The 127,970-nt window shown below is 44.3% G+C and overlaps 1 long non-coding RNA gene across 1 annotated transcript; it reads left to right on the forward strand.

Annotated features, from left to right (window-relative positions):
- The first annotated feature begins 46,679 nt into the window (after positions 1-46,679).
- LOC132834828 (uncharacterized) lies at positions 46,680-117,444 on the forward strand. Its single transcript, XR_009647250.1, has 4 exons — positions 46,680-46,799; positions 103,471-103,600; positions 106,382-106,452; positions 117,363-117,444. It is a non-coding gene; the product is annotated as an uncharacterized LOC132834828 (long non-coding RNA).
- The last annotated feature ends 10,526 nt before the right edge of the window (positions 117,445-127,970 follow it).

The raw sequence follows: 127,970 nt of genomic DNA on the forward strand, positions 1-127,970 counted from the left end.
TTTGACTAAGGGTGATCATGTAGTAACGCAATGAAACAACAGAATATTTTAATTTCTAATTTAACTGTATGACATTTCAACTCGGGAATGGGTATAACACTGAATATTATATCAGAATGCAAATCTCTTAATTAACAAAGAACACCAGGAGAGATGTAATCCACAAATTGTAAATAATTATAAACACTTACCAGGAACACCAATGATGGCAAGAATCATGTAGAAACATTTCTTGGCTAATTGAATTGTCCGATGCATTTTCAGTGTAGAGTGGCAATCCTTTATTCTTGCACATAAAAATGCAAGCATTAAACTCTGTGGTGTTACATTCTCTAGTGTTTCCATTATATTCTGTGTGATCTCCACTGGGAGATTGGGGTTGCAGCTCTGATGATGACAACTTTATCATTCCCAGTTTGTCGAAGATGTTTCTCACTGAAATTGATTGTGACAGGTAAGGGATGACCTCATCGAGGGAAGAAGCATCATTGGAAACTGTGTTAATTGTTGTTGGATGCATTCCTCCCATTTGGCAAATCTCTGGAGAGAGTTTTTAATCAATCTGCTCAGAGATGGAACAATGTACCTATGGAAAAGACAGAACTTGAAGCCAGGACCAGCAGCCCAGAGCTGGGGACATTGCCACTATACTCGTTCATTCACTGTACATCATGGAGCTCTGTACCAATGCAAATAGGAACTTCAAGGCCAGATCAGATAACGTTAAGGATGTGTAGTCGCTGTGTCATTAGAAAAACCCAGTAATTGTCCCCACATTTGAACAGAGAGGCAGCCTGCTGTTGTAATAATGCTGCCTTCACAAAAAGAGATTATATTGCTTTCTAGTGGATGGATGCGATTTTGTTTGCTGCATCAACCCTGTTTTCCTCTTCCTTAATGCCCCGCAAACATTGAAATTTGCTTTCTAATTTGTCTTGGATTTTTATCCAGCAACATGGTGTTGAGGGAATGTATCTCACATTGTCTCCGTGATGTCAGTCATGACAATTTATTGTATGAATCTCTGACATTAGCGAGCCCTCTACCGTAGCTCTACCATGGGCTGTGTTGGGGAGAATCTGCTATCGGGGTACCTACATTGGGGCTAGGGAGGGGAGCACCATTATTAAAGCAGACACTGTCAGATACCAGCTAAAACACAGCCATGTAAAGTAAACCCTGCCACTGCAGGACTGTCTGCCTGGGGCCACATTCCTGGGGGATTAGAACATGTCCGTCAGTTTCAGATCATCCTGTTACACTCTCATTGTTAATAAAGGAAACCGGTAACTATCGGATAGTGTAAATCGCACCGATACTACACTTGATTGATAAAGTACTTGCTAATGCCTCTGCTGACATCAATCTCAATTAGATTAGACTTACAGTGTGGAAACAGGCCCTTCGGCCCAACAAGTCCACACCGACCCGCCGAAGCGCAACCCACCCATACCCCTACATTTACCCCTTACCTAACACTACGGGCAATTTAGCTTGGCCAATTCACCTGACCCGCACATCTTTGGACTGTGGGAGGAAACCAGAGCACCCGGAGGAAACCCACGCAGACACGGGGAGAACGTGCAAACTCCACACAGTCAGTCGCCTGAGTCGGGAATTGAACCCGGGTCTACAGGCGCTGTGAGGCAGCAGTGCTAACCACTGTGCCACCGTGCCGCCCACGAACCCATTCGGGTCCTATGTTAAATGATAATATCTGTATATTCAACTCTGGAGAACTATTGTGAACGCCCAGACAGCCAGACGCATGGCAATGAGGAAACCCTTCCAAACAATAAACTTTTAATTTACAAGATCGGAAACTGCCGAACCCAGGATGTCTACCCATTGTTCAGCACAGCAGGAGTTGGACAGGTATCTCGGGGCAGCCAATAGAGACACTAATCCATTCACAGACAGGTGAACCGACCAATGAAAGAGCCGAACAAGGGGAACCTGACCGGGAACTCGAGGAAGCGCGAAGTATAACTGCACCAGATCCGAAGGGAGAGACAGAACGCCTTCTCCAACGAATTTGCATGCTTTTGAATTCGTTGTATAGTTTGCCAGTCTTGATTCTGTAATAAACGGTGTTTTTGCTCCAAACTCTAGCCGGTTTGATCTCTCCTGCCAACGAACACGTGGAGACGAGACCATTCGGTTTCCGTCCCAACAGCTGGTGAGCCTGACCGTGGGAAGGGAAAGAGACGACCGCAAGTTGGCCACATTGGCGGACCGGAGGGCAGACAAACTTTCGGCCGAACTTTTAAAAGGTGAGGAAGCGCCTGTTAAAGCAAAGACTTCCAGTAGGTATTTTTTTCAGTTAGTCAGTCTTTGTCTGGTCCCTGATCCTCACCAACACAAACAGTACTTTTAAATCAGTTTGGCAGCAACGTTGCAGAGTCCATACTGGTAAGCTATCTTCTCACTTCTTCACTCATACCTGCCTGTTCTCGCGGTACTGAAGTGACTAATTGATCCATGGCTAGCCTTAAGTTAATGCGCGCTTTTTGAGTTGAGTTAATGCGTGGATTTCGGATCCTGGACGCAGCTTTTTGAGTTGAGTTAATGCGTGGATTTCGGATCCTGGACGCAGTTTTTTGAGTTTGAGTTTTACGCGTTGATTTCGGATCCTGGACGCGGTTTTTGAGTTAATTTAATGCGTGGATTTCGGATCCTGGACGCAGTTTTTTGAGTTTGAGTTTTACGCGTGGATTTCGGATCCTGGACGCGGGTTTTTTGAGTTAAGTTTATGCGTGGATTTCGGATCCTGGACGCAGCTTTCTGAGTTAAGGTAAAAGCGTGGCTTACGGAGCCTGGACGCTTTCTGAAATTAATTAATACAGCGCTGACCGCACTTGACTGATTGGATCCTTTCTTTTTTAAATAAGCACTTTAGCTCTGACAACTATCGATAGACACACTCGCTGCTAGCATCCTAAGGGGACAGAGGGCGGATCTCATCTCCTGGATAGGGTTTACCTGCACAGGCGTTTGCCTTAGACTGGTTGTTAAGAGCAGAAATCTGCCACGCGAAGGTAAGGCTTTTGAAAAACGCGCTGGTTTTAAAGCGGTACCCACCAGGTGAGATCCGTCATGGGGGACTTGAACTTTGGACCACCAAAAATGACCCAATTTCGACCATTACGCCCCGGAGTGCCCTGGTGGCACCTTACGGTCGGCACTGACGTAACTTGGCATGCCCAATTATTACTGGACAGTGTAACAGTGCACAAGACAGCACTGGATCAAGTGTTTAACCAAGCGCCCTCCCAAAAAGACCTGATATTGACGAGACTAAAAGAGAACTTCACAGATACGGCGCTAATGACCAAGATTTTAAACGGTCTCCTACTCTCGCCGCAATATTCAGTGCGGCAAACAATAGCCCTAGGGGAACCCCCTACTGATTGGGCACCACCGACCGCTGATAAATCCCTGGGGTGGAAGACGAAACTGTTAGTCACGTTCAACCCGCAGTGGCAAGGGGGCCACTGCACCTCCACCGCAGCCCCAGTCATTTCGGACGCCCCTGCCAAACATGTCACTAAAACTGGGGACAAGGGACTGCGACAGGCTGAGACGTGAGTACGGACACACCGACAGTATGCGTGGGTTGGCATGTATGTGGATGAAAACCAGTGTGGGGCCGGCCCAGTGAGAGAGGGCGTGAGTGAGTGAGTGCAGTGCTTTTTAACAGACGTGGCGAACGGAGGTGTCGCAGCAAATGTTTCATCCCCGCTCTCGGTGTACAGTGGACCGGCGCCAACAGCCTGAGTGACGGAGTGGGACCGTGGGAAGACACCCAGCAGCCGAAAGCAGTTTTACTGCTGTCGGAGTACGTGAGTGTTGTTCTCTACACGTAGCGGCTTGGGATTGATCACTTAATGGTCTGGGATTTTTCTCCATGGTCTCGTCTTGATTTTTAGGATTAAATACCGCTTGTCCCCCCACTATCACTTTTAATTACTCTTATACTTGGAAAGGAATACCTGGACGTAGGGAGGGGGCGCAGGAAGGGATGGTGGAGCTTTTTATTTTAATAACACTACGGTTGTGGAATCCTAAAACGGTTAATCCCGGGGTGTCCCGTGCTCACCCTAGTTTTGGCGGGTCACCCTTCTCTGGGCGGGTCACCTCAGTTCTTGGCGGGCTTTCTTGCTCTTGGCGCGAAAGCTCAGGTTGGGCGGGGCCAGCTGACTTTTGCCGCGAACGCTCAGTTGGGGCGGTGCCCATCCGCTTTTGGCGCGAATGCTCCCTCTTGGTAGGATTGCACACTCTAGAAGGGGCTGCTCGCCTGCGGACGTTCCGCGACCCTATTACCTCAACTACCGCGCCACCACTACACCGATGGGTCTCTCAAGCGTCATTGCCCTACTCCATGGGATTACTCGATGAACAGGTCCTCTTCAGTTACTGGGATGTCGATATGAATCATGCCTCTAACCACATCTTCTCTGACAGGTTGTACCTTTTACTTTTAACTATAACGTCCCGACCAACAACATGCGCACTGCCGTATCGCCATAAAGTGCGTTTTCATTTACAATGTTTTGTATGTCCAGTGTTTGGCCGTCCCACTGCCCAAATATCCCCCAACCCACTTATTTTTGTCTCTCTCTCTTTTTCCCCCGCTGGTCACAGGCCTCAGGCCTCCAACTAGGACGTGCTACTCAGCACACAGCAGGGTGCGTGGCCCATCTCTCTTCCTCGCGGCCACTCACTCATCTTATTGTCCGCTGACATGGGTGTTTAGGCCATCCTTGTTCCCCTCATGCTCACAAAGTGCCAAGAACGAGGTGGGGGGGGGGGCACCTACTCCTTCTTCCGTCTATGCCCTCCAAATTTTAATGCCCCTTCTCACGAACCCATTTTTATCTTTTCTCCCAAGTCCACAGATTTTTTCATTCGCTAAAGCATTATGGACGCTCATTTTAAAGCAATTTCCTCCGGCTACTTGTCCCCACCTCCTCAAGTTTGCGGCTAGGGAGGGTTGAGCTACTGCTGCCACAGACACTGCCATTTCCAGTCCCTAAAGAGGGTATTGGCAACCATGCGGGGTGAAGATGCCAGCCAGTCTACCTGTCTGAGGCTACACTCTCCAATGCTTTGAACATGCAACCTGTAACTGCCAGTCAGTACCAAACCTTCCCATTGAAATCTCGTACAGACTCCTCTTGCCGATTGTACTGCCCTATCCTACAACCCCGCTCCCCATTCCCCACGCCATAGTCACGCCCCTTTATCGTTTTCTCCCAAACCCACACACTTTATGTTCACCGCCGGATCTGAGGTCGTCTTAGTTCTGTCTTTCATTCAGCTTGCATGAATTCAACTGGGTCTTGCTGAATAGAAGATCCGCGGATCCTTACGCTCCATCTCTTTTAAGGTTTTCAGCTCCCTGAGGTTTTCTACCAGGACACAGTAACTCATCTTCTGGCCTCATCTCTCCATTAGGGCATTTCACTCACTATGCTTCCACTGCCGTGCTCTGCGCCCCATCTTCTTTCCAAAGTCTTATGCTCCCTGAGGTTTCCTACCAGGGTTCGGCACGTCGTCTCCAAAAACTAAATGGCTTCTTTCCCCAATCTCATGCTCCCTGAGGTTTGCTACCAGGACTTTCCCCACTCTCATGCTCCCTGAGGTTTGCTACCAGGATTCGTCACGTCATCTCCAAATAATAAATGGTGCCACCGCCACTGCAAACTTAAAGGTTCCCGACCCCTCTGTTGCACTGTGGGCGCTCACGCCTGCCTTTCATTTTTCTCTGTTACACTCCTGGCCAACGCTCTCTTTTGTCCTCCACCGCACCTACAGTATCGGCAGCACTTTGCCGTCGCCTTTTGCTTGAAGGCATTATACATACAATCGCCTCCCACAGGGATCAATACTCAGCTCCTGCCCAAATCCTTCAGTCTCTTCAACTGCGAGTACTCCTCTCCAACTCATCTGTTCGTATCTTTTGCAAGGCGCTGGTTCGCGCTGAGAACAGCAGGGTCACCAGGTTCCTTTATGATTCTTTTCCCGGGGTATCTTTTAAAGGCTGTCACTTCCCTCAAACTGATCAAATCGTCAAGTGTCAAACGGAGGAAAGTGCTACACAGACAATTTCTGTCCTGACCTGTCTGACCATCCTTTTATGATTCTCTCTCTCTCCCTCTCCTCTACACAGGGATGAAGTCCGATATGCCCGCAGCACCTGCGCATTCTCTTTTGGCTATGACACACGGCCCTTCACACACACAGATTCTTGCATACACAAGGATTATACTTGCACCTCTCGTTCTGTATCTCGTTTGGGGGGACAAGTCCCCTCAGGCAAACAGTCCAATTTCGTCCCACCACAAATCTCCTACTTGCCCAGAGTTTTACATTGTCCCCCTCTCCATAATCATCATCATATCTTATACTGAGATGGCTGGAAACACATAGGCCACCGCACGCACCACTTCTCTCATTGCTCCAGGTCAGCACAACCTAATATATCCCTAAAGTCACTCGATGAGACGGGACCTGACGGGGAGGTGCAGAAAGAGAGGGGATCATGCAACCCCACCTTGGCACGGTTTCCACGTAAGGTTTGGGTTGCTGCCCTTCTACACCGACATGAGTCTGTTTCACTGATATCTTTGCTCTTCTTGTACTTTATTCTGCTGTCTAAACTCTTCATTGGGCCTTCTCTTGGGAGGTCCACCTTGTTTATCATAGACTCCGCTTCGAGCGGGCAAATAGCCGCCACGATAAGCTTGTGCCCTTTAGCAGGTGGCTCAACCCCTTTTTGTCTACATTGGTCTTTCTCCATTGCATAGGTGCCTTTCCTGATGTTACCAATACTTTCTGCCTCACAGTCGCGGATCGCTCCAATATTCTACCCAAGTGTCTGGGGGCGACAATCCCGCCCTGCTTGCTAAAGGGGGTTCCCGGCTACCTTGCCGCTTATTCTGCGTGCCCTGTAAGGCTAGGGGCATCTCCTTCTCTTCCCTAACCACACACTGGAATTTCACCTGCTCTATTGTCCTATTACCACAGAGCTGATGGGGATCCTCATCATTTCCACATTAATGACCCTTATCCTAAACGGTTTCCATGGGTGGCTCATCAAACGATTATCCTACGACAGCCCCACTGGTTGTGCACCCCGAACACGGGCAGTTCCCCGGGGTACAAATCGATACTACTTCTGCCCCTTGCTGTTCATTATCAAAGCGTACTGTTTGCCTTCCCCCTATGCAGTCTACTGTGGTCCCCTTCTCACTATCACCAATCCCACTTCCCTCTCGAGGGACTTACTCTATTTTTCGACACAACTCTTGGCCAAATGTTTGTTACTCTTCAAACATTGCGTTTTTAATACATACAGGCGTCTGTGCTGTCTCTCCGGTGCGTGTCGGCTCCCTCAATGGCTTTCTTTCGAATTCGTCTGATCCTATTGTACTCATGACTAACTTTTCATCTTCATGTACGCTAAATGAAGCCTGGCTGTCCAAAGAGCCCCCACTTATTTATTTTGCACGTTTAAATTGGGGATATGTGAATTGATCCTTCCATAACAGCGGGTGGGGGAGATGTACTGTGCGCCCTGGCAATCGAAACACTGCTGTTCTCGCAAGCGGCCCTTCCGGACTGGTCAATATTCCTGACTGGCCTCAGCCACTCTCAGAGGCCACTGACCATGCTACTGAGCTGCCCACGCCTGTCCTTGGGGTGGTGAAATGGATGTCGGCACCGATTACTCAATGCAGCACGACTGGTTAGCCAATGACGGGTAAGATCCCTCGGGCGAGGGACAACCTAAGACAGGCACAGTCGCGCATTGACATCGGAACGCGTGGCCTCCGTTCGTCTCCATTTGATGAAATTTCTGCCTGCTTGCATCCGTGTCGGACGGTTGAACAGCACTGCTGCTCTTTGGAGCATACTGATCTATGGGACCACCGGGGCACAGTACAGTTTCACACTGGGTTTCACATCTCTAGCGGGTACCTAGCTGCTGGTACCAGGCTGTTCCTACTCCCTTTCCAAACTTACAACACCTACTTACAATTGCCGGCTCTTTGGACTACAGACTTGCGTTTACTAAATGGCTTACTCATTCTAACGCACTCGCGTACATTTTGCCAGCTCTGAATGACTTATTGCAATGCTTGTCTAATCCTGTGCTTTTCGTTATTTCTGCAGACACTGCCTCAATTACTTCAACTATTAGTTTAGCTTAGCATGCAGCTGTGACCATCTATTGCTTAATTGTGTAGCGGCGCGTTTTTCAGGGCACCCTTCATTCCCATATGACTGTCACCTTAGAACCGGTGAGTCTGGTCGATACAACACCGGACACCGGTCGCCTCGTGGGGTTGCGTTCCTTACGGGATAAAGGGGTGTGGCCTCTTTCGAGGCCAAGGGAGGGAATGTTGGGGAGAATCTGCTATCGGGGTACCTACATTGGGGCTAGGGAGGGGAGCACCATTATTAAAGCAGACACAGCCATGTAAAGTAAACCCAGGACTGTCTGCCTGGGGCCACATTCCTGGGGGATTAGAACATGTCCGTCAGTTTCAGATCATCCTGTTACACTCTCATTGTTAATAAAGGAAACCGGTAACTATCGGATAGTGTAAATCGCACCGATACTACACTTGATTGATAAAGTACTTGCTAATGCCTCCGCTGACATCAAACTCATTCGGGTCCTATGTTAAATGATAATATCTGTATATTCAACTATGGAGAACTATTGTGAACGCCCAGACAGCCAGACGCATGGCAATGATCAAAACCTTCCAAACAATAAACTTTTAATTTACAAGATCGGAAACTGCCGAACCCAGGATGTCTACCCATTGTTCAGCACAGCAGGAGTTGGACAGGTATCTCGGGGCAGCCAATAGAGACACTAATCCATTCACAGACAGGTGAACCGACCAATGAAAGAGCCGAACAAGGGGAACCTGACCGGGAACTCGAGGAAGCGCGAAGTATAACTGCACCAGATCCGAAGGGAGAGACAGAACGCCTTCTCCAACGAATTTGCATGCTTTTGAATTCGTTGTATAGTTTGCCAGTCTTGATTCTGTAATAAACGGTGTTTTTGCTCCAAACTCTAGCCGGTTTGATCTCTCCTTCCAACGAACACGTGGAGACGAGACCATTCGGTTTCCGTCTCAACAGCTGTCATGACCCATGTCTCAGATAATTCCCATCATCCTAGATTACTTGTAGGAATGTAGTTGACCTGTCATTGTATCATATCCGTTCCATCTCTGTGTTGGAGAAAGTCAGGGCCCCTCATTGTCACCCTCCTGCCGTGACATGGATTTGCTTTTCCCAGTTGCTGATTCAATACCGTTCTGGGATATAATCTAGTTCCAAACCAGGCTCAGACGGATCATTTTTGCTCCTCACAAAGTATTCTACGCTTTTTTTTTGGAATCATCTCATTCTGCCATTTGCTCTTTTGACAATAACCTGAGTGTCCGTTTGCCTTCCTCCTCTCTGGGAGGGGGTTAGCTTAACTCCATTTTATTGGGCCAGGTGACCCACAATTTTGAGGACACCTATTTAATAAAATCACTTCCAAATGAAACAGAAATGCCCAGCTTCTCCAAGATACCAACATCGCTGATATCCACATTCCTGGGACAATTCTTTTAAAGCTGTGCAGTGTTCACACATCCCTTGGAAAGTTCGGTGCTCAGGTCTACATGCAACACAATAAGTGAAGCCTATCCCCAAGTACTTCAAGACCACAATTCATAAGCAGTTGCTGCCATCAGTATTGGCTCAGAAATGTTTGGCAGGTCAGGTCACATTGGGACCACAGATGGAACCTCCATGTCCCAAACCAGAAGCCGAGAAACCAAAGAGAATCTGCCCTGGCCCAGGGAGAAGTGGATAGCATTGAACCACATTGGGAATGGAACAGTATGGAGACACACTTGGTGCCCTGTACAACAGTGACAGAAATTAACTTGTTTCAGACGGGCAGATCAATTGGAACGTAAGGGACAGCCTTTGCACTGGTTCGGGTTCACACATAATTGTGGGCTTTCAAGATCGAGACACTGTCACTGGGGAATGTGTCATTCTGCTGGAGTGGTTCCTCTCAAACTGCCACACACAGTGCACCACAATGTGCTATTTGGTCTGTTCACATCATGAGACACTGAGAACACCATTACCTCACTCTGACTTTGTGCCAAATCTGCCCAATAGAAGCCTACCTCTGTGTAATTGGCAGCTAACATTGTTATCAATCTGGCCAGAAACACCTCACCCTGGTGGAGACATTGTCATGATGTGACCTTTTGAAATTGCCCAGGTTCCTTCAGTTCCAACTGTATCTGCAGGAACAGAGAAATTACAGCCCGTTACAGCAGTTGAAGGGGAAGTGGAGATTTGGGACAATCCATCATCGTTCAGAATCATAGAATGCTACAGCTGTTATAGTACTGAACAACATAATACACACATTGTATTTGTGAGGGCTCTCTGCAATGATAATCTGGCTAATTTCACCACCTACCTTTCATTAAATGAGCTCTAATTCCCGGTAATTCCCCATTTTATTGCCCTGAATTAACCTGACTATAAATAAAAAGGAGAATGTAAATGTCAGTGTTGGACAGATTGTGGCACAAATCCTATTTCCTCATGGACAATTGGTTCCTTTACCAGGCATCACCAGTCCGTCCTTACCTTTCACCATGATCAATGTAACCTGTCAGTTTCCCTTGTTGAACACACTGTCAGATAGAGCCAGGGACTTGGAGACAGATGACAGCACGGAAAGCAGCCACATGGCGTTTCGGGTTTGTCTCAGTGAAGCTCATCAATGCTGTACCTGAAGGATGCTTGAACCAGCTCAGATCGGAGGGTCTAACGCTCTCCTCACTGAGTTTATCCAGACACCCAAATGCAGCACAATTCCTATCATCCATTTTATCCCCATCACAAACACTCTCTCCATCGATCAATCTTTTTTCCTTCAAAGAGATTCTGCCAAACTGAGCAAGGAACATCCTTCACTGAGAACCCCATGCTGACTCTCCTGGATTAATCACTCACGGTTCAAATCACCATTTAGAGAATCTCTCAGAGTTTTGCCAGCTCTGGAAGTGTAACAGCAGCTGGTATTACATCCTAAAACCTTTGGAAAACTTCAGACAGATGGATCTCATTGACTTCATCTCGGGGTTTTCCATTGAACATCGCTTCAAAGGTACCACCGTGCGATGGCTGAGATCCGAAACCATACCAACTGCTTGGAAGGCAGCCATGCTGCCCACTATATCCCCATCCCCCTGCCAGCTGGGTGCTTGCTATTCTCAAACACACTTAACAACACCGACATCATCACCAATTGAATTGGGGCTGAAATAAAAACAGAAATAGCTGGCGAAGCTCAGCAAGTCTGGCAGCATCAACATCAGAATCCCTCAGCTCTGAAGAAGAATCATTGGACTTAAAAAGTTCCCTCTGCTTTCTCCCCACAGACCCTGCCAGGCCTGCTGAGTTTCTCCAACAATCTCCATGTTGGGGATCTGCAGGACTGTGTTTGTAATCCCGGAGATGTTGACCCACGGAAGGGGATATTGGGTCAGGTGACGGTCTACCTCATTCATTGAAGCAGATGTCATGGAGCATCTTAAACCGGAGAGGGATCAGGGGGAATTGGAGCCGTTTAGAGAGAGAGTACAGAAGGTAATACAGCTCAGCTCAAAGCACGGCCTTTAATGCTGCCCCGATTAAAATATTGAAGCTGGCAGAGGGGCAGATTAGCTGTGACAGGGTGGGAGCTGGGCGATATTGATGATGTGGAAGGACAGTGTGTGCATCTGATCACATTCTGTCAGTCTAACTAACAGCAGGCATTCCTGGCACTGGATTCACTGAGGGGTGAAGGGTCAGTGAACAGAGCAGACTGTCCCTGTTGTTCTGCTCCTGACTCTCCAGCTCCCACTCTGTTAGGGATCTCTCAGTCTCCCGGGAAATGTGCATTCTCCAATAGTGTCCGGTCTAAGGAATATCATTCCCAAATAACTCCTGTCCGAGGTAATAATGATTAATCTGTCTGTGTCTTCTCCTCTGTTCTGTACATGTCATTGTTCAGAATTGTGGGCACATTTAGGGACAGACATTGAGAATTATATGAAACAAACCAACCCCCCCGAAAATATATTAAGAAAATGGCTTTTAAAAACATTTCTCTAAAGGTAAGTGTAAGGCATTGTAATTCAATTGTGAAAACTGCCAGGCTTGAAGTAAAACATACTTTACTCCACACTATCGATAAAATACAAACAAAAGAAAGAAATATTGGAATAACCTAATTCTATTGGAAACCTAACTGGCTGACAGATTATTAACTACTGAACAGCAACTTTTCCAGTTTAGTAACACTCCATAAAACACACGCTTGGCAAAGGTGAATCCAGTAAAATAGATAGTTTCACATGGAATTCTGGACAACGATTGTAACCGATTTGCTCAAAATTCCATCTACTTTCAGTGTTCTTGGAACAGGACGATATGTTGCTTGAGGGGACAGCTCCGATCTATCTGTCGTTTCATGTTGACCTGTCTGTAGAAAGGATGACAGATCCATAACAAGTGACCTCTTCCTGAATCTCACCAATCTCCAGATGGAATTCCATTTCACAGGGTTTTTGTCCAACTGACCAGATGATGAACATTTCCCTGCAGTATACAGATAACTCTCCCAAAAGCAGTGATTCATGTTTTAACGTCTGCAGTTGAATATAGTCCAACCAATTCTAGATCAGTGAGATATACCAGGAAATCAGGTGATCAATACTGAAGCCTGAGGATAAATCAATAAACTACAGAATTCTATCCCGGGACTCGAAACGCTGTGCCTTCTTCCCACTCCTGATTGTCTCTGTAACATCCCGCAGACCATAAACAACTCTTACCTCTTCCAGATTTCACTCCTGATCATCTCTGTAACAGTCTGCAGATTATAAACAACTATTACCTCATAGAGTCATAGAGATGTACAGCACGGAAACAGACCCTTCAGTCCAACCCGTCCATGCTGACCAGATATCCCAACCCAATCTAGTCGCACCTGCCAGCACCCGGCCCATGGCCCTCCAAACCCTTCCTATTCATATACCCATACAAATGCCTCTTAAATGTTGCAATTGTATCAGCCTCCACCACTTCCTCTGGCAGCTCATTCCATACACCTACCATCCTCTGCGTGAAAAAGTTGTCCCTTAGGTCTCTTTTATATCTTTCCCCTCTCACCCTAAACCTATGCCCTCCAGTTCTGAACTCTATGACCCCAGGGAAAAGACTTTGTCTATTTACCCAATCCATACCCCCTATATTTTTGTAAACCTCTATAAGATCACACCTCAGCCTCCAGGGAAAACAGCCCCAGCCTGTTCAGCCTCTCCCTATAACTCAAATCCTCCAGCCCTGACTCTGCAACATCCTGTATATTATAAACAACTATTACCTCTTCCAGACTTCATTCCTGCTTGTCCATGTACCAATATTACCTCTTCCAGATTTCACTCCTGATTGTCTGTAAAATCTTGCAGACCATAAACAATTATTACGTCTTCCTGATTTCATTTCTGCTTGTCTCTGTAACATTATGCAGATTACAAACAACTATTATTCTCTTTTCAATTTCATTCCTGCATGTCCCTGGAACATCATGCTGATCATAAACAACTATTACACTTGCAGATTTCATTCCAGCTTGTTTCTGTAAATTACTGCAGATTATAAACAATTATCACCTCTTCCAGACTTTGTTCCTGCTTGTCCCTATACCATGCAGGAGATCATAAACCACTATTACCTCTCCCAGATTTCACTCCTGCTTGTCTCTGTATCATCCTGCAGACTATAAATAACTATTACATCTTCCAGATTTCACTCTTGCTTCTGTTTGTAACAACCTGTGGATTATAAACAACTATTACCTCTACAGATCTCACTCCTGCTTGTCTCTGTAAAATCTTTGTAACCCTAATCAGCTATTACCTCATTCGGATTTCACTCCTGCTTGTCAGTGTAACATCCTGCAGACCATAAGTATGAGCTCTTCCAGATTTCATTCCTGCTTGTTCCTGTAAAATTCTGCAGACGCTAAACAGCTATTACCTCTTCCAGGTTTCATTCCATATTGACTCTGTGACATTCTCCAGATTATAAACAACTATTACCTCGTCCAGATTTCATTCCTGCTTGTCCCTGTAACATCCTTCAGATCATAGAGTATTAATTTCTCTTCCAAATATCACTCCTGCTTGTCTCTGTAACATACTGAAGACTATAAACAATTATTATGTTTCGAGAATTCGAGAATTCATTCCTGCTTGTCTCTGTACCATGCTTCAGATAAAAAACCAATATTACCTCTTCCGGATTTCACTCCTGATTGTCTGTAAAATCCTGCAGACCATAAACAATTATTACGTCTTCCTGATTTCATTTCTGCTTGTCTCTGTAACATGATGCAGATTACAAACAACTATTATTCTCTTTTCAATTTCATTCCTGCATGTCCCTGGAACATCATGCTTATCATAAACAACTATTACCACTTGCAGATTTCATTCCAGCTTGTTTCTGTGAATTACTGCAGCTAATAAACAATTATCACCACTTCCAGATTTCACTCCTGCTTCTCGCTATAAAATCCTGCAGACCATAAAAAAGTATGAGCTGTTCTAGATTTCATTCCTGTTTATCTCTGTGAAATTCTGCAGACCACAAACAACCATTACCTCTGCCATATTTCACTCCTGTTTGACCCTGTAACATCTGCAGACCATAAACAACTATTACCTCTTCCAGATTTCACTCCTGCTTGTTTCTTTAACAGCATGCTGATCATAAAAATTACCTCTGACAGATTTCAGTCCAAACTGTTTCTGTAACTTCCAGCAGGTTATAAACAGCTATTACCTCATCCAGATTCCATTCCTGCAGACCAGAAACAACTATTACCTCTTCCATATTTCAATCCTGCTTGTCCCTGCAAAAGCTTTGAAACCCTAACCACCTATATCGTGACCCAGATTTCACTCCTGCTTGTCTGTGTAACATTCCGCAGACCATAAAAAAGTATTACCACTTCTAGATTTCACTCAAGCTTGTGTCTCTAACATTCTGCAGAGTATAAACAAGTGCAACCTCTGTATTACCTCTTCCACTTTTCACTCCTGTTTGACTCTGGAACATCGTACAGACCATAAACAACTATTATGTCTTCTAGATTTCATTCCTGCTTGACTTTGTAACATTCTACAGAGTATAAAAATGTATAATCACATCCATTTATCACTCTTGCTTGAATCTACAACATCCTGAAGAACATAAACAACTATTACCTCTTCTAGATTTCATTCCTACTTACTACTGCAACATCCTGCAGATTATAAACAACTATTTCCTTGTCCAGATTTCACTCTTGTTTGTCTCTGTAAAATACTGCAGACCATTAACAACTGTTACCTCTAACAGATATCATTCCTGCTGACCTCTGCAACATCCTGCAGATTATAAACAACTATTACCTCTTCCAGATTTCACTCCTGCTTGTCTGTGTAACATCCTGAAGACCATACACATTTATGACCTCCTCTAGATTTCATTCCTGCTTGTCTCCGTAAAATACTGCAGACCACAAACAATTATTACCTATTCCAGATTTCACTCCTGCTTGTCCCTGTAATGTCCTGTAGGTGATAAACAAGTATTACCTTTTCTAGATCTCATTCCTGCTTGCCTCTGTAACATTCTCCAGACCATAAAATTTTTTACTATTTCCATTTTTCACTCCTGCTTGAATCTGCAACATCCTGCATGTTATAAACAACTAGTACCTCGACCAGATTTCCTTCCTGCTTACCTCTGCAACATCCTGCAGTTTATAAACAACAATTACCTCCACCAGGTTTCTTTCCTGCTAACCTCTGCAACATCCTGCAGATTACAAACAAGTATTACTCTTCCAGATTTCATTCCTGCTTACCTCTGCAACATCTTGCAGACCATTAACAATTATCACCTCTTCCAGATTTCACTCCTGCTTGTTTCTGTAACATGCTACATACCACAAACACCTACAATCTCTACCAGATTTCACTCCTGCTTGTGTCTATAACATCCTGCAGACCACAAACAACTATTACCTCTTTTAGATTTCACTCTTGCTTGTCTCTGTAACATTCTCCAGATGATAAACAAGTATGACCTCTTCCAGATTCCCTTCATGCTTGTGTCTGTAACATTGTGCTGATTATAACCAAATGCAACTCTTCCAGATTAAATTCCTGCTTGTCTCTGTCGCATTCTGCAGATCATAAACAACTATTACTTCTCCCATATTGACTCCTGCTTATTGCCGTAACATCATGCTGATCAGAAATAACAATCACCTCTAACAGACTTCCTTCCAGATTGTTTCTGTAAAATACTGCAGATCATAAACAAATATTATCTCTTCCAGATTTCACTCCAGCTTGTCTCTGTACAATCTGGCAGTTTATAAACAAATATTAGCTCTCCCAGATTTCACTCCTGCTTCTCTCTGTAACATTCTGTAGGCTGTAAATGAATATTACCTGTTCCAGATTTCACTCCTGCTTGTTTCTGTAACATCATGCTGATCATAAATAACAATTACCTCGAACTAATTTCACTCCGAATTGTTACTGTAACGTCTAGCAGATTCTAAACAGCTATTACCTCATTCAGATTCCAGTCCTGCTTGTCCCTGTAAAAGTCTGCAGACCAGAAACAGCTATTACCTCTTCCAGGTTTCACTCCAGCTTGTCTCTGTAAAATCTGACAGTTTATAATCAAATATTGGCTCTTCCAGATTTCATTCCTGCTGCTCTCTGTAACATTCTGCAGACCGTAAACAAATATTATTTCTTCCAGATTTCACTCCTGCTTGTCGCTGTAACATTCTCCAGGTCATAAAAAGTATTTCCTCTTTTATTTTCACTCCTGCTTTTCTCTGAAACATCTGGCAGACTATAAACGGCAATTATCTCTTCCAGATTTCACTCCTGCTTATTTCTGCAACATTTTGCAGACATAAACAACTATTACCTCTCCCAGATTTCAGTCCTGCTTGGCTCTGTAACATGCTGCAGAAAATAAACAAGTATTACCTCTTCCTGCGTTCAGTCCTGCTTGTGTCTATAACACCCTACAGACTATAAACAGCAATTGTCTCTTCCAGATTTCACTCCTGCTTACCTCTGTAACATTCTCCAGACCATAAAAAAGTATTACCTCTTTTATTTTTCACTCCTGCTTGACTTTGTAACATTCTGCAGACTATAAACAACTATTAACTCTTCCAGATTTCACCTACTTGTCTCTGTAAAATACTGCAGACCACAAACAACTATTACCTCTTCAAGATTTCACTTCTGCTTCTGTCTATAACATCCTGCAGACCAGAACCATCTATAACTTCTTCCAAATTTCATTCCTGCTTGACTGTATAACATCTGGCAGACTATAAACAACTATTACCTCTTCCAGGTTTCACTCCTGCCTGTCTCTGTAACATGCTACAGACCACAAACAACTACAATCTCTTTCAGATTTCACTCTTGCTTGTGTCTATAACATCCTGCAACACAAACAACTGTTACCTCATCCAGATTTCACTCCTGCTTGCCTCTGCAACATTCTCCAGACCATAAAAAAGCATTACCTCTTTTATTTTTCACTCCTGCTTGTGTCTATAACATCCTGCAGACTATAAATAACTATTACCTCTTCCAGATTTCACTCCTGCTTGTTTCTGTAACAGCATTCTGATCATAAACAACAATTACCTCAAACTAATTTCACTCCAAATTGTTACTGTAACGTCTGGCAGATTCTAAACAGCTATTACCTCATTCAGGTTCCATTACTTTGTCCCTGTAAAAGTCTGCAGACCAGAAACAACTATTACCTCTTCCATATTTCACTCCTGTTTGACTCTGCAACATCGTTCAGATTATAAACACGTATTATATTTTCCAGATTTCACTCCTGCTTGTCCCTGTAATATCCTGCAGGCCATAAACAGCTATTACCTCTTCCAGATTTCACTCCTTCTTGTTTCTGTAACATCATGCTGATCATAAACAACAATTACCTCGAACTGATTTCACTCCGGATTGTTTCTGTAACTTCCGGCAGATTATAAACAGCTATTTCCTCTTCCCGATTACAATCCTGTTTGTCTCTATATCGTCCTGCAGACCATAAACAATTATTATCTCATCCAGATTTCACTCCTGCTTGTCCCTGTAATATCCTGCAGATTATAAACAACTATGACCTCTTCCAGAATTCACTCCTGCTTGCCTCTGTGACATTCTGCAGACCATAAAAAGTATTACCTTTTCTATATTTCACTCCTGCTTGTCTTTGTAACATCCTGCAGACGAGAAACAACTATTGCCTCTTTCAGATTTCTCGCCTGCGTGTGTCTCTAACAGTCTGCAGACTATAATCAAATACAACCTCTGTATTACCACTTCCCTTTTCACCCCTGCTGGATTCTGCAACAACCTGCAGATTATAAACAACTATTACCTCTTCCAGATTTCATTCCTGCTTAGTTTTGGAACATCATGCTGATCATAAACAATACTTACCTCGAACAGATTGCACTCTGAACAGATTCTGTAACTTCTGGCAGATTACAAACAACTATTACCTCATCTAGATTTCATTCCTGCTTGACCCTGTAAAACTGCACACCAGAAACAGCTATTACTTCTTCCAGATTTCATTCCTGCTTGTGTCTGTGCCTTTCTGCAGATCATAAACAACTATTACCACTTCCATATGTCACCTCTACTTGTCGCTGTAACATCTGGCAGATTATAAACAACTATTACGCCTTCCATATTTCATTCCTGCTTGCCTCTGTAACATTCTCCAGACCATAAAAAAGTATTAACTCTTCCAGATTTCACTCCGGGATGTCTCTGTAAAATAATGCAGACCTTAAACGACTATTCTCTCTTCCAAATTTCACTCCTGCTTGACTCTTTAAAATACAGTAAACGATGAACAACTATTACCTCTTCCAGACTTCACGCCTGCCTGTCTCCCTAATATACCTAGGACCATAAACAACTATTACCTCTTCCAGATTTCACACCTGCTTGTCTCTGTAATATCCTGCAGATTATAAACATCTATTACCTCTTCCAGATTTAGTCCTGTTTGTCTCTGTACCATGCTACAAATCATAAACAATTATTATCTCTTCCAGATTTGACTCCCGCCTGTGACTATAACATTCTGCAGACAAAAACGAATATTACCTCTTCTTAATTTCACTCCTGCTTCTGTGTATAACATTGAACAGATCACAAACAACTATTACCTCTTCCAGATTTCACTCCTGCTTGTTTCTGTACAATCCAACAGTTTATAAACAAATATTACCCCTTTCAGATTTCATTCCTGTTTGATTTTTCAACATCCTGCAGATTATAAACAACTATTACCTCTTCCAGATTTCACTCCTGCTTGTCTCTGTAACATACTGCAGACCATACACATCTGTGACCACCTCTAGGTTTCATTCCTGCCTGTCTCTGTAACATTATGCAGACCATAAACAAATATTATCTCTTCCAGATTTCATTCCTGCTTGTCTCTGTAATATCCTGCAGATTATAAACAACTATTATCTCTTCCAGATTTCATTACTGCTTGACTCTGTAACATTCTACAGACTATAAAAATGTATGACCACTTGCATTTTTCACTCCTGCTTGAATCTGCAACATCCTGCAGAACATAATCAACTTTTACCGCTTCTGGATGCCATTCCTGCTTGTCTCTGTAACATTCTCCAGACCATAGAAAAGGAATACCACTTTCATTTTGCACTCCTGCTTTTCTCTATAAAATCCTGCAGGCCATAAACAACTATTACCTCTTCCAGATTTCACTCCTGCTTGTCTCTGTAATATCCTGCAGATTATAATTAAATAGTACCTCTTCAAAATTTCACACCTGCCTGTCTGTGTAACATCCTGAAGACCATACACATCTATGACCTCCTCTAGATTTCACTCCTGCTTGTCTCTGTAACATTCTTCAGATTATAAACAACTATTCCTTCTACCAGATTTCACTCCTGCTTGTTGCTGTAATATCCTGCAGATTATAAACAATTATGACCTTATCCAGATTTCCTTCCTGCTTGCCTCTGCAACATTCTCCAGACCATAAAAAAGTATTACTCTTCCAGATTTGACTCCTGCTTTTCTCTGTAATATCTGTGTAACATCCTGAAGACCCATACACATCTATGGCCTCCTCTAGATTTCACTCCTGCTTGACTCTGTAACAAACTGCTGACCATAAACATCTCTGTCCTCCTCCAGATTTCACTCCGGCTTGTCTCTGTAATATCTTGAAGACCATAATCAACGATTACATCTTCCAGATTTCATTCCTTTTTGTATCTGTAAAATCCTGCAGGTCATAAATAAATGTTACCTGTTTCCGATTTCACTCCTGCTTGTCTCTGTAGCATTCTGCAGATCATAAACAAATATTAACTCTTCCAGATTTCACAACTGCTTGTCTCTGTAATATCCTGCAGATTATAAACAACTATTACCTCTTGCAGATTTAGTCCTGTTTGTCTCTGTACCATGCTACAAATCATGAACAATTATTATCTCTTCCAGATTTCACTCCCACCTGTGTCTATAACATTCTGCAGACAAAAACGAATATTACCTCTTCTTAATTTCACTCCTGCTTCTGTGTATAACATTGAACAGATCACAAACAACTATTACCTCCTTAAAATACTGCAGACCATATACATCTCTGTCCTCCTCCAGATTTCACTCCGGCTTGTCTCTGTAATATCCTGAACACCATAAACAACGAATACATCTTCCAGATTTCATTCCTTTTTGTATCTGTAAACTCCTGCAGGTCATAAATATTACCTGTTTGCGATTTCATTCCTGCTTGTCTCTGTAACATTCTGCAGACCGTAATTAATTATAACATCTTCCAGATTTCCGTCCTGTTTATCACTGTACCAAGCTGCAGATCATAAACAACAATTACCTCTTCCACATTTCTCTCCTGCTTGTCTCTGTAGCATCCTGAAAACCATACTCAGCTATTACCTCTACCAAATTTCACTCCGGCTTGTCTCTGCAACATTCTGCAGACCATAAAAATCTATTACCTCTTTTCGATCGCACTCCTCCTTGTTTCTATAACATCCTGCAAACCACAAACAACGATAACTTCTTCCAGATTTCAATCCTGCTTGACCGTTTAACATCCTGCAGATGAAAACAACTATTACCACTTCCAGATTTCACACCTGCTTGTGTCTGTAACATTCAGCAGACTATAATCAAATGCAACCTATGTATTGCCACTTTCACTTCTCACTCCTGCTTGATTCTGCAACATCCTGCAAATCATAAACAACTAATACCTCTTCTGGATTTCACTGCTGCTTGTCTCTGTAACATTCTGCAGACCATAAACAATTATTACTTCATCCAGATTTCACTCCTATTTCTGTCTGTAATATCCTGCAGATTATAAACAACTATTAGCTCTTGCAGATTTCATTCCTGCTTGACTCTGTAACATTCCCCAGACAATAAAACTGAATTACCTCTTCCATTTTTCACTCCTGCTTGAATCTGCAACATCCTGCTGACCATCAACAACTATTACCTCTTCTAGATTTCATTCCTACTTACTACTGCAACATCCTGCAGATTATAAACAACTATTACCTTGTCCAGATTTCACTCCTGTTTGTCGCTGTAAAATACTGCAGACCATTATCAACTATTACCTCGAACAGATATCATTCCTGCTGACCTCTGCAACATCTGTATTACCACTTCCACATTTCACTGCTGCTTGATTCTTCAACATCCTGCAGATTATAAACAACTATTACCTCTTCCAAATTTCACTCCTGCTTGTCTCTGTAACATACTGCAGACCATACACATCTGTGACCACCTCTAGGTTTCATTCCTGCCTGTCTCTGTACTGTTCTGCAGACCATAAACAAAATTACCTCTTCCAGATTTCACTCCTGCTTGTCTCTGTAATATCCTGCAGATTATAAACAACTATTATCTCTTCCAGATTTCATTACTGCTTGACTCTGTAACATTCTACAGACTATAAAAATGTATGACCACTTGCATTTTTCACTCCTGCTTGAATCTGCAACATCCTGCAGAACATTATCAACTTTTACCGCTTCTGGATTTCATTCCTGCTTGTCTCTGTAACATTCTCCAGGCCATAGAAAGGGATTACCACTTTCATTTTGCACTCCTGCTTGTCTCTGTGAAATACTGCAGACCATAAACAACTATTACCTCTTCCAGATTTCACTCCTGCTTGTCTGTGTAACATCCTGAAGACCACACACATCTATGACCTCCTCTAGATTTCATTCCTGCTTGTCTCCGTAAAATACTGCAGACCATAAACAATTATTATCTCTTCCAGATTTCACTCCTGCTTCTCCCTGTAATATCCGGCATAATATAAACATGTACTACCTCTTCCCCATCTCATTCCTTTTTGCCACTGTAACATTCTCCAGACCATTAAAAAGTATTACCGGTTCCATTTTTCACTCCTGCTTGAATCTGCAACATCCTGCAGACCATAAACAACTATTACCTCGACCAGATTTCCTTTCCGCTTACCCCTGTAACATCCTGCAGACTATAAATATTACCTCTTCCAGATTTCACCCCTGCTTGTATGTGTAACATCTGGCAGATTATAAACAAATATTACCTCTTCATCATTTCACGCCTGCTTGCCTGTCTAACATCCTGAAGATTATACACATGTATGACCTACGCTAGATTTCATTTCTGCTTGCCTCTGTAAAATTCTCCAGACCATAAAAAGTATTACCTCATTTATTTTTCACTCCTGCTTGATTCCGCAACATCCTGCAGACCATAAATAACTATTACCTCTACCAGATTTCATTCCTGCCTGCCTCTGTAACATTCTGCAGACCATAAACAAATATTACCTCTTCCAGATTTCACTCCTGCTTGTCTCTGTAATATCCTGCAGCTCATAAACAACTATTACCTCTTCCAGATTTCACTCCTGCTTGTCTCTGTAATATCCTGGAGATAATAAACAATTATTACCTCTTCCAGATTTAGTCCTGTTTGTCTCTGTACCATGCTACAAATCATGAACAATTATTATCTCTTCCAGATTTGACTCCCGCCTGTGCCTATAACATTCTGCAGACAAAAACGAATATTACCTCTTCTTAATTTCACTCCTGCTTCTGTGTATAACATTGAACAGATCACAAACAACTATTACCTCTTCCAGATTTCAGTCCTGCTTGTCTCTGTACAATCCAACAGTTTATAAACAAATATTACCCCTTCCAGAATTCATTCCTGCTTCTCTCTGTAACATTCTGCAGATCATAAACAAATATTACCTCTTCCAGATTTCACTCATTCTTGTGTCTCTAACATTCTGCCAGACGATTAACAAGTTCAACAGCTGTATTTCCGCTTCCAGATTTCACTCCTGCTTGATTTTTCAACATCCTGCAGATTATAAACAACTAATACCTCTTCCAGATTTCACTCCTGCTTGTCTCTGTAACATACTGCAGACCATACACATCTGTTCCCACCTCTGGGTTTCATTCCTGCCTGTCTCTGTAACGGTCTGCATACCATAAACAAATATTATCTCTTCCAGATTTCACTCCTGCTTGTCTCTGTAATATCCTGCAGATTATAAACAACTATTACCTCTTCCAGATTTCATTACTGCTTGACTCTGTAATATTCTACAGACTCTAAAAATGTATGACCACTTGCATTTTTCACTTCTGCTTGAATCTGCAACATCTTGCAGAACATAATCAACTTTTACCGCTTCTGGATTTCATTCCTGCTTGTCTCTGGAACATTCTCCAGGCCATAGAAAAGGAATACCACTTTCATTTTGCACTCCTGCTTCTCTCTGTACAATCCTGCAGGCCATAAACAACTATTATCTCTTCCAGATTTCACTCCTGCTTGTCTCTGCAACATCCGGCAGACTATAATTAAATAGTACCTCTTCAAAATTTCACACCTGCCTGTCTGTGTAACATCCTGAAGACCATACACATCTATGACCCCCTCTAGATTTCATTCCTGCATGTCTCTGTAACATCCTGCAGACTATAAATATTACCTCTTCCAGATTTCACCCCTGCTTGTATGTGTAAAATCTGGCAGATTATAATCAAATATTACCTTTTCATCATTTCACTCCTGCTTGTCTGTCTAACAACCTGAAGATTATACACATGTATGACCTACTCTAGATTTCATTCCTGCTTGTTTCTGTAACATTCTCCAGACCATAAAAAAGTATTACTTCATTTAATTTTCACTCCTGCTTGATTCTGCAACATCCTGCAGACCATAAATAACTATTACCTCTACCAGATTTCATTCCTGCTTGTCTCTACAACATCCTGCAGACCATAAACAACTATTACATCTTCCAGATGTCACTCCTGCTTGTGTCTATAACACTCTGCAGACCACAAACAAACACTACCTTGTTCAGATTTCACTCCGGCCTGTCTCTGTAATATCCTGCAGACCACAAACAACTATTACCTCTTCAGGATTTCACTCCTGCTTGTGTCTATAACGTTCTGCAGACTATAAACAAATGGAACCTCTTACAGATGTCACTCCTGCTTGTCTGCGTAACATCCTGCAGACCATACACATCTACGACCTCCTCCAGATTTCACTCCTGCTTGTCGCTGCAAAATACTGCCGACCATAAACAACTATTACCTCAACCAGATTTCATTCCTGCTTACCTCTCCAACATCCTGCAGACCATAAACAATTATCACCTCTTCCACATTTCATTCCTGCTTGTCTCTGTGCCATCGTGCAGATTATGAACAACCATTACATCATCCATACGTCACCCCTGCTTGTCGCTGCAACATCTGACAGATTATAAACCACTTGAACCTCTTCCAGATTTCACTCCAGCTTGTCTCTGTAACATTCTGCAGGCCACAAACAACTCCTACACCTTGCCAATTTCACTCCTGCTTCTGCCTATAACATTTGGCAGACTATAAACAACTACTACCTCTTCCAGATTTCACTCCAGCTTCATTCTGTAACATTCTGCAGACTGTAAACAAATATGACCTCTTCCAGATTTCACTCCTGCTTGTCTCTGTAACACCCTGCAGACCACAAACAACTATTACCTCTTCCAGATTTCATTCCTGCTTGATCCTGTAATATCTTGCAGATGATAAACAACTATTACCACTTCCAGATTTCACACCTGCTTGTCTCTGTACAATCCGACAGTTTATAAACAAATATTACCCCTTCCAGATTTCATTCCTGCTTCTCTCTGTAACATTCTGCAGACCGTAAACAAATATTCCCTCTTCTAGATTTCACTCCTTCTTGTGTCCGTAACATTCTGTAGACGATTAACAAATTCAACATCTGTATTACCACTTTCACACTTCACTGCTGCTTGATTCTTCAACATCCTGCAGATTATAAACAACTATTACCTCTTCCAGATTTCATTACTGATTGACTCTGTAACATTCTACAGACTCTAAAAATGTATGACCACATGCATTTTTCACTCCTGCTTGAATCTGCAACATCCTGCAGAACATAATCAAATTTTACCTCTTCTGGATTTCATTCCTGCTTGTCTCTGTAACATCCTCCAGGCCATAGAAAGGGATTACCACTTTCATTTTGCACTCCTGCTTGTCTCTATAAAATCCTGCAGGCCTTTAACAACTATTAACTCTACCAGATTTCACCCCTGCTTGTCTCTGTAAAATCCTGCAGGCCATAAACAGCTATTACCACTCCCAGATTTCACTCCTGCTTGTCCCTGCAACATCCGACAGACTATAATTAAATAGTACCTCTTCAAAAGTTCACACCTGCCTGTCTGTGTAACATCCTGAAGACCATACACATCTATGACCCCCTCTAGATTTCATTCCTGCGTGTCTCTGTAACATACTGCAGACCATAAACAATTATTACCTTTTCCAATTTCTGTCCTACTTGTGTCTATGACATCCTGCAAACCACAACCAACTATTGCCTCTTCCAGAATTCATCCCTGCTTGATCCTGTAACATCCTGCAGACCATAAACAAATATAACCTCTTCCAGATTTCATTCCAGCTTGTCTCTGTAACATTCTACAGATTATAAACAACTATTCCTTCTACCAGATTTCACTCCTGCTTGTCTGTGTAACATCCTGAAGACCACACACATCTATGAGCTCCTCTAGATTTCATTCCTGCTTGTCTCAGTAAAACACTGCAGACCATAAACAATTATTATCTCTTCCAGATTTCACTCCAGCTTGTCCCTGTAATATCCTGCATAATATAAACATGTACTACCTCTTCCCGATCTCATTCCTTTTTGCCACTGTAACATTCTCTAGACCATTAAAAAGTATTACCACTTCCATTTTTCACTCCTGCTTGAATCTGCAACATCCTGCAGACCATAAACAACTATTACCTCGACCAGATTTCCTTCCTGCTTACCTCTGCAACATCCTGCAGACTATAAATATTACCTCTTCCAGATTTCACCCCTGCTTGTATGTGTAACATCTGGCAGATTATAAACAAATATTACCTCTTCATCATTTCACTCCTGCTTGTCTGTCTAACATCCTGAAGATTATACACATGTATGACCTACTCTAGATTTCATTCCTGCTTGCCTCTGTAACATTCTCCAGACCATAAAAAGTATTACCTCATTTATTTTTCACTCCTGCTTGATTCTGCAACATCCTGCAGACCATAAATAACTATTACCTCTACCAGATTTCATTCCTGCTTGTCTCTACAACATCCTGCAGACCATAAACAACTATTACATCTTCCAGATGTCACTCCTGCTTGTGTCTATAACACTCTGCAGACCACAAACAACCATTACCTTGTTCAGATTTCACACCGGGCGGCACGGTGGCACAGTGGTTAGCACTGCTGCCTCACGGCGCCAGGGACCTGGGTTCAATTCCCGCCTCAGGCGACTGACTGTGATTCTCCCCGTGTCTGCGTGGGTTTCCGCCGGGTGCTCCGGTTTCCTCCAACAGTCCAAAGATGTGCAGGTCAGGTGAATTGGCCATGCTAAATTGCCCGTAGTGTTAGGTAAGGGGTATATGTAGGGGTAGGGGTATGTGTTGGTTGCGCTTTGGTGGGTCGGTGTGGACTTGTTGGCCCAAAGGGCCTGTATCCATACTGTAGGTAATCTAATCTAATCTAAAACTGACTTCACTCTGTAATATCCTGCAGACCACAAACTCTTCAGGATTTCACTCCTGCTTGTGTCTATAACGTTCTGCAGACTATAAACAAATGGAACCTCTTACAGATGTCACTCCTGCTTGCCTGCGTAACATCCTGCAGACCATACACATCTATGACCTCCTCCAGATTTCACTCCTGCCTGTCGCTGCAAAATACTGCCGACCATAAACAACTATTACCTCAACCAGATTTCATTCCTGCTTACCTCTCCAACATCCTGCCATACCTCTCCAACACCATAAACAATTATCACCTCTTCCACATTTCATTCCTGCTTGTCTCTGTGCCATCCTGCAGATTATGAACAACCATGACACCATCCGTACGTCATCCCTGCTTGTCGCTGCAACATCTGGCAGAATATAAACCACTTGAACCTCTTCCAGATTTCACTCCGGCTTGTCTCTGTAACATTCTGCAGGCCACAAACAACTCCTACACCTTGCTGATTTCACTCCTGCTTCTGCCTATAACATTTGGCAGTCTGTAAACAACTATTACCTCTTCCAGATTTCACTCCTGCTTGTCTCTGTGATATCCTGCAGATGATAAACAAATATTACCACTTCCAGATTTCACACCTGCTTGTGTCTCTAACATTCTGCAGACGATAAACAAATTCAACATCTGTATTACCACTTCCACTTTTCACTGCTGCTTGAATCTGCAACACCCTGCAGACCATAAGCAACTATTACCTCAACCAGATTTCATTCCTGCTTGTGTCTGTAACATACTGCAGACCATACACATCTGTGACCACCTCTAGGTTTCATTCCTGTCTGTCTCTGTAACATTCTGAAGATCATAAACATGCATTACCTCTTCCAGATTTCACTCCTGGGTGTCTCTGTAAAATAATGCAGAACTTAAACAACTATTCTCTCTTCCAGATTTCACTCCTGCTTGTCTCTGTAATATCCTGCAGACCATAAACAACTATTACCTCTTCCAGACTTAGTCCTGTTTGTCTCTGTACCATGCTACAAATCATAAACAATTATTATCTCTTCTAGATTTGACTCCCTCCTGTGTCTATAACATTCTTCAGACAAAAATGAATATTACCTCTTCTTAATTTCACTCCTGCTTCTGTGTATAACATTGAACAGATCACAAACAACTATTACCTCTTCCAGATTTCAGTCCTGCTTGTCTCTGTACAATCCAACAGTTTATAAGCAAATATTACCCCTTCCAGATTTCATTCCTGCTTCTCTCTGTAACATTCTACAGACCGTAAACAAATATTACCTCTTCGAGATTTCACTCCTTCTTGTGTCTCTAACATTCTGCAGACGATGAACAAATTCAACATCTGTATTACCACTTCCACATTTCACTGCTGCTTGATTCTTCAACATCCTGCAGATTATAAACAACTATCACCTCTTCCAGATTTCACTCCTGCTTGTCTCTGTAACATACTTCAGACCATACACATCTGTGACCACCTCTAGGTTTCATTCCTGCCTGTCTCTGTGCTGTTCGGCAGACCATAAACAAATATTACCTCTTCCAGATTTCACTCCTGCTTGTCTCTGTAATATCCTGCAGATTATAAACAACTATTACCTCTTCCAGATCTCACTCCTGCTTGTCTTTGTAATATCCTGCAGATTATAAACAGCTATTACCTCTTCCAGGTTTCATTACTGCTTGACTCTGTAACATTCTACAGACTATAAAAATGTATGACCACTTGCATTTTTCACTCCAGCTTGAATCTGCAACATCCTGCAGAACATAATCAAATTTTACCTCTTCTGGATTTCATTCCTGCTTGTCTCTGTAACATTCTCCAGGCCATAGAAAAGGATTACCACTTTCATTTTGCACTCCTGCTTTTCTCTATAAAATCCTGCAGGCCATAAACAACTATTACCTCTCCCAGATTTCACTCCTGCTTGTCTCTGTAAAATACTGCAGACCATAAACAACTATTACCGCTCCCAGATTTCACTCCTGCTTGTCTCTGTAAAATACTGCAGACCATAAACAACTATTACCTCTCCCAGATTTCACTCCTGCTTGTCTCTGCAACATCCAGCAGACTATAATTAAATCGAACCTCTTCAAAATTTCGCACCTCCCTGTCTGTGTAACATCCTGAAGGCCATACACATCTATGACCTCCTCTAGATTTCATTCCTGCGTATCTCTGTAACATACTGCAGACCATAAACAATTATTATCTTTCCCAATTTCACTCCTGCTTGTGTCTATGACATCCTGCAAACCACAACCAACTGTTGCCTCTTCCAGAATTCATCCCTGCTTGACCCTGTAACATCCTGCAGACCATAAACAAATATAACCTCTTCCAGATTTCATTCCAGCTTGTCTCTGTAACATTCTGCAGTTTATAAACAAATATTCCTTCTCCCAGATTTCACTCCTGCTTGTCGCTGTAATATCCTGCAGATTATAAACAATTATGACCTCATCCAGATTTCCTTCCTGCTTGCCTCTGTAACATTCTCCAGACCATAAAAAAGTATTACCTCTTCTAGATTTCAGTGCTGCTTTTCTCTGTAATATCTGTGTAACATCCTGAAGACCATACACATCTCTGACCTCCTCCAGATTTCACTCCGGCTTGTCTCTGTAACATTCTGCAGACCATTATTAATTATAAAGTCTTCCAGACTTCCGTCCTGTTTATCACTGTACCAAGCTGCAGATCATAAACAACAATTACCTCCTCCACATTTCACTCCTGCTTGTCTCTGTAGCATCCTGAAAACCATACTCAGCTATTACCTCTACCAAATGTCACTCCGGCTTGTCTCTGCAACATTCTGCAGACCATAAAAACGTATTACCTCTTCTCGATTTCACTCCTCCTTGTGTCTATAACATCCTGCAAACCACAAACAACTATAACTTCTTCCACATTTCACTTCTGCTTGTCTCTGTAACATCCTGCAGATTATAAACGAAGTTTACCTGTTCAAAATTACACTCCTGCTTGTCTCTGTAACATTCTGCAGACCATAAACAATGATGAACTCTTCCAGATTTCAATCCTGCTTGTGTCTATAACACCATGCAGACCACAAACAACAATTATCTCCTCCAGATTTCACTCCTGCTTGTCTCTCTGCCAAGCTGAAGATCATAAACACTATTACCTCTTCCAGATTTCACTCCTGCTTGTCTCTGTAACATTCTGCAGACCATAAAAAAAGTATTACCTCTTTTCGATCGCACTCCTCCTTATCTCTATAACATACTGCAAACTACAAACAACTATTACCTCTCCCAGATTTCATTCCTGCTTGTCTATGTACCATGCTGTAGATCATATACAACTGTTACCTCTTTTACATTTCACTCCTGCTTGTCTCTCTGCCAAGCTGCAGATCTTAAACCACTATTACCTCTTCCCGATATCATTCCTGCTTGTCTCTGTAACATTCTCTAGACTATTAAAAAGTATTACCTCTTCCATTTTTCACTCCTGCGTGAGTCTTCAACATCCTGTAGACCATAAACAACTATTACCTCTACCAGATTTCATTCCTGCTTACCTCTGCAAATCCTGCAGGTTATAAACAACTATTACCTCGTCCAGGTTTCATTCCTGCTTGTCTCTGTAACATTCTGCAGACCATAAAAAAGTATTACCTCTTCTCAATTTCACTCCTTCTCGTGTCTATAACAACCCACAAACGACAAACAACTATTGCCTCTTCCAGATTTCAATTCTGCTTGACCGTTTAACATCCTGCAGATGATAAACAATTATTGCCTCTTCCAGATTTCACACCTGCTTTTGTCTCTAACATGCTGCAGACGATAAACAAATGCAACCTCTGTGTTAGCACTTCTACATTTCACTCCTGCTTGTCTCTCTGCAAAGCTGCAGATCATAAACCACTAATTCCTGCTTATCTCTGTAACATTCTGCAGACCACAAGCAAATGCAAATTTCACTCCTACTTGACTGTGTAACATCCTGGAGACCATACACATCCATGACCGCCTCCAGATTAAATTCTGCCTGCCTCTGTAACATTCTGCAGGCCAAAAACAGTTATTACCTCTTCCAGATTTCACACCTGCTTTTGTCTCTAACATGCTGCAGACGATAAACAAATGCAACCTCTGTGTTAGCACTTCTACATTTCACTCCTGCTTGTCTCTCTGCAAAGCTGCAGATCATAAACCACTAATTCCTGCTTATCTCTGTAACATTCTGCAGACCACAAGCAAATGCAAATTTCACTCCTACTTGACTGTGTAACATCCTGGAGACCATACACATCCATGACCGCCTCCAGATTAAATTCTGCCTGCCTCTGTAACATTCTGCAGGCCAAAAACAGTTATTACCTCTTCCAGATTTCACTCCTGCTCGTCTCTGTAATATCCTGCAGATTATAAACAGCTATTACATCTTTCCGATATCATTCCTGCTTCCCTCTGTAACATTCTCCAGACCATTAAAAAGTATTACCAGTTCCATTTTTCACTCCTGCTTGATTCTTCAACATCCTGTAGACCATAGACAACTATTACCTCGACCAGATTTCATTCCTGCTTACCTCTGCAACATCCTGCAGGCTATAAACAACTATTACCTCTACGAGATTTCACTCCTCTTTGTCTCTGTAAAATACTGCAGACCATACACATCTACGACCTCCTCTAGATTTCACTCCGGCTTGGCTCTGTAATATCCTGAAGACCATGAACAATTATTACTTCTTCCTGGTTTCATTCCTTTTTGCATCTGTAAAATCTTGCAGGCAATATAAAAATATTACCTCTTCCAGATTTCATTCCTGCTTGTCTGTGTAACATCCAGCAGATTATAAAAAAAAGTTTGCCTCTTCAAGATTTCACTCCTCCTTGTCTATATAAGATTCTCCAGACCATAAAAAAGTATTACCACTTCCAGATTTCATTCCTGCTTGTCTTGTAGCATCTTGAAAACCATAAACAACTATTACCTCTTCCAGATTTCACTTCTGCTTGTCTCATTAAAATACTGCAGACCATACACATCTATGACCTCCTCCAGATATCACTCCGCTTTTCTCTATGATATCCTGGAGACCATAAACAACTATTACCTCTTCCAGATCTCACTCCTGCCCATCTCTGTAACATTATGCAGACCATAAAAAAAGTATTATCTCTTCTCTTCTCTGTAGACCATAGACAACTATTACCTCGACCAGATTTCATTCCTGCTTACCTCTGCAACATTCTGCAGGCTATAAACAACTATTACCTCTACGAGATTTCACTCCTCCTTGTCTCTTTAAAATACTGCAGACCATACACATCTTTGACCTTCTCTAGATTTCACTCCGGCTTGTCTCTGTAATATCCTGAAGACCATAAACAATTATTACTTCTTCCTGATTTCATTCCTTCTTGTATCTGTAAAATCCTGCAGGTCATAAACCAATATTATCTGTTTCAGATTTCACTCCTACTTGTCACCGTAACTTCTGGCAGATTATAAACAACTATTACCTCTTCCAGATTTCATTCCTGCTTGTCTCTGTAACATTCTGCAGATTATAAACAATTTTTACCTCTTCAAATTTCACTCCTGCTTGTATGTGTAACATCTTCAGATTATAAACAAATATTACCTCTTCATCATTTCACTCCTGCTTGTCTGTGTTACATCCTGTAAACTGTACACATTTATGACTTCCTCTAGATTTCCGTTATGCTTGTCTCTGTAACATTCTGCAGATTATTAACAACTGTTACCTCTTCCAGATTTCATTCCTTCTTACCTCTGTAACATTCTGCAGAGTATAACCAATTTATTACCTCTTCCAGACTATATTCCTATTTGTCTCATTAACATCCTGCCGATCATAAACAACTATTACCTCTTCCAGATTTCATTCCTGCTTGACCCTTTAACATCCTGGCACACTATAAACGGTTATTTCCTCTTCTAGATTTCATTCCTGCTTGTCTCTGTAACATCCAGTAGATCATAAGCATTTATTACCCCTAACAGATTTTATTCCTGCTTATCTGTGCAACATCCTGCTGATCATAAATAACTATTACCTCTTCCAGATGTCACTCCGGCTTGTCTTTGTACCATTCTGTGAAGATCTACGACCACTTGATTCGAGATCAGTCAAAAGAGTCAACAAATACGGTCTGTTCAAAAAGCAGTGGTCGTTAGTTTATTGAGTTAAGGCACCTTGACGCAATTTTAGCCAGCAACACAGAGGTTAAAGCTTCTGTATTCCATGGTGAAGTCACGCAATTACATTTGAAAATTACATATTTTTAATATGTTTTTTAAAGAGGTAGTACAGCCCTAATGACATGAAAGACCAATCACATATAATAAGGTGACATGATTTGCAGAAAGTTAATCCAATGATATTTCCTGGAAAAGGGTTCTTAATGACAAGAAAAGTCCAATCATCTGTAATATGGAGACATAATTGACAATAGGCTGATCCAATGGTATTCCTTGGAAAAGAAATCTTATTTATGTAAATTGTCATGCAATGTATCAGTTGAAGGTCAGTTCAAATAGTAAATTAATGCGTCAGTATTCATTTTTTTGAAAACTCTATTGTCCTCTTATCTTTGAATTTCAGCTTAATTCTGCAAAATCAGCAGGACAGGTTCACAGGCCATTTCATAGCATTCTTTTACATTGGGAAACCATTTTGTGGTAAATAAAAATCTACATATAATGGTTGTCTAAATTCAAATTTTAGATCCTCAGTAGTTTCTTGCAATGATTCTCCAATTTAGTAGAGCGCTGCCAGAATTCTGAAATTTAGGAGTGGACAAGTTGGACTGAAGGGTCTGTTTCGTGCTGTACATCTCTGTGCTCTATTTTGTGTTCCTCTTCCCTGCACCAATTCTCCCAGTTACCAATCCTGCTATAAGTCGGGAATTTCACCAACTTGCCCATTGAGTGTTATCCTGCCTCAGTCCTCCCACTTAGAATTTAATGGCACCTGCGTGAATTCTCCAATTATTGTTACCCTGCATCAATTCCTTCCATTTAGTCGTTCCATGATACACATCTTCCACGTACAGATGCCCTGATGAATTGTTTTCATTTAGTGATGCACTGAACTGAATCTCCAGTTTTCCAATGCTTGCAACATTTCTTCCTTTTATTAATTCCCTGCCCCTATTCCACAATGTAGACATGCCATGCTGCAATTTTCAAATATACTGACACTCACACCAGTTTTCCAATATAATGGAATCTCCTATTTATTGATTCCCACCAAATCTCCCACTTACTCATATCCCTGTACTAAATCTTCCATTTACTGATGCCCGAGCCCGATTCTACCATTTAAGGGTGCCCTACTCTAATTTTCCCATTTACTGTTGCCATGCTCCAATTCTCTAATTTAGCTCCACTGTGCACCAGGTCTCTCATTTACTGATGGCCCCCGCACCGATTCTCCAATTCAGTGTTGCTTAGCACCATTTCCCCCAATTACTGACATCCTGAACATGTTCTCCATTCAGTTTTGCGTTACACCAATCCTGATATTAACTGATGTCCTCGCCCATTTTAGGGATGCCCTACTCTCATTCCCGCATCAAGTATTGTCCTATCCCAATTCTCCCATTTAGTGCTACACTGCACCAATTCTCCCATTCACTGCTAAACTGAAACTCTCCCATTTGGTGCTAACTGCACCAATTTGCCATTATCGGATGCCCTGTTCCTAATTCTCTTATTTCGACAAGCCCTTGCCCAATTCTTCCTTTTAGTAGTTCCTTGGAATGATTCTCCAATTTCGTGGAGCACTGACAGAATTCTAAAATTGAGTCATGGACAAGTTGGAGTGAAGTGTCTGTTTCCATGTTGTACATCTCTATGATTGTATGACTCTGTTAATGGCTCTGCTGCTCTGCACCATTTCTCCCATTTAACAATCCTGCAGAAATCCTGAATCTGCGCCAAGTCTCCCACTGAATGTTACCCTGACCAATTTAAAGGCATCTGTATGAAATCGCCAATCATGATTCCCTGCATCAATTCGTTACATTTAATTGTTCCCTGAAACACTTCTTCCACGTACGGGTGCCCTGCTGAATTGTTTTCATTTAGTCATGCACTAAACTGAATCTCCAATTTACCAATGCTTAAAACATTTTTCTTTTTATTGATCCCCAGGCCCCTATTCCCCAATTTAGACATGCTCTGCTCCACTTTTCTAATACATTGATACTCACAACTGTTTCCAATATAATTGCACTGTGCACCGAATCTCCCATTTATTGATTCCCACTAAACCGCCCTTTTACTCATAACCCTGTACTAATTCTTCTATTTAATGATGCCCGAGCCCGTTTCTACCATTTAAGGGTGCCCTACTCTAATTCTCCCATTTACTGTTGCCATGCACCAATTCTCTAATTTAGCTCCACTGTGCACCAGGTCATTCATTTACTAATGGCAAGCACCAATTCTCCAATTCAGTGTCGCTGAACATCATTTCCCCCAATTACTGATATCCTGAACAATTTCTCCATTTTGTGTTGTCTTACACCAATCCCCATACTGACTGATGCCCTCCCCCATTTAGGGGTGCCCTACTCTAAATCTCCCCAAAAGTAATGTCCTGTCCCAATTCTCCCATTTAGTGCAACACAGCATAACTCACCCGCTTAGCTCTGAACTGCAAAAATTCATCGATTATCACAATGCCCTGTTGCAAATTCTCACATTTCGATAAGCCCTTTCCCAATTGAGTCCATTGAGTCATTTCTTCCAATGATTCTCCAACTTAGTGGAGAGCTGACAGAATTCTTAAATTTAGACTTGGACAAGTTGGACTGAAGGATCTTTTTCCGGGCTGTACATCTCTAAGGCTCCAATTAGTGCTCCGCTTCCCTGCACCAATTCTCCCATTTCCCAATCGTGCACTAATTAAGGAATATCACCAACTCACCCATTGAGTGTTATCCTGCCTCAGTCCTCCCACTTAGACTTTAATGGAACCTGCATGAATTCTCCAATTATTGTTGCTCTGCATCAATTCCTTCCATTTCGTTGTTCCCTCATACACATCTTCAAGGTATAGATGCCCTGCTGATTATATTTGTTAATTTAATAGTGCACTGAACAGAATCTGCAATTGACCAATGATCGCAACATTTCTTTTTATTGATTCCCTGGCCCCTATTCCCCAATTTAGACACGCTCTGCTCCAATTTTCTAATATATGAACACTCACACCAGTTTTCCAATACAATTGCACTGTACACCGTACCTCCCATTTATTGATTCCCACCACATCTTGAATGTACTCATACTCCTGAACTAATTCTTCCATTCACTGATGCCCGAGCCCGATTCTACCATTTAAGGGTGCCCTACTCTAATTCTCTCATTTACTGGTGCCATGCACCCATTCTCTAATTGAGCTCCACTGTGCACCAGTTCTTCCACTCAGTATTTCCTGCAACAATTCTCTCATTTCATAGTCTATTGCCAGAATTCTCTAATCTTGCGATCCCTGCATCAAATCTCCAAATTCCCAATACTGCAAATATCCCCCCTTTAGTGGTAAACTGCACCAACTCCTCCATTTCAGTGGTACACTGTATTGAATCTGGACCACTAATCCTTTGCAACATTTTTCCTATTTACTGATTCATTGTCCGTGTTCTCCACTTTGCTCCAATTCTTGAAGTTATCAGCACCCTGCACCAGGTCTCTCATTTACTGATACGCCACACCAATTCTCCAATTCAGTGTTGCTTAGCACCAAATCCCCCGATTACTGACGTCCTGAACAAGGTCTCCACTCAGTATTGTCTTACACCAACCCCCATACTGACTGACACCCTCGCCCAATTTAGGGGTGCCCTACTCTAAATCTCCCAAAACGTATTGTCCTGCTCCAATCCTCCCATTTAGTGCAACACAGCATAACTCACCCATTTAGTGCTGAACTGCACCAGTTCACCCATTATCTGATGCCCTGTTGCAAATTCTCATGTTTCGATAAGCCCTTTCCCAATTTTTCCATTTAGACGTTTCTGGCAATGAGTCTACAATTTATTGGAGAGCTGCCAGAATTCTTAAATTTAGGCATGGAGACGGTGGACTGAATTGTCTGTTTCTGTGCTGTACATCTCTAAGGCTGTAATTAGTGCTCCACTTCCCTGCACCAATTCTCCCATTTACCAATCCTGCACTAATTCGGGAATTTCACCAACTCACCCATTGAGTGTTATCCTGCCTCAGTCCTCCCACTAAGACTTTAATGGCACCTGCATGAATTCTCCAATTATTGTTGCCCTGCATCAATTCCTTTCGTTAATTGTTCCCTGAAACACTTCTTCCACGTACAGATCCCCTGCTGAATTGTTTTTCATTTCGTGATGCACTGACTGAATTTCCAATGCTTCCAACATTTCTTCTTTTCCTGATACCCTTGTCCCTATTCCCCAATTTAGACATAGTCTGCTACAATTTTCCAATACATTGGCACTCCCAGCAATTTTCTAATGTAACGGCACTGTGCAGCAGATATCCCATTTATTGATTCCCACCAACTCTCCCATTTACTCATTGCCCTGTACTAATTCTTCCATTTACTGATGCCCGAGCCCGATTCTACCATTTAGGGTGCCCTACTCTAATTCTCCCATTTACTGTTGCCATGTACCAATTCTCTAATTTAGCTCCAGTGTGCACCAGGTCTCTCATTTACTGATGGCAAGTGATGATTCTCCAATTCAGTGTTGCTTAGCACCATTTTCCCCAATTACTGATGTCCTGAACAAGTTCTCCATTTTGTTTTGCCTTACACCAGTCCTCATATTGACTGATGTCCTCGCCCAATTTAGGGATGCCCTCCTCTCATTCCCGCATCAAGTATTGTCCTGTCCCAATTCTCCCATTTAGTGCTACACTGCACCAATTCTCCCATTCATTGCTAAACTGAAATCCTCCCATTTGGTGCCAACTGCAGCAATTTGCCATGATCGGGTGCCCTGTTCCAAATTCTCTTATGTCAATTCTTCCAGTTCGTAGTTCCTTGGAATGATTCTCCAAATTCGTGGAGAGCTGCCAGAATTCTAAAATTGAGTCATTGACAAGTCACTGAAGTGTCTGTTTCCATGGTGTACATTTCTCTATGATTGTATGACTATTTATGGCTCCGTTGCTCTGCACCATTTCTCCCATTTACCAATCCTGAAGAAATTCTGAAACTGCACCAACTCTCCCATTGGTATTACTCTGCCCTTTTTAAGGGCACCTGCAAGAATTCTCCAATTATTGATGACCTGCATCAATTCCTTCCGTCTAATTGTTCCCTGAAACACTTCTTCCATGTACGGGTGCCTTGCTGAATTGTTTTCATTTAGTGGTGAACTGAACTGAATCTGGTGTTTGCAATATTTCTTCCAATTGATCCCCAGGCCCCTATTCCCCAATTTAGACATGCTCTGCTCCAATTTTCTAATATATTGACACACACACACCAGTTTTCCAATGTAATGGCTCTGTGCACCAAATCTCCCATTTATTGATTCCCACCAAGTCTCCCATTTTCCTACACCTCTGTACGAATTCTTCCATTTACTGATGCCTGAGCAGATTCTACCATTTAAGGGTGCGCTACTCGAATTCTCCCATTTCCTGGTGCCATGCACTCATTCTCTAATTTAGCTCCACTGTGCACCAGTTCTTGCATTCCGTATTTCCCTTCAATAATTCTCCCATTTAGTAGTCCACTGCCAGAATTCTCTCATCCTGCGATTACTGCATCAAATCTCCAAATTACCGATCCTACACATATCTTACCTTTAGTGGTGAACAACTCCCCCATTTCGTGGTGCACTGTATTGAATCTGGAACAATAATCCTTTCCAACATTTGTCCTATTTACTGACTCACTCCCCGCGTTCTCCCATTTGCTCCAATTCGCGAAGTTATCAGCACCCTGCACCAGGTCTTTCATTTACTGATACCCCACACCAATTCTCCAATTCAGTGTTGCTTAGCACCATTTCCCCCAATTACTGATTTCCTGAACCAGGTCTCTACTTTGTGTTGCCTTATACCAATCCTCATACTGACTGATGACCTCGCCCAATTTAGCGATGCCCTACTCTATATCTCCCAAAAAGGTATTGTCCTGCCCCAATTCTCCCATTTAGTGCAACACAACATAACTCAATCATTTAGTGCACTGATTCACCCATTATCTGATGCCTGAGAGATGTCCAGTTTGGAAACAGACCCTTCAGTCCAACTTGTTCACGCCTAAATTTAAGAATTCTGACATCTCACAAGTGTATTTGAGAATCATTGCAAGAAAATTTGCAAAAGGACTCATTGAAATGTGAGTAGTTCTCTCCCTTGTCCATTTTGATGACATTCTTAATCTCTGTACATAATTTCAGCTCTAGACCGATTTGTACCTCATCTACGCACACACGACGTGTGATTTCCGACTGTGGCTGAAATGTAGGGGGGATCTTTTGCATCTTTCTTCTCCAAGGGAGGGAACATCCGAGATAGGGAGGTACAGTTCCTATCATTCCATGCAGTCTCATCCTGATACAGGGCTATCATACATTTCATGCCCTGCATGTCTCGCTTCCACCTGAGCGGAAAGGGGACGACCTGGGCCACTGGCCGACTGGAGGCACATGCATAGCAATTGCTCTTGTTCAGACTTTTTACAGTATACTTTACCCATTCAACACAGGCATTTGCATCCCCGTATCCAGTTTCTATTTCAATGGTCTGTTTTAAGTCCTTTACCTGTGGATTATCAGACTCAGGGATCGTTAATAACACGCATGAAAATGATATTTGACAAAATCCCAGTACTAAGAGGGCTAGCATCGTAACTCTAAACATCCCTAGCATTCTAAAAAAAACATGCTGAAGCACAAAAAGACTTAATATACAATCCTACAGAAATAATCCCGCGCTCACGTCGCCACTGTATAATCAGTTACTCAAAGTCTCTTTAGTCTGAGTTACAGCGGGTCTTGTGTTGATTCGGCTGTCCAGACTTCTTCCTCAACTGGAGATTCCACTGGCCCTTTGATCCAAGTGTAGTGAGTCCAGCCTTTCTCCGCTGTCCTTATTGCCATTTCGGGAGTCAAAAGAGCCTTTCCCAGTCCGGCTGCAGTTTAGTCTCTGTCCATGATTTTACTAAGACCCAATCTCCCGGCTGGATGGGATGAACGGTGAATTCTAGGGGTGGAGTCTGTGCCAATAAACCCTGTTTCCTGAGGAAAGACAAAGAGGAGGACAGGCCCAGTATATACTTCTTTAAGAACAAGTCTTTAGTTTCAGGAATTGGCAATTCTCCATTCGTTCCCAGATAAGGTAATCCAAATAGAATTTCATCAGGGGATAGTCCCAAATCTTTCCTTGGGGCTGTTCGTACTCGCAAGAGAACTATAGGTAAACATTTGGTCCAAGGGAGCCTGGTTTCTATTATCAATTTAGAGAGCTGTCGTTTGAGTGTTGGTTCATTCTCTCAACCTTTCCTGATGATGGCAGGTGCCATGGAGTGTGGAACTCCCAGGAAATTCCCAACCATTTCGTTAACCCCCTTTAATACTTTAGAGGTAAAATGAGTTCCTTGGTCGGAATGTATATGGTTCACTAGCCCATATCAGGGAATTATGTGCTCCAATATTGTTTTAGACACCCCACTCGCAGTGGCGGTAGCTAGGGGGTATGCTTCAACCCAACCAGATAGATGATCTACTATGACAAGCATATATTTTAGTCTCCCTACTCTGGGTAACTCAGTATAATCTACTTGTATACTCTGGAAGGGTCTCAATGCTGGGTCTCTTCCTCCTGGGGTCTGTTTCTCAAGACTTTTTTATTTACCATTCTGCATATTATACATCCCTCTATTTGTTTAGCAATTGTATATATTCCTTTACATCCATATTCCCGAAGAACTAAATCACACATTGCTTGTACTTCCCAATGGCTGCCTTGGTGTAGGACAGCCATAATCTCTCACATCATCATTTTGTTTAACATTTCCCTTCCATCAGGTAACATCCAATGCCCTTCTGCTGTTTTTACAGCCCCTAAATCTTTCAATTCTTTTTCTTCTCTTTCAGTAAATGCAGGAGCTTCCCGAGGACCTGGGACAGTAGGTATTAGGGAATGGATCACCACTTCTTGTGAGCTCAGGGCTGCTTCCTTAGCCACTTCACTGGCTAGTCTATTCCCCCTAACTTCTGGTTCATTTCCTTTCTGATGACCATTTACATGCACTCCTGCTATTTCTCAGGGGGAGGAATAGGGACTCCAAAACCCGTTTAATCAACTCCTCATGTGCTAATTCCTTCCCCCGGATATTGATCAGTTCTCGTTCCTGCCATATCTTTCCGAAAGTGTGCACAACACCGAAGGCATATTTAGAGTTAGTGTATACTGTTTCCTCCTTATTGTCTAATGTCCTCAGGGCACTTTACAATGCATAGAGTTCGCAGGTCTGAGCTGACCACCCATTTGGCAGCCTTCCTGCCTCCACCACACTACCTTCCACCCTGTCTACGACTGCATACCCATTATGTCTTTTCCTTTCAGTCACCCGGGATAATCCGACTATAAAAAGTCTAGCCCCTGCCTGAAGTGGACCTTAGTTTGGTATTCTATAATGTCAAGGCAGTCATGCCCTGGATTCTGAGGAGATTCTCCTTCCCCTTTCCAAAGAAAGGCAGCTGGATTTAAACAATTGTCCGTGACCAACACTAGACCATTCTTTTCTATTAATATTGCCTCATATTTCAGAACCAGCGAGTCTGTCAACCATCGCCCAGCTTTGTGGTTTAGGATCGTTCTCACTTGGTGTGAAGTGCTTACTATTCGGGATCCCCCAAATGTAAGCTTTCTGCTTTCCTCCACCAACAGCGCAGTGACAGCCACGGCCTGCACACACTCAAGCCATCCCCGGGAGACTGGATCCAATAGCTTCGAAAGATATGCTACTGGCTGTTTCATTCCTTCCCACCTCTGGGTCAATACTCCCAAAGCCATTCCCTTATCCACAGTAGCAAAGAGGTGGAAAGGTTTATCTAGAGAAGGTAAGGCTAACACGGGAGCATGGATCTCTTTTGAGTTCCTCAACTAGTTCCTTTTCCTCATCATCACAACTTAGACACTTTGGTTCCTCCTCTAATAGTTTGAGATATAATTTCTTTGTCTTTTGACCATAAGAGTCAATCCACAATCTGCAATATTCCGTTAGGCCCAAAAATTTACGTAACTCCCGCTTAGTCCTGGGCAGCGGCATCCCCATTATTCCCTCTATCTGTTCTGGGCTTATCTTTCGCTTCCCTCACTAACTAAATGTCCCAGTATTTCACTTCTCACTCCACATATTGTAGTTTGTTCTTAGATACTTGCATCCCTGCCGACCCAGGAAATTCAATAATCAGTGGCTTCTACTGCTTTTTCTCTTCTTTTTCCTGTTACTAAGAGGTTGTCTACATACTGCAACAGGGTAGTCCCCTTGGGGCTGCTAGATTTCTCCAATATTTGTTCTAACATTGTCCAAATAAATTCGGGGATTCTGTAAACCCCTGGGGGAGCACGGTCCACCGGTATTGCTGTTTCCGTCCTGTCTTGGGACCTTCCCAAGCAAGCAAGTTCCTATTTTCCTCCACCAAGGGACAAGCCCAAAAGGCATCCTTTAAATCTATCACACTAAACCATTTGTGGTCATGAGGGATCTTACTTAATAACGTATAGGGATTTGGCACCACTGGGTGTCTGATCTGTACTATTCGATTCAATGTTCTCAAATCCTGCACCAATTGATAAATTCCATCGGATTTCCGTACTGGTAGAATTGGGGTATTATAAGGAGACATACATGGCTCCAACAGTCCATCTCTAATCAGTCCCTCAGTTACTGGCTGCAGTCCTCGTTTATCTTCTTTGGTAATTGGATATTGTCGCTCACAGACAATGTCCCTTTCCTTTTTAAACTAATTTCTAGGGGAGGGATCTGTAGTTTTCCACGATTCCCTTCTCTAGCCCATACAATAGGGTCTATCTCTCTCTCCACATCCTCTGTCAACATTGCCATTTGTACAACTAATCCTTTTTTCCTGAATACCAATCTCCAGTTCTAAGAGAATAATTAAATCTCTCCCTAGTAAGTTACTTCCAAAATCAGGGATATACAACAGTTCCCCTGTGACTCTATCCTTAGGACCTTCTATCATCATAGGTTCAAATACTGGGACAGTAAATCCCTCCCCTTTCACCCCGGAAACAGTAATTGACCGTGTCGACATTCCTATTTTCTTTGGTTTAAAATTCAGCGATGACCGTGCTGCCCCCATATCTACTAGGAAGACTACCTCTTCCCTACAACGTCCCACCTTCAAGTTTATCAAGGGTTCCTGGTGGGTCCCCGGGGGCAGGAACCACTGATACGCCTATTTTCATCAAAATTTATAAGCGGAATTGCCCTTTCTTCCCTTTGTAGAGCAGGACACTCCCGCTTAAAATGCTCTATCTTTCCGCAATAATAGCATCCTGCCTGTGGAGATTTCCATCTCTGCCCCTGTCAGCTGAACCCTCTATCAAATGTTCCCCCTTGTCCTCTCCCTCTCCCTCTCCCTCTCCCTCTCTGCCCTACATGCTGTCACCCGCCGCTCCGGTTGCTCACTATTGGTCTCATTCTTTTCTTAACCACCTCGTCAACCATAGCTACCATCATTTTCACCTTCTGTTTTTGTCTCTCATCCTCTCTCTTCACAAACACTTTCTGTGCCTCTCTTAATAATTCATCTAATGGTTTTTTCACTCCACCCTTCTATCTTCTGTATCTTTCTCTGTATGTCTGGCCATGTCTTTGTCACAAAATGTACTTTCAAAAGATCCTGTGCCACTGGGTCCTCAGGGTTCATTCCAGAATATTTCCACATTGAGTTTTTAAATCTATGCAAGAAAGCTGAGGGATTCTCATCTTTCTCCTGTCTAACTTCAAAGGCTTTAGTCAAATTCTGCGAATTTGGAACTGCCTCTCTTATGCCTTTTTAGAATCAGGTCTTTCAATTCCCTCATTTCTTCTCTATGCTCCGGGTTTTGATTTGCCAACTCGGGGTCTCTGAGGGGAAACTTCGTCTCTCCCTGTCCAGCATCCCCGTCCCCAATGGGATGTTCCCTGTCCTATATTTTAATGGCTGCTCCTCGTATAAGTCCGCTTTCTTACCCATTAAATAGTATATTCAAAATAGACTTTAACTCAGTCCACGTATACAGACTGGGCCCCAGAAATTGATCAATTTGTTCAGACAACCCTACCGGATCCTCAACCAGGACCTTCATCTCCTTTTTAACTGTTCTGACCCCCCCACCGGTGAGGGACACACACACAAACCCAATCTCTTTGTCCCCTATTGGTACCTCCCGGAGGGGATAACTCTTTACGTTCTTCCCCCTTTTTTTGTTTTTGTTTTTCCCCCTTAGGCTTTGGTTTAGATAGTCCGGAGGCCTCCTCTAGATCTACTTTATCTTCTCTTTCTTTCGTTGAGGATTGAGGGTCTGGGACAACAACATCCCCGTCCACCGCCCATTGTCCTCCTCTTGTGGGTCATCCATTCCCTGTCCCTGTCTGTCTGTCTCTCCTCCTCCCCCATTTTCACCTAATCTAATTTTATGGTACGGGGGAGTGGGGAAGCAGCCAAGAGGATCCCAGGGACTGGGTGGGGCAGAGGAGGAATCCCTTGTCTTTACGACCATCATTCCCAAACTGCCCTTCCAACAGGATACATAGTCCGCCTCTTCTTGACTAAAAGGTTGTTTCTCGTTCACATACAAATCTAAATATTGACATACCCAATCCTTGTCCGAACCGTACTTTGGCCAGAAGACAGCCGGACGAAGGATTGGTCCATATTAAACAACAATATTTCATCATTTCCTTTTTATCCTTTTCCCTTGTACAAGTGTTACTTGTCCATTTCCGCAACATCCTCCCTAAGGAACTTCTGGAGGAATGTTACCAGGGACTTTTTCTTCCTTTACTCCGTCGCAGTTTGACTTACTCTGCCTACCCGCCATTTCCCAGGGCCCTCGCCAGTCCCTCTGTGATTAAATACCCCTTTTCCCGGCCACCAAGGCAATACTTAAAAGTCAGTTTTCTTACCTTGGTCTGTGCACAGAGTTGCCTGGCCCCATTTTCTGTATTTTCTATTGACCTCCGTTCACTGTCTCTCAGATTCAGATGTCTCTCTTGTAGGATTTGTACCAGTCGCCCAAGGGAGCGGACCAAACCGGGACACGAGACCGTCCTCAATCGGGAATGGGATGTGTCTTCCCAGTGTCCAGGGCCAGCCACTCCCGCCCGGCGATGGAAGAATGCCCCGGACAGGCCCCCAATTGTGGGAAATGGAACCCACTCACTTCAATAATTTCAGTCCTAGACAAGATCTGAAGCAGCAGTATTGTTTATTATAGTGTGGCGCCTATAAGATAGGCACACTGAGCTTAACAAGTACACAACTTATATACAATTCAATTCTCTTTCCCTCCTCCCACTATTCTAAACCCGGCGCCCATTACTGTTGTTTATCGCTTGCCTTATCTGGCCTTGTGCATAACAAAGTATAAGTCTTGCTTGGTCATTTCACCACATCCTGCTGTGGTCCATTGTTAGTGTATCTTCCTCCACTGCCATCTGCTTCCTTGCATTGCTAAAGTAACATTTCCTCCCATTCTTTATCCACACTGAGCCGTATCACCTCTTGATTGTTGTTTTTTTAATGTTTTTTCAGAAGTGGGAAACAGATGCTTATAACTGTTTGTACAAGCTTAACCTACACCCCCCCTTCCTCTTTCATGATTCAGCGTTGTGATTTTTGCAGATAACAACATTTATAATTACTCCTCACACTCTGATCCACCAGCCACCGCATGAAATGGTGTTAGACCCAAACAGGTGAATTGTCACATTGACGGGACTGAGTGTGGAAGGTTCTTGTCCCAATGGAATAGGGATCACCATAAGATGGAACAGCAGAAGGAAGGGATTCACTCTCAATGTCTGCTCCAGCTTTCAGTCAGACCGTGGCTGATCTGATCATTCTCAACCCAACTTTCCTTCCCCGGTCCCCATCAGCCCCTGTTTCTCCAGGGATCCACTTCCTGGGGGCGGTGCCCAAGTGGGACCGCGTTCCCTATTGGCTTAGACCATTGAATCGACAGAGCTCTTACCCAATCGGAGCCTGAGGCTGAGCTACATCCCGTATCGCCATTCGATTCTGGTCTGGACTGCGGCCGTATGGGTGCTGCCTCTCTCCTTTATTTGCACCTCATGTTCACGGGGAACCTGGTGCTAAATCATTCGTAGACGACCTGATTCTGGCTCAGGGTTTTGTAAGTAGCAGAGCAGCTACCTCGCTGCGATCTATTGAAAGTCATCCCTCGAGCCAACCTTTTGTCGGTAACCGGTGCACGAGAATTTACTCCCATGTAAGTCCGTACGCACCCGTCCGTAACCTCGGCTTTTGCTCGGGCCCGGCATCGAACCCGACGTCCTGCCGACCGTTTCATGCCCACAGGCGCACCACCTCTCCCCGGGGGTGTTCGTGCGTGCGCCTGCCCGGGGATGGCGGCCACGGCAGTCAGGCCACGGTTGTGACGTGCTGAGGCGAGGGCGGCGGCTCTGCGTGTGCGTGGGGGTGGAGGAGAGGTCGGTGAGTTTGTCGGTCGGTGTTTTTCCTACGCTCTTCTTGCCACACCACCTCAGCATGCCGGCGCCTAGCGGTCAGCCGTGCTGTTCCCTGGCCAGGAGCGGTTACCCGATGCCGTCAGACCGGTGTGCAGGGTGTGGGTCGTGTTACCCACTGGCCATGGGGGCACGTTAAGCTGCAGGGGACATTTTTTTTATTTTTTCCTCCTCTTCTTCGCTTTTTGAAGAGGTAAGTTACTGAGTTAGCCTGGCACTTCGAATATTTTTCAGTCAGTACAAATCCGTAACCAGCGACACTTAGAATATTTTTGAGTCAGTAGAAGTCAGTAACCAAGCACATTTTTGAATTGGTTACTGAATTCTCTGTTCAAGTTGCGGCTGCAATTGGCTTTAGTTTGTTGTGGGGACTTAATTATCGCCGAGGCGAGCATGCCCCGGTAGTGTGGCCGAGGAAGGAGTGCCTTTTGAAGGGGGTGTTTCTGAGTTTGGGTCCTTTTTGAGTGGCATTGCCGGATGGGTTTGGTTTTGAAGGGGGTGTTTGTCTGGAGTGCCACCAGCGGTGGGGTCAGGCTGAGGGTGAGTGTTCGGTTTCCAGTTAGGGACAGGGAAAGGGTTAGGCTTAGTTTTAGTGTTCGGTTTCCCGTTTTGGTAATGTTTGTGGTGCATTTTCCAAGGAGGTGAATCCACGACTTTAGAGGGATCTTGAGACTTCCAGTCGGGGGGTAGCTCAGCCGGATTTGACCCAGCGGTTCTGCCGATGGTCTTGGCTTCGAGGGCGGAGTGCCATCGGGGATCTGTCCGAGTCTCCACGATTTCCAAGGGTGGGAAGTGGTCTAACTGGGAATGGGAGTGAATGTGAGAGCTCATACCGATATTGAGACTTCGGGGCCGGGTAGCTCAGCCGGATTTGACCCGGCAGTTCTGCCGACTGTCTCGCCTTCGAGGGCGGACGGTCCTCTGAGTTCAGGCCGGATTTCATGCATTTCCCACGGTGGCAAGTGGTCTCTATCACAACGGGGACAAGGGTCTGAAGAGATGAAGTGAGTAACCAGCACAGCTTAGGAAAGGGTTCGAAAGTTCTCAACAATGTGAATTACGTTACCAGGAAAGCTTAGGAAAGTTGTCTGAGAGTCCCAAACGAGTGAGCTGCAAAACTTGGGGACATGCCCGAAGATGTTTAAAAGTGTGAAATCAGGAATTAGGAAAACATAGGGAAGTGCCTGAAAGTGCTAAATGAGTAACATGAAAAACGTAGAAAAATGCCCGAAAATGTTTAAAAGTGTGAACTCACTAACCAGAAAAACTTAGAAAAATGTCTGAAAATGAGAAATGAACAACCAAGAAAACTTAGAAAAATGTTTGAAAAGAAACAATCAGTAACCAGAAAAACTTAGAAAAAAGAACTTAGAAAAATTTTCAGCCAAGTGTGAAAAATATTCTAAGTGTCAGCGGAGGAAAATACCGAAGCATCGGGAAAGATCCAAAACCTCATGCCGAAGATGAGTTCCGAAGTGCCGGAGGAACTGGGCGAATTGAGCCCGGCGGTTGGCCAGCTGTCATTTTGAGTCTGCAGCCCGAAAACTGTAACTTGGTCTGCCGCGGAAGTCGGGACCCGGAAAATTCCAAACGGTTTTGCCCGGCTCGAGTTCCAGAGCGAAGCAGCCGAATTTGAAATTCAGACCCATTCAGTGCCACTTGACATTGTTCCACAGTGAGGTTGGCGGGGTACCCGGAGAGTTCTGGCAACAAAATGGCGGCGCGGGACCACTTTGAAAGGCATCCGAAAAACGGTTCCACGGGCAGAGCACTTGAATGACAGGCCGGTGTGCATGCCAAAGAGCTCTCGCAAGTCTCATTTTTGACACTTTTGTCAAATTTTTGACAGACTTACCCAACTGTTGCTGCCTGTTCTAAGAGTCGGTCAGAGGCCTGTGCGGCGGTCTCTTGACACTATTGGAGGGCGGGCAAACCCCACGTTGACTCCGGCCGTCCCTCCACAGGCACTTGCTTTAAAAATGACATGAGTTGAAAAGATCGCAAGTGGCCTGGTTCCCTTGGGTGCTGCCAGGAAGAATGCGGGCTGACCCTTGCCTGAGCACTCCCTAAAGCCTCTTACGTTGAGATCAGGCCTCGCGTGCCGCACAACCGGCTCTGGGAATGGGTGGACACAATTGTAAATAGTCCAGCCCTTCCTCTGCCACCCGGTAAGTGCGATGGCTCTGCCGCCATGCGGTGCTCATCACCCAGGTTTGGGGAACACGATACTTAGAACATGTTGGCGGCTTGGGACCTGCAGGTGAAAGGGGCCCCGTGGTGCTGAGCACATCGACCTCGGGTCTCAGTGCAAACTGGAGAGTTTGCGGAAGTCTAAATTTTTGACATTTGTTCAAATCTTTGACAGACTTGCCCAGCTCTTCCCGTCTGTTCTAAGATTCAGTCAGAGGCTGGTGCGGCGGTCTCTTGACACTCGGAGGGGTGGTGGCCCTCAGGCGCTTGTGTCAAAAATGAAGGTGAGAGACGCAAGCGGCATGGTTCCCCTGGGTGTTGCCAGGAAGGATGCGGGCTGACCCTTGCCTGAGCACTCCCTAAAGTCTCTTACGTTGAGAGCAGGCCTCGCGCGCCGCACAACGGGCTCTGGGAGTGGGTGGCCGTTATTGTAAATAGTCCGGTCCTTCCTCTGCCACCCGGCAAGTGCGATGGCTCTGCTGCCCTGCGGTGCTCGTCACCCAGGTTTCCAACCCGGACCCGCGAGCGTGGTGCGAGGGGTGACATCGCTGCGGTCCACACTTTGATCGATCTGGCTATGACCGTCTGCTGCGGGAGGTCACTATGGGGGCCGGCTTTCCTGTTAAGGGGTTGGTGCTCCAGGCCGAGTGGTTCTTCCCTGTTGCCACAGGGCACGTTTCACGATACCATGGCAGGGCTGGGAGAGTTGGCACCCCTCTGCCTCCGAAAAGGGCAGTCACAGCAATTGCTCTGGTGAGGCCCAGAAGGCGCAGCTTTGCAGAGGAAGCGGTCTGAAATCGAGTGTTTGGGAGCGAGTCCCAGTAATGTGCTTGTCCACGCACGTGTAAATCTCCTGGTTATATATATTTAACCAGTCGGCACAGTGCCAGTGCCCGAAACTGAGGAGAGTGTAAATCTCCTGGTTATATATAATTAACCAACCAGCACAAAGTCAGTGCCCGAAACTGAGGAGAATGTAAATCTCCGAGTCATATATTCCTATATGTATATTTAACCAGCCAGCACAGAGTCAGTGTCCAAAACTAAGGAGAGTGGAAATCTCCTGGTTACATAGACTGTAAATTTCCTGTTTATATCTATATTTAACCAGACAGTACAGAGTCAGTGCCCTAAACTGAGGAGAGTGGGAATCTCCTGTTTATATATATTTAACCAGCCAGCACAAAGTCAGTGCCTAAACTAAGGAGAGTGGAAATGCCCTGGTTTTTGCTATATATTTAAACATGCAGTCAGTACACTAAACGAAGGAGAGTGTAAATCTGCCATAAACTGAGGAGAGAGTAAATCTCCCGGTTTTATACATATACCTATATTTAACCAGCCAGCACAGAGTCAGTGCCCTCAACGAAGGAGAGTGGAAATCTCCTGGTTTTTGCTATATATTTAAACATGCAGTCAGCACCCAAAACTAAGGAGAGTAAATCTGCCCTAAACTGAGGAGAGTGTAAACCTCCTGGTTATATATTTCTATATATATCTTTAACCAGCCAGCATAGAGTCAGTGCACTAAACTAAGAAGAGTGGAAATCTCCTGGTTATGTATATATATTTAAACCAGCCATCACATAGTCAGTGCCCTAAACTAAGGAGAGTGGAAATCTCCTGGTTTTTGCGATATATTTAAACATGCAGTCAGCACCCTAAACTAAGGAGAGTAAATCTGCCATCAAATGAGGAGAGTGTAAATCTCCTGGTGATATATTTCTATCTATATATATTTAAACAGCCAGCACAGAGTCTGTGCCTAAACTAAGGAGATTGGAAATCTCCTGGTTATATATTTCTATATATATAGAAACCCAGCAAGCACAGAGTCAGTGCCTCAACTAAGGAGAGTGGAAATCTCCTGGTTATGTAGGTATATTTGAACCAGCCAGCACATAGTCAGTGCCTTAAGCTATGGAGAGTGGCAATCTCCTGATTATATATTTCTCTATATATATATTTAACCAGCCAGCACTGACTCAATGACCGAAACTAAGGAGAGTGGAAATCTCCTGGTTATGTATATGCATTTAAACCAGTCAGCACAGACTCAGTGCCTAAACTAAGGAGAGTGGAAATCTCCTGGTGATATATTTCTATATATATAAATATATAACCAGCCAGCACAAACTCAGTGCCTAATCTAAGGAGAGTGGAAGTATCCTGGTTTTTGCTATATATTTAAACATGCAGTCTGTCCCCTGAACCCAGGAGAGTAAATCTAAACCTAAACTGAGCAGTGTTTAAATCTCCTGGTCATATATGTCTATATATATATATATTTAACCAGCCAGCACAGTCAGTGCCTATACTAAGGAGCGTGGAAATCTCCTGGTTTTTGCAATATTTTTAAACATGCAGTCAGCACCCTAAACTAACAAGAGCAAATCTGCCCTAAAGTGAGGACAGTGTAAATCTCCTGGTTATACATATTTAACCATCCAGCACAAAGTCAGTGCCTGAAACTGAGGAGAGTGGAAATCTCCTGGTTATATATATTTAACCAGCCAGCACATAGTCAGTGCCCTTAACTAAGGAGAGTGGAAATCTCCTCGTCTTTTCTATATAGTTAAACATGCAGTCAGTACCCTAAACTAAAGAGAGTAAATTGAGGAGAGTGTAAATCTCCCGGTTATATATATTTAACCAGCCAGCACAAAGTCAGTGCCCGAAACCGAGGAGAGTGGAAATCTCCTGGTTATATATCTATATATATATATATATGTTGTGGTTCTGTTCGCCGAGCTGGAAGTCTTTGCTGCAAACGTTTCGTTCCCTGGCTAGGGAACTATGAAAGTAAGCACCCCAACACACACAAGCGAAGCTGCATCAGGACACTATTCAAAAGAGCCACAACACACTGCAGTACACCAGAACTGCGAAAAGAGGAAGAGGAACACCTATACAAGGTATTCGCCAAAAACGGATACCCACGCAACTTTATCACCAGATGCCTAAGAGATAGACCACGGAACGAGGACATGCCACAACCAAAAGGACTAGCCACACTACCATACGTCAGGAGCGTCTCAGAACTGACAGCCAGACTACTGCGACCCTTAGGACTCATAACAGCACAGAAGCCAACTTCCACACTCAGACAACAACTCACTAGAACAAAGGACCCAATAGCCAGCACGAGCCAAACTAACGTAGTTTACAAAATACCATGCAAGGACTGCACAAAACACTATATAGGACAAACAGGAAGACAGCTAACAATCCGCATCCATGAACATCAGCTAGCCACAAAACGACACGACCAGCTATCCCTAGTAGCCATACACTCAGACAACCAAGAACATGAAATTGACTGGGAAAACACTACCATCATAGGACAAGCCAGACAGAGAACAGCCAGGGAATTCCTAGAGGCATGGCATTCATCCACAAACTCCATTAACAGACACATGGACCTGGACCCCACATACAAACTACTACAGCTGAAACTGACACCCGGAAGCGGCAAGAACAAACCACTATAAATACCGGAAGAAACATCAAAGCAGCGCTTCACAGGAGGCTCCAATAGCACTGATGATGTTCCCTAGCCAGGGAACGAAACGTTTGCAGCAAAAACTTCCAGCTTGGCGAACAGAACCACAACAACGGACACCCGAGCTACAAATCTTCAACCAGACTTTAAATATATATATATTTTTACCAGCCAGCACAGAGTCAGTGCCTAAACTAAGGAGAGTGTAAATCTCCTGGTTATATCTATATTTAACCAGACACGACAGAGTCAGTGCCCTAACCTAAGGAGAGTGGAAATCTCCTGGTTATATATTTCGATATATATATATTTAACCAGCCAGCACAGAGTCAGTGCCTCAACTAAGGAGAGTGGAAATCTCCTGGTTATGTAGATATATTTGAACCAGCCAGCACATAGTCAGTGCCTTAAACTGAGGAGAGTGTAAATCTCCTGGTGATATGTTTCTATATATATAGATATAACCAGCCAGTACAAACACAGTGCCTAATCTAAGGAGAGTGGAACTCACCTGGTTTTTGCTATATATTTAAACAGGCAGTCAGTCCCCTAAACTCAGGAGAGTAAATCTAAACCTAAACTGAGGAGAGTGGAAATCTCCAGGTTATGTATATATATTATAACCAGCCAACACATAGTCATTGCCCTAAACTAAGGAGAGTGGAAATCTCTTGGTTTTTGCGATATATTTAAAAATGCAGTCAGTACCCTAAACTAAGGGGAGTAAATCTGCCCTCAAATGAGGAGAGTGTAAATCTCCTGGTGATATATTTCTATCTATATATATTCAAACAGCCAGCACAGAGTCAGTGCCTAAACTAAGGAGAGTGGAAATCTCCTGGTTATATATTTCTATATATATATATTTAACCAGCTAGCACAGAGTCAGTGCATAAACTAAGGAGAGTGGAAATCTCCTGGTTTTTGCGATAAATTTAAACATGCATTCTGTACTCTAAACTGTGGAAAGTGTAAATCTCCTGGTTATATATATTTAACCATCCAGCACAAAGTCAGTGCCTAAACTAAGCAGAGTGTCAATCTCCTGGTTTTTGCTATATATTTAAACATGCAGTCAGTACCCTAGACTAAGGAGAGTAAATTTGCCCTAAACTGAGGGGAATGTAAATCTCCTGATTATATATTTCTATATTTATATATTTAACCAGCCAGCAAAAAGTCAGTGCCTGATTCTGAGGTGATGTAAACCTCCTGGTGGTATCTATGTTTAACCAGGCAGTACAGAGTCAGTGCGCTAAACTAAGGAGAGTGGAAATCTCCTGGTTATGTAGATATATTTAAACCAGCCAGCAAATAGTCAGTGCCTAAACTAAGGAGAGTGTAAATCTCCTGGTTTTTGCTATATATTTAAACATGCAGTCAGTACCCTAAACTGAGGAGAGTGTAAATCTCCTGGTGATATATTTCTATATATATAGATATAACCAGCCAGCACAAACACAGTGCCTAATCTAAGGAGAGCGGAAATCTCCTGGTTTTTGCTATATATTTAAACATGCCGTCAGTCCCCTAAACTCAGGAGAGTAAATCTAAACCTAAACTGAAGAGAGTGTAAATCTCCTGGTTATATATTTCTATATATATATATATTTAACCAGCCAGCACAGAGTCAGTGCCAAAACTGCGGAGAGTGTAAATCTCCTGATTATATATTTCTATATTTATATATTTAACCAGCCAGCAAAACGTCAGTGCCTGAAACTGAGGTGATGTAAATCTCCTGGTTGTATCTATGTTTAACCAGGCAGTATAGAGTCAGTGCCCTAAACTAAGGAGAGTGGAAGTCTCCTGGTTATGTATATATATTTAAACCAGCCAGTCAGTGCCTTAAACTGGGGACAGTGGAAATCTACTGGTTGTATATATTTCACCAGCCAGCACATAGTCATTGCCCTAAACTAAGGAAAATGGCAATCTCCTGGTTTTTCCTATATATTTAAACATGCAGTCAGTACCCTAAACTAAGGAGAGTAAATCTGCCCTCAAATGAGGAGAGTGTAAATCTCCTGGTGTTATATTTCTATCTATATATATTTTAACAGCCAGCACAGAGTCAGTGCCTAAACTAAGGAGAGTGGAAATCTCCTGGTTTTTGCGAGAAATTTAAACATGCATTCAGTATCCTAAACTGTGGAAAGTGTAAACCTCCTGGTTATATATATTTAACCATCCAGCACAAAGTCAGTGCCCGAAACTGAGGAGAGTGGAAATCTCCTGGTTTTATATATTTACCTAGCTAGCACAAAGACAGTTCCCTAAACTGAGAGCATGTAAATCTCCTAGTTATATATATTTAACCAGCCAGCACATAGTAAGTGCCTAAACTAAGCAGAGAGTCAATCTCCTGGTTTTTGCTATATATTTAAACATGCAGTCAGTACCCTAAACTAAGGAGAGTAAACCTGACCTACATTGAGGAGAGTGTAAATTTCCTGGTTATATATTTCTATATATATAGATATAACCAGCCAGCACAGAGTCAGTGTCGAAACTGAAGAGAGTGGAAATCTCCTGGTTTTTGCTATATATTTAAACATGCAGTCAGTATCCTAAACTAAGGAGAGTAAATCTGCCCTAAACTGAGGAGAGTGTAAATCTCCTGGTTATGTATGTATATTTAAACCAGCCAGCACATAGTCAGTGTTCTGAACTAAGGAGAATGGAAATCTCCTGGTTTTTGCTGTTTATTTAAACATGCAGTCAGTACCCTAAACTAAGGAGAGTAAATCTGCCCTAAACTGAGGTGAGTGCAAATCTCCTGGTTATATATTTCTGTATATATCTTTAACCAGCCAGCATAGAGTCAGTGCACTAAACTAAGAAGAGTGGAAATCTCCTGGTTATGTATATATATTTAAACCAGGCATCACATAGTCAGTGCCCTAAAGTAAGGATAGTGGAAATCTCCTCGTTATATATTTCTATCTACATATATTTAACCAGCCAGCACATAGTCAGTGCAAAACCGAAGGAGAGTGGAAATCTCCTGGTTTTTGCTGTGTATTTAAACATGCAGTCAGTACCCTAAACTGAGGAGAGTGTAAATCTCCTGGTTATATATATTTAACCAGCCAGCACAGAGTCAGTGCCTAAACTAAGGAGTGTGGAAATCTCCAGGTTTTTGCGATATATTTAAACATGCAGTCAGTACCCTGAACTAAGGAGAATAAATCTCCCCTAAACTGAGGAGAGTGTAAATCTCCGGATTATATATCTCTATAGATATATATTGAACCAGCCAACACAAAGTCAGTGCCCGAAACTGAGGAGAGTGAAAATCTCCTGGGTATATCTATATTTAACCAGACAGTACAGAGTCAGTGCCCTAAACTAAGGAGAGTGGAAATCTCCTGGTTATGTATATATATTTAAACCAGCCATCACATAGTCAGTGCCCTAAACTAAGGAGAGTGGAAATCTCCAGGTCATATATTTCTATATATATATTTAACCAGCCAGCACAGAGTCAATGCCCTAAACTAAGGAGAATGGAAATCTCCTGGTTTTGTCTCTATATTTAAACCAGCCAGCACAGAGTCAGTGCCCTAAACTAAGGAGAGTGAAAATCTCCTCGTCTTTGCTGTATATTTAAACATGCAGTCAGTACCCGAAACTAAGGAGAGTAAATCTGCCCTCAACTGAGGAGAGTGTACATCTCCTGGTTATATATTTCTATCTACATATATTTAACCAGCCAGCACATAGTCAGTGCAAAACCGAAGGAGAGTGGAAATCTCCTGGTTTTTGCTATATATTTAAACATGCAGTCAGTACCCTAAACTGAGGAGAGTGGAAATCTCCTGGTTATACATTTCTATACACATATATATATATTTAACCAGCCAGCACAGAGTCAGTGCCTAAAGTAAGGAGAGTGAAAATCTCCAGATTATAAATATTTAACCAGCCAGCACAAACTCAGTGCCCGAAACTGAGGAGAGTGTAAATCTCCTAGGTTTTGCGCTATGTTTAAACATGTAGTCAGTGCCCTAAACTGAGGAGAGTGGAAATCTACTGGTTATATATATATATTTCACTAGCCAGCACATAGTCAGTGCCTAAACTAAGGAGAGTGGAAATCTACTGGTTATATATATCTATACATATATACTTAACCAGCCAGCACAGAGACAGTGCCCTAAACTAAGGAGAGTGGAAATCTCCTGGTTATGAATATATATTTAAAACAGCCATCACATAGTCAGTGCCCGAAACTAAGGAGAGTTGAAATCTCCTGGTTATATATTTCCATATATATATATTTTACCAGCCAGCGCAGAGTCAGTGCCCCGAAACTAAGGAGAGTGGAAATCACCTGGGTTTTGCTATATATTTAAACATGCAGTCGGTACCCTAAACTAAGGAGAGTAAATCTGCCCTATAATGAGGAGAGTGTAAATCTCCTGGTTATATATATTTAACCAGCCAGCACAAAGTCAGTGCCCGAAACTGAGAAGAGTGGAAATCTCCTGGTTATCCATTTCTATATATATATTTAACCATCCAGTATAGAGTCAGTGCCGAAACTAAGGAGAGTGGAAATCACTGTTTTTTGCTATATATTTAAACATGCAGTCAGAACCCTAAATTAAGGAGAGTAAATCTGCCCTATAATGAGGAGAGTGTAAATCTCCTGGTTATATATATTTAACCAGCCAGCACAAAGTCAGTGCCCGAAACTGAGAAGAGTGGAAATCTCCTGGTTTTATATATTTAACCAGCCAGCACAATGTCAGTGCCCTAAACTGAGGAGAGTGTAAATTTCCTGGTTTTTACAATATATTTAAACATGCAGTCAGTGCCCTAGACCGAGGAGAGTATTAATCTCCCGGTGAAATATATTTAACCAGCCAGAACATAGTCAGTGTCTAAACTAAGGAGAGTGTAAATCTCCTGATTTTTGCTACATATTTTAACATGCAGTCAGTACTCTGAACTAAGGAGAGTAAATCTGCCCTAAACTGAGGAGAGTGTAAATCTCCTGGTTTTAACAATATATTTAAACATGCAGTCAGTGCCCTAGACAGAGGAGAGTGTAAATCTCCTGGTTATATATATTTAACCAGCCAGCACAAAGTCAGTGCCGAAACTTAGGAGAGTATAAATCTCCTGGTCTTTGCCAAAAATTTAAACATGCAGTCAGTGCCCTAAACTGAGGAGTTTGGAAATCTCCTGGTTATATATATTTCACCAGCCCACTCATTGTCAATGCCGTAACTAAGGAGAGTGGAAATCTCCTGGTATTGTATATATATTTAAACCAGCCAGCACATCTTCAGTGCCCAAAACTAAGGACAGTGGAAATATCCTGGTTTTTGCTATATATTTAAACTTGCAGTGAGTACCCTGAACTAAGGAGAGTAAATCTGCCCCAAACTGAGGAGAGTGTAAATCTCCTGGTTATATATATTTAACCAGCTAGCACAAAGTCTGTGCCCGAAACTGAGGAGAATGGAAATCTACTGGTTTTATATATTTAACCAGTCAGCACATAGTCAGTGCACTAAATTAATGAGAGTGGAAATCTTCTGGATATATATTTCTCTGTGTATATTTAAACCAGCCAGCACATCGTCAGTGCCCAAAACTAAGGACAGAGGAAATCTCCTGGTTTTTGCTATTTATTTAAACTTGCAGTCAGTACCCTGAACTAAGGAAAGTAAATCTGCCCTAAACTGAGGAGTGTAAATCTCCTGGTTATATATATTTAACCAGCCAGCACAAAGTCAGTGCCCGAAACTGAGAAGTGTGGAAATCTCCTGGTTTTATATATTTAACCAGCCAGCACAATGTCAGTGCCCTAAACTGGGAGAGTGTAAATTTCCTGGTTTTTACAATATATTTAAACATGCAGTCAGTGCCCTAGACCGAGGAGAGTGTTAATCTCCCGGTGAAATATATTTAACCAGCCAGCACATAGTCAGTGTCTAAACTAAGGAGAGTGTAAATCTCCTGATTTTTGCTACATATTTTAACATGCAGTCAGTACTCTGAACTAAGGAGAGTAAATCTGCCCTAAACTGAGGAGAGTGTAAATCTCCTGGTTTTTACAATATATTTAAACATGCAGTCAGTGCCCTAGACCGAGGAGAGTGTAAATCTCCTGGTTATATATATTTAACCAGCCAGCACAAAGTCAGTGCCGAAACTTAGGAGAGTATAAATCTCCTGGTCTTTGCCAAAAATTTAAACATGCAGTCAGTGCCCTAAACTGAGGAGTTTGGAAATCTCCTGGTTATATATATTTCACCAGCCCGCTCATTGTCAATGCCGTAACTAAGGAGAGTGGAAATCTCCTGGTATTGTATATATATTTAAACCAGCCAGCACATCTTCAGTGCCCAAAACTAAGGACAGTGGAAATATCCTGGTTTTTGCTATATATTTAAACTTGCAGTGAGTACCCTGAACTAAGGAGAGTAAATCTGCCCCAATCTGAGGAGAGTGTAAATCTCCTGGTTATATATATTTAACCAGCTAGCACAAAGTCTGTGCCCGAAACTGAGGAGAATGGAAATCTACTGGTTTTATATATTTAACCAGTCAGCACATAGTCAGTGTACTAAATTAATGAGAGTGGAAATCTTCTGGATATATATTTCTCTGTGTATATTTAAACCAGCCAGCACATCGTCAGTGCCCAAAACTAAGGACAGAGGAAATCTCCTGGTTTTTGCTATTTATTTAAATTTGCAGTCAGTACCCTGAACTAAGGAAAGTAAATCTGCCCTAAACTGAGGAGTGTAAATCTCCTGGTTATATATATTTAACCAGCTAGCACAAAGTCTGTGCCCGAAACTGAGGAGAATGGAAATCTCCTGGTTTTATATATTTAACCAGCCAGCACAGAGTCACTGCCCTAAACTAATGAGAGAGGAAATCTGCTGGTTATATATATTTCACGAGCCCGCACATAGTCAGTGCCTAAACTAAGGAGAGTGGAAATCTCCTGGTTATGTATGTATTTTTAAACCAGCCAGCACATATTCAGTGCACTAAACTAATGAGAGTGGAAATCTTCTGGATATATATTTCTCTGTATATATTTAACCAGCCAGCGTATAGTCAGTGCCCTGAACTAAGGAGAGTGGAAATCTCCTGGTATTGTATATATATTTAAACAAGCCAGCACATCGTCAGTGCCCTAAACTAAGGAATTTGGAAAACTCCTGGTTATATATTTCTACATATATATTTAACCATACAGCACAGAGCCAGTGCTCTAAACTAAGGAGAGTGTCAATCTCCTGGTTATATATTTCTATATATATATTTAACCAGCCAGCACAGAGTCAGTGCTCTAAACTAAGGAGAGTGTCAATCTCCTGGTTATATATTTCTATATATATATTTAACCAGCCAGCACAGAGTCAGTGCCCTAAACTAATGAGAGAGGAAAACTCCTGGTTATATATTTCTTTATATATATTTAACCAGCCAGCACAGAGTCAGTGCCCTAAATTAAGGAGAGTGTACATCTCCTGGTTATATATTTCTATATCTATATATTTAACCAGCCAGTACAGAGTCAGTGCCCTAAATTAAGGAGAGTGGAAATATCCTGGTTATGTATATATATTTAAACCAGCCAGCACATAGTCAGTGCCCTAAACTAAGGAGAGTGGAAACCTCCTGGTGATATATTTCTATATATATACTTAACCAGCCAGCACAGAGTCAGTGCCCTAAACTAATGAGAGTGGAAATCTTCTGGATATATATTTCTCTGTATATATTCAACCGGCCAGCACAGAGTCAGTGCCCTAAACGAAGGAGAGTGGAAATCTCTTGGTTACGTATATATATTTAAACCAGCCAGCACAAAGTCAGTGCCCTAAACGAAGGGGAGTGGAATTCTCCTCGTTTTTGCTATATATTTAAACATGCAGCCAGTACCCAAAACTAAGGAGAGTGAATCTGCCCTAAAATGAGGAGAGTGTAAATCTCATGGTTTTATATATTTAACCGGCCAACACAGAGTCAGTGCCTAAACTAAGGAGAGTGTAAATCTCCTAGGTTTATTATATATTTAAACTTGCAGTCAGTAGTCTAAACTAAGGAGAGTAAATCTGCCCTAAATTGAGAAGAGTGTAAATTTCCTGGTTATGTATATTTAACCAGCCAGCACAGAGTCAGTGCCCTAAACTAAGGAGAATGGAAATCTCCTGATTATGTATATATATTTAAACCAGCCACCACCTACTCAGTGTCCTAAACTAGGGAGCGTGTAAATCTCCTGGCTATATATATTTACCAGATAGCACATAGTCAGTGCCCTAAACTGAGGAGAGTATAAATCTCCTGGCTAAATATATTTAATCAGACAGCACAGAGTCAGTGCCTAAACTGAGGAGAATGGAAATCTGCTGGTTTTTGCTATATATTTAAACTTGCATTCAGTACCCTAAACTAAGGAGAGTAAATCTGCCCTAAACTCAGGAGAGTGTAAATCTCCTGGTGATACATATTTAACCAGACAGCACAGAATCAGTGCCCTAAACTAAGGAGAATGGAAATCTCCTCGTTATGCATATATATATTTAAACCAACCATCACATAGTCAGTGTCCTAAACTTAGGAGAGTGGAAATCTCCTGGTTATATATTTCTCTTTATGTATTTAAGCTGCGAGCACAGACTCAGTGCCTAAACTAAGGAGAGTGGAAATCTCCTGGTTTTTGCTATATATTTAAACATGCATTCAGTACCCTAAACTAAGGAGAGTAAATCTGCCTTAAACTGAGGAGAGTGGAAATCTGCTGGTTTTTGCTATATATTTAAACATGCATTCAGTACCCTAAACTAAGGAGAGTAAATCTGCCTTAAACTGAGGAGAGTGGAAATCTGCTGGTTTTTGCTATATATTTAAACATGCATTCAGTACCCTAAACTAAGGAGAGTAAATCTGCCTTAAACTGAGGAGAGTGGAAATCTGCTGGTTTTTGCTATATATTTAAACATGCATTCAGTACCCTAAACTAAGGAGAGTAAATCTGCCCTAAACTCAGGAGAGTGTAAATCTCCTGTTTATATTTATTTAACCAGCCAGTACAAAGTCAGTGCCCTAAACTGAGGAGAGTGTAAATCTCCTGTTGATACATATTTAACCAGACAGCACAGAATCAGTGCCCTAAACTAAGGAGAATGGAAATCTCCTAGTTATGTATATATATTTAAGACAGCCAGCACATAGTCAGTGCACTAAACTGAGGAGAGTGGAAATCTCCTGGTTATATACATTTAACCAGCCAGCATAAGGTCAGTGCCCGAAACTAAAGCTCCTGGTTATATCTATATTTAATCAGACAGTACATAGTCAATGACCTAAACTGAGGAGAGTGTAAATCTCCTGGTTATATATTTCTACATATATATATTTAACCAGTCAGCACAGAATCATTGCCCAAAACTAAAGAGAGTGGAAATCTCCTGGTTTTTGCGATATATTTAAACATGCAGACAGTACCCTAAACAAGGGAGAGTAAATCTGCCCTAAACTGAGGAGAGTGGAAATCTCCTGGTTATATATATATAAAACCAGGCAGCACAGAGTCAGTACCCTAAACAAAGTAGAGTAAATCTGCTCTCAACTTAGGAGAGTGGAAATCTCCTGGTTATATTTTTCTATCTATATATTTAACCAACCAGCACAGAGTCACTGCCTTAAACTAAGGACAGTGGAAATCTCCTGGTTTTTGCTTTATATTAAACATGCAGTCAGTACCCTAAACTAAGGAGAGTAAATCTGCCCTAAACTGAGGAGTGTGTAAATCTCCTGGTTATATATATTTACCAGATAGCACATAGTCAGTACCTAAACTGAGGAGAGTGAAAATCTCCTGGTTTGTGCTATATGTTTAAACAGGCAGTCAGTACCCTAAACTAAGGAGAGTAAATCTGCCCTAAACTGAGGAGAGTGTAAATCTCCTGGTTATATATTTCTATTTATATATTTAACCAGCCAGCACAGAGTCAGCGCCCTCAATTAAGTAGAGTGGAAATCTCCTGGTTATATATTTCAATATATATATTTAACCAGCCAGTACAGAATCAGTGCCCAAAACTAAGGAGAGTGGAAATATCCTGGTTATGTATACACATTTAAACCTGCCAGCACAGAGTCAGTGCCTAAACTAAGGAGAGTGGAAATCTCCTGGTTTTTACTATATATTTAAACATGCAGTCAGTACCCTAAACTAAGGAGAGTAAATCTGCCATATAGTGCGGAGAGTGTAAATATCTTGGTTATATATATTTCACCAGCCAGCACAAAGTCAGTGCCCGAAACTGTGGAGAGTGTAAATCTCCTGGTTTTATTTATTTAACCAGCCTGCAGAAAGACAGTGCTCTAAACTGAGGAGAGTGTAAATCTCCTCGTAAGATATTTCAATATATATATATATATCAAGCAGCCGGCACATAGTCAATGCTCAAACTAATGAGAGTGGACATCTCCTGGTTATGTATATATATTTAAACAAGCCAGCGCAAGGTCAGTGCCCGAAACTGTGGAGAGTGGAAATCTCCTGGTTATATATTTCTATATATATATATTTAACCAGCCTGCACAGAGTCAGTGCCTAAACTAAGGAGAGTGGAAATCTCCTGGTTTTTGCTATATATTTAAAAATGCAGTCAGTACCCTAAACTAAGGAGAGTAAATCTGCCCTAAACTGAGTTGAGTGTAAATCTCCTGGTTATATATATTTAAGCAGCCAGCACATAGTCAGTGTCTGAAACTAAATCTCCTGCTTATATCTATATTTAACCAGACAGGACAGAGTCAGTGCCCTAAACTAAGGAGAATGGAAATCTGATTTTGTGTATATATATTAAAACCAGCCACCACCTAGTCAATGTGCTAAACTAGGGAGAGTGGAAATCTCCTGGTTATACATTTCTGTATGTATGTTTAACCAGCCAGCACAGAGTCAGTGCCTGAACTGAGCAGAGTGAAAATCTCCTGGTCTTTGCTATATTTTTAAACCTGCAGTCAGTACCCTAAACTACGGAGAGTAAATCTGCCCTGAACTGAGGAGAGTGGAAATCTCCTGGTTATATATTTCTATATATATATATAATTAACCAGCCAGCACAAACTCAGTGCCCGAAACTGAGGAGAGTGCAAATCTCCTTGTTTTATGTATTTAACCAGCCAACACAAAGTTAGTGCCCTAAACTGAGGAGAGTGGAAATCTCCTCGTTATATATTTCTACATATATATATTTAACCAGCCAGCACAGAGTCAGTGCCCTAAACTAAGGAGAGTAAATCTGCCCTAAACTGAGGAGAGTGTAAATCTCCTGGTTATATATAATTAACCAACCAGCACAAAGTCAGTGCCTGAAACTGAGGAGAGTGTAAATCTCCTGGTTACATCTGTATTTAACCAGCCTGTATAGAGTCAGTGCCTAAACTAAGCAGAGTGGAAATCTCCTGTTTTTTGCTATATATTTAAACATGCAGTCAGTACCCTAAACTTCGGAGAGTAAATCTGCCCTAAACTAAGGTGAGTGCAAATCTCCTGGTTATGTATATATATTTAAACGAGCCAGCACATAGTCAGTGCCCTAAACTAAGGAGAGTGTAAATCTGCCCTCAACTGAGGAGAGTGAAAATCACCTGGTTATATATACTTAATCAGCCAGCACAAAGTCAGTGCCGAAACTAAATCTCCTGGTTATATCTATATTTAACCAGACAGTACAGAGTCAGTGCCCTAAACTGAGGAGAGTGGAAATCTCCTGGTTATAGAACATAGAACATAGAACATAGAAAAATACAGTGCAGTACAGGCCCTTCGGCCCTCAATGTTGCGCCGATCCAAGCCCACCTAACCTACCTTAGCCCACTTTCCTCCATATTCCTATCCAATGTCCGTTTAAATGCCCATAAAGAGGGAGAGTCCACCACTGTTACTGGCAGGGCATTCCATGAACTCACGACTCGCTGAATAAAGAATCTACCCCTAACATCAGTCCTATACCTACCACCCCTTAATTTAAAGCTATGCCCCCTTGTAATAGCTGACTCCGTACGTGGAAAAAGATTTTCATGGTCAACCCTATCTAAACCCCTAATCATCTTGTACACCTCTATCAAGTCACCCCCTAAACCTTCTTTTCTTCAATGAAAACCGCCCCAAGTGCCTCATCCTTTCCTCATATGATGTTCCTACTATACCAGGCAACATCCTGGTAAACCTCCTCTGCACCCCTTCCACTGTCTCCACATCCTTCCTATCGGATGGCGACCAAAACTGCACACAATACTCCAGATGCGGCCGCACCAGAGTCTTAAACAACTGCAACATTACCTCAGGACTCCGGAACTAAATTCCTCTACCAATAAAAGCCAGTACACCATATGCCTTCTTCACAGCACTGTTTACCTGGGTGGCAACTTTTCAGAGATCTGTGTACATGGACACCAAGACCCCTCTGCTCATCCACACTACCAAGTATCTGACCACTAGCCCAGTACTCCATCTTCTTGGTATTCTTACCAAAGTGAATCACTTCACACTTACCTACATTGAATTCCATTTGCCACCTTTCTGCCCAGCACTGCAGCTTATCTATATCCCGCTATAACCTGCCACATTCTTCCTCACTGTCAACAACTCCACCGACTTTCGTATCATCCGCAAACTTGCTCACCCAACCTTCTAGCCCCTCCTCCAGGTCATTTATAAAAATGACAAACAGCAATGGTCCCGAAACAGATCCTTGCAGAACACCGCTGGTAACTGCACTCCAAGATGAACCTTTACCATCAACTACTACCCTCTGTTTTCTTCCAGTCAGCCAATTCCTAATCCAAACCTCCAACTCACCCTCAATGCCATACCTCTGTATTTTTTGCAGTAGCCTACCATGGGGAACCTTATCAAAAGCCTTACTAAAATCCATATATACCACATCTACCGCTTTACCCTCATCCACCTCCTTAGTCACCTTCTCACAGAATTCAATAAGGTTTGTGAGGCACGGCCTGCCCTTCACAAAACCATGCTGACTATCCTTGATCACATTATTCCTATCCAGATGTTCATAAATCCTATCCCTTACAATTCTCTCTAAGACTTTGCCCACAGCAGAAGTGAGACTCACTGGCCTATAGTTACTAGGGTTATCCCTACTCCCCTTCTTGAACAAGGGAACCACATTTGCTATCCTCAAGTCTTCTGGCACTATTCCTGTAGACAACGAGGACATAAAAATCAAGGCCAATGGCTCTGCAATCTCCTCCCTTGCTTCCCAGAGAATCCTAGGATAAATGCCATCAGGCCCAGGGGCCTTATCTATTTTCACCCTTTCCAGGATTTCCAACACCTCTTCCCTACATATTGCAAAGCCACCCATTCTAATTAATTGTGACTCAATATTCACATCGGCAACAATGTCCTGTTCCTGAGTGAATACTGATGAAAAGTATTCATTCAGTGTCTCCCCAATTTCTTCAGCCTCCACACGCAACTTCCCACTACTATCCTTGACTAGACCTATTCCTACCCTAGTCATTTTATTCCTGACATACCTATAGAAAGCCTTTGGGTTTTCCCTAATCCTACCAACCAAGGACTTTTCATGTCCCCTCCTTGTTGCTTTTAGCTTTCTCTTTAGTTCCTTCCTGGCTACCTTATAACTCTCAATTGCCCCAATTGAACCTTCACGCCTCATCTTTACAGAGGCCGCCCTCTTCCCTTTAACAAGGGATTCCAATTCCTTATTAAACCACGGCTCCCTCACACAGCCCTTTCCTCCCTGCCTGACAGGTACATACTTATCAAGGACACTCAATAGTTGCTCCTTGGATAAGCTCCACATATCAATTGCACCCTTCCCTTGAAGCCTACTTTTCCAAGCCACACATCCTAAGTCATGCCTCACCGCATCATAATTTCCCTGCCCCCAGCTATAACTCTTGCCCTGTAGTGCACACTTATCCCTCTCCATCACTAAAGTAAAAGTCACCAAATTGTGGTCACTGTCCCCAAAGTGCTCACCTACCTCCAATTCTAACACCTGGCCTGGTTCGTTACCCAGAACCAAATCCAGTACGGCCTCACCTCTTGTTGACCTGTTTACATATTGTGTCAGGAAACCCTCCTGCACACATTGGACAAACACCGACCCATCTAACGTACTCGAGCTATAGCTTCCCCAGTCAATATCTGGAAAGTTAAAGTCCCCCATAACAACCACCCTATTACTTTCACTCTTCTCCTGAATCATCCTCACAATCCTTTCTTCTACGTCTCTAGGACTATTAGGAGGCCTGTAGAAAACTCCTAACAGGGTGACCTCACCTTTCCTATTTCTAAGCTCAGCCCAAACTACCTCAGATGGCGAGTCTTCATCCATCGCCCTTTCCACTGCTGTAATACTATCTTTGACAAGCAATGCCACACCTCCCCCTCTTTTACCCCCACCTCTGACCCTACTAAAACATTTAAACCCTGGAACCTGCAACAACCAATCCTGTCCCTGTTCTACCCATGTCTCCGTAATAGCCACAACATCGAACTCCCAGGTACCAACCCACGCTGCAAGTTCACCTACCTTATTTCGTATACTTCTCGCATTGAAGTATACACACTTAAAGCCACCTTCCTGTTTACAGGCACCCTCCTTCGAGATTGATGCCATGTTCCTAACCTCCCTACACTCCAGATCCTACACCCTAAAGCTACAGTCCAGGTTTCCATTCCCCTGCAGAGTTAGTTTCAACCCCCCGAAAGAACACTAGCAAACCTCCCCCCAAGGATACTGGTGCCCCTCAGGTTCAGGTGTAGACCATCCTGTTTATAGAGGTCCCACCTTCCCCAGAAAGAACCCCAGTTATCTAGTTATATATTTCTATATATATATTTCACTAGCCAGCACAGAGTCAGTGCCTAAACTAAGGAGAGTGGCAATCACCTAGTTATATATTTCTATATATATATTTCACTAGCCAGCAGAGAGTCAATGCCTAAACTAAGGAGAGTGGAAATCGCCTGGTTTTTGCTATATATTTAAAGATGCAGCCAGTACGCTAAACTGAGGAGAGTGTAAATCTCCTGGCGATATATTTCTATATATATATTTAAACCAGCCAGCACATAGTCATTGCCCAAACTAAGGAGGGTGAAAATCTCCTGGTTATATATTTCTATATATATATATTAACCAGCCTCATAGAGTCAGTGCCTAAACTAAGGAGAGTGGAAATCTCCTGGTTTTTGTGATATATTTAAACATGCAGTCAGTACCCTAAACTACGGAGAGTAACTCTGCCCTAAACTGAGGAGAGTGGATATCTCCTGGTTATATATTTCTATGTATATATTTAACCAGCCAGCACATAGTCAGTGCCCTAAACTAAGGAGAGTGGAAATCTCCTGGTTATATATTTCTGTATATATATTTAACCAGCCAGCACAGAGTCAGTGCTTAAACTAAGCAGAGTCGAAATCTCCTGGTTGTTTACTATACATTTAAACATGCAGTCAGTACCCTAAACTACGGAGAGTAAATCGGCCCTAAACTGAGGAGAGTGGAAATCTCCGGGTTATATATTTCTATATACATATTTAACCAGCCAACACAGAGTCAGTGCCCTCAACTAAGGAGAGTGGAAATCTCCTGGTTATATATTTCTATATATATATATATTTAACCAGCCAGCACATAGTCAGTGCCCTAAACTAAATCTCCTGGTTATATCTATATTTAACCAGCCTGCACAGAGTCAGTGCCCAAATTAATGGGAGTGGAAATCTCCTGGTTTTTGCTATATATTTAAATATGCAGTCAGTACCCTCAACTAAGGAGAGTAAATCTGCCCTAAACTGAGGAGTGAGTAAATCTCCTGGTTATATCTATGTTTAACTAGACAGTACAGAGTCAGTGCCCTAAACTAAGGAGAGTGGTACTCTCCTGTTCATACATTTCTAAATATATATATTTAACCAGCCAGCACAGAATCAGTGCCTAAACTAAGGAGAGTGGAAATCTCCTGGTTTCTGCTATGTATTTAAGCATGCAGTCAGTATCCTAAACTAAGAAGAGTAAATCTGCCCTAAACTGAGGAGAGTGGAAATTCTGTCTCGCAGATGTACACATTTCTCTTTTGTACATGCACACGTTCTCTCTTGCACACGCACTCTATCTCTACATGCACACAGTCACACACACATTCTCTCTCTTTTCCATATGTGCACATTCTGTCTTACACATGCACTCTATCTCTTGCAGGCGTACACTCTGTCTCGCATGCACACACTTCCTCTCTCTCGCATGCACCTCCTCCCTTTTGCATTCACAATCTCTCTCTCACACACACGCTATCTCTCTTGCATCGCACACGCTCATTCTCTCTCATGCACTCAGACACTCCTTCCCTTGTGCATGCATGCTCTCTGTCTGTCTTGCATAGAGACACTCTCTCTTACAAGGAGACGCTCGCTTTCTCTCACACGCAAACACTCTCTCGAGCACACTCTTGCTCTTGTTCGCACACACACTCTTTCACCTACATGCAGTCTCTTTCTCTAATGCAGGCACACACTCTCTCTCTTTGTCACATGCTCTCTTTCACACACATTCTCTCGCATGCTCTGTCTAGCGCACTTTCTCGAAGACACACTCCCTTGTTTGCACCCACACAACTTTCCTGACACATGCACATGCACTCTCTCTGCCACATATGCACACTCCTTTTCATACATACACTCTCTTTTGCACACGCATGGAATGTCTCGCTGAGGTACACACTCTTCCCCTTGCACGCATGCATACTCTCTCTCGCACACACACTTCCTCTCGCCTTCGCACACTCTCTCTTACATTTGCACACACTCTCTCACATTCGCGTCAACTCTCTCTCTTGTGTTTGCACACACTTTCTCTCTCTCTCTCTCCCTTGCAGATGCACACACTCTCTCTAGCGTTCGCACAAAATCTTTCTCGCGTTCGTGTACACACTCTCTCTCACGTTTGTGTACAGTATAAACCAGTATACCTGTTTGAGGTGGGGATTTCTACAGGAGGACCCTGTATGACCTGCCTCCCTCCCCTACCTTTCCTGGAGGTCCCGCATCTAGCTGACTGCATCTTTGGGTTATCTCCCTCCCTGTAACTGCCATCCATCACACCCCGTAGTTCCTGTAAATTCCTCATTGCCTCTAACGGTCACTCCAACCTACAAAGGGAGGCAATCTGATAGGATTTGCAACAAGACATACTTTGTAGAAACATCATTCCCAGTATCATGGAAACTATCCCTAATCTCCCACGTCCGACAGGAAGAGGACATCACTCTCCCAAAGGCCATCACTGCACTTTAACAATCCACACACCGAGAAAATAGCACAGTCTTACTGCTCGAGAAACACTGCCCTCGGATAACTTGGTGACTATGTTTATATTTTTTTAAAAATTTAATCAAGAGAGATCTCAATAAAGCATATGCACAAGATAAAGATCTCAATAAAGCATATTCAGTTCATTATTATAGATTTAAAAAGAGGTGTAAGGAAGGATTTTTAAAAACAAAGTGAGCAGTTCCCCCGCTGTGAGTTTCCCCACAGCTGTGAGTTTCACTGTTTGCTATTCTGAGACTGAACTCCATGTTCAGAGCTTGAAACCAAACAGCACAGGCTTTCATCTGGGAGGGTCACTGCTGGGTCAGAGAGCGGTGTAAGGTCACTGCAGGGTCACACGGCTGTGCAGGGTCACTGCTGGGTCACAAGGCTGTGCAGGGTCACTGCTGGGTCAGAGAGTGGTGCAGGGTCACTGCAGGTTTACACGGCTGTGCAGGTTCACTGCAGGATCACACAGCTCTGCAGGGTCACTGCAGGGCCAGACAGCGGTGCAGGGTCATTGCAGGGTCACATGGCTGTGAGGGTCACTGCAGGGTCACACGACTGTGCAGGGTCACTGCTGGGTCACTCGGCTGTGCAGGGTCACTGCAGGGTCACACAGCTGTGCAGGGTCACTGCAGGGCCACAGGGCGGTGCAGGGTCACACAGTGATGCAGGGTCACTGCTGGGTCATGCAGTGATGCTGGGTCACGCAGTGATGCAGGGTCACTGCTGGGTCACATGGCTCTGCAGGGTCATTGCAGGGTCACACAGCTGTGTAGGGTCACACAGCTGTGCAGGGTCACTGCTGGGTCACATGGCTGTACAGGGTCACTGCGGGGTCACACGGCTGTGCAGGTTCACTGCGGGATCACAGAGCGGTGCAGGGTCACTGCAGGGTCACACGGCTGTGCAGGGTCACTGCTGGGTCAGAGAGCGGTGCAGGGTCACTGCAGGGTCACATGGCTGTGCAGGGTCACTGCTGGGTCACACGGCTGTGCTGGGTCACTGCAGGGTCACACGGCTGGGCAGGGTAACTGCTGGGTCACTCGGCTGTGCAGGGTCACTGCAGGGTCACATAGCTGAGCAGGGTCACTGCAGGGTCACAGGGCGGTGCAGGGTCACACAGTGATGCAGGGTCACTGCTGGGTCATGCAGTGATGCCGGGTCACGCAGTGATGCAGGGTCACTGCTGGGTCACGCAGTGATGCAGGGTCACTGCTGGGTCACGTGGCTCTGCAGGGTCATTGCAGGGTCACACAGCTGTGTAGGGTCACACGGCTGTGCAGGGTCACTGCTGGGTCACATGGCTGTGCAGGGTCACTGCAGGGTCAAATGGCTGTGCAGGGTCACTGCTAGGTCACACTGCTGAGCAGGGTCACTGCGGGGTCACACGGCTGTGCAGGGTCAGTGCTGGGTCAGAGAGTGGTGCAGGGTCACTGCAGGGTCACACAGCTGTGCAGGGTCACTGCTGGGTCACACAGCTGTGCAGGGTCACTGCAGGGTCACACGGCTGTACAGGGTCACTGCTGGGTCTGAGAGCGGTGCAGGGTCACTGCTGTGCAGAGTCACTGCTGGGTCACACGGCTGTGCAGGGTCACTGCAGGGCCAGACAGCGGTGCAGGGTCACTGCAGGGTCACACAGCTGTGCAGGGTCACTACTTGGTCACACGGCTGTGAGGGTCACTGCAGGGTCACACGACTGTGCAGGGTCACTGCTGGGTCACTCGACTGTGCAGGGTCACTGCTGGGTCAGACGGCTATGCATGGTCAGTGCGGGGTCACATGGCTGTGCAGGGTCACTGCAGGTTCACACGGCTGTGCAGGGTCACTGCAGGGTCACACAGTGATGCAGGGTCACTACTGGGTCACACCGCTGTGCAGGGTCACTGTTGGGTCACACAGCTGTACATGGTCACTGCTGGGTCACTTGGCTGTGCAGGGTCTTAGCTGGGTCACACAGTGATGCAGGGTCACATGGCTGTGCAGGGTCACTGCTGGGTCACACTGCTGTGCAGGGTCACTGCGGGGTCACACGGCTGTGCAGGGTCATTGCTGGGTCACACAGCTCTGCAGGATCACTGCTGAGTCAGATGGCTGTGCAGGGTCATTGCTGGGTCAGATGGCTATGCAGGGTCACTGCTGGGTCAGACTGCGGTGCAGGATCACTGTTGAGTCATACGCACTGTGCAATGTTACCTGTACGCTTCTCTCTCAGTATTTCTAATCTGTACATCCTTGCTTACTTTGATCTGCCTGTTTTGCTCATAAACAAAGATTTTTTATCTGTAATTTGATACACATGACAATAAATAAATCAAATCAAATCAATTCAAATCAAACTTTTCAAGAAATGCAATAAAGATAGACCAGGAATAACAGACCAGTGTGTGTGATATCAGTGTTAGAGAAACTATTTGAGAAAATTTCAAAGGAGGGAATTAATCTCCATTTCAAGAGACACAGCCTGACCATGGGGAGTCAGCACAGCTTTGTCAGAGTAGGGTCATGCCAAACCAATCTGGGGGAACTTTTTGAGGAGGTGACCAGGTGTGTAGATGAGAGGAGGCCAATTGCTCTAGGTTGCATGGAGTTCAGAAAAGCCTTTGACCAGGACCCACATGGGAGATAATGAAGGTAAAAACACGTGGCATCCGGAGTATCTTGGCAACTTGGCTCTAAAATTGGTTCAGTCAGTGAAAACAGAGGGTGTTGATAGAAGGCTGTTTGGGTAATTGGAAGCTGGTGTCCAATGGTGTTCCACAGCTCTCAGTGCTGGGTGACTCATTCTTTGTGATAATCACAAATGACATTGATAAAGGTGTATGTTTGTGTGGGGACGGGATGGGATCACTGGGAGTGTGCAGGATAGACATGCTGGTGTGGGGGTAGGTACAAGGGGAGGTTGGTGATGATACATACGTTTGCATATTACACAAATATTGACCGAGTAGTTGACAGCGAGAGAAATATTCATCGGTTATAGATAGATCCAGACAGGTTGGTCAGACGGGCAAATCAGTGGCAGATGAAATTTAACCCTGATAAATGTGAGGTGATACACTTTGACAGAAGTCACAAGACAGGGCAACACTCAATAAATGGCAGGACACCAGGACACTTAGAGGAACAGAAAGATCTTGAGGTGATTGTTAACAGATCCCTGAAGGCAGCAGGACAGGTTAATAGGGTAAAGAAGGCAGACAGGATACATGCTCTTCCCAATCGGGACATCGATTATAAGAGCAGGGAGGTGCTGCTTTGTTTGGGTCACAGTCTGAGTATTGTGTACAGTCCTGGTCACTGCACGATGGGAAGGATGTGATTGTAATGAAGGGAGTGCAAAGGAGATTCAGCAGAATGTTGCTTGAGCTGTAGCAATGTCGCTGTGAAGAAAGAGGCAGGATAAGCTCAGGCTGCTTTCTTTAGAGCAGTGATCGGGGTGTATAGGACTGAGGGGTGTGGACAGGGTGAATAGAAAACAGATGCTCCCCTTGTTCAAGGGCAGATAATAAGGTGTCATCATTTTAAGCTGGAAGACAGGAGGTTTTGAGGGGACATGAGGAAAGATCTTCCCACCCAGAGGATGGTAGGGGCCTGCATTGCACTGCCCGGGAAGGTGGTTGAGACAGGAAACTTCACAACCTTGAAAACAGACTTGGATTAACAGTTGTACCTCATAACGTTCAAGGCTATGATCCAAGTGATGGAAAGTGGAAGTAATGGGAATTTAGTGTAATATGGGCAGAAGAAATACGATGGGCTAAAGGCCCTCGACTGTTCGATGTGATTCTGTCATTCGATGATTCTGAAGGGAAGGATCTGAATTGGCTTCGGGTTTTTTTATTTGTTTTGAAAAAGATATTACCTCTTGTAATTTCTACCGGTTGCTTTGATCAGCTTCAGTTTTTGTATTAGATCACGGGTAACATTTCACAACTGAGTTGGATAACTGAATGAACAAGGAAAGCAGTGGTGTAACAGTGGGCAGTAGAAGAGATCACAAGGAGCTTTACAACGTGAGGTACTGAATGATTGAGTCGCCTCAGCAAAATGAAGGGCATCAGTGTGGGAAAAAATCAAACATTATTTAGATCTTGAGGGGACTGATAGTGTGTGAATAGTACAAATCTTGTTGTTTGAAGATAATTTGCAATTAATATTTAAGACACAATATGAAAAGATTAATCCAGTCTTTGGGATATTCAGGAGTGACCTAAATCTCACGGGTATCACATCATTAAAATAAACATGTTGTCGTAATCTGTTTGTTCAAAATGAAGATGTGATCACAGTTTCACAGTAGAGATACCATACAACATAAAATAAAGCCTGTGGAACTGTGTCAGCTCCAATACCCAGCGAATTCTCCAATTCTGACAGATTACGAGCACCAGGAAAGGAGAGGTTGTTCCACAAGCAACAAAATGCATCTTCCAAGGCAAATGGTCAGAAAAGTATACTACACCATCCTTGCCTGTGTTGGTATTCCTGGTAAGTCTTGGTACAATGTAAGTTGTATTAAATCATATTTATTGCATTAAATTAGATTTATTTCCACACTATTAATGGTAACTATTTTATTTCTATTTGGCAAAGAAAATCCCAATGCCAGACAATAGTATCCTCACTGACTGAGTTTTGAGTGAATAGTTTGTCAATTAAGGGGCTCCTCAGTAATGTGCAGCATTGTCTCTCCCTCCATACTGTTCAGAATGGGTTTGCACTGAGGCCACAATGATGGAGTTTGACTGAGCACTGACCCTCGCTGGCCAAGAAAGTGTTTAGCAAGACAACTCTCTCTCTCTCTCTCTGTGATATTTCAAACCCTGCTATCGGTCAGAGGGGTTTTGTAACAACCCATCTCTCAGTGCCACCTGGTGTTTCCCATTCCCTGATGTGAAGGGAGTTTGTTGGTGGATCTTGTTAGACAGATGGCTCCGGATCGGAGCACAGGGACAACGTGGGCAAGAGGTGGGTTGGGCAGGTCACTTATGGAGTGATAAGTGAGGGTCAGCACGGATGGCTTTGACTATCCTGTGTGTTGCCTGTGAGCGGACTTATGGGGGTGTGATATTTGTGAGGACAGATCACTGGGAGACTGTGATCACTGTGTACAGTGTTCCAATGATGATGTGTGTTGTTGAATTATTTGATTGACAAAAGGACATGTGAGTTGGGCCATTTGTAAAAAGATATACAGTCCGGTCGTGCAGACTTTAATAGGATTGTGTAAGGTTCACAGAGCATGTGTTACTGCCATTGTGCCCAGAGGTTAGTACAATGCAGGAGACTGAGTCAGGCACCAGCTTTCTGTAATGGGCTCTCTTGAAATATTTTATTCTTATCTTGGAGTTCAGTCTTCACTACCCTAGGGGATCCTACTCATTGGTGTGGGGTGCTGTCTGAACACTAATCCAATGCTGCGTATGTCAGATACATTTTACCCATGATTCACTGGGCACTGGATGAGGACAGTACGAGTTCCTTGTGTGATACCAATGTGCACAGTTAACATTTCCAAACTAACGCTGTGGTTTAGATTAGATTAGATTAGACTTACAGTGTGGAAACAGGCCCTTCGGCCCAACAAGTCCACACCGACCCGCCGAAGCGAAACCCACCCATACCCCTACATTACCCCTTACCTAACACTACGGGCAATTTAGCATGGCCAATTCACCTGACCCGCACATCTTTGGACTGTGGGAGGAAACCGGAGCACCCGGAGTAAACCCACGCAGACACGGGGAGAACATGCAAACTCCACACAGTCAGTCGCCTGAGTCGGGAATTGAACCCGGGTCTTCAGGCGCTGTGAGGCAGCAGTGCTAACTACTGTGCCACCGTGCCGCCCACAAATTGGTGTAATTCCTCTCCTGAGAAAAGAAAATCTTTTGTCTATACCGCGTGAGCACATTGCATTATCCAGTGATTTAATGGGATTATGTTCAGTTTGCATACTGGAATTATCAGTGAGTTTGCTGATGACCTTAAAATAGGCGGTATCATGGACAGTGAGGAAGGTGATCAGCTGGGGAAGTGGGCCAAGAAATGGCACATGAAGTCAAACATAGATGTGTGAGGTCTTAAGGAGTGTAGTGGAACAGAGGCATCTTTCAGTTCAGGTTCACCGTTCTCCGAAAGTGGAGGCAGAGGTAGACAGGGCAGTGAAGAAGGCTTTTAGCACTCTGGCCTTCATCAATCACAGCACTGAGAAGTTGGGAGTTACGTGAAAGTTATTCAGGAAGTTGGTGAGGCTGCACTTGGGAGTATTGTGTTCAGTTTTGGTCACTTTGTTATTGGAAGGATGTTAGTAAACTGGAAAGAGTGCAGAAGAAATTTACAAGGATGTTGCCTGGACTCAATGGTCTGAGTTAGGGGAGAGGTTGGACTGTCTAGGACATTTTTCTTCAGAGCGTAGGAGACTGAGGAGGGGGAGGGATCTTATAGAGGAGCATAAGATCATGAGAGGCATGGACAGGGTGAATGCACTCAATCTTTTTCCTAGGGTTGGGGAATGAAGGACTGATGGGCATCAGTTTAAGGTTAGAGGGGAAAGAATAAAAGGGAACCTGAGAGGAAACGTTTTTTTTACACAGAGGGTGGTATACATACAGAACAAGCTGCCAGTGGAAGTGGTTGAGCTGTTTATATTAAGAGTTAAAAGGTGGGAGATCCAAGATGGCGGCGACTCAGCAAGTCTGAGTTTACAGTGCTCTTCCCAAAACCTGGGTAAAGTGAGATACTCACCCCGACCACACTTACCAAACCACCCAAAAAAAATTTCTAACCTTAATTAGCTGCTTACTATTATATTTAAGCAGTTTAATATTAAGTGGATAATGAGTAAACCAAAGGGATCCCGCAGCTCTCAGAAAACAAAGACCCCTCCCCCACCCTCCTCTCCTCCGGCTGCAGCTGATGTAAAAACAGGCCTTGAACAGATGATTGACAGGCTGGAAACGACACTCGTCAATTTCATTGTAGAATCCAGACAGAGATGGAATGCATTCGAAGAAAAGTTACAAAAGCACAGCAAGGCTCTCGAGGAATTACAGGGCCGAGTGGAGGGGGCGGAGCTAAAGGCCACGACCTCCGAGGCTGCAGCACAAACAGCTGCAGAACAGGTGCTAGCTCTGGAGCAGAGAGTCCGGGCCTTTGAAATCTACATGGATGACCTGGATAATAGAAATCGGAGAAAGAATATCCGTCTTCTGGGCCTCCCTGAACAAGAAGAGAAGGGACAGTTAGTAGTATTTCTGGAGCGATGGCTGCCCCAGCTTTTAAACCTGGGGGCTGAAACTGACCGGGTAAGGGTGGAGTGGGCCTACCGGGTCGCAGTACGCGGATCTGGCCCAAACCAGCGCCCACGCCCGGTCCTGTTCCGGCTGCAGAGTTATAGGGAGAGGCAGATACTCCTGGACGCCTCCAGAAAGCTTGGAAAGGATCCTAAAGCTATGATTCATGAAGGATCCAAGATTATGTTATTTCAGGACTTCTCCCCGGCTTTGGCACGAAGGAGGAAGGCGTTTGATGAGGTGAAAAAATGTCTAAGGAACTTAAATATTCAATACACCTTACGCTACCCAGCGACGTTATGCTTTAACCACGAAGGATCCGAGTATAATTTTAGATCACCAGAAGAGGCTAAGGAACTTTTAGACTCGTTTAAATAAATCGTAAGAGACAATTTATGTTGGCTTGCCTCTTTCACACTCCGTGGGGAGAAATGGATACTTTACTCTACTTTTGCTTCTGGGAGCAGGGTTGTCTTCCCTTGCTATTTTATGTTATTATACTTAACTGTAATTTGTTGGAGTTGTAATTTTATAGTTATGTGTGTTTGTACGTGGCATTGATGCTATCAGATATACTCAGTTATGTGTGGGGAGGGGTGGGGGTGGGGCGCTCACTGTTAACTCTAGCTCGGTATTATATCTAAATCCTATTAAGGAGCGCCCGGGTCAAGGGTGGGACACTGTTTGGGAGAGGATATGGTGGACCTTTAGAAAGGAAGTAAGGCCCCCTGAGAACAAGGGGGAGGATCTCCATTCAAACATGTTTTTTTTGTTCTTATTGTTTGGAAATAGTTTCCTTTTTATTATACTGTTATGAGTGTATTGGAGAACATTTTCTCTTGTTTGAAGGATGTAAGTGACTCAACTATACACTCTGGATAATTGTGGATTAGATTAGTAGTTAACTGAGTTTCATTGTTTTTCTTTCTTCTTTAGTATCATTCCTTTGAATTTTGATGATTATATATTTAAGATCTATTTTTATATTAATGTTTGTGCTTGAAAGTTCTGTTTATTTTTGTAAATCTGTCAAAATATTAAATTTCTAATAAAAATATCTTTTAAAAAAAAGAGTTAAAAGGTATTTGGATAAATACATGGATAGGAATGGATTAAGAGGATATAGGCCAAGTGCAGGGAGATGCGGTTAGCATGGATGGACATTTGGTCAGCATGGACCAGTTTGGGCCAAAGGGCCTGTCTTTGTGCTGTAGGAATCTGTGGCTATGATTCTATTTGTTCAATTGTGTAGGATGTGGGCATCACTGGCTGGTCAGAATTTATTGTCCATCCCTAGTTGCCCTTGAGAAGATGGTGGTGAGCTGCCTTCTTGAACCACTGCAGCCCACCTCCTATGGGCTGACCCACAATGCCATTAGGGAGGGAATTCCAGGATTTTGACACAGCAACAGTGAAGGAATGGCGATATATTTCTCCGTCAGAATGGTGAGTGGTTTGGAGTGGAACCTGAAGCTTTTAGAGTTCCCATATATATGATGCCCTTGTCCTTCTAGATGGAACCGGTCGTGGGTTTGGAAGATTTCTGTCTGAGGATCTTTGGTGAATTTCTGCAGTGCATCTTGTAGATGTTGCACACTGCAGCTACTGAGCGTCAGTGGTGGAGGGAGAGGATGCTTGTGGATGCAATGCCAATCCTATGGCCTGAATTGTCCTGGATGGTGTCAAGTTTCTTGAGAGTTGTTGAGGCTGCACCCATCCAGGCAAGTAGAGAATATTCCATCACACTCCTGATTTGTGTCTTGTAGGTAGTGGACAGGCTTTGGGGAAGTCAGGAGATCAGTTACTCACCATGGCATTCCGAGAATGTTGTGTACTACTGATCCAGATCTCCAGGAATCCCTCTCAGGGAAGGTATTACTGACCATGGAATTGTACTGAATGGGGATGACGAAGCTCAGACTGGGACCCTCTGATTGCTGTGGCCTCATGTTACTGGGAGGATGTGTCACTGTCAAATTGGACTGAGTGGGGGTTACTGCTGGAATGATATTTTCTGGGCCAGAGTTCTTGCTTTTCCCAGCTCACTGTAAATGCAGTATTGTAGTAAGTGTTCAGCACTCACAGCAGAATACTCATGAACTCAATTGCAAGTTTTACTGGGAATATCTTGCACTGTCCAACTGTATTGTGTCAACATGTTAACTCTATATTAGGCCAAACTCAGGATCGGATAACTTTCATTGAGAGAACGACTTAATATCTGTTCCTCAATCAGCTGCAACTGTTTACACAGTTATATTTTAATGGTGAAAAGAAATGTTAATCTCTTAAACATAGATATTACCAACACATGGTCACAATAAGAAGCTCTCGAAAAACTGGAGTCATTGAGATGATGACCCTTTTGTTTCATCCTGAGGACAGGTCAAGATGGTTCCGGCTGTGGGAGGTCAGTCATCTCAGCCGTTGTACACCTCTGCAGGAATTCTTCACAGGTGTACCTTGGTCCTAAAATCTGCAGGCGCCTCATCAATGCTGATTCCTCCGTCATTATTTCAAAATCAGTGAGGTTTGCCCATGAATACACAATGTTCAGCACCATTTACTACTCTTGAGATAACAGAGAGGTCTGTGTCCATACAGAGTGTGATAACATCTGGCTTGAGCTGATCATTGACAAGTAACATTCATATCCCACAAGCACCAGGAAATGGCCATCTCAAAACGTGAGAATCTATCAATCTCCCATTGGTGTTTTATGACATTGCCATCACTGAGTGCAATATTATCCACAACCCGGAACAATCATTGCTGTGGCCACAGGAGGATGCCAGACACCCTGCTTACTGTGACAATAACCTCCCTGCCTGCTTCTCCAATCCATCCCCACCATCCAGAAAGCATCACTCAGGAGTGGGATTGAATTCTATCCAAGAATCTGGCTGAGTGCAGCTCACATGCAACACTGAGTGCAACATTCCCAAAGCTCCACATTGTCCAGGACAAACAGCAGATTGTCATAATTTCCCCACTGACCATTCAGCACACACTCTCTTCACCAATGACACCACAGCCAGCAATGAACACCACCTACAAGATACAAACCAGGAACAGGGCAGGGCTCTTTTTACCAGCACCTCACACACCCATGACCTCCAGCACCTGGAAGAACAGGGACACAGATGCACAGAGACACCATCACGTGCCTGACAGTTAAAGCTTACACTCTGTGAATATATTTTAAAGTAATCACCATTTCCACATCTGCAAGGGGAGATCTCTGAACCAGAGGGCTGGTTAGTCTCTAAGGGAATATCCTGTACGGCAGAGAGTGGGACAAATGTCCAAGGTGAAAGGATGGGTGCTAGGTGCTGAATTCAGGGAATCAGCTATCCCAGTGGATAATCCGTGTCATAGCTTAATTTGTCAAGTCCAATAAGTTTCCCAACTCTGGATGGTCTCAAAGCCAGGAGACAAAACCCATTGCCTCGGTTGTCTTTGCTGAGTCCTGGCCAATGTATTGGTGCTCCCCATTCCAGTTATCTACACTGAGGGAGTTTTAGGATCCCTTATCTTCAAAAGTGGATCCATTTTTGGAATTTCATAGTTGAGACAATGGACTCAGTATGGGGAATGTTCAAATGCCAGGGAATGGTCTAAAAAGGGAACATTCTTCAGTAGCAGTGAGTTATCTGTGCACAGGGAGCTCCATTTGCTTTTATTAATTGAAAGGTTATGGGTATCGCTGGCTAGACCAACACTTACCACCCTTCCCTTATTGCCCAGAATAAACCAGACTATTATAGATCTGGAGTCACATGTACACCAAGACTAGGAAAGGATGACAGATTACACTTCCTAAAGGATATTAGTGAGTGAGATGTTTTCTTTTCTCACAACTATCAACCGTTGATTGTCACCATCAGACAGTAGAAGTCTTGATTTAGATTGAATTGAAGTTCCACCATCTGCCATAGTGGACATCGAACATTGGTCTCTGAATTAATAATCTCGTGATAAAACATTGAGGCCATCATCTCTGCTCATCTTTCACATTGGCCTGAATCCAAAGTGATAGGTTCAGATGCCAAGCAATAGCACATTATTTCCATTCTAAATGTACCCCCTCTAATTCTAAGGCTGCGCCCACGGGTCCTAGTCTCCCCATCTGACGGAAACAAATTCCCAGTGTCAGCCACTTCTAAGCCACACATTGTCTTGTGAGTTTCTATCAGATGTCCCTTCAACCTTCTAAACTGTAATGAATACAATCCCAGGATCCTCAGCCATTCATTATATGTTAGGTCTACCATTCCAGGGATCATCCGTGTGAATCTTCGCTGGACACGCTCCAGTGGCAGTATGTCCTTCCTGAGGTGTGGGGCCTAAAACTGGACACAGTATTCTAAATGGGGCCTAACCAGCGTTTTATGAAGTCTCAGAAGCACATCGCTGCTTTTGTATTCCAACCCTCTTGAGATAAATGACAACAAGGTTATGGGTATCGTTGGCTAGACCAACACTTACCACCCCTCCCTTATTGCCCAGAATAAACCAGACTATTAACCACAGGCCTGAGCCAACAAGTCAACCTTTAAAGAATCCTGGACTAGCATTCCCATATCCTTTTGTTCTTTAGCTTTATGAATTTTCTCACCGTTTAGAAAACAGTCCATTCTTGTATTCTGTTTTCCAAAGTGCAAGACCTTGCATTTGCTTCCGTTGAATTTCATCAGCCATTTCCTGGACCAATCTCCGAAACTGTCTAAATCTTTCTGCAGACTCCCCACCTCCTCAGAACTACCTGCCTCTCTGCCTCCTAGACAGCCAATCCCCAATCCATGTCAGTAGCTCACCTGAAACACCATGGGCCCCTCACCTTCCTCAACAACCTCCTGTAAAACACCTAATCAAAGGCTTTTTGGAAGTCTAGGTAGATAACATCCACTGGGTTTCCCTGGTCTAACCCACCTGTTAACTCTTCAAAGAATTCTAACAGGTTTGTGAGTCACGAACTTCCCTGACTAAATCCATGCTGACTTGTTCTAAGCCGACTCTGCACTTCCAAGAATTTAGAAATCTCATCCTTAATGATGGATTCTAGAATTTTATCTACAACCAAGATTAGGCTAATCTGCCTATAATTTTCCATCTTTCATCTTGATCCTTTCTTGAACAAGAAGGTTACAACAATGATTTTCCAATCATTTGGGACTTTTTTTTAGCACTTTCTCTTTTGTAATGGCTACCATACTCAACTCTGCCCCTGATTCTCCTTAACTGTTAGGATATTACTCATGTTTGGGTTTGGGTGAAGGTTGTGGTACACAGTGTTTGACAGGTGGCGGGGAGTCCATGACAAATGTTGAAGTTCTCCTGATTGCATTGGGTATCGAAGCTGGGACATGGTGGTTGGATTCACTGATGAATATCTTCTTAGTTCAGCTTGAATGTGAGGGGCTCAATGCTCTATCATTTCTTTGTTCATATTTAAGACATCATCCATTCCTAGACACAGTTGAGTGATTCAGTGCCGTGTACTGTAATTCATGTTGTGTGGGTGCAGAATGTTAGGAGTAAACTCAACTGTGGAGGCTCCAAAACTGAATTCAGGATTTTTTTGTAATCCATGTCTGGGTTAGGTGTACCCACTCTTTGTTTTACTGATCCTGGGAGTGTTTGTGTGGATGCTGTCATCTAATTTACAACTCCAGCGAGCCTGAGCAATGTATAAAGCAGAATAAATCAACCACTGTCAACCCCAAAAAAATGTTGAATACGTCACTGTGTTTCTGACACTAACCTGCTATTTGTGTCCATCCCTGTGTATTTTCAAAGTGAGAATGATTCAGAATCTTAAACGTTTGTGTTATGGAACACCAATTATCTTTGTGCTATTCCTAATGAAGAGCTTTTGTCCGAAATGACGATTTTCCTGCTCCTCAGATGCTGCCTGACTTGCTGTGCTTTTCCAGCACCACTCTGATCCAAACTCTGGTTTCCAGCATTTGCAGTCCTCAATTTTGCATAAAATGCTTATAGTCTGGGCTCAGGCACAGATACATTTGATCAGTAACTTCAAGTCTCTTTTTTCCTTTCTCTCTCTCTTGCAGTAAGTCTAGTGGTGATTCTAATCTTAGCTCGGGGCAAGTGTGGTTTGTCTAAAAGCACCACTCATTATCTGGTGGCTATGACAACGTCGGATCTGCTATTCATTGCTTTCGAAATCGTACTTCGCTGGTTTCGAACATATTATTATCCACGGTGTTTCCTGGACATCACTCCTGTGTGTAGTGTCATCTATGTACTGACCTGCTGGGCCATTGATTGTTCTGTCTGGTTCACCGTTACTTTCTCCTTTGATCGATTTGTCACCATTTGTTTTCGTCAGATGAAAACTAAGTATTGGACAGAGAATACTTCAATTAGGGTTCTAGCAACAATCTGTATTTTCTTTTCTTTAAAAAATGTTCCCAACTATTTTCGATTTAAACCTGGAAAGATCACCAACAATGTTCCATGGTTCTGTTCTACCAGGAACAGTTACTTTACTGACCGCCGGTGGGCAAGTTTTCAATATTTTGAGCAATTTTTAACACCAATGCTCCCATTCACTTTTAATCTCTTTCTTAACGTTCTCACTGTCGGACACATCTCTGAGGCCATTAACGTGCGTAAGGGACTCAGGGGTCAGAGAAAAATAGAGAATGACCCAGAGATAGAGAGCAGAAGGAAATCTGTGATCTTACTCTTTGCCATATCTGCAAGTTTCCTACTTCTCTGGTTGCTGGATATTTTACGTTTCTTTCGTGTCGCACATTCCTTGGATTCCACTGCTTTCGAAATCTTTTCACAAGTCTCATATATGCTGCGGGACCTGAGCTGCTGCACCAATGCACTTGTTTATGTGGTGACACAGAACAGTTTCAGAGACCAGTTAAAGCATGCCCTGATATATCCAGTTATAAAAATAATTCAATTGATGAATAAATCCAAGTAACAGAGAGTAAACATTAAAGGCAGCAGATAATGGAATGAGGGGTCCAGGTGAGGAATGGACTGACAGGAGAAGGAGGAGCAGCAACACGGTAACACTCCTTTCCTAATGGGCAAGGAATGGTTCCATCTGAGGAGCGGAACCAAAGAGACTGGAGGAGCAAAATGTGGGAAGTGTTGTCAGCAATCAGCAACCGTTAATAGAAAGCTGGATAACAAAAGTATAACTGAAAGAGGAATCAGACATGCACAGAATAACATCATCCCCAGCAACCAGTTGTCAGTGAGAGAACCAGATACAAGGTCAATGACCTGGAGGCAAGTATCATCGGTCACTGCAGGCCGGAGTGGGAACAGCAATGGCAGGCTCCTGTCCTCACGGAATTCGCTCATCCACTCATCTGGGCACAAGTAAATAAAAAAGGGAATGTTCCGATTACGCAGAGTAATATACTGTAAATAATCTGTGTCTTTTGATTACAGATGTATTTTCAGCAATGATTTCCTTTCTCTGGTTCCATTCCCTTCCCCCCGGCTTGATGCTGATATTGTGCCCTTTCCCCTCCCCCCAATTATGTTCCTGCCCACAATCCCCCTTCCCCTCCTCCCAAAGTTCAGTTTCTTCCCCAACACCTCCCTGGGATCTCTTGTCCCCCTCACCCAAATATCGGGGCCCTTCCCCAATATTCTATTCCCCCTATGTTTACTGCCCCATTCCCCTGTAACACCCTGACCTCGGCTAATTTGTGACCCCATCCTCAATTTCCCACCCACCTCAGAATTTTCCAGCCCCACTCACTTTCCCCACCTTACCCAATCGAATTGCCCCCTCCCTGTGCACCTTCATTTACCCCCCACACCACACTGTCCCCTCTATCCATACCACCCACCTCTGTATAAAAAACCCTCTTTGTCTCCATTGTGTACAGTTCCCCACCCTCTCTCACCACCCCCACCCCTCACTGTGTCCCAGGCCCTGGGCTGGAGGGGGAGGGGGAAACCGGGGAGTGTGTGCAGAGACTGATCGACCATTTGGCAGTGTGTGTCTTCATGCACAGCAAGATCCCAGTCCCCAGGCTTCCCCCTGCCCCACCCCATCCCCACAGTTTGGACAACAACAGGAGACCCAGGGAACAGCAAGATCCCACTATGTTAATGACATGTGCAGCACCATATGGTACTGAGTTCAAATCATCCTCAGGGACAGGAGTATAGGGAGGGAGGGGTGGGGGGGCATAGAGACAGAGTGTATTATGTGTGTGTGTGTGTGTGTGTGTGTGTGTGTGTGTGTGTGTGTGTGTGTGTGTGTGTGTGTGTGTGTGTGTGTGAGAGAGAGAGAGATACTGAGTTGGGGAGAGAACACAAACAAGATTAGGGACAGAGAAACGGAGACAGACACAGAGAGAGAAAATCCCGGAGTTGGCGGTGTGAGAGCCAGAGAGAGATGAGAATTGATTAAATCAAAGCCAAGATCTTTTGAATCAAAAAACAAGAGAAACAAACAAAATCCCATCACTGAGTGACTTCCCAAAGCTCCCCATTTTATCAGCATTCCCCCCTGGTTTTAAACCCAGAGAATGGGAACAGATTTCACTGTGACCCAGTGGATAAATGCTTTCTGACTGACCCCCCCACCCCAAGGGTTTTTATTCTGAGACTCGATGCAGTGACTCAATGGAAGGGAGTCAGTTTCAGAGCCTGGATCTTGTCCCTCCCTCCATGTTTCACCTGCCCCCTCCAGCTGCTTCTCTCCCTCTTTCCCTCCTTCCCTCACACACTCTCTGTCTCTCCTTCACTCCTTCCACCTGTCTCCATCTCTCATTCTCTTTCTTCTCTCCCCACTCTCCCTGTCCCAATCCCTCTCTCCATCTCTCCGCTCAGTTTCCTCTTGCTCTCGAGAATGGATTGGTGTCTCTCTCTCTCTCTCCATTCCACCTACATTCTGATTGAAATGCCCTCCCCTTCCCTCCCTCCCATTTAAAGTGTGTTCTCATCTCCCCGCCCTGTCCTGCAGACACTAGCCCTGTCACTATCTCATTGTGGGGGGAGGGGGAGGAGAGTTGGTGGGGGGGCGGGTCTGGGTGGGGGAAAGGAGGGATGTTGCACCGACTATCAAACCATCAGCAAACAGAGCCCGGGCCCTGTAGACAGGCTCCTGTGATGTGTAAGGGGCAACCTGCAGGCTGAGGGATGCACAGCAAGATCCCACAGGCAGCTGGGGTGTGGTATACCTGGGATATTTTCTCTTCTTTACTCCTTGCCAGAAAGACTCCCATCCTTCCAGCAATAATCCCTCCACAAGCATAATGCTCCCCCTGTAATTTACACACAGCACAATCCCAATAATGCCAGCACTTTCCAAATTCAGTCTCTCCCTGTTTGTCTCTCCCTGCCTGGAATCCCACATCCTGTCCTCCACACCCCTCCCCATTAAAATGATGACAAGTCATAGAGTGGGCCATTGATGCACAGTGCGATCCCACAGGGTAGTCCCCTTCGTGCTCCAGAATGTGCTCAAATCCCACTTTCCATCCGACAGGAGGCTGTGGATTTCTGTGTGTGGCATGGTTTTATTTGTTTGAAAAATCAACCAAAGAAAGACAGAGAAAGAGAGATAGATCCCCTCCCAGATACTTAGGGAATTGGTGAACCTGGGTCTTATCTGTGTGATTATCACATTTGGTCACCCTTGTTGCAAGGTAGGTCACTCTGCAGGTAGTTTGAGACACAGCAAGATCCCACAAGTAGCATTATTCTGATATTAGAACAAATCTTTGGAGAAAGTTTCTCATTTAAGGTTTTAATTCCCTCCTTGGGGAGTCCTGACTGTCAGACACTCACTGGGGATTGATGTATTTGTGTCAAATCCCAGGGCCCAGTTACTTTTACTCCAGGCTTCAAATCTGTTTTAAAAACGACAGGCTGCAATCTGACAGGAACCAGTTACACAGAGGCCCCGAAAACCCAGGGATCCCCCAGAGGAGATTAAACCTCAGGGAAAATAAATACACAACTCACGTGGGCCCCAATAGGGTGCAGCCTGTCAACCAGGCCTCAGGCCTCAGGCCCGTGTCCCCTCTAGAGAAAGCTCTTGTTCAAAAGACTCCTGATCCCAAAGTTTCTCTCTTTGAATCTTCAAGTGGCCAGCGAGATCCCTTGGGAGGAAAGAGACAGTATTAGTTGAAAGACAAAGGAGGAAAATCATTACAGTGAGATAGCACAGCAAGATCCCAGGTTTTCCTCTCTCAGTGACACAGACAATCTCTCAGTAACATCCAAACACAAACATATTGGGCGATGAGCTGAGTTTTCATGACAAAGCTTTGGAGAAACTTTGAAATGATGAGTTTGCTGATTAAAACACTCACTGCCTGCAGTGACAGTATTGGGGCAGCTGGTGCACAGCAAGATCCCACATGGTACAATGCAGCAGCAGCTAATTACTCTGATCACTTTTCCCCCACTGTGATGCTGCTTCAAGTGAATTATTTCCTGTCACCCCAGAATCAAACTTTGCAGCGATTTTACAATCTCAAAACGCCTCTCCCTCTCTCTCCCCTTCTGTTTCTCCATCTCTCTCAATTTTTCAAATCTCTCTCTCTCTCTTTCTCTCACTGTCAAATTTTCTCATCCTACCCTCTCTGCAAGCAATGTTACTCTGACTTTATGACAAGTCTTTAGAGAGTGACACGTCATTTGGGTTTTAATTCCGCCTCGGAGTTCTGCCTCTCAGATCCTGGGGATGGACACAGAATCATAGAGATGTACAGCATGGAAACAAACCCTTCGGTCCAACCCATCCATGCTGACCAGATATCCCAACCCAATCTAGTTCCCACCTCCCAGCACCCGGCCCATATCCCTCCAAACACTTCCTATTCACATAGCCATTCAGATGCCTCTTAAATGTTGCAATTTTGCAATAGTACTAGCCTCCACTACATCCTCTGGCAGCTCATTCCATACCCGTACCACCCTCTGCATGAAAATGTTGCCCCTTAGGTCTCTTTTATACCTTTCCCCTCTCACCCTAAACCTATGACCTCTAGTTCTGGACTCCCCAACCCCAGGGAAAATACTTTGTCTATTTATCCTATCCATGCCTCTCATAATTTTGTAAACCTCTATAAAGTTCACCAATCAGTCTCCAATGCTCCAGGGAAAACAGCCCCAGCCTGTTCAGCCTCTCCCTGTAGCTCAAATCTTCCAACTCTGGCAACATCCTTGTAAATCTTTTCTGAACCCTTTCAAGTTTCACAACATCTTTCCAATAGGAAGGAGACCAGAATTGCATACAATATTCCAACAGTGGCCTGACCAATGTCCTGTACAGCTGCAACTCCTGTACTCAATACTCTGACCAAAAAGGAAAGCATACCAAACACCTTCTTCACTATATTATCTACCTGTGACTCCACTTTCAAGGAGCTATGAACCTGCACTCCAAGGTCTCTTTGTTCAGCAACACTCACTAGAACCTTACCAATAAGTGTATAAGTCCTGCTAAGATTTGCTTTCCCAAAATGTAGCACCTCACATTTATCGGAATTAATCTCCATTGGCCACTTCTCAGCCCATTGGCCCATCTGGTCAAGATCCTGTTGTAATCCGAGGTAACCCTGTTCGCTGTTCACTGCACTTCCAATTTTGGTGTCATCTGCAAACCTACTAACTGTACCTCTTATGCTCGCATCCAAATCATTTATGTAAATGACATACTTTAATGTCAGGTTTCAAACCTGTCTTAAAAATGACAGGGCCGCAATCTGACAGTAGCCAGTTAACCAGAGGCCCCTAAAACCCAGGAACCCCAGAGGAGATTAAACCTCGTGGTAAATAAACACACAATCCATGTCGGCCCCCACGGGGTGCAGCCTGTCAACCAGGCCTCAGGCCTCAGATCCACGTGCCCCTCTGGAGGTTGGCCAAGGCTTCCCTCGGCCTGAACATTTTGGATCTTCACATTGCAGCTTTCCCAACAAAAGTTCATCCAGATAAAAGAAGGAAAAGATTTCTCAAAAGGGAATGCGAGAGCATTTTGAAGGCAACTTACTCGGCAGGACTGTCTGTGTGGAGTTTGCACGTTCTCCCCGTGTCTGCGTGGGTTTCCTCCGGGTGCTCCGGTTTCCTCCCACAGTCCAAAGATGTGCGGGTCAGGTGAATTGGCCATGCTAAATTGTCAGTAGTGTTAGGTAAGGGGTAAATGTAGGGGTATGGGTGGGTTGCGCTTCGGCGGGTCGGTGTGGACTTGTTGGGCCGAAGGGCCTGTTTCCACACTGTAAGTAATCTAATCTAAAGATCCCAGGTTTAAAAGCACCCCTGCACATCCCCAATGTATTAATGTATCTAATACAGTCAGCAGTTAGGGTGGAACATGGTGTGGGAGCAGACCTTACCAGGGATTGGAGGAGGACAGTGAGGGAATGGCATCAGATTATTACACTCTGCAGTGACCTGGGATCGATTGCCTTTTACTGAAAACAGTTCCCACCTTGTATGTGCCTGTAGCTCCCTCCAGTCTGACACCCTCATTCCCCTCTATCCTGTCTCCTGTCCATGAGCCAATGGTGTCTTCATTCCCAGGATAGGGACAACATGGGGCTAGATACAGAGTAAATCTCCCTCCACACTGTCTGCATCAAATACTCCCAGGACATGTGCAGCATGGGGTTAGATACAGGGTATAGATCCCTCTGCACTGTTCCTATCAAACACACACAGGATAGGGACAGCACTGGGTGAGGTACAATGTTAGGCAGCATTGTAGACAGTGCAGATGGTACCTTAACATTACAAAGGGATATTGATATACTGGGTGAATGGGCAAAGCTGTGTTAGATGGAGTTCAGTGTCAGCAAGTGTGTGGGTATCAGGTTGGAGTACAGAGAGGGAGCACAAAGGAGGTTTACAAGAATGATCCTGGGGCTCAGGGGTTACTTTCTGAGGGGGGACTTGACAAATGAGGCTGTTTTCCTCCAGAATTGAGAAAGTTAAGGGGTGATCTGATCAAAGCCTTCAAGGTATAAACAGGATGAGACAGGATCGATCAGGATCAACAACTCCCACAGGTTGGAGATTCTAGACCGAGAGGGAGCAGAGTCTGAGAATGAGGGCCCAGAGTGTTCAGGGGAGATGGTAGGAAGCACTTTGACACACAAAGGGTGGGAGAGGTTTGGGACTCTCTCCCACAAACAGCAGTGGATGCTGGATCAGTCGTTCAGGTTCATTCGGAGAGAGAGACATTTTTGTTCAGTGAAGATATTGAGGGATATGGGCCAAAGGAAGGAATGTGGAGTTAGGCCACAGATCAGCCATGATCCCATTGAATGATGGAACAGGCTCGAGGGGCTGAATAGCCTCGTCCTGTTCCTATGTTCCAAAATAACAATCTCCCTGTACTGTCCCTATCAACCCCTCCCAGGGCAGGGACAGTATGGGGTTGGATACAGAGTGAAGCTCCCTTTACTGTATCCCCATCAACCCCTTCCAGGGCAGGGTCAGAACAGGGTTAGATACAGAGTAAAGCTCTCTCTACACTGTCCCCATCAACCCATCCCAGGATTGTTTAACGGAGCTTTAATATTTGAAAATGCTTCTATTATTCTGTCATTCATTGTCCCTCAGGAACTCTGTGTGCGCGTGCGTGCATATGTGAGAGACAGAGAGAGAAACGGAGACAGAGACCAGGGCCCTGCATCACTGGGTCAGGTACTGTTGTGGAGAAACTATAGAGAACCACCAGGAGACGCAGAGAGTTCTTCAAGAAATAGGTCTTTTATTTGCCAACAAAAAACCGTGACACTGAGAAAGCAGATTCTCGAATATCCCCGAACCTTAGGGTCCGTGCATTTTTATATTTTTTTTATCATGTTTCTGTGAGCTTATCAGCATGTCCAACTATATTAATCAAAGTACCTCACCCCAGCTACACAATAAACCAGTGATGTTAGTTCCCATTATCTCTTTAGTTGTACATTCAATTTGATGTTATTCTAATGTCATGGTTAGATATTTATTGGTAACTCTGCTGCAGTGATCTTCCATTGCAGACTAACCTGCCATGATAGATATTTAGCTATTCCATCTATTACAATAGTCTCCTGTCTCAAGCTGACTCTACTAACTATTAATTAGATATACTAATGTCATGTCCCAAATGTTTACGGTCCCAATCCTGTCATAATAACACTTAAGAGAAACTTGCTTTATTACTTGTGTTCTCTCATCTGGCCATAGTGACCTTTCAGCCTTAACCTTACCCTGCTAATTGGTGTAAGAATGTTCCACTATGGTTCTCCCATCCTGCCCCTGCCTTCCACAGACCACAGGTTCCCAGTGGGCTTCATGCTTTAACCCTTCCCATGCTTTCATGGTCCCTATTTACCATTGACCTCACTCCAACAACAATACCATTCGTTAGTTAAACAGGATGGAGACAGCACCAATTCTCAGGAAGTGTTTTACTGTTTCTGTTTTTGTTAAAATGCTTGGGTGGTGTGCTGGCTCAGTCAGGAGACTGTCTGTGTGGAGTTTGCACATTCACCCCGTGTCTGCATGGGTTTCCTCCCACAGCCCACTGCGGGAAAATATAGAGTAATGGGGTAGGAGAATGGGTCTGGGTGGGTTGCTCTTTGGAGGTTCAGTGTGGACGTGTTGGGCTGAAGGGCCTGTTCCCACACTGGATTGATTCTATGATATTTTAATGGAAATAATAGATGATCCGGTCACTACCACAGATTGTATTGGAATTTCTTGAGTTTAAAGTTGCTATCTAATGGCAGGTCTGTCTCTGTTGTTGTGAAATACAGCACCTGAAAGGATTTTCTCAGTGTGCAAACCAGTGTGTTGATGTTGCCCAATTATCTCTGAGTTGGATACCAGAATGTTGCACATTCTCCCTGTGTCTGTGTGGGTTTCCTCCGGGTGCTCCGGTTTCCTCCCACAGTCCAAAGATGTGTAGGTCAGGTGGATTGGCCATGCTCAATTGCCCATAATGTTAGGTACATTAGTCAGAGAGAAATTGGTCTGGGTGGTTTACTCTTCGGAGGGTCGGTGTGGACTGGTTGGTTCAAATGTCCTGTTTCCACACTTTAGGGAAGCTAATCTGTTTATGACATAACATTGTACATCGTAATCTGAGATTAAAAATCACACAACACCAGGTCCAACAGGTTTAATTGGAAGCACACTAGCTTCCGGAGCGATGCTCCTTCATCAGGTGATCAATCACCTGATGAAGGAGCGTCCTCCGAAAGCTAGTGTGCTTCCAATTAAACCTGTTGGACTATAACCTGGTGTTGTGTGATATTTAACTTTGTACACCCCAGTCTAACACCGGCACCTCCAAATCATAATCTGAGATTGACCAAGTTCTGTATTTATTGTTACAATGTTTAGAGACTGTCACCTATATGCCCATCTCTGTTCAACTGGCCTGTTGAATTTCACTCCTGTTTTGCTCGATATGCCAAGTGGGAAGTTGCTCAGTGACATCTTAATTAGGTTACTCCGAAGTCCAAGCCCTCAAACAATAAAGTGCTCCTTTGAGATTGAATTGAAAGGTGTTTCTCTGCAAATGGCCAGACTCAAAATGATCACAGCAGATTCAGCCTTCACTTCACAGCAAAGTATCATCTACCTTTAAATGGGAATGTACGTCTTCTTAAAAGCTAAGGAAATAATTGTGACTTTCAATAAATACTTCCAGTAACTACCTTAATCCAATAAATAATGCATACTTCTCATAGTGTTTACTGGAACTGTCAAGCTAAGACTATTATAAAGTTGTTTAAAACATAGCGAACTGTAACTACATTAACATTGCAATGACTAATGCTATGGACTAGGCTAGACCACTCACAACATTCTTAAACAGGCAGCCCAGAGCATAACTTTGCAATTTATTTCGGGAAGTGTACAGTGAAAATTACCTGGAGTAAGATAGCTAGGTTGGTGACTAGATTTTAAACCGACAAAAACATTATTCACAAAATTACACAAACAACAAAAAACCCCTGCAGAACACAACGTATCCAGCCGGACTTAATTATGTTGTTCTGAGTACAACAGTTCCAATGTTAAAAACCAGTATCAGTGTGTGAGAAACAAAGTTCACTCACTTCAATAATTTCACTCTGAGACAAGATCTGAAGCAATCAGTATGTTTATTATACCCTTGTAAGCGTGGTGCCTGAAGTAAGGCACCCAGAGTTTAGCAAGTACATACCTTATATAGGATTCACTCCTCCCAACCCGGTGCCCATTACTATTGTTTATCTCTTGCCTTATCCGGCCTTGTGCTTAACAAAGTACATGTTTTACTCGGCCATTTCACCACATCCTGCTGTGGCCCATTGTTAGGTATATCCTCCTTCACTATTATCTACTTCCTCCACCTGTGCCATTTCCTCCCTTTCCCCAACCTATGACCTTTTAGTTGGGGTTTGTTTTTGTGTTTTTGCAGAAGTGGGAAACAGAGGTTTATACCTACTGTTTGTACAGGCATATCTGGCTTAATCGACACCCTCACAGCACCTTATCTATTTGTCTGTGTAAATATATGGCTTATTTGTAGAATAGATTCTAGACTGCGAGTGGGCGTGTCCTCGCCGCTCAGAGGTTACGTGATGCTCTGATGCGCGCGCAGAGGATGATCACGTGATGCTCCGAGGCGCGGGTGCGGTCACGTGGTCTCCCTGTTTCGCGCCCAAGAAGAGTGCCGGGAGGTTACGTGATCGGCTGTTTCACGCCCAGGAAGAGTGCCGGGAGGTCACGTGAATGGCTGTTTCGCTCCGAAAAGGAAGGTCACGTGGGATCGGACATCCAGGAATGCGAGGAGGAGGAGGATGGAGTCAGATAGACAGCCAATCAGAATACAATCCCACCTCAGTGATTGCATGATGTTTTGTATTATATAAAAGACTAGGTCAGGGGTAGGAATACGTCTTTGTTCTTTGTGAACTGACTTACTTAGTAGTTTGTCAGGGACAGAAAGGTTTAGACCTAGAGCTCTGTATACTTTATCCACTTACTGCTAGAATAAAACTAAAAGTGTAAGATTGAATATCTTCTCCTATTGCTTTATTTAAAGAGCACGCAGGACTGGGCTCACACATAGAAGAAAGTAAGTTGGTAGATTGAGCCTAAAGTCCAACATATATAACATCTACCATTGTTTGCAGGCATGTTTCATTCTTGTATGAACATTTTAGCTAATACAAAAACAATTATATATTTTCTTCATATAGAACATAGAACAATACAGCACAGAACAGGCCTTTCGGCCCACGATGTTGTGCCGAACATCTATCCTAGATTAAACACCCATCCATGTACCTATCCAATTGCCACTTAAAGGTCGCCAATGATTCTGACTCTACCACTCCCACGGGCAGCGCATTCCATGCCCCCACCACTCTCTGGGTAAAGAACTCACATAGTTTTCATTCTTGTTGACTCAGCTCTTGGTTGAAACAATTACACACTGGTGTGAATTCATTTACCTTGCATAAGAAATTATGATTGCAGAAGTAACACTACTTTACCAAAATCCCACTGTGTCCTTCTTGATTGACAGTCTCACTCGAGTCCACACGACACAATGCAGTGGGAAAGCTCCACATTGCTGAGGCATGTTAGCGCGGATTTAAAAATAAATTTGAACAGCAGACACTACTGTGCTTTGCTTGGTGCGAGTTCAAACCATTATGGATATTCCCCTGAAAGCTGATTTTAAATTATAGAATGTTGCTGCATCAATGAAGGCCAAAATCCATCTTGTCCAGAATGTGTAATATTTTTAAAAAATAGATAATATGAAACAAGCAAAATGATTTTGGTGATGTGAAGAGATGTGTGTGTGTGGAACAAAAGTGAGTGCATTTGGGAAAAGGAGCAGGTGGCAACTTGTGTTGACAGGAGCCGAAGCAAAGTGACAATTCACTGCATTATCTCCAACCTGAATAACTTTGGTAAAAGCTTATTGTCCTGACATTGTATCTCAATTCTTGGGAGAAGCTGTGATGAACCGTGCATAGTTGAATGAGACTGAATAAATAGAACAAAGATCACATTGATTATAACTGAGGCCTGAATTCTAAATGTTGTGAGCAGAAATTAATTACACCAGTATATTAACTGCACAAAGTCTGGTGAATTAATCAGTCTGGATTAGTCTTCCTCTATCTGGCTCCCCCTTCTGCAGAAAGAAGCAAGACCTTGCAAACTTGATTGTTTGCTGACTTCACATTGGAGGATTGAGGTTAGACTTGGCAAGGGTCCAAATTAAAGCTACGATCTGGAATCAGAGACAGTGGGATGGCATTTGAAACAAAAATTTGGACTTTCTTTAGTGTCACAAAGCTAGTCCATTTTTATCTAAAAGCTGTTCCTTGGCTCAAGGAGACTCTGTCCTTGACTTTTGGTTGGGGGTGGGGTGGGGGGAGTTCAGGCTCCGATCAGTCTGGTGTGGTACAGAGATAAAAAGGATTTTAAGAGGCCCTTTGTTTCCATATAAACAGATGAGCCTTCAGGCCAAACTGATCAGGCTTGACAACTCACCTACATAATGAAAGGGCAGAGGTCAGCTCTTTAGCTGAGCAGGTTTGCAAAGTTCAACAGGGAGCTGTGTAGAAACTCTCTTTCTGCCCTCCAACTTCAACTCCAAGCATCGATACTGGTTTTTAACATTGGAACTGTTGTACTCGGAACAGCATAATTAAGTCTAGCTGGATAGGTTGTGTTCTGTAGGGGTTCTTTGTTGTTTGTGTAACTTTGTGAATAATGTTTTTGTCTGTTTAAAATCTAGTAGTCAACCTAGCTATCTTACTCCAGGTAATTTTCACTGTCCACTTACTGAAGTATATTGCAAAGTTATGCTCTGGGCAGCCTGCTTAAGAATGTTGTGAGTGGTCAAGCCTAGTCCATAACATTAGTCATTGCAATGTTAATGTAGTTGCAGTTCCCTATGTTTTAAACAACTTTATAATAGTCTAAGCTTAACAGTTGCAGTAAAAATTATGAAAAGGTATGCATTATTTATGGATTATGTTAGTAACTGGAAGTATTTATTGAAAGTCACAATTATTTCCTTAGCTTTTAAGATGACGTATATTCCCATTTAAAGGTAGATGATACTTTGCTGTGAAGTGAAGGCTGAATCTGCTGTGATCATTTTGAGTCTGGCCATTTGCAGAGAAACACCTTTGAATTCAATCCCAAAGGAACACTTTATTGTTTGAGGGCTTGAAACTTGGAGTAACCTAATTAAGATGTCACTGAGCAACTTCCCACTTGGCATTTCTAGCAAAACATGAGTAAAATTCAGCAGACCAGTTGACGAGAGATGGGCATATAGGTGACAGTCTCTAAACATCGTAACAATAAATTCAGAACTTGGTCAATCTCAGATTACTATGTATTATGTTATGTCATAAATAGATTAGATTCCCTACAGTGTGGAAACAGGACATTTGACCCAACCAGTCCACACTGACCCTTCGAAGAGTAACCCACCCAGGCCAATTTCCCTCTGACTAATGTACCTAACACTATGGGCAATTGACCATGGCCAATCCACCTGACCTACACATCTTTGGACTGTGGGAGGAAACCGGAGCACCCGGAGGAAACCCACACAGACACAGGGAGAATGTGCAACATTCTGGTATCCAACTCAGAGATAAGTGGGCAACACCAACACACTGGTTTGCACACTGAGCAAATCCTTTCAGGTGCTGTCTTTCACAACAACAGAGACAGACCTGCCATTAGATAGCAACATTAAACTCAAGAAATTCCAATATAATCTGTGGTAGTGACCAGATAATCCATTATTTCCTTTAAAATATCATAGAATCAATCCAGTGTGGGAACAGGCCCTTCAGCCCAACAAGTCCACACTGAACCTCCAAAGAGCAACCCACCCAGACCCATTCTCCTACCCCATTACTCTACATTTTCCCGCTGTCTAATGCATCTAACTTACACATCTCCGAACACTCTGGGCAAGTTAGCACGGCCAATTCCTCTCACCTGCACATCTTTGGGCTGTGGGAGGAAACCCACGCAGACACGGGCTGAATGTGCAAACTCCACACAGACAGTCTCCTGACTGAGCCAGCACACCGCCCAAGCATTTTAACAAAAACAGAAACAGTAAAACACTTCCTGAGAATTGGTGCTGTCTCCATCCTGTTTAACTAACGAATGGTATTGTTGTTGGAGTGAGGTCAATGGAAAATAGGGACCATGAAAGCATGGGAAGGGTTAAAGCATGAAGCCCACTGGGAACCTGTGGTCTGTGGAAGGCAGGGGCAGGATGGGAGAACCATAGTGGAACATTCTTACACCAATTAGCAGGGTAAGGTTAAGGCTGAAAGGTCACTATGGCCAGATGAGAGAACACAAGTAATAAAGCAAGTTTCTCTGTTAAGTGTTATTATGACAGGATTGGGACCGTAAACATTTGGGACATGACATTAGTATATCTAATTAATAGTTAGTAGAGTCAGCTTGAGACAGGAGACTATTGTAATAGATGGAATAGCTAAATATCTATCATGGCAGGTTAGTCTGCAATGAAAGATTACTGCAGCAGAGTTAGCAATAAATATCTAACCATGACATTAGAATAACATCAAGTTGAATGTACAACTAAAGAGACATTGGGAACTAACATCACTGGTTTATTGTGTAGCTGGGGTGAGGTACTTTGATTAATATAGTTGGACATGCTGATAAGCTCACAGAAACATGATAACAAAAGATATAAAAATGCACGGACCCTAAGGTTCGGGGACATTCGAGAACCTGCTTTCTCAGTGTCACGGTTTTTTGTTTTCAAATACAAGACCTATTTCTTGAGGAACTCTCTGCATCTCCTGGTGGTTCTCTATAGTTTCTCCACAACAGTACCTGACCCAGTAATGCAGGGCCCTGGTCTCTGTCTCCGTTTCTCTCTCTCAATCTCTCACATATGCACGCGCGTGCGCACACACAGAGTTACTGTGGGACAATGAACGACAGAATAATAGAAGCATTTTCAAATATTAAAGCTCTGTTCATCAATCCTGTGATGGGTTGATAGGGACAGTGTAGAGAGAGAGCTTTACTCTGTATCTAACCCTGTTCTGACCCTGCCCTGGGAGGGGTTGATGGGGATACAGTAAAGGGAGCTTTACTGTGTATCTAACTCCATCCTGTCCCTGTCCTGGGAGGGGTTGATAGGGACAGTGCAGGGAGATTGTTATTTTGGAACATAGGAACAGGAGGAGGCCATTCAGCCCCTCGAGCCTGTTCCATCATTCAATGGGATCATGGCTGATCTGTGGCCTAACTCTTCCTTTGGCCCATATCCCTCAATATCTTCACTGAACAAAAATGTCTCTCTCTCCTGAACGACTGATCCAGCATCCACTGCTGTTTGTGGGAGAGAGTCCCAAACCTCTCCCACCCTTTGTGTGTCAAAGTGCTTCCTACCATCTCTCCTGAACACTCTGGGTCCTCATTCTCAGACTCTGCTCCCTCTCGGTCTAGAATCTCCAACCTGTGGGAATTGTTGATCTTGATCGATCCTGTCTCATCCTGTTTATACCTTGAAGGCTTTGATCAGATCACCCCTTAACTTTCTCAATTCTGGAGGAAAACGGCCTCATTTGTCGAATGTCCCCTCAGAATGTAACCCCTGAGCTCCAGGATCATTCTTGTAAACCTCCTTTGTGCTCCCTCTCTGTACTCCAACCTGATACCCACACACTTGCTGACACTGAACTCCATCTAACACAGCTTTGCCCATTCACCCAGTATATCAATATCCCTTTGTAATGTTAAGGTACCATCTGCACTGTCTACAATGCTGCCTAACATTGTACCTCACCCAGTGCTGTTCCTATCCTGTGTGTGTTTAATAAGAACAGTGCAGAGGGGCCTATACTCTGTATCTAACCCCATGCTGCACATTGTGCTGGGAGTATTCGATGCAGACAGTGTGGAGGGAGATTTACTCTGTATCTAATCCCATGTTGTCCCTATCCTGGGAATGAAGACTCCATTGGCTCAAGGACAAGAGACAGGATAGAGGGGAACGAGGGTTTCAGACTGGAGGGAGCTACAGGCACATACAAGTTGGGAACTGTTTTCAGTAAAAGACAATTATTCCCAGGTCACTGCAGAGTGTAATAATCTGATGCCTTTCCCTCACTATCCCCCTCCAATCCCTGGTAAGATCTGCTCCCACACCATGTTCCACCCTAACTGCTGACTGTGTTAGATACATTAATACAGTGGCAACGAGCAGAGGTGCTTTTAAACCTGGGATCTTGCTGTGTAACTTGCCTTCAAAATGCTCTCACTCTCCCTTTCAAGCAATCTGTTCTCTGTTTTATCCGGATGAACCTTTAGTGGGAAAGATGCAACGTGAAGATCCAAAATGTTCAGGAAACCCTTGGCCAAGCTCCAGAGGGGGACGTGGTTCTGAGGCCTGAGGCCTGGTCGACAGAAGGGAGGGGGGCCAGAAAAAAGTCGGATTGGCGATAAAACAGAATGGAAAGGGAGGTGGAACAACAGAGAGGGGGAGGAAGGGGGAAGGTGGCAGTGGGGAGGGAGGTACAGGGAGTGGGGAGGGAGGATGAGGGAATGGGAGGATGGGGAAGGAGAGTGAGGGGGAGGGAAGACCAAGGGGGGAGGGAGGGAGGATGAACTGGGGAGGGAGGACAAAGGGAGGAGAGAGGATGGGGTGGAAGGGTGAAGGGGAAGGGGGACAGATAGGGAGAAAGGATCGGATGGGAGGGCAATGGGGTGGGATGGGTTGTGGTGCGAGGATGTGGTGGGAGGGGAAGGAAGGCTGAGGGAGGACGAAGGGGTGGAACAGGCCAGGGAGCGGGGGAAAGAAGGCGAAGGAGGTGAGGACAGGTAGAGGGTCGCACTCGGTTGATCAATGGGAGGAACAAATCCAGGTGGTGAGAGGGAGCAGTGGGAGGGAGTCCGGGGATGTGGAGGGAGGTTATTTTAAATTGGAGAACTCTGTATTGAGTCCTCCGGGCTGTAGGCTGCCCAGGCGGAAGATGAGATGTTGTTCCTCCAATTTGTGGTGTGGTTCGGTGTGGCAATGCAGGAGGTCGAGGATGGTCATGTTGGAAAGGGAGTGGTTGGGGGGAATTGAACTGGGTGGTGACTGGGAGGTCCGGTCAATCCCTGTGGGCCCGGCTGTGATGCCCAGAGAACCGTTCCCTAAGTTTCTGTTGGGTCTCCCTGATGTAGAGAAGCCCACACCGGGAGCACCTGATGCTGGAAACACGGTTGGAGGAGAGGCAGGTGAACCTCTGTCTGCCCTGGAAGGAGGGTTTGGGGGCCCTGGGTGGAGGTGAGGGGGGGTGGGGGTGGGGGTGTAACAGCAGGTTTTGCATCTTTTCCGGTGGCAGGGGAAGGTCCCTGGGGGTTTGGGGGGTGAGGGTGGTACATACCCAAGGAGTGTCAAAGGAAACGGTCCTTGTGGAAGGCGGAGAGGGGGAGGGGAGGGGAGGGGTGGTCTTGGTGGGAAAGCAAGTTCCTGATCCCAAAACAAATGGTCCCATTGATTCCGAACTCTGGTCCTGGATTATACCACTGACCGGGGCGGGAGGGGGGTGGGGTGGTGTGACCATGGGGCTGTTGTGACATTGGGACAGGGGCTTGGGTGATGCCCACTGCAGAATCCTCCCCATTCACCTGGTTCTGGTTGTTATCTCAGTGTTCGGGTTATTCCAGTTATATTCAGGAAGAACCCTCAGGATTCATCGGGACAGATGGGGCCGGGCAGGGACTGATTGGGGACCAATGGGGACGGGGGGAACGGTTGGGGACTGGTGGTGACTGACGAGAACAGGTGGGGATGGTCGGGGACTGACGGGCGACAGGTGGGGACTGACGGGGACAGATGCAGAGATGTCCCCCACCCTCCTTCACCCCTTTCCTTCCCCCTCCTTCACACACTTCCTTCCAACCAATCTCCTCCCCTCTCCACTTCCTCCTCTCCTTCCTCCCTCTCCTGCCCATCTCCTTCCAGTCCTCTCTCCACCAATCCCCTTCCCTCTTCTTCCTCCCCTTTCTCCTTTCATCCTCTCTCCACCTCACCCCTCCTTCCTCCCCCCTCATTTCCCCCTTCCCTTTTATCTCCACCTCTCCTCTCCCCTTCTCCTCACCCTTTCCTATCCCCATCCTCCCTCTGCCCCCTCCCCTTTCCCCTCCTCTCCTTCCCCTCTCGTTCCCCCATCTCCTCCCCATTCCAACCCCCTCCTCCCCTTCTCCTCCACCTTCTCCTCTCCGTGTCCACGTCCCACCTCTCCTTCATCTTTCCTTCTCCCCTGTCCTTTGCCCCCTTCTCCTTCCCCACCTCCTTTACCCTCCTCTCCTTCCCCACCTCCTTCCCTCTCCTCTCCTCTCTCCTCCTTCTTCCTCGCCTCCTTGCACTCCTCTCCAACCCCTCCTCTCCTTCACCCCCTCCTTCACACACTCTTCTTCTTTGACTCCCCTTCTCTTCCTCCTCCCCTCCCACCTTCTCCGTCTCTCCTTCCCCCCTCCTGTCCTCCGGTCTCCACTTCTTCCTCCTTCCTCCCCATCCTTCCCCCACTCACCTTCTCCCTCCTCTCCTACCCCCTCCCAACTCCTCCCTCCTTCCCCCCTCTTCCCATCCCCACTCTTCCTCCTCTCCTTCTCCCCCCATTGTCCTTTCCCCCTCTCCTTTTCCATCCTCTCCTTTCCCCCATCCTTCCAACCCTCTCTTTCTCACCCTCTACTTCACCCTTCCCCCCTCCTTCCCACCCACCCCCTTCTCCTTTCCCCTCTCCTCCCAGCCTACTCTCCCTTTCTCTCTCTCTGTGCCTCTCCGCTCCATCCTCCTACATTCTCCTTTCTCCTACCCTACCAATTGCCTCCCCCTCTACTCTTTCCCATCCCCCCTTCTTCCCCCTTCCCACCCTCTCTTTTCCTCTCTCCTTCCCTCCTTCCATCCCTGTTCTCCTTCCCTCATTCAATCCCTGTTCTCCTTCTCTATCTCCTTCCCCTCTCCATTCGGCCCTCCTTTCCTTGTCTGCTTCCCCCTCCACTCCTTCCCCCCTCTTACTCCTTCCCTCCCTTTTCCCTTCCCCCTTCCATTCACCCTCTACTTCCCCCTCCACTCCTTCCCCCCTCTCTTACTCCTTCCCTCCCTCACCCCCTCCTTCTCTCCTCTCTTTACCCCCTCTTCCACACTCTCTCCTTTCCCCTACTTCCCCTTAGTTCCCCCATTCCTATGCCTGCCTCCTCCCCCTCTCCACCCCTCTCTACCTTCTACTTCCCCCTCTCCTCCGCCCTCTCCACGCCTCTTCTCCCCCTCCTTCCCCATCCACTCTTCCTCCTCTCTGCCTCTCCCCTCCAATATTACTTTCTCTCTTCTCCTACCCTACCAATCACCTTCTCCCCTCCACTCCGCCACGTCCTCCCCATCTCCTTTCCCCTCTCCTCCATCTGCTTCCTCCCCCTCCCACCCCTCCTCTCCTTCCCGTCTCTCATTCCTCCCTTCACGCTTCTTCTCCTTTCCCCTCTCCTTCCCCACTCACTCTCTGTCTTTCTGCCTCACCCCTCATTCCCCTAACTTTCTCCCCTCTCCTTCCCTACCAATCAGCTTCCCCTCTACTCCACTCCCACCCTCTCCTCCCAACACTCCTTCCCACCTGCTATCCCTCTCTCCTTCCCCCTCCATCTCCCTCTCCCCTTCCCCCTCCATCTCCCTCTCCCCATCTCCTTCCATCCCGCCAAGCTGCCTCCTCACCCCTTTCCCCATCTCCTTCCCCCTCCCCATTAACCCCTCTCCATCCCACCGTCCTTTCCCTGTCTCTCTCCTTCCCCTACAATTCCTCCCCCCATGCCCTTGCAATCCATCCCCCGCCTTCAACTCTCCGTCCCCCCCCCTCCTTATCAATCACTTCCCCCACGCCTTCCCCCCCTCTCCTTTGCCTTTCAAATAATGCTGTCTCTTTCCTTCCAAGGGATCTTGCTGGCCACTTGAAGATTCAAAGAGAGAAACTTTGGGATCAGGAGACCTCTGAGCAAAAGCTTTCTCCAGAGGGGACACTGCCCTGAGGCCTGGTCGACAGGCTGCACCCCGTGGGGGCTCATGTGAGTTGTGTGTTTATTTACCCTGCGGTTTAATCTCCTCTGGGGGACCCTGGGTTTTAGGGGCCTCTGGGTAACTGGCTCCTGTCGGATTGGGGGCCCTGTCATTTTTAAAACAGATTTGAAGCCTGGGGTTAAAATAACCGGGGCCTGGGATTTGACACAAATACATCAATCCCCAGTGAGTGTCTGACAGACAGGACTCCCCAAGTAGGGAATTAAAACCTTAAATGAGAAACTCGATCCAAAGACTTGTTCTAATATCAGAGTAATGCTACTTGTGGGATCTTGCTGTGTCTCAAATTACCTGCACAGTGGCCTACATTACAGCAGTCTCTCCCCCCGGTGGGGGGAGATTTGGTCTGGGAGCTGAAACTCAGACAATGAAGAGACAGAGAGAATCCAATCATTCTGTCATGAGGAAACATCAGACAAGAGCTGGAACCAGAGAGAGAGAATAATCATTTACATACACACAGACACACACACATATAAAAGAATTGTGGGGTTCAGGCTGTTTGTGATTTTTACCATAAGGGGCAAGATCTGGGCTGGAGGGGGTGGGGGGGAGGCAAAGAGACAGAAAGGTTGGAGAGGGAGTTAATGCACAGTCTGATCCCACAGATGATACTGTCTCCGTTACTCACTGCAGCTCCCATCTTCATTCCCATGTTCCCTCTCTCTCTTCACTACATCGTTCCTTCAATCCCCAACTCTCCCCATCCTTCCCATTCCCCTGGAGATTCCCTTCCTACAACTCTCTGCCTCCTCACTCTTTTTCCTGGAATTATTTAATCGCTCAGTCTTTCCCAATCTCTCTCCCTCTAGCTGGGCTTTTTCTCTCTCCCTCTGTCAGTCTTTCTCTCTCTCTATCTCTCGTTCTGTCTCCCCCGCCACCAGGTATTTATTTATTCTCATTTCTGACTTTCATTCTCTTTGTCTTGTTCTCTCACTGGGTTTTATTCTCACCACCATCTCCCCTTCACCACAACCTTTCCCTCCCTCACTCTCTCACTCCCCCCACCCATTCCCCTCTCCCTCCCTGTCCCCCTGTCCCAGAGGGTGACTTGGGCCATGTGCCATGTCGGGGGAAGGAAGGCAAAGGGTGGGAAGGCAATTGTGGGTGGGGGGGGGGCGGGCGGGAAGGCGATGGGGGAGGGGAGGCGATGGGGGCGGGGAGGCGATGGGGGGCGGGAAGGTGATGGGGAGAGTGACGGGGGGTGGGGGGAGGAGGATGACGGGGTGCAGAAGGGTGATGGGGTGGGTGAGAAGGGTGATGGGGAGGGGGAGAAGGGTGATGGGGAGGGGGTAGAAGGGTGATGGGGGAGGGGGTAGAAGGGTGATGGGGGAGGGGGGAGAAGGGTAATGGGGTGGAGGGGTGGTGGATGGAGGGGTGGGGGTGGAGGGGTGGGAGGAGGGGGAGGGGGACGGGGAGAAGGGTGACGTGATGGGGGGAGAAGGGTGACGGGGTGGGGGGGAGAAGGGTGACGGGGTGGGGGGGAGAAGGGGGTGGGGGGGAGGGGTGGGGGGGGGGAGAAGGGAGAAGGGTGACGGGGCTGGGGGGAGAAGGGTGACGGGGTGGGGGGAGAAGGGTGACGGGGTGGGGGGGGGAGAAGGGTGACGGGGTGGGGGGGAGAAGGGTGACGGGGTTGGGGGGGAGAAGGGTGACGGGATGGGGGGAGAAGGGAGAAGGGTGACGGGGCTGGGGGAGAAGGGTGACGGGGTGGGGGGGAGAAGGGTGACGGGGTGGGGGGGAGAAGAGAGAAGGTTGACAGGGCTGGGGGGAGGAGAAGGGTGACAGGGCTGGGGGGAGGAGAAGGGTGACGGGGCTGGGGGGAGGAGAAGGGTGACGGGGCTGGGGGGAGAAGGGTGATGGGAGGGGAAGGTGACGGGAGTGGGAAGGCGATAGGGGGTAAGCACGGGTGTGTACGAGCAGGGAAGGGAATAGTGTGTGTCAAAGGGAGCATGAAGAATGAAAGCAAAAAGGAACATAGCAGGGTCTGTGTGATGTTTGTGAGGGAGGCCACACATGAGTGGAATAAATTACCAGCACATACCTCAGGGACCTGCAGTGATGAAGCTCTAATTTGATCATAACTGGAAGAAATAACAATAAACTGTCACAGAGTTAAAATACTCATTATTAAAGGTAGCGCAGGTTGGACATTGGCAAAGAGATTGTCATGGAGGACAAAGATTCAGATTCACAGTAAAGGGATCACACCAGGGCCTATCCAATGAACCACAGCAACACAAGTTAACTACTGAATTATAGATGAATGCTCAAAAATATTCACCTCTGAATCAATGTCATTGTACTTCAATGTAAACTCTCTGGCTGGAGCTTGTAGCTGAGACGTTAGCACAGAACTGGCATCAGAGAAACACTTCCGTTTTCATTCCTTCCACTACTCTGTAAAATGAGATGACAAAAGAAACCTGTTGAAAGACATTCAAAATAAACAAATGTATCTCTTGGCTTGAGTATTAAACATCCATTTGTTAAAGGAGTTTCCAAAATCTACCACCATCAGTTCAGGACAGGAATTTACCAAATGATTTGAGAGATCTAGTATTTTAATGACAAGATTATGTGGTAGAGATGATTGGAGAGATTTGAGAGATGCCTCCAATTTTAAGATGTTTTTCTAACACAGAAGATGGGAATTCAGGAAAGAGGAAATTATTAATGAACAGATTCAATCTTTTGTGTTAATCTCCTCAATGGCGGAGTACCTACCCAGCATTCCTCACGGTGATGAATACCCTCTATACTCACTACAGGCGAGGGCGGTGCAGCCGCAGTCCCGGGTTTGTCTCCGTGGAAAATGGGAAGAGACGTGCTTTTCCAGACGGTAAGGCTGGAGAGAGGGATTCAGACCGAGAATAAACCCTTCCAGCGAGAAGCGAGCACCTTGAAAAATAACTTGTGGGTGACAGGTTTGCAATTCCGAGGTGAACAGCCGCCACCTTGGCCGGGAATGTGTACGCATGCGCATAGGGATACATGACGTCACTAGGCGGGCCTGAGGGTGATCTGAGACTGGAATCATAGAGATGTACAGCAGGAAACAGACCCTTCGGTCCAACCCGTCCATACCGACCAGATATCCCAACCCAATCTAGTCCCACCCGCCAGCGCCTGGTCCATATCCCTCCAAACCTTTCCTATTCATATACCCACCAAATGCCTTTTAAATGTCGCAATTGTACCAGCCTTCACCACTTCCTCTAGCAGCTCATTCCATACACATACCACCCTCTCCATGAAAAGGTTGCCCCTGAGGTGTCTTTTATATCTTTCCCCTCTCACCCTAAACCTATGCCCTCTAGTTCTGGACTCCCCGACCCCAGGGAAAAGACTTTGTCTATTTATCCTATCCCTGCCTCTCATGATTTGGTAAACCTCTATAAGGTCACCCCTCAGCCTCTGACGCTCGAGGGAAAACAGCCCCAGCCTATTCAGCCTCTCCCTGTATCTCAAATCCTCTAACCCTGGTAACCTCTGAACCCTTTCAAGTTTCACGACATCTTTCCAATAGGAAGGAGACCAGACTTGCACGCTATATTCCAACAATGGTCTAACCAATGTCCTGTACAGCAGCAACATGACCTCCCAACTCCTGTACTCAATACTCTGACGGATAAAAGAAACATACCAAATGCTTTCCTAACTATACTATCTACCTGCGACTCCATTTTGAAGGTGCTATGAACCTGCACTCTTTGTTCAACAACACTCCCCCGGACCTCACCATTAAGTGTATAAGTCCTGCCAAGATTTGCTTTCCCAAAATCCTACACCTCGCATTTATCTGAATTAAGCTCCATCTGCCACTTCTCAGCCCATTGGCCCATCTGGTCAAGATCCTGTTGCAATCTGAGGTAACCCTCTTCGCTGTCCACTACATCTCCTATTTTGGTGTCATCTGCAAACTTACTAACTGTACCTCTTATGCACTCATCCAAATCAAATCAGAAAGTGCTTGAGGAAGTCAGCAGGTCTGGCAGGAGATTTGGACAGAGAAACAGAGCGAACCATTCCATTCCTGTGTGCATCTTCTTCAGAACCCATTGCCCGGGCGGTGCAGTGTCCTGGGCGTTAGCTTTATTTCACACAAACGTCTTCATCATCGGGAGAGAATGGTGCCTGCTCTGTTTGGGAAGGAATAAACTTCACAGTTCAGCCTAATGTCAACATTGAGAGAGAGAGAGTAATCATTTGCTCTGTGTGTGAGAGGGATTTATTAAATCAACTTAGCTTTAAATACACTAGCATGGCCATACTAGAGAGAGAGACAGAGAGAGAGAGACTGTACGGTAATCGAAGATGGAGGTTGGGAAAAATTTCTGGCTGTAAGAGCTGCTCCTTTTTTTGAGGTATTTTAGGTGTTGGAGGTGATTTCCTCGAATTCCAGGAGCAGCAATTCCTGTTTTACATGCTGTTACATTGTTTTGGAACTTTGGGGAAAAAAGTCAAAACAACAGCAGTTTTAAAAGGGAGAAGAGCAGACAAAGGAAACACATGGTGTGGACAGTGCAGGAGACAGAGAGAGAGAGAAAACCTGCATAGTTGCTGCCTTTGCTGTTTGAATTCGTGTATCGCTGGACATCGGAGTGCATCTGGGAAAATTAACAAACTGAAATTCACAACTAATCTTGGAGGAACTGAACAAACAGTGAAATTCACAACTAATCTTGGAGGAACTGTTGGGCAAAGTTCACAGCACAGAATCAGATAAGTTAATTGTAGTTTTAAGTCGGTCCAAGAGAAAGGCTGCAGTAGTGAGTATAGTGGATTCTTTCTTGATTATATGTTTTTGGAAATAAGTCTTTTGATTAAACTTAAAATATAAGCCATAGTTATTAATTTAACCTGGGGCAGTGTTTGTAGAGGAATAAGACGGTGTTATTTTCTGGGTCTGTAGATTGTGAAGGAGCAAAAATGGCCTTTGCAGTGATATGTACTTCTTGTCAGATGTGGGAGTTTAAAGAAAGTTTAAGGGTTACTGCGGATTATATCTGCCATAAATGCTGTTGGATGAGAATCTTATCAGATTGTGTGGATTGGTTGGAGAGACAGATCGAAGCAATGAGGAATTTGTAACAGCAACAGTATGTGATGGATGGCAGATGTAGGAAAGGGGTAAGTGTTAGATACAGTCACATAGATGGGTTAACTCCAGAAAGGGTAAGAGACGTAGGCAGCTAGTGCGGGAGTCTTTTGTGGATATACCCATTTCAAACAGGTATGCTGTTTTGGAAAATGTCAGGTTTGATGGATTCTCAGGGGAATGTAGCACAAACAGCCAAGTTTCTGGTGTTGAGACTGGCTCTAATGCAATGAGGGATATGTCGGCTTCTCAGAGATCAATTGTGTTAGGGGATTCTGTAGTCAGAGGTACAGACAGATGTTTCTGTAGCCAGCAGCGAAAAATCAGAATGATGTGTTGTTTCCCTGGTGCCAGGATCAAGGATGTCTCAGAGAGGGTGCAGAATGTTCTCACGGGGGAGAGGGGCCAGCAGGAGGTCATTGTCCACATTGGAACCAATGACATTGGAAAGGAAAAGGTTGAGATACTCAAGGGAGATTACAGAGAGTTAGGCAGAATTGTAAAAAGGAGGTCCTCAAGGGTACTAATATCTGGATTACTCCCAGTGCTATGAGCTAGTGAGGGCAGGAATAGGAGGATAGAGCAGATGAATGCATGGCCGAGGAGCTGGTGTATGGGAGAAGGATTCACATTTTTGGATCATTGGAATCTCTTTTGGGGTAGAAGTGACCTGTAAAGAAGGACGGATTGTACCTAAATTGGAAGGGGACTAATATACTGGCAGGGAAATGTGCTAGAATTGCTTGAGAGGATTTAAACAAGTAAGGTTGGGGGGTGGGGGTGGAAGGGCGGGGGAGAAGGACCAAGGAAGATAGTTAGGAAAGAACAGAAGTGAGTGAAACAGTCAGGGCAGGCAGGGACAGTGTAGGACCAATAAATTGAACTGCATTTATTTCAATGCAAGTGGCTTAACAGGGAAGGCAGGTGAACTCAGGGCATAGTTAGGAACATGGGACTGGGATATCATAGCAATTATGGAAACATGGCTCAGGGATGGGCAGGACTGGCAGCTTAATGTTTCAGGATACAAATGCTACAGGAAGGATAGAAAGGGAAGCAAGAGAGGAGGGGAGTGTCATTTTTGATAAGGGATGGCATTACAGCTGTGCTGAGGAAGGATATTCCTGGAAATATACCCAGGGAAATTATTTGGGTGAAACTGAGAAATAAGAAAGGGATAATCACCTTATTAGGATTGTATTATAGACCCCCAATAGTCAGAGGGAAATTGAGAAACAAACTTGTAAGGAGATCTCAGCTATCTGTAAGAATAATAGGGAGTTATTGTAGGAGATTTTAACTTTCCAATCATCGACTGGGACTGCCATAGTGTTAAAGGTTTAGATGGAGAGGAATTTCTTAAGTGTATATGAGACAATTTTCAGATTCAGTATGTGGATGTATCTACTAGAGAAGGTGCAAAACTTGACCTACTGTTGGGAAATAAGGCAGGGCAGGTAACTGAGTTGTCAGTGGGGGAGCACTTTGGGCCAGCGACCATAATTCTATTTGTTTTATAATAGTGATGGAAAATGATAGACCAGATCTAAAAGTTGAAGTTCTAAATTGGAGAAAGGCCAATTTTGACGGTATTAGACAATAACTTTCGAAAGCTGATTGGAGGCAGATGTTCGCAGGTAAAGGGATGGTTGGAAAATGGAAGCCTTCAGAAGTGAGATAACAAGAATCCAGAGAAGATATATTCCTGTCAGAGTGAAAGGGAAGGCTGGTAGGTATAGTGAATGCTGGATGACGAAAGAAATTGAGGGTTTGGTTAAGAAAAAGAAGGAAGCATATGTCAGGTATAGACAGCATAAATAGAGTGAATTCTTAAAAGCGTATAAAGAAAGTAGGAGTAACACTTAAGAGGGAAATCAGGAGGGCAAAACAGGGACATGAGATAGCTTTGGCAAATAGAATTAAGGAGAATCCAAAGGGTTTTTACAAATATATTAAGGACAAAAGGGTAACGAGGGAGAGAATAGGACCTCTCAAAGAACAGCAAGGCAGCCTTTGAATGGAGCCATAGAAAATGGGGGAGATCCTAAATGAATATTTTGCATCAGTATTTACTGGGAAAAATGATATCGAAGATTTGGACTGTAGGGAAATAGATGGTGACATCTTGAAAAATGTCCACATTACAGAGGAGGAAGTGCGGGATGTCTTGAAACGGGTAAAGGTGGATAAATCCCCAGGACCTGATCAGGTGTACCCGAGAACTCTGCGGGAAGCTAGAGAAGTGATTGCTGGGCCTCTTACTGAGATATTTGCATCATCGATAGTCACAGGTGAGGTGCCGGAAGATTTGAGGTTGTCAAACGTGGTGCCACTGTTTAAGAAGAGCGGTAAAGACAAGCCAGGGAACTACAGACCAGTGAGCCTGACCTCGGTGGTGGGCAAGTTGTTGGAGGGAATCCTGAGAGACAGGATGTGCATGTATTTGGAAAGGCAAGGACTGATTATGGATAGTCAACATGGCTTTGTGCATGGGAAGTCATGTCTCACAAACTTGATTGAGTTTTTTGAAGAAGTAACAAAGAAGATTGATGAGGGTAGAGCAGTAGATGTGATCTATATGGACTTCAGTAAGGCGTTCGACAAGGTTCCCTATGGGAGACTGATTAGGTTAGATCTCATGGAATACAGGGAGATATAGCCATTTGGATACAGAACTGGCTCAAAAGCAGAAGACAGAGGGTGGTGGTGGAGGGTTGTTTTTCAGAGTGGAGGCCTGTGATCAGTGGAGTGCCACAGTATCGCTGCTGGGTCCTCTACTTTTTGTCATTTACATAAATGATTTGTATGCGAGCATAAGAGGTACAGTTAGTAAGTTTGCAGATGACACCAAAATTGGAGGTGCAGTGGACAGCAAACAGGGTTACCTCAGATTACAACAGGATCTGGACCAGATGGGCCAAAGGGCTGAGAAGTGGCAGATGGAGTTTAATTCAGATAAATGCAAGGTGCTGCATTTTGGGAAAGCAAATCTTAGCAGGACTTTTACACTTTATGGTAAGTTCCTAGGAAGTGTTGCTGAACAAAGAGACCTTGGAGTGAAGGTTCATAGCTCCTTGAAAGTGGAGTCACAGTTAGATAGGATAGTGAAGAAGGCATTTGGTATACTTTCTTTTATTGGTCAAAGTATTGAGTACAGGAGTTGGGAGGTCATGTTGTGACTATACAGGACATTGGTTAGGCCACTGTTGGAATATTGTGTGCAGTTTTGGTCTCCTTCCTATCAGAAAGATGTTGCTAAACTTGAAAGGGTTCAGAAAAGATTTACAAGGATATTGCCAGGGTTGGAGGATCTCAGCTACAGGGAGAGGCTGAACAGGCTGGGGCTGTTTTCCCTGGAGCATTGGAGGCTGAGGGGTGACCCTATAGACGTTTACAAAATTATGAGGGGCATGGATAGGATAAATAGACAAAGTCTTTTCCCTGGGGTCAGGGAGTCCAGAACGAGAGGGCATAGGTTTAGGATGAGAGGGGAAAGATATAAAAGAGATATAACGGGCACCGTTTTCATACAGAGGGTGGTCCAGATATGGAATGAGCTGCCAGAGGAAGTGGTGTAGGCTGGTACAATTGCAACATTTAAGAGGCATTTGGATGGGTATATGAATAGGAAGTGTACGGAGGGATATGGGCCGGGTGCTGGCAGGTGGGACTAGATTGGGTTGGGATATCTGGTCGGCATGGAACTGAAGGCTCTGTTTCCATGCTGTACATCTCTAAGACTCTATGAATCTATGCCTGCACTGAGCATAGGAAGCGATTCACTTAGTCATGTGTACTCAGTGAGCACCAACACATTCACACCTTTTACCTGCTCCTGGTGTGGGAAGGGGTTCACTCAGTTCTCCAATGTCAGCAGCTATCATTTTGTTTACATCAATGAGAAAACATATAGATGCTCTGACTGTGAGAAGAGCTTTATGAGTAGCAATGATTTGATGAAACTCCAACAAACACATTGTGGGGAGAGGCCGTTCACCTGCACTATATGTCGCAATAGATTCAATTATTCATCCAAACATGTACACTCCAGTTAGGGGAGTCAGTTCAGCTAAGGTGGCTGTATTGTTGGTTTACAGAGCAGTGTGTTGCGAACAACATGGGTTCAATTCCCATTCCCAGTTTGAGATTACCATGAAGGACTCTCTTTCTCAAATTCTTCACTTGCCTGAGGTCTGGGCCCTCTGGTCAAATCATCATGAGTTGCTTCTCTCTGTAATGTTCTTGGGTCTTTTATTCATTGCAAAGGGTGATTTGTATTTCTAAATGTATTTTCACACATATTTCCGAATGTGATTCATAGCAACTGAAGTCCTTGTGAGGTACAGTCACTGATGAAAGAGACATAGCAGCTGTACATCTCTGCGGCTCTATTTAGGGCTCCACTTCCCTGCACCAATTCTCCCATTTACCAATGCTGCACAAACCCAGGAACTGCATCAAATCTCCCATTGAGTGTTATCCTGCCCAGGTCTCCCACTTGGAATTTAATGGCACCTGCATGAATTCTCCAATGATTGTTTCCCTGCATCAATTCCTACCATTTAGTTGTTCCCTGATACACATCTTCCACATACAGATGCCCTGCTGAATTGTTTTTCATTTAGTCATGCATTGAACTGAATCTCCAATTTACCGATGCTTGCAACATTTCTTCTTTTATTGATCCCCAGGCCCGTATTCCCCAATTTAGACACGCTCTGCTCCACTTTTCTAATATGTGAACACCCACACCAGTTTTCCAATACAATTGCACTGTACACCGTATCTCCCATTTATTGATTCCCACCAAACCGCACTTTTACTCATATCCTTGTACTAATTCTTCCATTTACTGATGCCCGAGCCCGATTCTACTATTGAAGGGTGCCCTACTCTAATTCTCCCATTTACTGTTGCCATTCACCAATTCTCTAATTTAGCTCCACTGTGCACCAGGTCACTCATTTACTGAGGCCCACCCCAATTCTTCAATTCAGTGTTGCTGAACACCATTTCCCCCAATCACTGATGTCCTGAACAAGTTCCCCATTTTGTGTTGCCTTACACCAATCCCCATACTGACTGATGACCTCGCCCAATTTAGGCGTGCCCTACTCTCAATCTCCCCAAAGGTAATGTCCTGCCCCAATTCTCCCATTTAGTGCAACACAGCATAACTCACCCATTTAATGCTGAACTGCACTAATTCACCCATGATCTGATGCCCTGTTGCAAATGCTCACACATCGATCAACCCTTTCCCAAATTTTCCATTTATTTGTTTCTGGCAATGAGTCTTCGATTTCGTGGAGAGCTGCCAAAATTCTTAAATTTAGGCATGGAGACGTTGCACTGAAGTGTCTGTTTCCGTGCTGTACATCTCTCAGGCTGTAATTCGTGCTCCACTTCCCTGCACCAATTCTTCCATTTACCAATCCTGCTCTAATTCAGGAATATCACCAACTCACCCATTGAGTGTTATCCTGCCTCAGTCCTCCCACTTAGACTTTGATGGCACCTGCATGAATTCTCCAATTATTGTTGCCCTGCATCAATTCCTTCCATTTAGTTGTTCCCTGAAACACTTCTTCCACGTACAGATGCCCTGCTGAAGTGTTTTCATTTAGTGATGCACTGAACTGAATCTCCAATTTACCAATGCTTGCAACATTTCTTTGTATTAATTCCCTGGCCCCTATTCCCCAACTTAGACATGCTGTGTTCGAATTTTCCAGTATATTGGCATTCCCACCAATTTTCTAATGTAACGGCACTGTGCACCAGACCTCCCATTTACTCACATCCCTGTACTAATTCTTCTATTGACTGATACTCTGTTATATTTCTCACATTTCTATAAGCCCTTGCCCAATTCTCCCATTAAGTAGTCCCATGCAATGATCGTCCAATTTCATGGAGCGCTGCCAGAGTTCTTAAATTGACGCATGGACAACTTGGACCGAAGGATCTGTTTCTATGTTGTAAATCTCGACGATTGTATGACCTACTGAACACGTAGATGTGAACAACATACAAGGTTCTGCCTTGTCCCTCTCAGGAACTCACTGTTTAACTAAGAAGCTGACCCACTGGATTAATATCTGTGTGCAGTGTTCATTAGCACAGGGCCAATCAGATTAGGGAGATCCCTTGGTGCCTTGCAGACTGCTGTGGGAGAAATGGGTTCTGGTTCCCTTCTCACAGATGCTGCCTGACCTGCTGAGGTTAGATTTCAGATCCCCAGGAACAGCAGGGATTTCCCTTTATGTATTTTCTTTTTCCTTACTCAGTGGGTCATTTGTGATGCTTAAGATCCCATATGTTTTCTATTTCCCCCTTCAGCAGATCTTGTCACAGTAAAAGACCTGTGCACATGAACACCAAGGCAACTCTATCCACGTTCACATTTCAAACTCTGTAGTTCGGTCGAGTTTGTCTCTTTTTAGCCTTTTATGCCAAACTCCATCACAGCGGACTTCAGTCTGTTCATTTCCCTCCACAACCTTCTGCTATTTCCTGGTGACATTATTATTCGCCTGTCTGTACAAACAATCCTGTTGGTCAGTATCATCCACAGGATCTTCTCCAAATCCAAGTTAGATGTCAAAGAAAATATTGAATGTCTTTTCTGTCTCGATAATAAATGACTGCCTGTATCATTCGTATATAGAGAACAACATGATTAAAATAGTCATCCTTGCAGTAAAAAAGCAAACTGGATTTCAATTCTGCTGGTTGCAAGTTGCAGTAATTTATGATCACTCAGCATTTTTCCGTCCAGGCACATTAATTCTCCATGGGGAGCTTGAGCCATTTATTACAATAGCTTCAGCTTTTATCCAGACTCTTATGTAATAATTTGTGAAACAGATTGGACGGCCTTACCTTCATTCATCTTTTATTTTATTCCATCACAGTTGTTGAATTTTAACTCCACACTGACTTTCCTTCTCCAGAGCCACCCTCTCCTGTTGGGTTTGTGTTGTTCTGCTCCAGGTATATTCCAAGTGTAAACAGCACCGGTGGCAAACTGACCCGCCTGTTGTCATCAGGAATAGGTTCTTGTTGTACTTCTGAGACTGGTGTCATATTGTCAAACTTGTATGTTGGGGCAGTAGAATTACCCTTTGGATAGAGAACTGGCTCGAAGGTAGAAGACAGAGAGTGGTGGGGGAGGGTTGCTTTTCAGACTGGAGGCCTGTGACCAGCGGTGTGCCACAAGGATCGGTGCTGGGCCCAATGTTGTTTTGTCATTTATATTTATGATTTGGATGTGACCAGAGGACGAATGGTTAGTAAGTTTGCAGATGACAGTAAAATTGGAGGTGTGGAGGACAGTGAAGATGGTTACCTCAGAAGACAAAGGGATCTTGTTCAGATGGGCCAATGGGCGGTGGAGTGGCAGGTGGAGATTAGATTAGATTAGATTAGACTTACAGTGTGGAAACAGGCCCTTCGGCCCAACAAGTCCACACCGACCCGCCGAAGCGCAACCCACCCATACCCCTACATTTACCCCTTACCTAACACTACGGGCAATTTAGCATGGCCAATTCACCTGACCCGCACATCTTTGGAATGTGGGAGGAAACCGGAGCACCCGGAGGAAACCCACGCAGACACGGGGAGAACGTGCAAACTCCACACAGTCTGTCGCCTGAGTCGGGAATTGAACCCGGGTCTCAGGCGCTGTGAGGCTGCAGTGCTAACCACTGTGCCACCGTGCCGCCCACTAATTTAGATAAATGTGGGGTGCTGCATTTTGGGAAGGTAAAAGAGAACAGGACTTATACACTGAATGACAAGGTATGAGGGATATTGCTGAACAAATAGACCTGGAGTGCAGCTTCATAGATCGTTGAATGTGGACGAACATTTTGATAGGAGAGTGAAGAAGGCGCGTGTCACTTTTGTCTTTATTGCTCAGTTAATGTTGTAAAGGAGTTGGGAGGTCATGTTGCGGTATTGGTTCGGCCACTTTTGGTATATAATGTGCAATTCTGGACTCCCTCCTGTAAGAAGGGTGTTGTAAAACTTTAAAGTGTTGAGAAAAAAATTACATCGAAGTTGACAAGGTTGGAGGGTTTGTGCTGGAGGGTAAGACTGCATAGGATGAGGCTATTATTCCTGGAACGTCAGTGGCTGAGGGGTAACCTTATAGAGGTTCGCAAAACCATGAAGGGCCTCAATAGGGTAAAAAGGCAAGGTGATTTCCCTGTGGTGGGGGAGTCCAGAAGCAGATGGCATCTGTTAAAGTTGAGAGGGGAAATATATAAGGAACATAAGAGGAACATTTTTCACACAGAGGGCACTGTGTGCATGAGCTGCCAAGGGAAGTAGTGGAAGCTGGTACAATTACAACATTTAAAAGGTATCTGGGTGGGTGTAGGAATTAAAAAGGGTTCAGAGGAACATGGGCCAGATTCTGACAAATAGGATGAGATATACATCGGATATCAGTTCGGCATGGATGTGTTGGACTGATTGATTGTTTCTGAGCTGATATTGCTCTGAGTGGGTTGAGCTCCAGATTGTAGATTTATGAAGCAGAAAATAAAGTATGGCACAGAGTTAGACCGAGAAATCCTGCTGATCTCATCAGCTTTATCCTGTTTTCCTCATCCTCATCCTTCAATCAATGCATTTTTCAGATCCTCATTCAGAATTCCTGAAGCTCTGTACCTGCCCTGGAACAATGTGTGGAAAGTCCTATTGCAGTCCACACGAGGTCCCTTTCCCACTGCCCTGCTCCCACGGCCTGCAATGCTGCAGACTGAGCAGACAACCCGAAGCACAATGATGAGCTCCTTCCGGCCTACGGCCCTCCTTCTCACTGAATGAAGACAATCACCAGAAGCAGAACCCATCTCTTGTTTGAGCCTTGAATACCTGACTCTGTCTCACTGAGTGAAGATTGGACTCAGAAACAGAAATGAAATAAACTTCCTATCTGCATTGTGTCACTCTTTAAGATCCCCGTGTGTCTGAGTTCAGGTCATTTGATTGGAGACTGTGGATAGTGGGTCCCCAGTGAAATGGAAAGAATGGTGGAGGAGCTCACTGAGGGACATCTCTCAGAGTGAGAGTCAGAAAGATGCTATTCCACACTGGAAGGGTTTAAGGTGAATTAATGGCTCAGAAAAATGTTATACGGATATTTGTAAAACTTAGGAACTCTGATTGTTTTGTGGCTGGAGTTTATTTTATCCTTGTGTAGATTTGACACATTAATCCTCCCTTCCCAACACTACACAGAAGCTGTTGGGACTGTTCAGTGTTTCCAGCGGCTTTTGTAATTATTTCAGGTTCCTGACGGGAGCAGTCTCTCACTTTTCGAACAAAACAAACCCATCCTTGTGCTGCAACCAATATTTCAATAAGAAATGGCAAGCAGCAGAGGGAAAAGCTTCCGAGTTGCCGAGCAATGCTGCCCGGTTCCACACTGCAATTCACAGAAACCATTGCCAGGAAAAGCAAGGAGCAATCCGACAGATCTGTTTTACCACAGAATGAAAGATTTGTTTCCTCGATTTATCCCGGTGCCTTCTCAGTCGGTTCCCTCAACTCAGCACCACCCTCCTAACCTGCAATCCTCTTCCTGACCTCTCCGCCCCCACCCCACTCCGGCCTATCACCCTCACCTTGACCTCCTTCCACCTATCCCACCTCCATCGCCCCTCCCCCTAGTCCCTCCTCCCTACCTTTTATCTTAGCCTGCTTGGCTCTCTCTCTTATTCCTGATGAAGGGCTTATGCTCGAAACGTCGAATTCTCTATTCCTGAGATGCTGCCTGGCCTGCTGTGCATTGACCAGCAGCACATTTGCAGCAGGGATTTTAACTTACCAGACATAGGCTTTGACTGCCATAGTGTTAAGGGTTTAGATGGAGAGGAATTTGTTAAGTGTGCACAAGAACATTTTCTGATTCAGTCTGTGGATGAACCTCCTAGATAGAGAAGGTGCAAATCTTGACCTACTCTTGGGAAATAAGGCAGGGCAGGTGACTGAGGTGTCAGTGAGGGAGCACTTTGGGGCTAGCGACCATAATTCTATTAGATTTAAAATAGTGACGGAAAAGAGTAGACCAGATCTAAAAGTTGAAGTTCTAAATTGGATAAAGACCAATCTTGACGGTATTAGGCAAGAATTTTCAAAAGCTGATTGGGGGGATGTTCACAGGTCAAGGAATGGCTAGAAAATGGGAAGCCTTCAGAAGTGAGATAATAAGATCCAGGGAAAGTATATTCCTGTTAGGGTGAAAGAAAAGGTTGGTAGGTGTAGGGAATGTTGGATTACTAAAGAAATTGAAGGTTTGGTTAAGAAAAAGAAGGAAGCATATGTAGGGTATAGACAGGATTGATAGAGTGAATCCTTAGAAGAGTATAAAGGCAGTAGGAGTATACTTAAGAGGATAATCAGGAGGACAAAAAGGGGACATGAGGTAGCTTTGGCAAATAGAATTAAGGAGAATCCAAAAGATGTTTACAAATACTTTAAGGACAAAAGGGAACTAGGGAGAGAATAAGGCCCCTCAAAGATCAACAAGGCGGCCTTTGTGTGAAGCCACAGAAAATGGGGGAGATACGAAACATATATTTTGCATCAGTGTTTACTGTGTAAAAGGATATGGAAGATATAGACTGTAGGGAAATAGATGGTGACACCTTGAAAAATGTCTATATTAGAGAGGAGGAAGTGTCTTGAAATGCATAAAGGTCAATAAATCCCTAGGAGCTGATTGGGTGTACCCTAGAACTCAGTGGGAAGCTAGAGAAATGATTGCTGAGCCTCTTGCTGAGATATTTGGATGATCGATAGTCACAGGTGAGGTGCCAGAAGACTGGAGGTTGACAAACGTGGTGCCACTGTTTAAGAAAGGTGGTAAGGACAAGCTAGGAAACTATAGACCAGTGAGCCTGACGTCAGTGGTGGGCAAGTTGTTGGAGAGAAGCCTGAGGGACAGGTTGTACATGTATTTGGAAAGGCAAGGACTTATTAGGGATAGTCAACATGGCTTTGTGTGTGGAAAATCATGTCTCACAAACTTGATTGAGTTTTTTGAAGAAGTAACAAAGAGGATTGATGAGGGTAGAGCAGTAGATGTGATCTAAATCAAGTCATTAAGGCCTTCAACATGGTTCCATATGGGATACTGTTTAGCAAGGTTATATCTCATGGAATATAGGGACAACTAGCCATTTGGATACAGAACTGGCTCAAAGGTAGAAGATAGAGGGTGGTGGTGGAGGTGTGCTTTTCAGACTGGAGACCTGTGACCAGTGGAGTGCGACTAGCATCGGTGCTGGGTCCTCTACTTTTGTCATTTACATAAATGATGCGAGCATAACAGGTACAGTTGGTAAGTTTTCAGATGACACCAAAATGTGAGGTGTTGTGGACAGCAAAGACGGTTACCTCAGAGTACAACAGAATCTGGATCAGATGGGCCGATGGGCTGAGAAGTGGCAGATGGAGTTTAATTCAGATAAATGTGAGGTGCTGCATTTTGGGAAAACAAGTCTTAGCAGGACTTATCCACTTAATGGTAAGGTTCGAGGAAGTGTTGCTGAACAAAGACACCTTGTAGTTCAGGTTCATAGCTCCTTGAAAGTGGAGTCACAGGTAGATAGGATAGTGAAGAAGGTGTTTGGTATGCTTTCCTTTATTGTTCAGAGTATTGAATACAGGAGTTGGGAGGTTATGTTGCGGCTGAACAGGACATTGGTCAGGCCACAACATAATGGTTTGCAATTCTGGTCTCCTTCCTATCGGAAAGATGTTGTGAAACTTGAAAGGGTTCAGAAAAGATTCGCAAGAATGTTGCCAGGCTTGGAAGTTTTGAGCTACAGGAAGAGGCTGAACAGGCTGGGGCTGTTTGCCCTGGACTATCAGAGGCAGAGGGGTGACCTGATGGAGGTTTACAAAATTATGTGGAGCATGGATAAGATAAATAGACAAAGTCTTTTCCCTAGGGTTAGGGAATCCAGAACTAGAAGGCATAGGTTTAGGGTGACAGGGGCAAGATATAAAAGAGACTGAAGGGACAAAGTTTTCACACAAAGGGTGGTACGTGTATGGAATGAGCTGCCAGAGGATGTGGTGGAGGCTGGTGCAATTTCAACATTTAAAAGGCATTTGGATGGGTATATGAATAGGAAGGGTTTGGAGGGATATGGGCCGGGTGCTGGCAGGTGGGAGTAGATTGGGTTGGGATATCTGGTCGGCATGGACACGTTGGACCGAAGGGTTTGTTTCCATACTGTATGTGTCTATGACTCTATGACTTAATCAGTAACCACCGACAGTTGGATGCATTTCGAGTGAGAACAAATCGGTGAGCACTGACATTTTAAAAGCTTTTGGGACAGTTCCAATCAGTAACCATCCACACTTAGAAAAATTATGGTCAGTACAAATCAGTAACCAGTGATTCATGGGAAAAAATTCTGGTCGAAACACTGACTCTTCGACAGACTTTGGGGCAGTGCAAATCAGTAACCACTGACAGTTTGAAACATTTCCAGTCAGTACAAATCAGGAACCAGTAACAGTAAGAAAAACTCCGGGTCAGTGCAAATCAATAACCATCCATTCGAAGAAAAATTTGGGTTCAGTACAAATCAGTAACCGCAGACATTTGGAAAAAATTTGTGGCAGTGCAAATCAGTAACTACTGACAGTTGGATGAAGTTTGAGTGAGTACAACTCAGTAACCGTGGACACTTTGATAAATATCTAGTCAGTGAAAATCAGTAACTACCGATAATTCGAGAAATTAAGGTTCAGTTCAAATTGGTGAGCATTGACATTTCAAAAGATTTCGGGTCAGTACAAATTAGTCACCATCCACACTTCAACAAACTGAGGGTCAGTTACGAATCAGTAACCACCGACAGATGGAAAAATTTAGGGTCAATCCAAATCAGTAAGCACTAACACTTTGAAAAATATTGGGGGAGTACAAATCAGTAACCACCGGTAGAAAATTACAGGTCAGTACAAATCGGTAAGCACTGACGATTCAAAAGAACTTGGGACAGTGCAAATCAGTCACCATCTGCGGTGAGCAAAACTTGTGTTCAGTAAAAATCAGTCACCACCGACACTGAGAAAATGTTCGGGTCAGTGCAAGTCAGTAAATACTAGTACATGGAAAATAATTCTCGTCGTTGCAAATCACTGACACTTCGACAAAACGTGGGGCAGTACATATCAGTAACCACTGAGAGTTTGAACAATTTCGGTTCAGTACAAATCAGTAACCAGTGACAGCAAGAAACATTTTGGGTCAGTACAAATCAGTAACCACCGAGAGGTGGAAAAATTATGAGTCAGTTCAAATCGGTGAGCAGTGACATTTCAAAAGAATTTGGGTCAGTGCAAATCAGTCACCATCCACACTTAGAAAAGTTTCGGGTCAGTAGAAATCAGTAACCACCAAAACTGAGAATAAATTGGGGTCAGTACAAATCAGTAACCACTGATACATGGGAAAAATGTTCTGGTCAGTGCAAATCAGGAAACACTGACACTTGACAAACTTCAGTTCAGTGCAAATCAGTAACCACCGACATAGAGAATAATTTCAGGTCAGTAGAAATTAATAACCACTGTCAGGTGGAAAAATTTAGGGTCAGTTCAAATCAGTAACCACCGATGGTTGGGAAAATTGTGGGTCAGTACAAAGTGGTAAGTGCTGAGATTTCAAAAAAAAAAATTGGGACAGTGCAAATCAGTCACCATCCGTGCTAATCAAAATTTGTGCTCAGTAAAAATCAGTCACCACCGACACTGAGAAAATGTTCGGGTCAGTGCACATCAGTAAACATTGGTACATGGAAAAATATTCTGGTCGGTGCAAATCAGGAAACACTGACACTTCGACAAACTTTGGGGCAGTGCAAATCAGTAACCAGTGACAGTTTGAAAAATTTCCAGTCAGTACAAATCAGGAACCAGTGACAGTAAGAAACATTTCCGGTCAGTGCAAACCAATAACCACAGACGGTTGAAGAAATTACAGGTCAGTTCAAATCACTGACATTTCGAAAGGTATTTGCGACAGTGCTAATCAGTGACCATCCACACTTCGAAAAGGTTCGGGTCAGTAGAAATCAGTAACCACCAGAACTGAGAATAATTTGGATCAGTACAAATCAGTAACCACTGATACATGGAAAAACAAATTCTGGTCCGTGCAAATCAGGAAACACTGACAGTTGGAAAAATTGAGGGTCAACTAAAGTCAGTAACCACTGACACTTCGAACAATTTTAAGTCAGTGAAAATCAGTAACCACTGGCACAGAGAATAATTTGGGGTCAGTCCAAATCAGTAACCATTGATACATGGAAAATAAATTGGTCTGTGCAAATCAGGAAACACTGACGGTTGGAAAAAATTGGGTCAATTCAAATCAGTAACCACTGACACTTCAAACAATTTTTAGTCAGTGAAAATCAGTAAACACTGACACAGAAAATAATTTGGGGTCAGTACAATCAGTAACCACTGGTACATGGAAACAAAATTCTGGTCGGTGCAAATCAGGAAACACTGACACTTCAACAAACTTCAGGGCAGTGCAAATCAGTAATCACTGACACACAGAATAATTTCAGGTCAGTAGAAATCAATAACCACCGACAGTTGGAAAACCTAAGGGTCAGTTCGAATCAGTAACCACAGACGGTTGGAAAAATTACAGGTCAGTACAAATCGGTGAGCACTGACATTTCAAAAGAATTTGGGTCAGTACAAATCAGTCACCATTTCACACTTGGAAAGTGTTCAGGTCAGTTGAAATCAGTAACCACCAAAACTGAGAATAATTTGGCGTCAGTACAATCAGTAATCACTGATACATGGAAAAAAAAATTCTGGTCGGTGCAAATCAGGAAACTCTGACACTTCAACAAACTTCAGGGCAGTGCTAATCAGTAATCACTGACACAGAGAATAATTTCAGGTCAGTAGAAATCAATAACCACCAACAGTTGGAAAAAATTGTGTCAGTGCAAATCAGTAACCACCGACAGGTGAAAAAATATTACAGGTCAGTACAAATTGGTAAGCGCTGACATTTCAAAACATTTTGGGACAGTGCAAATTAGTCACCGTCCACACTTAGCAAAATTTGTGTTCAGTAAAAATCAGTCACCACCGAAACTGAGAAAATGTTCGGGTCAGTGCAAATCGGGAACGACTGACACATGGAAAAAAACTTCGGGTCAGTGCAAATCCGAACACTGAGACGTGAAACGATTTTAGGTCAGTGCAAATCAGTAACTACCGACAGTTGAAAAACTTAGGGTTAGGACAAATCGGTAAGCACTGACATTTCAAAACATTCTGGTTCAGTGAAAATCAGTCACCATTCACATTTAGAAAAATTTGGCGTCAGTATAGATCACTAACCACAGACACTGGGAAAATTTTCGGGTCAGTGCAAATCAGTAACCAGTGACCCATGGAAAGAGTTTGGGTCAGTACAAATCACTAACCACCGACAGTTGGATGAAGTTTGGGTCAGTACAAATCGGTACGCACTGACATTTCAAACAAACTTGCATCAGTGCAAATCCATAACCATCCACACTTGGAAATATTTCGGGCAGTACAAATCAGTCATCACCAACAAGTGGAAAAGTTATAGTCACTGCAAATTGGTAACCAACGACACCTAGAAAATGTTCGGGTCAGTGCAAATCAGTAACCATCCACACTTAGAAAAATTTGGGGTCAGTGCAAATCAGTGACCACTGAGAGTTGGATGAATTTCAAGTCAGTACAAATCAGTAAGCACCGACACAGAGTAATTTTGGGTCAGTACAAATCATTAACCACCGACAGGTGGAAACATTATGGGTCAGTACAAATTGGTAAGCACTGATGTTTAAAATAATTTTGGGACAGTGCTAATCAGTAACCATCCACACTTACAAAATATTGCGGTCAGTACAAATCAGTAACCACCAACACTGAGAGAATGTTTGGGTCTGTGCAAATCAGTAACCACTGACACATGGAAACATTTCTGGTTGGGTGCATATCAGGAAACACTGACACTTCAACAAACTTTGGGGCAGTGCAAATCAGTAATATCTGACACTTAGAAACATTTCGGGTCCGTACAAATCTGTAACCACCAAAAAGTGTAAAAATTACAAGTCAGTACCAATCAGTAAGCACTGACATTTCAAAACATTTCTGGACAGTGCAAGTCAGTAACCCACGACATTAGAAACAGTTTGGGTCAGTGCAAATCCATAACCATCTACACTTGGAAACATTTCTGGTCAGTACAAATCAGTAACCACTGACAGGTGGAAACAGTTTGTATCCGAACAAATCAGTAACGACCAACAGTTGGATAAATTTTGCATCAGGACAAATCAGTGTGGGAAAAGATTTGCTAACCCACTGCAGGCCACAAAAGCAAAATTGGCCAAACTGTACCAGAACACCCAGAATTCCCGAGCAGCTCACCAGCTGAATCAGACAGCACACATACAAGGGATTAGGCTTTCTGCTCCCATGGACATGACACAGCACCACAGTTATCTCAAAGCCCTAAGGGCAGTTTCACAACTCAGCAATACTAAAGCCACACAAGGAGTGGGTCAGACAGAGAGGCACCAGCAAGGACACCCTCCAGGAACAGGCCAATGGAAACACCTCACTACTTCAGAAGAGATGTTAACACCCACCTGTGAGGAGGAATGGAACCATCGATACTGTCAGGATGTTACATTGTGTGAAGGAACAGGACATTCATCCAATAAACTGTTTTCCAATTCACATCCCTGGAACTAGATGACTCCATTTCCAGATACATTGTAGTTTCTCGTTTCTTAATCAGTGCCATTGTGCAGCAATACTATAAAACTGGTCTCAGCCTCAGCTTTGGGAAGAGAAATTCTGATCTACATGTACAGACTGTCAGTTCTGTGTCAGCTGGTCTGTTTTCTCTTCCAGCCATATCGCTTGCAATAAACTGTTTGTCAATTGTGTTTTTAGATCTCTAATCTATTGGGCAAATTTCTCTGATACCCTTCTCCTTTCCCCCTTTCCTTCCCGTCTCTCCTTCCCCCCATCCTTACCACCTCTCTACCCCCTCTCTTACTGCCCTTCTCTCCTTCCCCTTGTTCTCTCCCTAACTCCTTCCTACACTATCCTTCGTCCCCTCCTTTCCGCCTTCCCTGTCTCCTTTCCCCCTCTCTTTCCCCACTCCCTTTCCGCCTTCCTTTTCCCCTTCCACCCCTTCCCTTCTCCCCCTCTTCTTCCCTCTTCCACTCACATCTACCCCTCTCCATTCCCTCGAGTCTCCTTCCCCAACTCTCCTTCCCCGTTCCCTCCCTCCTTTCCCCACTCTCCTTCCTCCATCTCCTTCCCCATTCCTCCCACTCCCTCCCCTCTCTCCTTCCCTGATTTCTCCTTCCCCCTCTCACTTCATCCCCATCTCCTTCCCCCATTCCCACTTCCCCCGTCCTTCCCACTCTCTCCTTCCCCTTCCCTCCCTCTCCTACCCCCTCTCTCCTTCCCCCGAGTTCATTCCTCCACTCCTTCCTTCCTCCCCGTTGCACCCCTCCTCCCCCTTCCTTTCCCCTCTCTCTTTTCCCAGCCTCTCCTCCCTCTCTCCTTTCCCCTCTCTACTTCCCAATCTCTCCTTCCCCCCTCCTTTATCCCCTCTCATTCCCCCACCACCTCCTTTTCTTCCCCCTCCTTCCCCCTCTCCTTCCCCCCTCCTTTCTCCCCTCACCTCCTTTCCTTCCCCTCTCCTTTCTCCCCTCTCCTCCTCTTCTTCCCCCACACCCTCTCATTTCCTTCCCCCTCCTTATCCCCTTAACCAACACTGCTTCACCCTTTCCTTCCGTCCCTTCCCCACTACTTCACCCCCACAGCATACCTACCTTTGTTCCCCCAGCCTTCCCCCAACTACCTTTCCCCTTCTCCCACCCTCTCCGCACCCTCCCTCGTCTTTCCTCCCCGCTTCCCCCTCTCTCTCCTCCTTTTCTCTCACTCCTCCTCCTCCTACAATGTGGGAAAGTGTAAGGTCATACACTTGAGTCAGAGAAATAGAGGCAGAGAGACATGGACTATTTTCTAAATGGGGAGAAAATTCAGAAATCTGAAGTGCAGAGAGACTTGGGAGTTCCCGTCCAGGATTGTCTCAGGTAAACCTGCAGGTTGGGTCAGTAGTTAGGAAGGTAAATGCAATGGTGGCATTTATTTTGAGATCACTTGATTATAAAAGCAGGGGTGTATTTCTGAGGCTCTATAAAGCTCGGGTCAGACCACATTTGATGAATTGTACACGGTTTTGGGTCCCATATCTCAGAAGGATGTACTGACCCTGGAACGTGTTCAGAGGAGGTTCATGAGAATGGTCCCAGCAATGAAAAGCTTAACACATGAGGAATGTGTGAGGACTCTGGGTCTATACTCAATGGAGTTCAGAAGGATGAGGGGCTGGGGGATCTAATAGAAACTTACAGAATACTGAATGGCCTGGTCAGAGCGGATGTTGGGAAGATGTTTCCATTTGGTCGGAGAGACCGGGACCCAATGGCACAGCCTCAGAGTAAAGGGAAGAGCTCTTAGAACAGAGATAAGGAGAAACTTGTTGATCCAGAGAGTGGGGAATCTGTGGAATTCATTCCCACTGAAGGCTGGGGAGGCCCAGCTCACTGAGTATATTTAACACTGAGATAGATAGGTTCTTCATTGTAAAGGGGGGAATCAAGGTTTACCTGGAGAATGGAGTTGAGAACCTTATCAGCTGTGATTGAATGAGAAAGCAGAGACTCGATGGGCTGAACGGCCTCATTCCTGCTCCTATGTCCTTGGGCTCTTCATTTCTCTTTAAATCCACATTCACCTGCAGGCACCCACCCCGAGCTGGAACCTCACCTTTTCTATTGGTCGCAGCAGTGAGACGGACAGGCGCTCTGACCAATGGGAGCTGGAGGGAGAGCTAAGACCCGCCCTGAGGATGGACGCGGTGTCTCGAGGCGCGGCCGTTTAACTGACAGTGCGCGGGCCCGCGTGGGGGCGGGGTCTGGCTGTGCGCACGCGCGTCGTTTAAACCCGGAAGCGGCAGAATATGAGCAGGAGGGGAATTGATGACTGGATGGGAAGCTCAACACATTGTCTGGTATTCAGCAAGGCAGTGTCCTCACTCATTCTTAATATTTCTATCTAATGATTTTTCTTTGATTTGTTAGTGAGCATCAGAATAGGAAACAACCTCCTTCCCC

Source organism: Hemiscyllium ocellatum, chromosome 42 (genome assembly GCF_020745735.1).
Source record: "Hemiscyllium ocellatum isolate sHemOce1 chromosome 42, sHemOce1.pat.X.cur, whole genome shotgun sequence".
In the NCBI taxonomy this organism is placed as follows: Eukaryota; Metazoa; Chordata; class Chondrichthyes; order Orectolobiformes; family Hemiscylliidae; genus Hemiscyllium; species Hemiscyllium ocellatum.